The sequence below is a fragment of the Brassica napus genome, chromosome C9 (assembly GCF_020379485.1).
Source record: "Brassica napus cultivar Da-Ae chromosome C9, Da-Ae, whole genome shotgun sequence".
In the NCBI taxonomy this organism is placed as follows: Eukaryota; Viridiplantae; Streptophyta; class Magnoliopsida; order Brassicales; family Brassicaceae; genus Brassica; species Brassica napus.
In genome coordinates, this window is record NC_063452.1 from 26138882 (window position 1) to 26249827 (window position 110946).

General features: G+C 35.1%; 11 protein-coding genes, 1 long non-coding RNA gene, 1 other non-coding gene and 1 pseudogene across 19 annotated transcripts; 9 read left to right on the forward strand and 5 right to left on the reverse strand.

Moving 5' to 3' along the window:
* Positions 1-25410: 25410 nt before the first annotated feature.
* LOC111208295 (CLAVATA3/ESR (CLE)-related protein 27-like) lies at positions 25411-26092 on the reverse strand. Its single transcript, XM_022707311.2, has one exon. It carries the CDS (start codon positions 25879-25881, stop codon positions 25603-25605), a length of 279 nt encoding a protein of 92 aa, XP_022563032.1. The 5' UTR covers positions 25882-26092; the 3' UTR covers positions 25411-25602.
* Positions 26093-32136: 6044 nt separating this feature from the next.
* Positions 32137-39247, forward strand: LOC106417125. The gene is made up of 5 exons (XM_048767796.1): positions 32137-32220; positions 35322-35819; positions 35923-35999; positions 36368-36469; positions 37889-39247. The coding sequence occupies exons 1-5, from the start codon at positions 32137-32139 to the stop codon at positions 37974-37976; spliced, it is 849 nt and encodes a 282-aa protein (XP_048623753.1). The 3' UTR covers positions 37977-39247.
* A 1166-nt stretch (positions 39248-40413) lies between these two features.
* Positions 40414-41778, reverse strand: LOC106418276 (50S ribosomal protein L15, chloroplastic). The gene is made up of 3 exons (XM_048768705.1): positions 41253-41778; positions 40921-41072; positions 40414-40834 (listed from the first exon to the last, which is right to left on the reverse strand). Exons 1-3 carry the CDS (start codon positions 41707-41709, stop codon positions 40601-40603), a joined length of 843 nt encoding a protein of 280 aa, XP_048624662.1. The 5' UTR covers positions 41710-41778; the 3' UTR covers positions 40414-40600.
* Positions 41779-42425: 647 nt separating this feature from the next.
* On the forward strand, positions 42426-43834 carry LOC106418277 (mitotic spindle checkpoint protein MAD2). Its single transcript, XM_013858945.3, has 6 exons — positions 42426-42674; positions 42764-42894; positions 42996-43116; positions 43192-43295; positions 43416-43537; positions 43627-43834. Exons 1-6 carry the CDS (start codon positions 42583-42585, stop codon positions 43684-43686), a joined length of 630 nt encoding a protein of 209 aa, XP_013714399.1. The 5' UTR covers positions 42426-42582; the 3' UTR covers positions 43687-43834.
* Positions 43835-44154: 320 nt separating this feature from the next.
* On the reverse strand, positions 44155-47559 carry LOC106418275 (F-box protein SKIP14-like). Its single transcript, XM_013858941.3, has 3 exons — positions 46194-47559; positions 44443-46122; positions 44155-44334 (listed from the first exon to the last, which is right to left on the reverse strand). Exons 1-2 carry the CDS (start codon positions 46938-46940, stop codon positions 45622-45624), a joined length of 1248 nt encoding a protein of 415 aa, XP_013714395.1. The 5' UTR covers positions 46941-47559; the 3' UTR covers positions 44155-44334; positions 44443-45621.
* Positions 47560-50727: 3168 nt separating this feature from the next.
* LOC106417127 lies at positions 50728-52167 on the reverse strand. Its single transcript, XM_013857982.1, has one exon. The coding sequence runs from the start codon at positions 52165-52167 to the stop codon at positions 50728-50730; it is 1440 nt and encodes a 479-aa protein (XP_013713436.1).
* Positions 52168-53994: 1827 nt separating this feature from the next.
* On the forward strand, positions 53995-57115 carry LOC106416436 (stemmadenine O-acetyltransferase). Of its 5 annotated transcripts, none has more exons than XM_048768248.1 (4): positions 53995-54363; positions 54457-54602; positions 54711-54996; positions 55616-57115. In XM_048768248.1, the coding sequence occupies exon 4, from the start codon at positions 55649-55651 to the stop codon at positions 57014-57016; it is 1368 nt and encodes a 455-aa protein (XP_048624205.1). In that variant the 5' UTR covers positions 53995-54363; positions 54457-54602; positions 54711-54996; positions 55616-55648; the 3' UTR covers positions 57017-57115. The 5 variants fall into 5 exon arrangements, with proteins under 5 accessions (XP_048624205.1, XP_013712769.1, XP_048624204.1 ...); XM_013857315.3 differs by having other exon boundaries at positions 53996-54363; positions 54711-54857; XM_048768247.1 differs by having other exon boundaries at positions 53997-54363; positions 55516-57115.
* A 255-nt stretch (positions 57116-57370) lies between these two features.
* Positions 57371-60563, forward strand: LOC106416452 (regulator of G-protein signaling 1-like). 3 transcript variants are annotated; one of them, XM_022705363.2, is made up of 11 exons: positions 57371-57389; positions 57490-57600; positions 57991-58111; positions 58206-58269; positions 58350-58434; positions 58505-58578; positions 58650-58930; positions 59484-59716; positions 59775-59899; positions 59976-60097; positions 60183-60563. In XM_022705363.2, exons 2-11 carry the CDS (start codon positions 57521-57523, stop codon positions 60363-60365), a joined length of 1368 nt encoding a protein of 455 aa, XP_022561084.1. In that variant the 5' UTR covers positions 57371-57389; positions 57490-57520; the 3' UTR covers positions 60366-60563. The 3 variants fall into 3 exon arrangements, with proteins under 3 accessions (XP_022561084.1, XP_013712791.1, XP_048624203.1); XM_013857337.3 differs by having other exon boundaries at positions 57380-57600; XM_048768246.1 differs by lacking the exon at positions 57371-57389 and having other exon boundaries at positions 57396-57600; positions 60190-60563.
* A 451-nt stretch (positions 60564-61014) lies between these two features.
* LOC106416595 lies at positions 61015-64107 on the forward strand (annotated as a pseudogene).
* A 996-nt stretch (positions 64108-65103) lies between these two features.
* LOC106418091 (anther-specific protein BCP1) lies at positions 65104-65747 on the forward strand. Its single transcript, XM_013858759.3, has one exon. It carries the CDS (start codon positions 65227-65229, stop codon positions 65581-65583), a length of 357 nt encoding a protein of 118 aa, XP_013714213.1. The 5' UTR covers positions 65104-65226; the 3' UTR covers positions 65584-65747.
* A 7612-nt stretch (positions 65748-73359) lies between these two features.
* Positions 73360-73501, forward strand: LOC125593768. Its single transcript, XR_007329659.1, has one exon. It is a non-coding gene; the product is annotated as a small nucleolar RNA snoR137 (small nucleolar RNA).
* Positions 73502-78518: 5017 nt separating this feature from the next.
* On the forward strand, positions 78519-80575 carry LOC106417656 (cytochrome P450 86B1). The gene has a single exon (XM_013858434.3). It carries the CDS (start codon positions 78736-78738, stop codon positions 80344-80346), a length of 1611 nt encoding a protein of 536 aa, XP_013713888.2. The 5' UTR covers positions 78519-78735; the 3' UTR covers positions 80347-80575.
* Positions 80576-105683: 25108 nt separating this feature from the next.
* On the reverse strand, positions 105684-106223 carry LOC111198528 (protein YIP4b-like). The gene is made up of 2 exons (XM_048767797.1): positions 106211-106223; positions 105684-106039 (listed from the first exon to the last, which is right to left on the reverse strand). Exons 1-2 carry the CDS (start codon positions 106221-106223, stop codon positions 105684-105686), a joined length of 369 nt encoding a protein of 122 aa, XP_048623754.1.
* A 2572-nt stretch (positions 106224-108795) lies between these two features.
* Positions 108796-110112, forward strand: LOC106417764. Its single transcript, XR_001283430.3, has 5 exons — positions 108796-109160; positions 109254-109362; positions 109465-109517; positions 109603-109701; positions 109782-110112. It is a non-coding gene; the product is annotated as an uncharacterized LOC106417764 (long non-coding RNA).
* Positions 110113-110946: the final 834 nt, after the last annotated feature.

The window sequence follows — 110946 nt, forward strand, 5'->3', positions numbered from 1 at the left end:
TAAGAGGCATTTAAGGATAAACCAAGTGTGTTACCAGAGTTCTCCTTGAGGGCTTTGATGAGAGCATCAAGGTCAGACCTCTTGATTGTCTCATCTTGGGTAGTCCTCATGATAGAACAGCCACTGAATCCCAAGGTCTTCCCTTCTCCAGCCGCAACCGAGTTCATGGGACGAGGAGTAGATGGCTCGCCCATTTCACCAGAGAAATTCCCCCTTGCATCAGAGTAAGGTGTCCTGAACTTTTGAGGCTTGAGGTGTGGGTGAAGGATCCAACATTTGTCTTTGCCGTGATTTTTTTTCTTGCAATGGTCACACACCCACACTTTCTTGTCTTCTGGCTTGTAATACCCCTTGTTAGTTATGCCCTCTTGTTTGTGCTCATTTCCTTCAGCCTTGTTGGCTATGATGAGGTCTCCTTTGCCACCAAAGAGTCCCACTGAGCCTTGCTCCTTTTGAATCTGAGCACAAAGCTCCTCAAGTGATGGAAGCTCCTCACTTCTTTGAATGTGTTTGATTAGATCACTATAACCCGGGTTGAGAGTGAACAGCAAAGCAAAGACCTTGTCTTGCTCCTTCCTCTCATTAAGTACATCCGGATCAAGACTGGCCGGTCTTAGCATCTCTAACTCGGCCCACAACGATATGAACATCCCAAAATGCTTGGAAAATTCAGTGTACTCTTGACTGAGAGTGTTAATAGCCCTCTTGACTTCAAACACCCTACTGATGTTAGATATATTGCCATATACCTTCTGAAGAGTATCCCACAGCTCCTTGGAAGTTTCACAGTAGGAGTAAGCTTCCAAGATAGAGGTTTCAAGACTATTCTGAATGATGGAAAGGACCATGAGATCCTTCTGACTTCTCTTCCCACCTCCTTCAACCGCAGCACCAACTTCTTTACCATCCTCTCCTAGGATGATCTTCTTGGTGTCTTCGCCGTCAACAACATACTCCCAAAGGCCTCTGCCTCCAAGAGCGATTTTGACAAGTCTAGACCAAAGTAAGTAGTTGGTTCCCTTGAGGGTAACCAGAATAGACACAGATTTAAAGACATCAGTGTAGGAGTTTTCCTTTTTTTTTTGTCTGGGAATGAAGAACAGCTCAAGAACATGAAGAACTTTACCAAAAATAGATAGGGAAAATCAGAGATTTGCGGAAGTAAAGAGAATAGAATAGAGAAGAATGAATCTCAAGAGCTTACTTGCTCTGATACCATGAAAGAATGTGAGGATAAAGAGATTTAGATGAAGAACATTGAAGAACAAAGAGAGAGAAAAAGTAGATCTGAGAGAAATTCTATTCCTTAATCCTTTAATTGTGGATATGAATACAAGAATTTAAAGACCAAGTTGTATAAGTACATAATATAATAAAATATTGATTGTTTAAAAAGGATCTTCAACGGTCACTTTCTCTCTTCTTCTTTTTTTTCTTTGCTTCTCAAGTCTGGTGCTTCTGATTCTATACTCAAGTCTGGTGCTTTACTCAAATCTGGTGATCCTTATAAAACCTTATAAAAGCTTATAAGTGTTTTCAAGTCTGACAGCTTAATTCTCAAGTTTAGCAGCTTAATTCTGCTTCATGTCAACAGAAATAACCAAATGGCATCACACGTAGAAAGATGATGCGAATCCAATGTCCTCTTGATCTGTGAAACAGCTTCTTCTAGTTTAGCTTCAAGCTGTGTTGCACCTATAAATTTTCCAGCTACTATGAGCTTTTTCAGAGCTTTCTCCATTCTCCTTGTCGTTCTGATCAAGCTCCCTTTGAAAGCATGACAATCTCCATGATCTCATAAAACTTGGAGCCTATTGCCCATGCATACACCCACCACCTACATTATGTCCTGTCTGAACGAATGCCCAAAAATATACGTGATATCGACATGTCACATTGCCACAGAAAACAAAAAAACTATGAACCCACCCAAAGCTTGAAGTGGTTCAGTTATAGTGAATATACCTAAGGCAAGACAACAGAGCTAGCAAACGAAGAGATTGAGAACCTGGACTCTATTAGGAATCAGATGCGGGTAGTTATTGGCTCACTTCTCAAGGTGTGTATTTTCACTCTTTCATTATGAAGGACGATGGCATTCTGATTATTCCAACGATAATACCATATGTGCTGTTTTGGCTTGTTCATAAGTGTAAACATTGATTGTCCCATGTCTCTAGAGATCGATGCGAGCTCTTCGCTGTGTTTCTCAACCAAATAAGTGAATCTCAGCATTATCCTTGACCATTCCTGAAAACCAAACCAAGATCAGTCCATATATTAAATTTCATAACTTTCAAGACTCTATATAGTATTATTATATAGGCCAATGTCGCAACCTGAGCTTGAGCAGCCTCAATTGTCCCATGTCTTCCGAGAGCCAGGACCGCTGAAGCAGCGCCTCAATCATCAATTTGACAGCAAGCCCTGACTTGATCACTTTTCCCTAACAAAAACGAGAAATTCAACAAAGTCATAGACATGAATCAAACGGCTGAATCTCTGTGAAATTTGGAATACCCTCTGTAAAATTTACAAACCAAGAAATATAAAAACCACTCAATCTAATTAACTAACTATATGATGGTGAAGATAATCAGTGATGGCATTTTATATTGGAAAAGGGAGGGAGGGAAGATGAGGAGGACAAACTTTTCATCATTGAGGAGAGGATGTCAACCCATTCATTAGCTCACTTCTTTTTAGTATAGATTAGGTGCCTCCGTGAAACGAAGGAGAAGTGTGACCACCGGCTGCCAACAACCCGACCGGCTGAAAGCGTAGTCACCGTTGTTGCAGGTTATGCTTGTAAGGAAGATATGATGATATATACATGATTAGGGTGAGGCAAAGAGAAGTGAAAATTGAATTCTGCGAGATGGGAGAGGTGGGCTGAGGAACTTAATGGTGAATCTTAATCACATGGTTTTAAAGTTAAGCAGAAGCGTTACATTTACACCGACAGCTTCGAAACGGTGGTGGGAATCAGGGGAGAAGAGACGCGACAATGATGGATGGTAAGCCAAAATAAAAAGGGAGAAATTGCCTAAAACAACATAGTTGTCCCTATAAAACCATCACTAAGTTAGTATAATATTTTTCATAATCCCAAAACTGACATTTCCTTAATCAAACTAAACATAAATTAAAACCATTTTTAAAAAGTTTAATGGAAAAAAATAAAGAAATAAGATAATTACGTAATGGTTTAGAAAGGGAAAAAAATGTAAAAACAATTTTAAAAAAAGAACACACGACACAGATCAAAAATATCCCGTAGCTTAATTGCATTTGGTTTCTAAAATCCTTCAAAATTATTCTTTTAAAATCCTCTAAGGTGGAACTTGATTCCAATAACAGTAGCCTACCCCCCTTTATCATCAGCCGAAAAAACATATCCCGTACTTGCACTAAATTCCCAAACACCATAGATATGCATCATAGAACGAGAGTTTGTGATAATCACAAGACAAACCATGGAAAAATCATAGATTGATGAAGAAAAAAAGCCAAAATCGCTTTTTTGTTGATATTTTGACAAAAGAATCGACCAAGAAATATAAAAACCACTCAATCTAATTAACTAACTATATGATGGTGAAGATAATCAGTGATGGCAGTTTATATTGGAAAAGGGAGGCGAGGGAAGATGAGGAGTACAAAATTTTCATCATTGAGGAGAGGATGTCAACCCATTCATTAGCTCCCTTCTTTTTAGTATAGATTAGGTGCCTCCGTGAAACAAAGGAGAAGTGTGACCACCGGCTGCCAACAACCCGACCGGCTGAAAGCGTAGTCATCGTTGTTGCAGGTTATGCTTGTAAGGAAGATATGATGATATATACATGATTAGGGTGAAGCAAAGAGAAGTGAAAATTGAATTCTGCGAGATGGGAGAGGTGGGCTGAGGAACTTAATGGTGAATCTTAATCACATGGTTTTAAAGTTAAGCAGAAGCGTTACATTTACACCGACGGCTTCGAAACGGTGGTGGGAATCAGGGGAGAAGAGACGCGACAATGATGGATGGTAAGCCAAAATAAAAAGGGAGAAATTGCCTAAAACAACATAGTTGTCCCTATAAAACCATCACTAAGTTAGTATGATATTTTTCATAATCCCAAAACTGACATTTCCTTAATCAAATTAAACATAAATTAAAACCATTTTTAAAAAGTTTAATGGAAAAAAATAAAAAAATAAGATAATTCCGTAATGGTTTAGAAAGGGAAAAAAATGTAAAAACAATTTAAAAAAAAAGAACACACGACACAGATCAAAAATATCCCGTAACTTAATTGCATTTGGTTTCTAAAATCCTTCAAAATTATTCTTTTAATATCCTCTAAGGTGGAACTTGATTCCAATAACAGTAGCCTACCCCCCTTTATCATCAGCCGAAAAAACCTATCTCGTGCTTGCACTAAATTCCCAAACACCATAGATATGCATCATAGAACGAGAGTTTGTGATAATCACAAGACAAACCATGGAAAAATCATAGATTGATGAGGAAAAAAAACCAAAATCGGTTTTTTTGTTGATATTTTGACAAAAAAATCGACCAAGAAATATAAAAACCACTCAATCTAATTAACTAACTATATGATGGTGAAGATAATCAGTGATGGCAGTTTATATTGGAAAAGGGAGGCGAGGGAAGAAGAGGAGTACAAACTTTTCATCATTGAGGAGAGGATGTCAACCCATTCATTAGCTCCCTTCTTTTTAGTATAGATTAGGTGCCTCCCTGAAACGAAGGAGAAGTGTGACCACCAGCTGCCAACAACCCGACCGGCTGAAAGCGTAGTCACCGTTGTTGCAGGTTATGCTTGTAAGGAAGATATGATGATATATACATGATTAGGGTGAAGCAAAGAGAAGTGAAAATTGAATTCTGCGAGATGGGAGAGGTGGCTGAGGAACTTAATGGTGAATCTTAATCACATGGTTTTAAAGTTAAGCAGAAGTGTTACATTTACACGGACGGCTTCGAAACGGTGGTGGGAATCAGGGGAGACGAGACGCGACGATGATGGATGGTAAGCCAAAATAAAAAGGGGGAAATTGCAAAAAAGAAAGGAAAAAAACAATATACTTGTCCCTGTAGTATAAAACTATAGAATAAAACCACCAGTATGTTATCCTTATAATATAATATTTTTCATAATCCCAAAACTGACATTTCCTTAATCAAATTAAACATAAATTAAAACATTTTTAAAAAGTTTAACGGAAAAAGATTAAAAAAAAATAAGGTAATTCCGTAATGTTTTAGAAAAAAAAAATGTAAAACAATTTTAAAAAAAATAACACACGACACAGATCAAAAATATCCTGTAACCTATCGCATTAGGTTTCTAAAATCCTCCAAAAATATTCTTTTAAAATTCTCTAAGGTTAAACTTGATTCCAATAACAGTAGCCTACCCTTTTTATCATCAGCCAAAAAAAGTCATCCCGTGCTTGCACTAAATTCCCAAACACCACATATTGTATAGATATGCATCATAGAACAAGAGTTTGTGAAAATCACAAGACAAACTATGGAAAAATCATAGATTGATGACGAAGAAAAGCCAAAATCATTTTTTTGTTGATATTTTGACAAAAAAAATCGACCAGGACACGTTTTACGAAATTATAATATTTTCTTAATTGAAACTTCCTTAATTTTTGGAAAAACTGGTTTTTTTATCCGTAGAAGGCAACCTTCTACACTGTGTAGAACCATGACAAAAATTCTGAATGCAATTTCTACTTTTTGTAGACATTCGTATTAAGTTTAGATTTCGCATACCCGAAAGTTTAGAATACTGTATAAAAGTATAAACTACATTCAAAAGAAAAGTAGTGATCTTTACAATTAGTAGATTTCGCATTCTTCATATTTAGAATTTTAATCATTTTTAGATTGTTTCTTCTAAAAAAAGTAGATGGACTTGTTCATTCTTGAATTCGTTTTCGACTAACCCATTTTTCGTAGAAGACGAATTCTACTTTTAGTGAAACGTAATTTTAAAATTTTATTTATCAAGTCTTTTAACCAAAAAAAAAATATGTGTTTGTGTATATAGGTGTTTTATTAATTGTTTATATTTTTAATATTTTCTGGATTCATAAAACTATTTATTTCATTAAATTTCAGAAATAGAAAGAGTAAAAGGGAGAATAAATGGACAAATATGGTTTTATACCATAGAGACAACTATGTTGTTTTTTTGTTCCGTTTTGGCAGTTTTCCCAATAAAAAATAACTAGAGTTTGACCGCTTGCCTGAGCAGATGTTTATTTTTACTTTTATAAGTTAATATTTTTTCGTAGTTAATGATATATATTTTAACATTTACCATATGAGTTTTAAATTAAAGAATATATTACATTTTTGAATATTATTTGTATCAGTAATTTAAATATTAGTAAATTTGATGGAAAAAAAACCACGTGTTAGTGGTCCGGTGGTTAAACTCAACCTGGGAAGTCATGGGTTCGAGTACCGCTGGGAGGTGATTATCTTGAGGGACCTTCGGGCCCAATACGGATAAGCCTGCTAACGTGTGGCCACTGGTGGGATTTACATGGGGTGATCACCAGCCCTCCTGGATGCCTCGGCGGGCTCCCCGGTTAAGCTCCGGAGAACGGTCATTAGCGCTAGTCGGATCCTCTCGAGGCTCCGGATACCAGGATCATCAAAAAAAAAAAATTGACGAAAAAAAAAATTGCATACTTGCATGTATAACTAAAATTTTAAATTATTAGTAGTTATGTATAAATTTTATTTTATATTGTTTAATATTTAAAATAATCATGTTCACTAATAAATTATGTTTTAATAGGATTATTTATTTTGGTTTATAATTTGAAAATGATAAATGATCGAAAACATAATAAAGATTTTGGGCATAAATAAACATGTAAACTCACTCAATTACTCGGGATATGAAACCTTAGTGTACACACTGTACAATAAATATCTAAACCAGCTTTGTAAGGCTGATCACATATAATGAATTCAAAGATGAATGTTAGATGATTTCATTTATAGAAAATAATTTATTAGTTAGCTAGATTATAGGAAGTATTTTCACTCTACCTAAGAGAAAATCGCAGGTTCTTAGACACAATTGATTGAGATTTTTTACGATTTTTTTGTGTGTTTAATATGATTTTATTGTTTTTTTTTTTTTGCTAAAAATATGATTTTATTGTTATGATAAAATTTTCTTTAACTCACAACACATAAATTTTTCATTTGATTGAAACGTGCAGAGGGAGTAACAAAATATTATATTAGTAAATCTAAAAGATTGTAAAATATATATAGTAACAAAAATAAGTAGATTTTATAATTAGGTCCCTCAACCGCTAGTTCTTGAGACTAGCATGTTAAGACCAGTTTGATCTTGGAATGAAGTTTTTGATGACACAAAAAGTAGATTTTATAATGAATGAATTACACCTCTACGAAAGTACAAATATAACACATAAATGGCATATTCTTTAAGCTATTTATTTATGTTGGTGCAGGTAGAGCCGCCCCTTGCTAGAAGCAAATGAAGCAACTGATTGCGGCCACCAATTTATTAACTTTGTAACCGGCCACAAAATTCATAAAATTGTTGATGGCCTAGTGGTTGGTTGTTCACCCTAGCTATGTGAGAGCCTGGGTTTGAATCTCCATTATGTACATAATTTTTGTAAGAAAAAATGTCAGCCATTTTTTTTGTTTCGGGCTTGTGGCCTTGAAAAATCTAGGACCGGCTCTGGATAGAGGTTAAACTTATTTCAGTGAGGAAGTAAAGCAAATAAACAGTTGTGGTGTGCAATAATACGATGAAAGACTTAGCAGGTTATCGATTGTGAAAAGTATATAAAATATTCTGTTAAGCGTGGAAGAATGGAAAAAAGAATGATTATTTCGTATATATAATTTAGTCATATTAAGTTTAAATATATTGACGATTATCTCCATTATGTACATTTTTTTTTTCAGCCTTTTTTTTGTTTTGGGCTTGTGGCCTTGAAAAATCTACGACCGGCTCTGGGTGCAGGTTAAACTTATATCAGTGAGGAAGTAAAGCAAATAAACAGTTGTGGTGTGCAATAATAAGATGAAAGACTTAGCAGGTTATCGACTGTGAAAAGTATAGAAAATATTATGTTATGTGTGGGAGAATGCAAAAAAAGAATGATTATTTCGTATATATAATTTAGTCATATTAAGTTTAAATATATTGATGGTTATCGTTTTTATTGCATTCGATTTAGGTTATTTTTTTAATTAAATTAGGAAAAGACAAGAATATTTAATGTTAGGGTTTTTAATTACTGCAGTGATATAGACTTGTAAATACATGGTAAATCTTAGGGTAAATCTATATTTGTACTTCTGTTTTAATAAGATAGATGATGTGCGTTAGTGGGCTATGTGATACTTATGATATGTAAGGTAACATATATTAACGTAGGCCTTTTATAGCCCATTTGAACTAATCTATACTATTACGTGAACTCTCTAATATCATTTATACCTTTAATTAATAAAATATATAAATTATTCAAGAAATAAAAAACGAATTTAAATTCTTTTGATTAGATAAGTTAAAAAAATTATTAATAATAAAAATTATCTAAAATCTTAAAAACTATTTTAAAATAAAAAGATAACTTTTATATATGTTGTTATCCCAAAAATATCTTTTAGTAAACTTTTTACAATTAAAATAAAAACAGAAAACACATAACGAAATATTAATCAAGTAAAATTATTAATTTTATATAACCGAAAATAAAATATTGAGTGAATTCGAAGATTTATCTATTAATAATAAATATATTGTACAAAAAAAATTTCAAAAAAATTTTGCATGAGAATGTTCAAATGAAAACATAAATAATAACTGACTAAAAAAACATAAATAATAATTTATCATTAAAGTCTTTTAATTAGTAATAATATTTTAATACGTAATTACAAAATGTTTATGCATGCATGCACAGGCGAAACAACTAGTTATTAATTGCAAACAAAACTGTAATTAAAGCTTATCCAGTAAAGTCACAAAATCAGTGTTTTTACACATGCCACGTGGCAGATGTGGAAACCAAAATTTGCACTGTTGATTTCCGTAATCAGAGGAAAGTCAAGAAACCCTAACTTTCCTGAGGTCTCGGATTCTCTGCAAGATCCAACGACAAGTGACCAAATAAATGCGAAAAATATGAAAAGACAACAAAACAAATTTCTGGAGAAATTAGATCTTTATTTCGAATTTGCATAAGAGCGTTTCGATTATTACAAAATATTATAAAAGCTCGGCCGCAAGAGCTATCAGCGAGTTCCCTAGTTCTAGCCACCAAAAACCTAGTTGAGTCGCAACTCGATAACAACAAACGAAAAAATACGAAAAAAGATTTTGTTGATTTTCGGACTGAACCTTATAAAAGGCTGCCTACATACCCCTTTTGAGGATCAACCCGAACGTAGTTCAATTAAAAGAGTGAAACAAGAGATCGAACTGCTCGTCATATGGCAAGTGGGACGTTGCTCGTCTTACTCGGCATATGGTGAGTTGGACACGGCTCGTCCTACTCGTCGTGTGGCAAGTTCGGTGTGGTCCGTTTTCGAGTCATTCGGCGAGTTGGACGAGGGTGAGGCCTTTTCGATACTCTGTGGAGATCTCTATTTCGGACTTTTCAAAATTATTTTGGGAAAATTATTTGAAAGTGGCAATTTTAGATGTTCATTTCGAGATTGCCATTTTTGATCCTAACAGCAGAAATTACCTCTCTTTTTTTTATGACATGGACGGAGAAGGAGAGAGGAAATTCAACTTTATTGTAATGGACTTTAAAGTGAATTAGTTAAACAAAGACAATATCTTGTGAGGAAAAGAATGATTAAACAAAGACCTCACGGCTCACATCTCTCAGTAAGCAGGCTTTAACGATAAATTTAATCATGGGTCTAATTAAGGTTTTAGTTAACAAAATGTTGGAGTCGGGCTCTTTAGTGGGCCGCATAAGACAAATTATCTGTAAACATTTTTTGTTGGGTCGAAATGTTAAATTCATACCAGTTTTTTGATTTTACATAGATGTGGTAGCCACCACTTATTACAAATGAAAGGAAAGTAAGCAACAGTTTGACAGGGGAAGAGCTAACTGTAAGGAACAACAAAACAAAAGTACAACTCCAAAAGAGAAGCAGAAGAAGGACCCCGCCTTGGAAGAGAGAGCAGCTTGTCACGCATAGCTCGATCAACACCGTGGAAGAAGGATGCCTCGGAAGACGCTGTTGCCCTGAAGATCTGTTGGTTCCTCTCCCGCCAACTTCTGTAGACGATTAGCTGTAGAAGAATCTTCAAAATCACCGTTGCCAGCGGAGAGGACGCAAAAGTCGGATGCCGAAACAGGTTGACTACAGACTGTAGAGAAGATGGAGGATTGCTGATAAATCTACCAGAGAAACGAGACCAGATTGAGACAGCAAAGTCGCATTCAAAGAGTAGGTGTTGGTGAGATTCGAGGCATGTTGAGAGCACAATACACATGAAACCGGAACATTCATCCCCCAAGCAGACAACCTGTCTCTAGTAGGTAATCTTCCCAGAAATGCCATCCAAGTAATGAACCCATAGCGGGGAACCCCTTCTTTAAACAAAACAGCCTTATGCCAATTAACATCAGGATGTTGTACACGAATAAACTCCCATGTTGCCTTAGAAGATAAAGATCTTACAAATTGACCAGAGGCATTGCGCCAAAGAAACGAGTCTCCCCCACTTTCCAAAGATGGTGGGTTTATTGTTGTAAGCTCAATTTGCTGTTCCTGAATCTCATTGGATCTAGCTGGGGGTAGTTGTCATTTCCCATTGCTGTAAGCTTGAGAGACAGTAGAGTTTAATGGAAGGCGTAACTTGGTTGGTCCTCTTTGTCCAATGTAATTGATCAAAGGACCAAATCTTGTCAAGGAATCATACCAAAAAGAAGCTGAGCTACCATCACCAATATTGCATCTCATCAAATCAATTAATAGCGGGTTCAGCTCAATCATGCTCCGGACTGTAGGAGAGAGTCTTTGCACATCAGCAGTCATCCAATACCCTCGCCGCAAGACATTCTTTTTGAGCCACTTAACCCATAATGAATGCCAAGAGGAAAAGTAGTTCCAGAGCCTCTTAAGTCTTAATACCATTTCAAAATCCTCCAGCTTCCGGATACCAAGACCCCCTTCTTTCTTAGGCTGACATATATTTCCTCCAGCTGCAGAGCCCGTCTTGTTCTTCTTTCTTGGGCAGCACGAACACCGAGCTCTAGAAGTTCACAAGCCCATAAACGACTGACACAATGAGTTCGACCTTCCCCGTAAATGATAACAGGCTTACAGTATAGTTGTTAAGCTTGGACATTATACGCTCCACAAAAGGCTGAAGAGTAGCTTGAGAAATTCTACTTGGATTAAGAGGAAGCCCAAGGTATTGTGTAGGAAAAGTATCAATTCTTAATCCCGATATGTCGCTGATGACCTGAGCTGCCAACTCATCATAACCTCCAAAGAATATTTCTGATTTTGAAGCATTCATATCAAGTCCTGACCAGTCACGAAAGTTTGACATAACTTGATTAATACCAGTGATGGAATGGCGCGATCCATCAGAGAATACCAGAAGATCATCAGCAAACAATAGATGGGTTATCTTCGGATTTGAACACGCTGGATGAAGCCTTAGGTTACCATTGTCAGCCGCCTGCTCAAGAAGTTTAGACAGAACTACCATAACCATTATGAAAAGATAAGGAGAGATGGAGTCACCCTGCCTTAACCCTTTCTTCCTTGAGAAAAACCCAGCCAATTCAGCATTAATAGCAATAAAGAATCGTGGTGTCGTTATACATTCTTTAATCCAAGTGATGAACAAAGGAGGAAAGTTCTGAGCTTCAAAAAATCTTTAACACCAGATCCCAACAAACTGTGTCAAAGGCCTTCTTAATGTCCACCTTCAACATACTACTTTTCCTACAAGACGGGCTCTTGTAATTCCTGATAAGCTCTGATGCTAGCAACATGTTCTCTCCCAAACTCCTCCATTTCAAGAATGCTGCTTGGCTTGGACTGACACATCCTGCCAAGATTGGCTTCATACGTTTGACCAAAATTTTGGAGATGATTTTATACACCACATTACAGCAGCTTATAGGCCTATAATCACCGAGAGTACAATCTTGCGGCGATTTTGGAATGAGACATATCGCAGTAGTGTTAAGATCTTTGAGTAGTCTACCGTTCCTGAAAATTATCCTACTGCTTCCACCACATCTGCCCCAACTGTGTCCCAAGAAGCCCGTAGAAACTCGACAGAGTAACCATCAGGGCCTGGACTTTTGTCAAGCGGCATTAAAAACACAATGGCTTTAATTTCCTCTTCAAGCACGTCCTTCGTCAAACTTTCATGGTGATCTGCTGAACAGCGAAACGTAAGTAGATCCTGAAGATCAGCCACTGAGACCGGAGACTGAGGCAAGTGAGTATCACCAAGATTATTCTGAAAATATTCAGCCGAATTGCCTTTATCTCATCAGTAGAACCATAGAAACGTTCCTCAGTATCTTTCAAAAAGTGGATCTGATTACGTGTTGTGTGCTGAGATACTGTGCGGTGGTAGAAAGCTGTATTACGATCCCCAACATCCGCCCATTTGACCCGAGATCGCTGTCTGTAAAATTTCCTTTCCGCTTTCAAGAGCACATGAAGCGTTTCTCGTTCCATGTGTTCCTCCGCTACAGAAGCAGGCTGCGGCGTGCTAAGTAATATGAGCCGAAGACCTTCAACCTTAGAAGTCTGGTCCTTAACCCGTTGAGAGATTCCACTGTAATGCCTCTTGTTCAATTTCCTCAAAACTGGCTTTAGTAGCTTCATGGATCTCACCAATTTAAATTGGTTTGTCCCAATGATACTACTAGGATTCCAAGCTTCTCTGGCCTCATTTGAGTAATCTGGGTGTTCAATAACATGATGAAAAAACTTGAAAGGTTTGCGCACTTACCGTTGAGCAAAAGGAAGTCTGATCAGACAAGGTGAGTGATCCGACTGCCCTGGCTCCAAAAACTCAGCAAATGAATCCGGGAACCTCTCAGCTCAAGACTGGTTAATAAAGGCATGATCCAGCTTCTTGGATATCGGATCGTCATCTTGATTGTTACACCAAGTAAACCGAAGACCTTTCTCCTGGGCCTCAAACAAGTCTGAGTTCTGCAAAGCAATATTAATATCTTCAATACCTCCAGCATCCACAACCGAGAAGGAGTAATCCACAACCGAGAAGGAGTACTTCGAGTGTTATTCCAATCTAGTGATCTGATTAAATTCTCCCGCAACTAGCCAAGGAGAGCGAGACACATGTGTAGTAGCATTCATCACCACTATCCCATCCCATAGACCCATTCATTCTTCAGCAGTGTTGTAGGCATAAACAAAGGTGACCGTGAGAGAAAGTTGCTCTGCCATGATATATATCCCACAAGTAACTGCTTGAGGAGATGCCTGATAAACAAAAACAGATACCGCCGGGTCCCATACAACAACTATACGACCCGCTTCAACCTGACTGTAGTTCCCAAAAAAATTCCAGCCTCGTGGAATAGCTTGTGTACTTGTAATTATCTGTAAACATTGAATATGCAGCAGACATTTATTGCGAACAAGAGTCACTTTTATACTTGTAATTATATCGTATGACACTTTTAAGAACCAAATTCAGTGTGCACCCTTCATTTCCAAACAATTCATATTTTATAATTTTTTTAAAAAAATTATACATTTTAATGTATTTTATTATGTAACAATAATATTGTAACATCCCGAGTTGTGATATATAAAAATGTTTAACATGATTGATTTGGTCATTTATATCACCAAAGTTGATTTACCTTTTCGGTTACACATCCGTTTAGAACTTTATAGTTAAGCGTGCTTGAGCTGGAGTAGTAGAATGATGGGTGACCTATCGGAAAGTGATTCACGATACCGTATGAGTGAGGCTAAAACACGGAAAAAATTCATGTGGTGATTGCAGGATCAGTAAACAAGACTTCCGGGCATTGAAAAAGTTAATGCACCGCTTGTCAGACGAGATGGTACCCACAAACCGAGTGAGCTAGCGTGGATGGCCCATTAGCCGTGGACGGGCGGAGCATTGATATTTTAAACTTTTATTAGTTTAAAATTATGAAAATGGTCAACCAAAAATATAATATATTTATAATCAAAATTTTGTATATTTTATTAATATGTAAGAAAATTCTAAAACATTGATATTTTAAAACATAAGGAATAAAATGAGAGAATAGAGATGGTTAGCTAATTATTACTTAACAAAGAGAGAGTGTGTAAAACTCATGATTTAAGACTTCCACAAAATTGAATTTATATATTAATAAACAAATTACTAATTGTACATCATATTTTTATAGTGGAAATTTCACACTTTAGATCCATAATATTTAGAGTCAGTTTTTAGTTACTCAAATTAATATGATTCCTTTTACCAAAAGTATCAACAACTAATTCCCTGACATTACTATTGGTAGCACCATACATATAAAAAAAATATCATCAGTTTCATGTTTTTTCTTAACGTTTTAGGTAAGACCACTCACGATGGAGTGTTGAAATTCACTTACAACAGTTTAAACCCTTGCAGTGAGTGAGAGTGTTATAAAAATGTGTTTGTCTACGTAGTATCAATAGGCGTTGGAAAGTTTTAACAGCTTAAAAAAAAAATTGTGGCCCGCACTGCCACGTGCGTCATGCGTGCGGCTTTAGCTAATTTTTTTTTTTTTTTTAAATCTTGATAAGATTTAAATGCTTTGCTCTCATTGGTTGGGCAAATTTCACTTGATATTTATCTTCACCCAATAATTCAAACACATTTATTATATAATAAAATTTGTTTTTAGAATATCAAAATTATATCAAAATTAAATATTTTTTAATCTATAAATAGAGACTACTCTCATTTTTAACACCCAAAAGTCTTCTATTTATCTGTTCAACTTCCAAAATCCCAACAATTATCGAATCTGGCTATCATCATGCGGTCATGTATCATATTGCATAATATGATTGTTGAGGATGAACGAGATACATATGCTCAACACTATACTGATTATGATCAATTTGAGGCAAGTGGTTCGAGTACACCACAATCCTAAATTTCACATTTCAAAAATTCTACCCCACCCCTCAACTCTAAACCCTAAGTCTAGATTAGTTAATCATAGGGATATAAGTGTCTTTTATCCTTCACTAAAAGTGAAGGTAAAAGTGATTAGTGTATACATGAAAAGTGGTACTATGAATGTGGTATTTGTGGTAATTTCCCAATAATCAATGTCATATACTCTCTCTGTTTCAAATTACTTGTCGTTGTAGGGTAAAAATTGTGTTTCAAAATAAGTATCATTTTATAATTTCAAAGCAAAATTTATTGATTTTATATTTTAATCTATTTTTCAATTGGTTAAAATATGGTTAGATGTATTGGCAATGATGTTTTTAAAATATACAAAATTAAATGTTTTCGTAAACTGTGTGCCGAAGTATAAAACGACAAGTAATCTGAAACGAAAAAAATATATTCTATCGTAATATATGTTTGAAATATATGGGAATAAATTCAATCTCTTAGTTGATTCTGAAGCAGAGAATATCTGATATAACTAAGACTAATTCTAATTTTTCATTTTTATAATTTGGTATGCTGTTTCATCTTTCAAAATCAACGAAGCTGATTTAAACATATAATCATCATTGTTCTATAACTATGATAGTTCAAAATATTATTAAAATATCTGATTTAGTTAACACTGATTCTCCCTTTTAACTGTTGTTCTAAATAGGCTGATGATGATAACAGATGAGATGTTAAGAAATCAATGTATTCATAGATATAATTTGCATGTGTATGCTTATAATAAAGGGTGTAAGACCCCACGGTAAATAAGGTAAAAGTAAAACCCTACAAAAAATATATGGGTCTTGTAAAGTTATGCAACACGTCAGTTCAATGGCATCTAGTAAATGGCCTAGTTAGACTATCTACGATCGTTGATTCATTCAAAACTGTTAAAGCATATTTATTGTAAAGTTTTTATCAAATCTCTAACTATTAAAATAAAAAAAAAGAATTTAAAAATACGAAAGAAAACTAAGATACGTCTCTTATTTAAAAGACGTAAAAGACATCCCTTAACTTAATCTTGTATCTTTCCTTGGCAACTTCCAATTAGTTTAGCTATTTAATTTTTATTAAAATTTAATTATTTATTTATAATATACTAAAATATTAATATTTTGTTGTTAAGAACTCTATTTTAAGAATCCATGCGATAAACATGCTCTTATTTTCTCATTTTAACACTTCACATCATTTTTTCTTTCTTTCACTTAATTATTCAAATCCACCTCATTTTTAACATGTACAATAGTTTTGTTTAATAAAATTCAACACGCTACTCCACCATTTTAGTTTATTTTTTTTTAAATTGTATATAAGTAACTACATACTAATAATAATTTTGATTATAATTAATTTAAATAATTAAAATAACATAGTTTTCAAAAATGTTTTTTTTAAAAAATATTTAAATCCGTAATTATTTTTAAAAAATAATACTATTAAAATAAATAACATTACAAAACTTCAAATAGTAATATTATAGTCAAAAATAGATTTTTTTGTGTGTGTCCAAATCAAATGAATCAAGTCTCTATTTATAGAGCATAAAAGTTATGAATTTTTATATAATTTATTTTATTATATCATATTGTTTGGTATAAGATAATTGATCTCAAAAACTAGGATGAAATAAAAGTCTATAAAATGTAGAAATCCAATTATATAATGACACTTTTTACATTCCTATAATACAGTACCAGATTTTGATCCGCTCATCCGCGGGGGTATATTTTTTAAAAAATATGATGCTATTTGTTTTTTTTGTCACTTTTAAGGTTAGGCAAAAAACTCAAATTCGAAGAATCGAACCGAGCCCAATCCGAATAATTAGTACCAAATCCGAACCGAAATTGATTAAATATCCAAATTATTCAAAATTTTGGTATTTGAAGAACTGAAACCTAATCCGATCCAAACCGAAGTATTTTGGGTATCCAAAATAAATTTATATACTTATATATATTAATTATTTTTAGATTTAATATATATAAAAACATCCAGAATATATATGATACTTTTAAGTTTGTTTAAATACTTGAAAATTTATACAAATAATCAAACGTAAATATCTAAAATAGTTAAAATATACTCAAAACTTTAAACATACATAAATAATTATTAATTCTCTATCCAAATATTTAAACCAAACCAATTTAAATTGGTTATCCAAATCCGAACCGAATCCTCAAAGATCTGAACCGAACACGAAATCCCAAACATATCCGAAAACGAACCCGAACGTCCACCCCTAATCACTATTTTATATCCTCTTATGTCTTCACAAATTAAAAAAAATGTGTTATCATATAATTAATTGTATTTTATATGTACCATCACATAAGTTTTCTTATAATTAATAATTTTTTATACGTACAATCATATAAATAATCACATATATTATATTTTTAAATTTCAATGTCAAATATAAAAAAAATAATTTAAGTTGGTGTTTGAAATTGAGCTTTATATTGTATTTTTCTTATATATATTGAATTTTGTTTATAATGGTTATTAAAAAATATGTTACTAAAAATCAAATTTTGAATATTTGTATATTTTGAATGAATTTTTGATATAAATCAAATTTAAATTACTATTTTGATTTGAATATGTATATCAAGTAACATAAACCCATTACTTTTTAAAATAATGTAATGGACTTTCAATTTTTTAATAGCATAAGTCCATTATTATTTTTTCCTAACTTACTACTATTCATGTTTCCAAACAACAATATTTTTTTAACTATTATCTATGTTGCCAAACAAAAGTTTAAAGTACTTCTGTTTTAATAAGATAGATTTTTAAAAAGAAGAAGAAAAAAAATTCCGTAAGCTCATTTGAGTTTGTGCGGCATACAATGATCCAAAGAGATTTTGTGGGACTCATTTCTTGTTCTTTCAACTGGTTCAATTTATTCAATTAAGTTAAATCCACATCATTTTTTTTGTATATTCAACACATTCATTGCACTTATTCAACAGTTGAATTTTTTTTTCAACAAGCCCCAGTCTTATGAAAGAGGTAAGATCAAAAGAAGCTGCAAAAGGCTTTCATGATAACACATATGCAGAATGACATAGATATAAATAATTTACATTTTAAAGGTTATTCTTCTAATTTATTCTCCTTTAATAATAAGGGGATGAGCATTTGGTAAATTTAAGATATGATTGCCTCGAGAAATATTGTCATGTAAGCCATCTTTTGAGAGGCGTATGACCCACACGTGAGTCTCTCTAGTTCACACCCACAACAAAGCTTCGTGTTTTTTGGGTGGAGGCTCACGGTTGTCTGGCGATTTCGTCGGCGGCCTTTGGGTTTTCCCCGTCTCAGATTTTGATTAACTAGACGGATTATTGTCTCTCGGCATTTGCTGATGGTGTTTCCCCTTCTCCTTTGCGAGATCGGGTGGGTCCATGGACAAGGCGGACCCCTAGACGAGATCTGGTGCTCTGGTAACTCGTCGAAAGTACAGTGGTCGCGCTCTATTAAAAGAAACGGAAACCACTAGTCAATTATTGGGGTTAGAATTTCCATCTCCGATTGAAGGATTAGGTTTGGATTACGACATATCTTTTGACTGGGATGGTAATTCCCACCGAATTGTTTATCTATGTTTTGAAGCCATATCTTCGCCGCATGAGGAGTGGAGGAACACACAAAGCCTCGGCCTTGTGAAGAAGTGGAACGGATGCAACTTGCGGCTAGAGGATTTTGGAGTCGGCTAGGGCATTCAAACAACTTTGTTGGTGGTTTCTTCGAAGGTAACCGAATGCGGAGCTTGCGTGGTTTGAATGCCCTAGCCTCGCAAAGTTGCCAAAAATCGGATTCGGAGCCACCACGTTTGATATCTTATGAATTTGCATGATTTTAACTATAATTTGATGTATATAATTGATCATTTAGAATAGCATTTAGACATCATTAGGTTGCATTTCCATGCATAAGTCCATATCAGATGTTTAAGATGTCATTTTGTGAGTTTGGAGCATTTGGAGCTTGATTTGAGGCAAAGTGAGTGATTTAGTCGAGAAACGAAATGGAGCCTGAAGGCCATGCCACAAAACCGTCCTGAAGGCCATGCCACAAAACCGTTGTGAATTCTAGACGACATTACCTCATTTCAGCCAAGTGCTAAAGCGGCCTATTGCAGCGGTTAATCTAAACCGCAGAGTTTTGGTGTCAATCGTGTGTGAGCTGACTAGGCCTTGTTCAACGGTTACGGAGACCGCGGTTAAAGAATAATCAAGACCCTCAAGACGAAGAGTTGGAGCGGCCTATGGCCCAGTGGCCAGACGACGCGCTACCAGGCTGATGTGAACCTCCGTCAACATATGTTTGGCCAAAGTTTTTTCACCATTTTACCCTTTTGTTTTAAGCCACTATAAATACATTTTAGACGTAATTTTAGATTGTATTTCATCTTCTCTTAAGGCTTTGTCTAATCTTGTAAAATTTTGAACCTTTTGATCATTTAAAAAAGTATTTCATCTTATATGTGTGTTTCTCTTGCTCATTAACATGATTAGCCTTGATCCTTATATGGGTTTAAGGTTTCTCATGGAGATTAGTGAGTAGTAACCTTGTGATTCATGGATTAGGTGGATTAGGGTGATAAGGTGGGTTAAATGATGTTTCTTGTTTTATTAAACTTGATCACTCCCATCTGTATATTTTAAGCTATTTTATGTCCGGAAGGTGTTTGTTAAAATGTTTGATGAACTTAGTATTGCTTTAGGTTGAATAACCAAATGAGTTTGATATTAGGATTGCTAGATGGTTAGTAGACTTGAACATAACACATGCTTGAAGGTGTTAGGCCAACGAGAGTTGATGTTTAATGCATGACTAGCATAGAGATTATTATCACGAGAGTGGATTAATCTATTTGAATTAGATCTAGACCTATAAACTTGTTGATTGTTTGTTTGAACATCCTAGATTGAACTTTGATCACATTATATCAATTATCTTTGCCCATGGATCCATCTTTACATTTGATTGAAAGTTTATTTCTTGCACTTATTTCTTGATTGAATTTGAGATCACCTTGTTTATATTTCTAGGATCTTAGCTTGTTACAATCATTCATCTTCTTATTTGCTTAGATTAGAAAAATTATGTATTTTTAGTGTTATAGATCACTAGTTCCTTGTAAATTTGATTCTAAAATACTGTATCGATATACCATTCGATTGTGGTAAGATTAATTGATTTGTGTTAAAATTCAGTAATCAGGTTGGCGCCATTGCCAGGGATCGAACCCATCAAAACAAACATTATTAGATACTTGGTAACGTTCATTCGGAGGAGGAGACTTTCGTTATGTTGTCTTCTTTTCCTCAACCTTTCTTTTAGGTTTAGATCTGCTTCTCTGTTTAGTTTTCATAGCATGTAACCTAAGCTTTTGACGTTGTTATGGGTTAGGGGTGTGCACTTTCTAATGCCCTTAAAGGGATGATTTAATATTTAATCTTAATTAAAAAGAAGATAGGATTGCTTCTATAAAATTTTAAAGAAAAAAAAAGTTGTCAAAGAGATTCTAAAGCCAAACAGAATGGGACAAAGAGAAGACATGAAAGAATTCACACATTCGTTGCTGTCTGTCATAAAACACCCAAATTCGAGACCTCTTTTTCCTAAATCTTATTCTAATTTTTTATTTAGTACGTTTTTAATATATAAATGCTTTACTATTAACTAGAATACAATCAAGTGGCAATAAAATGGAAGAATTTCGAAATCTTACACAAGAAAATGAATACATAAACTCGTTTTTAATCATTCTTTTCTCAAAAAGGTACTAAATCGATTTTTATCACTAGAAGACAGAGTACATACATAATTTATCTAAAACCACTCTGGGACTACCAGCATAATTGATTACGATGTCTACGGTCTACATGAATATAAAATATGCATCAAATTTAATCATGATTACTTGTGGATTTCAATTCAACTGGGACTACCAGCATTATTTTGAGTAAGTCTTCTTTGCAAGTGTTTAGCAGTTCACGTGGATTTCAGTTTCACCTTTTTCCATGAAGCTTTTAGTTTTGTCATTGCAATCGATTACAAGTTGTCTTCATTTGATTCTATAAAGAACTGGGACAATGGATAGACATATTGCAAAAGAATAATTCCAAACACTATACCGTCCATTCCATTTCTTTTATTTTTTTATCATTTCTTGTGAGCAACCTTATCAATTAGGTTCTCAAATATAATATCTCTGATTTGATCCAAACAAACATAATATCTCTGGCAGGAAATAATTATATTTTATTAAATATTTAAATTTTATTTGTATTTTCAGAAACAACACCATTTATATTTTGACAAATAATCAGTAGAGGATTGACAATATCTATGCAGAGAACTTATGCATTTACCTCTTTTTTTCTATTTTTTCTTTATTTTTAGCCTTAGATATTTTGGAAGAACCCTGGAGGTGTTCTGATAAGAACATAATCTCAGATCTCTCATGTCATTAACTTGCATCTAGCCCATGAATCCCAACCCTAATAATAATACCTAAGTTAATCATAGTTTAACAGATGCTATCAGTAAGACTGTAACTGATGCTTCAACAAATGTATGTAATGAAAGTGATTTTGATATTGATATTTGAAAGGAAAAAAAAGTGATTCTGATATTTATGAATAGACCATTTGGTGGCATGATTATTTATTCATTTTGCATGTAAAGTTTTACATAAAGTAAGACTTTAACCATACTGTCTATATGACTTATTTTGTTTTTATTTAAACAAATTTGACTTTAGTGACTAGCTAGGTTGGGAAAAAGGGAAATCTTTTTGGATTGGCCAGTCGTAAAAGCAGACAGCCTTTTATGAGTTATAAGTTTTATATAACAGACGTTAGGTACTTAGGTCCGAATGAATGACCTCAGATTTGATAATATAAACGGTGCGAAATTAAAGTGCGGGACGGTTTAACTGCGGTTAGTGCGTTTAGCGGGATAAGTGCGGTTTTGATAAAAAAAAAATAGAATGCGGTTTTGTGAAAAAAGAGTGTTGTTTTGATGTAAAAAACAAGTAATGCGAATTTGATAAAATAATAATGTAAAATAAATATATTAATACAACTAAAAATAATTTATTTGTTTAGTTATAGTCTCGTAATACTTTTTTTTTTAACTATAGTTGGTGAATAATAATATTTGAATAAGTAAACAAATTTTTAGTTATATTAATTAATGATTATTTGTAAATAATTTTAATTATTTAATATATACACATACGTATAACATATACAATACACCAAACAAAAGTTTTAGTGGGGGTTATTGGTTCTGGTAGTTTAGTAGATTTATAAATTCTCCTTATATTTAGAAATCTTCCATAAATCGAGTGATTTTCAAATCAAATAAAATAGATTTGAGAATTACTGATATGAGTATTTTAAAATCAAATCAATGAATTGTTATAAATCAATGGATTTGTAACTAGACCTAAATAAAGTACTACAAGAGAACATTATGTTCTCCGACTGCAACTTCCAAAAACATGGATTGTCAGAACAAATTTTTCACGGCATCTCCTTAGAAATTTCAGATCAAACTATTTTTTCACCATGTTATCGGAAGTTTGAACGGATCAAAAGTAAATATTTCTGACAAAACAGATTTACTTGTCATATTTTCAGAAATCTCATCGGAGTATTCTCGGTACTTATCGACGACTTCATCTTCTCCACCATTCATCATCTTTCTTGCCTCTTTTTCATTTTGCTAAGCATCAAAAGCTGGTCGCACACAATTGGTGGGGATACGTTCATATGGAATACATCTGTCGTTGCATCTCTTTTTCATTATCGTATGCATTATACAATATGTTGTATGGACATGTGCTTAGTGCATGGTTTTAACATGAGCAAAAAACAATGTATAAAATTTGAAGTAATGCATCAACCGATGTTTGTTGGGACACAAAACTATAAAGAATGAAAAAAAACAATATTAAACAAATCCAACCAAAATAACAAGGTTAAACCCAATATTTGATCCTTTGTATTTTACTCTTAAAAATAGTTACAAATCCAATCAAATCCAGTTTCAAATTAAATCCATACACAAATCTTTATTATTGAATAACACATGATTCTAAAATTTATTTTAAAATCATAAAACCAATAACTATGGATTTGAATGTGAATTTTAAGAATAATAGAACCAATAACACTACATTTAGTTTGGATTTACAAATCTATTAAAATGCAGAAACCAATAGCACCCTCTTAAACTATTTTTTGAAAGAAAAGTTAAAAGATATTAGTATATACCTTCTATGTTATCACAAACATGTGGCTTCAGAGCCTCAAATATAACCTTAAATGCATACGAAGCCACATGTTTGTGATAACATAGAAAGTATATACTAATATCTTTTAACTTTTTTTTCAAAAAATAGTTTAAAACTTTTGTTTGGTGTATTGTATATGTTATACGTATGTGTATATATTAAATGATTAAAATTATTTACAAATAATCATTAGTTAATATAATTAAAAGTTTGTTTACTTATTCAAATATTATTATTCACCAACTATAGTTAAAAAAAAAGTATTACGAGGCTATAACTAAACAAATAAATTATTTTTAGTTGTATTAATATATTTATTTTAGATTATTATTTTATCAAATTCGCATTATTTGTTTTTTACATCAAAACAGCACTCTTTTTCACAAAACCGCATTCTTTTTTTTTATCAAAACCGCACTTATCCCGCAAAACACACGAACCGCAGTTGAACCGTCCCGCACTTTAATTCCGCACCGCTTATATTATCAAATCTGCGGTCACCATTCGGACCCTAAATGTCGACCGATCTAACGATTATTAAACATCTCACCATGCACAATACTGCATTTTGTTTCCCAACAGTCATCACTATATCTTGTGAAGTTTTTTTCCTGGGCCAAGCTATTCTAAATGTTTAAAGTATGATCACTGTTTATTAATATATATTATCCATGGCCAAATCTGAAATTTTGGGGATTATAAACATTTAGTAACAACATTAATAATTTTGAAAAAGAACTTATGATTCTATTTCTATGTATATAACTTCTAAAATTTTGGAGACCAATTCCAACATTTCAATAGACTTTATCCAGATCCGGCTCTGATATTATCTCTCGGTTTTGTAAGAAATATAAGAATGCAGAAACATATTAATTATATATATAAAAAAAACTCATTCGCTTCTCCGCCTCATGCTGTAAATACCTATGAGTGTGTATAATACCAGAACATTGATTATAACTTTTAATCAAAAGTTATTAATTTATTTCGCTTCAAATGTATATGGCATCACTCATCAGCGGTGACGAGTAGCTAGAAGAACCTGATCAGAACATACATTTTAAAATCAGAAAACTATAAAAGAATTAAGAACTCCAAAATACTACGAAACTGGTTGGTGCAAGGTACACAAATAGCTGGACCGAGATACTTGTTTTGTTGATGGACAAGACTCAGGATAGCACAGTCCTATTTCTTATTCGGTACACTTTTCAAGCTGTGTTGTATTCGATATGGCGTGAGAGGAATATGGAGAAGCTCCTCAAGCAGCAACTCGTCTTGTCAAGTATATCAATAAACTTGTTTGCAATCGTATCGCCTCTCAGAGCATCTCCAACCCATACCACTATTTTAGTGTCAAAATCACACTATTTTAGTGTAATTTCAGCACCGAAAAAAATTATTCTCCAACCATAACACCAAACTTCACACTAAAAGTTATTTTATAATATTTTATGTATTTATGTTTATTTGTCATTTATTTAATTGTTTATTTTATTAATAAATTAAGTGAATAGTATTTTAGTGAAGTGAATAGTGTTTTAGTGTGGTGAATAGTGAATTATAGTATTGCACTAAAATGATGTGATTTTTAGTGTTGGGTTAAAGAAGATTTTTGTGTCAAAATAACACTAAAATAGCGTTTTGGAGTTGGGTTGGAGATGACCTAAGAGGGGAAGGCAGCTATGGGAGTGTGGTTTGCTACTAGATGAATTTTTTTTTCTAGAATAGTTTTATAAATTTAATCCTTTTAAACAGTGATACACCTATTGTACAAAAGTGTTTTTTCTGTCTTGAATAAATTTAACATTCATTCAAAAAATACTCAAAAATACTACAATATTTACCTGGTAAATATAACTATTTTTTATTGATTAGTGATTAAAAACTCCAAAATACCTTCGTTTTTTCTTACATTAAAGAAAAAGAACGTGGGAATTTTGAGTAAATGAACTTTTTTGATTCATTACATATATATGAATATAAGAGGAACAAGAAAATAAAATAAAACAAAATATCAAGAAACTGCTTCTACTAGTTGTGGAGATGATCCGGACAACTTGGTACCGTTCTTTTACTGTCACTGATCCCATTTCGGGCTAAAGAATCTACCGGAGTAAATTTGGCGGCGCCAAAGTACTTCTTCATCAGATCTTGTTTATTAGCCGGAGCAGGAGAGGTGGTCATCGTCGCCGTTTCTTGAAATACCTGAATTGTCCCTATCCGGGAATTTACACAAAGGAGATACAGTATAGAATAAAGGAAGAACACCATTAATAGAGAGGACCTTCTCCATATTTGAGTATGAGTCATATCCCAAACCTAAACCCTAACATACAGCTTGTGCTTGTCTTCTTGATTAAACCTAATCATCCTTTTTTTTTTGCTCTCTCTTCTCTTTGTGTCTCTTCTTTGGGTAAGATCTATCTTCTGTAACTATTTCTGAAGCTGAGAGAGAGAGAGAGAGAGAGAGAGACTCGGAAAAAAACTCAGAAGAGAGAGTGGCTTTCATGCAAATTTTGGATGGCCCACGTGAATGTGTATATATAAATACAAGACAAGATCTGTAAATGTCTTAATTTAGCTTTGCCTAGTTTTATTACCAGTACATACGTCAGACGTCACATATCTAATTAGGGGTGGGCAAAAAAACCGAACCGAACCGAGTCAAAATGAACCAACCGAACCGAAACCGATTCAAACCGAACTAAAGTCTATTTCAAACCATTCGGTTGAAGATTTCTCTAATCCGAATGGTTCGGTTTGGTTCGGTTCCGAAAAACCGATGTGTTTTTGTAATTATTTAAATGAAAAATATCTTATTATATAAAGCTTGGTTCTTCAAAGTTGCTAATTAACATGACGATGACACATGGCAATTAAAAATTTAAGATGATGACATGTGTTAAAATCTATCATAATTAATAATATAAATATAATAAGATAATAACACAAAAGAATTATTTAATAGCAATTTTCTTTTTTTTTTAAATACTAAACAAAGATAATAATAGCAAAAAATTATTGGATGGTTTTTAGTTGACAATAATTTTTTTTTCTAATTTTTGTTCCGTTTTACAATTCCTAAACAAAAAATATGTATAATAATTTACTTAATACTTTTTTTTTTTTGTAAAATCGATTTTACAAATACTAAATAAAGATAACAGCAAAAGATTATTTGATAGTTTTTTTGGTTGACAATAATTTCATTTTTATAATTTTTTTTTCCTTTTTACAATTCCTAAAAGAAAATATGTATAATAATTTACTTAATACTAATTTTATTTTTCTAAAATAAAAAAAAATATAATTGTGAAAATTAGTTTGATAGTAATTATCCGTTTATAAAATCTTCTACAAAAAAAAATTGTTAAAGAGTGTTTAATTGTAGTTTTCTTTTTTCTTCTTCAAATCTAAAAAAAAGTAAAATAAGTATTTCAAATATTTTCATATAATAATAGACTATTATTTAAATAGTAAATTTTATGTTTAAAAAATCATATTCCAAAAAGGATTACAATTTTTTTTTTGTAACTGAAAGGATTACAATTATTCACATCTATATATAAGATTAAACTCTCCTATATTTTATCACCAAACGTAATTGCTTAATATATCATAATTAATAATATAAGTATAATAAGATAATAACACAAGAATTATTTAATAGTAATTTTCCTTTTTTAAAATCCTAAACAAAGATCATAACAAAATATTATTTGATAGTTTTTAGTTGACAATAATTTCTTTTTTTCTAATTTTTTTCCTTTTTACAATTCTTAAACAAAAAAAATATGTATAATAATTTACTTAATACTAATTTTTAGTTTTCTAAAATCATACAGAAAATATAATTGTAAAAATTTGTTTGATAGTTTTTATTTTTTTATAAAATCTTCTACAAAATAAAATTGTTAAAGACTGTTTAATTGTAGATTTCTTTTTTTCTTCAAATCTAAACAAAAAATGTAAAACAAATATTTCAAATATTTCCTTATAATAATAAACTTTCTTATTTAAATATTAAATTTTATGTTTAAGAAATCAGAATCCAAAAAGGATTACAATTATTCTTTTTTTTCGTAACTGAAAGGATTACGATTATTCACATCTATACATAAGATTAAACTCTCCTATATTTTGTCACCAAACATAATTGATTAAAATCAGAAACTCTCTCATGCAAGAAGAACATTAGGTACGTTTTTTTATTATATAACTTTATAATTATCGTAAAATATGATATTGTTGTGCGTAAGTTATTGGCACAATTATGTGTGTTAGTTCCTATAGACGATATAAAATTGGTTATTCTGTCATAGTAAGTCAATGTCAATTATGTTACGTCAACAACGATTGATCAATGCAGTATAAACGGTTTATTATGGTTATGCGGGTTAGATAATAATTTTAAAATCAACAACAATTGTTATGATTTTGATTGTCATCAGGGTTTAGTAAAAAGGTTAACTAGACACTTCTTACAATAAGACTATGTTTAAAAAAATATATTTACTATTTTCTAACTGAAATTGTTATTTAATTTGCTATCATGCATTATCAAGGAAACAATGAATTCAGAAGGTTATTTAACAATAAATCAGTTAAAAATATTAAAAGGTAAGAAATTTGAAAAAAGAATAATGAACTTATAGGAAGGAATATCTCATATTTAATAAAGGTAATTTAAAAAAAAATCTTTTATAAATTTTTATTCAAATTGATTTTTTATTATATAGGAAAATACAATCAGGGTTGTGTGCATCATTGTCTTCTTGAAAAGCTAGGAGATGAACTATGTGAAGGAATTATCATCGGCATCTTCTATTTATAATGTGCAAGATTGCAGTAAGAACTATAAAATCTCCGATCATAAATTTCAGATAAGAGTGATTGACAGAACAACAACTGCATATTTGTAAAATAACCGTTACCTCAAATACTCTGTGAAAAAAATTTGATTTCAACTATGAAGATTTTCCTCAACTTAAAGATACAATAAACTATTGATTAGATGATAATATTCATGCATTTATATATATAAATAACTTTTTTTGTTACATATGTGTAATTGGTATATCAATAATATGAAAAAGCTGATGTTCAAATAGTTACTCTAACTTAATTGTTAAGGAGGTATTTTTCTATTAAATAATTGTAGCACTTTTTCTCTATGAATTATTAATCCAATTCCATTAAACAATTTCAGTTTTTCTTTCTTTTTTTTCTACAAAAACTCTATTCTATATAGTAAAATTGAAATATAAGCAACATTAGAAGCTGGACAAGTAGAACTATTTGAAGATATATATCGCGCTGTGAAATATGATAATACTGTTATTATCATGAAAGTCTTTTATCAAGAGATATCCAGGTGTAATTTTTTTATCAGCATCTTTTGAACTAAATTCTAATAAAAAAATTTGGATGTTTATTTTATTAGTTAACTCTAATTAGTTGAAGAAAATTTAATATACTAATTTGTATTATTTCTATTAGTTTCAGCTATGATGATGGTTGCTTGGTTAATCTTGGCCATATGATTGAAAATCCTTAAATTAATAATGAAGTTTATGAAGCTCGATATTAGTTAACATATATATATTTATGTTAACTTATATGAGTTAACTATATTTAGTTAACATAAAAAAAAATTTAAACAAATAATTATTTATTTATATATTTATTAGAATCCTAAATTCCATATTCCTAAAACCTACCCCACCCCCTCAATTCTAAATTTTTAGTCTAGATTAGTTAACCTTAGGATTATAAGTGTTTTTTCTTTTTAAAAGTGAGAATAAAAGTGGTATTAAGAATGTGATATTTTTAGCAATTTCCCGTATAATATTGTCACTAACTAGATTGACCTTATTTAGCTTTCAATTTTTTCATTTTAATTTTTACTTTGCTTGAGTTTAGTTTAAATTTTTAGGTATAAGTGTTTTCTCTAGCCTTAAATACAAAGTTGATAACAATTTACCTATGCACTATGATTATAAATACAAATATTAATAGGAATTTATGTGTGTAAATGAGTTTGTAATTATAAAATAAATATCTCACAGCTTATGCAATCAAAAAAAATCCTCAATCTATAATAAAATAATTTATTATTTTTATGTTTTTACTAAAACATCAAATAAAACCCGTTGCAGCGCACGGGCCTTATCTAGTTAGTAATACCAATATACTAAAATTCTAATACTAAACCACATATTTTCCATTTTTATTCATTAACATATATTCTTCTAACCTAATATGTAATCATCAAAATATTTTATTTAAAATATTTTATTCATTGCTGCCTTTTTAATTTTAATGATATAAGAGACATTACTAATGATGTTGGATTTTTTTTTTACTTTAGTTAATTTTCATTTATTTTAATTTTTATATATTTTTGTGACTTTTTAAATGTTTTTGTTTTAGTTTGATATTGAATTTAGTTCACATAGTTTATGTTTACATAATTTATGTCGTAGAACATAATTTCTCTTAGAAAAATTAAACTAAGAAGAATCTAGTTAAACCGAACCGAATACAAACCAAACCGAATCCAAACCGAACCGAATATAAATCGAACCGAACACAAACCGAACCAGACTAACTATGGTTTACTTCAGTTAGAAAAATACTAGAACCGAACTAATCAAACCGAACCAAACTCGAACCGAACCGAACCGAGAAAATAACCGAAGTACCCACCCCTATATTTAATCACTATAGTTATATAGTACTATTATTGGTGTGTAATCGTGTATATATCATTTAAGTACGAGCATCTACTAAAATATAGTTGTCTCTTGTTGGAGTTGTCAAGAATTACATACATATACTTATAAATAGATTCTGTTTCTTAATCTACATATAATATACAGTTTAGATGATCTGTACACCCACGAGAAAACATAAATTTCAATAAGCCAATTAATGTACACCCACTGACGTACTTCCCTGTATGAATTTCAAAATTGTGTCGCCTTGTATATGTTTTACCTATACGTATAATATGTTAACTTTCGAATAATTGATAAATGAGGTGATTCTTATATACACACCCCCCCCCCCTCCCCCCCCCGCGATATGTTTTACCTATACGTATAATATAATTGATAAATTAGGTGAATATACACCCCCCACCCCCCAGGTCCAATGTATTCAGAGACGTCTACAGCATGAAATTTCTTTTACAAATTTTAATGATATGTTCTAAAATTTCTACATAATTTTTTTACAAATTTTAGCGCCTAAAAGAGCGCTTTGTGAACTTTACCTTAGGAGACCAGCCATGATAATATACATACATGCATGTATGCTACGAACTGAACTGTGATGAATGTGGATATGTAAGAAAAGTAAAAAGCTGGGTCACGATTTTGGCTTGCATGACACATTAGACCGGTTAAATGGCTAGCTATAGAGATAATGTATTTAAAATCATAGCAAGAAGACAACGTAAACTCGTAAAGGCTTCGGGAATCTAATGGCTCCTTCAATTCTCACGGATATTTGTTTCCCTTTTTAACTTTCTTATTTGGCAAGGCTTAAAAATATTAGGTTTCTCTTTGTAAAATATTAGGTTTTTTTTTTTAACATTCCTATACATCTATTTAAGTAAATAGCGTGAAAGGTTACACAAGGAATGAAATGGTTGACGGTTCGTGGAAAAGGAAAACGAGGCCGTAGGGGTCGAGGTATCTAATCAAGCGAACAAAAATCTTTCTATGTTTGGCAAACTAAAGAGCTGTACAAAGCTTATGTTTTTATAGCTCTTTCATTGCTCACATTATGTATCTAACTTTTCCAAACTATGTGATCTAACAAATAATATATTGTACCTTTTTTTTAAACTAAAAGCTTTTTTACAGAAAAAAACAATAGTGTGAAAGGCATTGTCGCATAAGATTTTTTTTTTTTTGATAAAAAATTTAAGATATTATTCCCAAGTTTTAGTTTTTGACAGAATTACAAAGGATAACAAGAAGCAGATAAACAAAATTTAAAGCTAAACACAAACTAGCTTTAACAGGGGCAGACCCAGAAACCAGAACCGCGATCAAGAGACTCGCGCAAAAAGATGAGTCAAGTTCAACCTAGAGCCAAAACCCGGTAATTTTGGCTTTCCCGATGAATCCACTCTTAAAGATAATGACCCATCTAAGAACAGCTTGCCGAGGACTTCATAGCACCTGCCCACATAACCAGACAGTAACGGTAGCGGCCAAGCACACCCGCATCAACTAAACTGAGCATTTATTAGACCGGAGACGAGCAGAGAGCACGAAGTACAACACCCCCAAACGCCAAACGGCCAAAGACCGGGTTGAGATTGCCACTGAACTCTGAACAGACAGTCTCTGAACCTGCACAAAACTAGCTAATCACCCTACCCAAGATGATCAAATGGGCAACTTAGGCACTGGGATGAGTGATATAGCCAAGCACTGACACCGAGACTAAGGACATGTCCTCAACCTCACAACACCTTGCCGCCGCATGAGAACCATACAACAGTAGCTTGAGACTAGAGAAGCTAATCTCCGACAATGGAGAGGAGCAAACATGACGAACCACGAGACACCTCCGAGAACCAGACCGACGTCGATCCCAGAGGTTCTGGAGAGAGACAAAGCAGGGAGATTCAAGGTGATGTGGGCAGCAAACAGACGCGGAGTAGGCATAGACGACAACCCTTAGAGAAACTCACGACCCCACACGAGCCATACCACTGAGCCAAGTTACCAACTCCGCCTACATAACCTGACCCATGTATCGTCTCCGTGTTAGAGGAAACCACCGGAGCTCTCCTGACAGCGGAGACTGGACTCCGTTCGCTGCACGACACCGCAAAGCAAACCAAAGACCACCCCGCAGCCGAATGACTCCACCAAGACCAGAGACCGGAGACTCTGAGGAGAAGCCGAACCTGCAACCCACCGCAAAGAGCGACAAAAACAGAGAGTAGATCTAAGATTTGAAAACGAGATCTACTTCTTTAACCCTAAAACGCCGACTCCGACCACCCTTAACCACCGCCACGACCTCGCTTCGGAACCAGAAAGAGAAAACCGACACAATATTGACTCCCTTGCACACGGAAGTCTCGCCGGACTGAAGAAGCTCAAACCAGGACCTTCGCCTAACAGTCGAGAGAAGTGAGATAACGATGGTGAAGCAAAAGTAAAACATAGATGAAGGAGAAATGAAGCTTCCGACGCCGGCGGCGCTGGCCCGACGCCGGCGGCGCTGGCCCGACGCCGGAGCAGGAGCAACAAGCGCTTGTTGGTGAAAGACTTTGGTGAAAGAGTTTGGAGAAAATTTGTTTTTGAGCCTCAGAAAATACAGAGCACACGCGCTTCCTCACATAAGATTTTCATTTGTGTATACTATATAGTTGTATACTACTATACATATACTTGTTAAGGAAATTAAAATACCAAAAAATATATGTTATATATATAACTAAACGTCTTGTTTCTTGGGAAAAAACATCTGAAGATAATGTGACATAAGCAAATATTGAATACGTTTGATTTTGTTTTCCAGTATGACACAAAATGTTCGTTTGGATCTTTGAGATGAGTTTGGGGAAAAGGTTTTGTTTTATCATGCTGATTTTTGCCGTTTTGTGTTTGTTCGTTTCGCTCTTTAACTTTCGTCTCTTCTTCTTGCCTTCTTCTCCTTCTTCATCTTCGTGTCAGAAAGAGAAGATCCCATCATCATTACTTGACTCCAAAACAAAAGTATTTTAGTGATATTATTAAACAGAGTTTAATCAGAACTAATCTAAAACAAAGTTAAAAGAATATTAAATATCATGTAAATGAGAAATTGTGGTTATATTTATGCAGGAACAATCGACCAAATCTTACTTACAGATTCTTAATAAACTTTTTTTTTGGTCTGGAAAGACAAGAGAAAAATATAGTAGTACAAGTGTAACACATTTTATTTTCCTCTTTAAGAATCAGTATTTTCATAGGCCAATGGTATATAACTAAACAAATCCTACTCATTTTTAATATTAAGAGTGTATCTAATAATGATGTTGGGTGTTTGAACCGAGTTTGGTTGGAAACTAGTAAAAAAGACGAGAACTCGTCGGTGGGTCGAAACAAAGACGTTTTGTTAGATCAAAAGGCGTTTAGCCAGTTTACGAATAAGGAAATGTGCGGTAGAAAGCAAGTCGGCGAAAACTAGTTCGCCGGGAAATACAAGTCAGCGAGAAAGAGAAATGAAACCCTAGTTCTAGCCGCCGAAAATGTGTGTGGTCGATTTCGGATTCCCTTTTCGTTGTCTCTACCTGCTTTTATATAGTCGACTAGTCGTCCTTGGGTAACCTAATTCGCCTTTCTTCGATGAGCTTTTAACTCGTTGGGCCGAGTAGTCGGGCCGCTGTATTAAGCCGTCAGATCGACTGCTTTGAGTCGCTCATTCGATCGGCTAAAAGCAGTCTTGAGTCGAACCGACAAAACGGTTCGTAAGCCGACGAGCCGCGTCTCTTTTCCATGGTTATGGGCCAGATCAACTATTCTTTAGGCCTCATGGGAGGACGTAATCCATACCCAACACTAGGCCTGGAACTTTTATCCGAGATCCGGATCGAATCCGAGATTTGATCCGGATCCGATCCGAAAATCAGGATATCCGGAGGGGCCGAATCCGGATCCGGATAGTAAAATGTTGGATCTGTCAAAGCCGGATCCGGATATTTTATTTTTTAGTCCGGATATCCGGATCCGTAAGTTTTATTAATAACTATTTCAAAAATAGTAATATTTGTATATAAAAATTAATTTTATTTAATATACTTTCATTTTTATAATAGTATATATAAATTTTATGTAAATTTTGGAATATTATACATAGAAATAATTAAAAACATTATATATATTTTTATTTTTAAATTATTGTTAATATTTTATATATATTGATATTATTTTTTATTTATTTTAAGGATCCAAATCCGGATCCGGATATCCGTCGGATATTACAATTTTTAGAAGGATATCCGACATCCGAATATCCGAGAACCCCGGATCCGGATAAGGATAGTAAAATTATGGATCCGTCGGATAAAGATCCGGATCCGGATACCTTAAAATTATCCGAATATCCGATCCGTCCCAGGCCTACCCAACACAGGGACCATCTTTTTTTGTATTGCAATAAGTTTCACACTGAAACCTATACTTTTTGATCATCGATTGCTAAATTCCCTCTTCCACATATGCTAAGACTAGACATTGACATCTCCAGCCTTGTGGCAGAGGGTTTATCAGTAGCAGCTTCGGATAGATGGGATCATATGTTTACAATAAGACTTTATGAATTTGTTTTTAACTATATACACATACAAAAAAAAAAATATATATATATAGATTGAAAAAAGTGCAATATTTTATTTCCTACATAAATTTAACTAAACATCTGAATTATGTTTAAAAATAACTACTACTAGACCAAAAAGATGCACATAAAAACATTTTTTGGTTTAAGTTTCTACACTAGTGCTATTCGTTTCATCGACGCAGGTCCGGCGTCTGCGTCTGCGGCTATGTTTTTCATTAAAGTTTGTTCGTTTCATCGACGCGTGTACCTGCGTCTGCGTCTGCGTCCGAACGCAGCGTCCAGCGTCAGCCGCCAAAAAACCAGCGATCGCGACTTAAATTCCGCGTCTACTTAATCTATTTACCGTTTTGCCCTTAACCTAATTCACTAATTACCAAAAATACCTAACCTAATAGACGCAGACGCATCCTTTCTCCACTAGACGCATCTCTTCTCCAGCTCTCTCTCTCTCTCTCATCTTGATCTTCAACCCAGCTATCTCTCTCATCTCTCGATCTCGAACCCAGCTCTCTCTCTCTCTCTCTCTCTCTCTCTCTCTCTCGATCTCGAACGCGGCTCTCTCTCTCCATCTCTCCATCTCGAACCCAGCTCATCTCATCTCGAAGCTCTCTTCTCCATGGCATCTCATCTCAAAGCTCTCTCTTCTCCATATCATCTCGAATCTTGATCTCCAACCCAGCTATCTCTCTCATCTCTCGATCTCGAACCCAGCTCTCTCTCTCTCTCTCTCTCTCTCTCGATCTCGAACCCGGCTATTTCTCTCCATCTCTCCATCTCGAACCCAGCTCATCTCATCTCGAAGCTCTCTTCTCCATGGCATCTCATCTCAAAGATCTCTCTTCTCCATAGTATCTCGAGCTCGGCCAAACCCGTCTCTTCCTTTTCTCGTTCAGGTAATTGCCTCTGTTCTAAAAAAAAAAAAAAAAATTCTATGTTCTAAAGCATTTTGGTTTCAAGCATCGTTGATGAATGTTGTGTTGTGTGTTTTTTTTTCAGCATTTACGGCAAATAAGTGTGTTCTGTGTTCAGCCTCTTGTCTCAAGCTTCTCTCAAGCTCTCCGAAGCTTCTTAAGGTTAGTCACTGTAGCTATCATCCTCGTATAGAATCTGAAGTTGTGTGTTTGCTTTATATATGGCTTTCTACTTCTCTAGTCTTCTTGTGTTTCTGCCTATTATTTATGACTCGGACAAGCAAAGTTGCCTCATAGTTAAACAAACTGAAAAGCTTACGTCCTGAGCTATGTCCGTTTGTGTTTGTAAGTTGAGAAAAATATAATAATACTGTTGCTACTGATTAGTTGAGAAAAATATAAACAAGTGTTGGTATTGATGCTTAGAGTTGGTCTGTATTAAGTTTGAATTGTTTTAAAATGATTTCTTGTGTCTTTTGATGAAACTGTGTAGAGCTTGATGAATGTGTTGTGTGTTTGCTTTGTCTCAGGCTTCTCCATAGCATCTCAGGCTGTGTCTGTGTGTCTCAAGCTCACACTCTAAAGCTCACTCTCTACCGCTGTTCCTCTCACTTTTTAAGATGGCAAAAGATGTAAGGTTCTCTCACACTACTCTTGCTTGTTATATGTATGGAATGGTCGTATTATGTCTTTAGGTTTTATGCTTTAGGTCGTACGGAATCTTTAGGTCGTATGCTTTAGGGTCTGTGTCTTGCTTTGTTTTTTTATGCTTTATTCTTAATTTTGGTGTGTTTTAGAATTGGCCTCCTGAGGAAACCCGGTTTTTTTCCAACTTTACGCTGAAGAGAAAAAAAAGGGAAATAGAACGAGTACATCTATGAATAAAATAGGGAAAATGAACATCATAGAGGCTTTTGAAGCGAAGTTTAAGAAAGGATATGACACTTGGCCGCCTTTCAAGAACAAATACGACACCAGTAGGAAGAGATACACTAAGTTTAAGAAGTTGCTTCAGAATAGGACATGGCTTGGGTTTGATGACATGGGAAGGATTGATATGTCAGATGATTGGTGGAATGAACGCGAAAAGGTCAGTTTCGCTTATCTCTCTTCTGTGTATTTTTTTAGACATGATTTATTCAAGTTTCCATGTTATCTCTCTTCTGTGTATTTTTTAGACATGATTTTTAGAACTTGTAATGGTAGATGTGATTGCGTCATTGTACTGAGCCTGTCTGAGAACTTGTAATGGTAGATGTGGTCTCCTATTGTTTATATCTGCTACTGATCTGATCTACTACTTCTGCTACTGACTTCTGTTTCTTTTTCTGTTATATAGGAGTGTCCTGGGATTAGAAAATCCATATGCAAAGAGATTGCTACTATGGATCTGTTTGAAGAAGAATTTTGTGGTGTAGTTGTAACTGGAGCTGAAGGATGGAGCGCTCAACATGGAGAAGCAAGTTTGAATTCTAGAGTGGGTGGAGATGATGGTGATGAAGCTGATTCTCAGCCAGGAGAAGAGACTCAAGCATTTGGGACAGAAACTCAGCCACAAGCTCTGCCTTTTGTGGCCTTTATATATATATATGGAACTTGATTTACGTTTTATATATACAAATCAGTTATGATCATGTCTTTGTTTATATGTTTGGGAACAGATGACTTAGCTGAGAAAATACTTCACTTCTTACTTTTCTTGTGTCTTGATTTTGGTTCAGCACTTTGAGAATGAATTTTTGGTTTAACTTATATAAACATGTGATTGGTCTGTGTGATTGGTCTGTTCCTTGAACTCATGTCGCCTGTGTTAAATATATATACATGTTGTGTGTGTTAAATATATATACATGTCGTGTGTGTAGTTTTAAAGGTCTGTTTTGTGGTCTTGAACTTGATAACTATGTTTGTGGTCTTGCAAACGACCAGATTGCAAACGACCAGATTGGTCATTTATATGTCTCAGATATGTCTTTACGAATATGCATTATGTCTCAGTTCAGATCACGTGTATTATATGACTTATGGTTTTATTTAATATGGTTTTGTAGATGCTTGAAAGATGGATGTTGGAAGATGAGGATGGTGATTATGATGATGAACTTGGTTTGTTTGATGTGCCTATTACTGAGAGATTGAGTCATAGAACAGATCGAGGAGCAGGATGGTGACATGTTCAACAACTTATGTGTGAATCTGATCAGCAATGTTATGACATTCTTCGAATGAACCAAAAGACCTTTGAAGCTTTGTGCAAGATGCTAGCAGAGCGATATGGATTGAAAGAGACTCACCATGTCTACCTTGAGGAATCTGTTGCGATGTTTCTCGAGACTGTTGGTCAAGATAAGACTAAGCGTGATATTGCTGCAAGGTATCAAAGATCAGTGGATACGGTCCAAAGGAAGCTTGATGATGTTTTGAGTGCTCTTCTCAAGTTTGCGGATGATACACTAAGACCACAAGAAGGCGAGTTTGGAAGAGTAAGTCATGTTTTGAGGAATGATGATCGGTATTGGCCTCATTTCAGAGATTGTATTGGAGCACTCGATGGAACTCATGTGCCGGTTCGCCCTCCAAGTCAAAATGCAGAAGCATATAAAGGTAGAAAGCAAGATCCTACAATGAATGTTCTTGCTATATGTAACTTCGACATGAAGTTCATATATGCATATCTCGGTGTACCTGGTAGAGCACATGATACAAAGGTTTTGACTCATTTTGCGAGGAATGAGGCTTCTTTTCCACATCCTCCTCCTGGAAAGTATTATCTAGTTGACTCGGGATATCCGACCAGGACGAGGTATCTTGGTCCGCATCGTAGTATGCGATATCATCTTGGTTTGCTAGAGGAGGACCACATGTTAGTGCACGAGAGTTGTTCAACCGAAAGCATTCAGGATTGCGATCGGTGATTGAGAGGACATTTGGAGTATGGAAAGCAAAATGGAGGATTTTGGATCGTAAGCATCCAAAGTATGGTCTGGTCAAGTGGATTAAGCTCGTGACAGCGACGATGGCGCTACACAACTTCATACGTGATTCACATCGGGAAGATCATGATTTTGTACAATGGCAAAGTGATGATGATGGAGAAGCAGAAGGAGAAGAAACTGATAGTGACGGTGATGAAGAAGAAGATGATGATGATGGTGGTGGTGGTGGACATACTGTATATGAGCCGACCGGTGATAGAGCGATAGAAGCTTTGCGTAAGAACATCACAGATGAATATGGTAGAGGTCGTTTACCGTATTAAATGTTTAAGTTAGTGACTTGATTTTTCTTTGCTTATAACTTTGATTATCATTTCTATGTGATATTGAAATATTTGTTTTATTTATTTAAGACTATGTATTATTTAGCTTTTGTTTTGTGATAAATATTTTGATATATTATTTTTTCTTTAATTTAGCTTATAATTTATGATAAAAATGTTGTTAAATTTGTATAGTTGACTAAAAATTTATTATCAATTAAATATAATATTTTGATGCATGTAAATATATGTAAACTACATTTTTTTATTTAAAATATAATTTTACAAATTCAAACTACATTTTATTTATTTAAAATACAATTTTACAAATTTATAAAATTAAAATATAAACAAAATCAAATTTCCTGCGTCTGCGTCCAGCGTCTGCGTCAATGTTCTGCGTCTTCGAAACGAACAACAAGCTCCGCCTGAGTCTGAGTCTGAGTCTGCGTGCATATGAAAAACGAACAACACCAAAACGAACATATGCAGAGGCAGAGGCAGACTCAAAAAGCTGCGGCAACCAAACGAACAGCACTACTATTAAACATAGGAAAGAGTGAAGCAGCTAATGAACAGTGTCCAGCGAGCTAAGCTTCTAAAGAAACACCATCTTTATCTTTACCTGAGGAAACTAATTTACCACCAACTGAGGCAGAAGGTGTAGCTTCAGACTCTAGAAACAGAGGCAGACAAGGAAAAGACTAAACCAAAGCTTACTTGCCCGTTATGCCGTGGACATATAAAAGAATGGGGTAGTTGTTGAAACCGCTAGATGTTTCATGAACGCAAAGCACAGAAGCTGTTCTTCAGAAACTTGTGATTTCAGTGGAACATATGCTGATCTAAGAAAGCACGCAAGGCTCCAACATCCAGGAGTAAGGCGCCATCAGAAGCTGATCCCGAGAGACGGAGAAGCTGGAGGAGGCTAGAAAGGCAGAGAGATTTAGGGGATTTGCTTAGCACAATCCAATCTTCTTTTGGAGGAAAAGAAGCAATGAAGAGGGAGGTCTGTCGTTGGATGATGGTGGTTGGCTTACAGTGTTCTTCCTCATCCGCGTGTTTAGACCAGAGTCTAGTGGCTCAAGGCTGGTTAGGTACATCTAGAGCTAGGTCACAGGTAGGTGTGAGAAGAAGATCTTTCAAGGCTATGGGGAGAGAGCTATGAAGGTGATACAAGAACATCCTCTGGAGATGAGGAGAACAATCAGTCTTCTGAGGAACAAGAGCCTGGAACTCAAAGACGTGGTATCCGAAGAAGAAGAGCTTTCATTGATGATGAAGATGAATCTTGATGGCTCTCTTGCAAGGGGAAACTCATGGAATAGTAACCTATTCTTAACATTTTGTTGGAGATTGAAAAATAATGTATACAACAAACTGTAAAGTTCTTCAACATACATAAGAGAAAAAAAGGAAATGTAGATTAAGGAAGGCTTCTCATAGACAAAGCTAAATTATCTCTGCAGCTTTACAACATTGAAGAGCTTGAAAATGAAGAAGATTAAGCAGAAGCTGCAGGTTCTGAAGCTGCTGCTTCAGCTGCAGCAGCTCTCTTCTTAGCAAAGTATTCATCTGCTCGTGCTTGGTTCTTAGCAACAGATGGCTTCACCCATTTCTTTCTTCCGGGCAACACAGTGAGTGTACAACCTGAAGCTTCAAGTTTCTCCTTTGCTGATGTTGAGAACGCACGAGCTTTGAAGGAGAGCTTCACGCTAAGTTCTCCAGTACCAAGAATCTGAAACCCAATACCAAACAAAAGCATTTTAATAAAGAAAAAAAATGAGGATCGACACAGGAGCAAAGCAGTTTAGATACACAAACCTTAAGAGGGAGTTTCCTTTCCCTTCCAGAAGGATTGATCAAACCCTTTTGCTTCAGTGTCTCTAGTGACACTTCATCTCCATCTTCAAACCCAGCAGTTTCAATGTCTTTGAGATTCACTGGTACGTACTTAGGTAATCCTGCACGCATACCTGTTCACAGCAACGCAACTATTAGTCTATTACATCAGGAAACAAGAAAGATCTCTCTCTATACACTAACTACAAACTTGAATTAAACAGAGCCTCTTCTAGTTGAGACATTTCATCGAACACTTAGTCTACACAAAAGTTCGATGCTTTGACATATCAAACAAAGGGAAAAACTTTTACCCCCGGCGATTCCTCTGAGTTTGGGAAGACGGCGATAAAGAGCGGTTTGTCCTCCTTCGAAACCTCTCATGATGCCAGGACCAGACCGTGACTTCTGCCCTCTCATCCCGAACCCACAGCTCGCTCCTTGTCCCGCGGAGATACCTCTACCCTTTCTCTTCGCCCTCTTTCTCGAACCAGGTTGGGGTCCGAGGTTATCCAGACGGAACCTCTCTGAACTTACTGCTCCCGGCGAAGAAGAGGTAGCAGCTGTGGTTTGGTTCAGCACAACGAGAGGTCTCGCGATTTGCTGTTGTTTTCCAACTCTACGATTGTAGTGGAGTTTCAGAGAAAGGATCTGAGATGGGTGTGCTCCTAAGACGCTCACATTTCCCTTGAATGAAGTGGAAGGGAAGGAGAGACGGTGATTTTGGCGGGAGAGGAGAGAGTTTGATGAGATAGAGAGAGGAACAGCCATGGAGGGCAACAAGAGATGAAAAGCTTCTCGAAAGCGTCAAGGATAAGATGACGATAGATAGAGAGATCACTCTCATGAAACGGCGACGTTTAAAGTTGGACACAATTGTTTACTGGGCTTTTCATACAAAATTTTGGCCTATTTGATGTTTTACTGAAACCAAGAACTGGATCTTCAATCAACCAACCAACCCACTTCATTCCCTCAGACCTCAGTCATGTAGAACAAAAAACATATTAACAAGTAATTTGTTTATAAAAAATTTCTATGTTTATATTTTCTATGTTTATACATACAACACCTTATATAGTTTTAGTTTGGAAAATTCTTTGTATTAGTAAACATTTAACAACATTAGATACATCAATCAAAGGATTAATTAAGTAAAAAAGCAATAAACGTTAGAGTTACCGTTATTTCTTATTTTTTGTAAACTTGAAAGTCACAGTTATAATAATTTGTAACAAAATGGTGTTTTCAACTTAATCAGAACAAAACTTATTTCTGCAAAATCCTACTATGATTTGACAAAAAAAAAAAACAGTATATGTTGATCTGATTAAATATCAAGATTGATTTCGTTGGCTACTTAATAAATATATTTTTTCCCATCTTTAGTTAGTTAATAAACTAGAAATATATCAATGCTAGTTCCCAATTATACTGCAATGAATATGATTAAGTAGTAGAATTAAATAAGTAGCCGTTGTAAGTGCATTTCCACATAAGACTAGCCGTTACGCTCCTTTTATATCTTATTTTTTCGAGTTATATTCTTTTCAATCAAAAACCCTAAGCGACGCTTCCCGATTTAATTTGCTTTCAAATCACAAATCTTTTTTTTTTTGGATTCATCGTCTCTGAATCGTTTCAATGGCTTCCAAGACAGCAGCTGCTAAAGACATCATCACACTGCATGGATCTGCCGCCATCGTCAGCGAGTTCTTCTGTTACGCTGCCAACAGGTGAGAGAGAATATGAATCGATTTCAATTTTCAATTTTGGGGATTTTTTTCCGAAGTTAAAAATGAAATTGAATCGGTTTTGTGTATAGTATACTGTACAATCGAGCAGTATACCCAGAGGAAAGCTTTGCGAAAGTGAAGAAGTATGGTCTTCCCATGTTGCTTACTCAAGACGAATCCGTCAAATCATTCTTGTCCAATCTCACTTGTCAGATCTCCGGTAAACAAAAAAAAAAAAAAAAAGATTCTTTCTTTATTGTCTATGAGTAGTGAGATTGGTTTATAGTATAGAGGCTGATTTTGTTTTGTGGTGTTATAAAGAGTGGCTTGAAGCTGGGAAGTTGCAGAGAGTGGTGTTGGTGATAATGAGCAAAGCGACGGGTGAAGTCTTGGAGAGGTGGAACTTCCGTATTGAGACTGATGCTGAAGTTGTTGAGAAAGGGTCAGTTTTTATTGAAATGTTGATACTGTTTTTTCAAATTTTGTTTTCTGAATATGAATCTTGATTTTTTTTCAGTGTGTCGAGCGAGAAGAGTGACAAGGAGATCATGAGGGAGATCCAAGCTATCATGAGACAGGTTGCTTCCAGCATTACTTACTTGCCTTGTCTTGATGAACCTTGTAAGTGAACCACCAAACTCATAGAAACTAATTTGGTTGCGTCTCTCTCTCTCTCTCTCTCTCTCTATTTGGTTTTCTCGTTGTTAATGCGTATGTCTTCTTATTATTGTTTTTGTTTAGGCGTGTTTGATGTGTTGGCGTATACGGACACGGATGTGGCTGTTCCGTTCACATGGGTCGAAAGCGATCCGAAGTTGATTGCTAATCCACAGATGGTTAAGCTACACGCTTTTGATACCAAGGTAAAGAACAAGAAGTAGGAAACCTGACTACGTTCACTTTGAAATGTTTACTAACCACCGCATTGGTTTTTTAATCTGCTTCTTTGCAGATTCACAAAGTGGACACCCTCGTCTCATACAAGAACGACGAATGGGATGAAGAAGAGTAGTAACACCAAGTCTCTTGCTCTGCCAGCGTTTTCCTTTTCTCATGTTCTTGAATGTCAAAGTGAATCCTTTATTCACCACCTATGTTGTTTTCTGTTTTTCTTCTTTCCGGATTGTTTCGAGAATAATAATATAAACCTTTGTTGTTTATGTCTGTTCAATAGTTATCACTTATCAGCTTTCTCATTGTCTCTGTCCCTTCTTGAATGATTCTTCTAGCTTTTCGTCAGTGGTTGTTCCCTCATCTCATCCCTTGGTACAAGACACCAGGTTGAAGATCATCATTATTGTCTATGTTCCGAACGAGTCTTTTCTGAAACAAACATGTTTCTACTTTTTGCTCATCTTCGCTTAAAGAAAGAAGTCTCATACAAAGATTAGAAGAGGCAAACTATACAAACAATCCTAGTTGTTAACTCAGCATAGCTTAGTATTTATTACCTTGTTTATTGGGCTGCATGAACAGAAAATAATCCAAAGTCACAATTTTTTATTTTATTTTTATAACAAATAGATGTCTTGCGCCAAAACAAAAATTTACGACAATTGTTCAACAAAGATGAAAACGAACATATTTATTGCACGGAAATAGTTTCTAGACAGTTGAAAATGATCTCCATTGAGCAAAGATTTCACCAAAAGTGGCACACCTGATAGGAAAAAAAAAAACACCGTCCTGGAGTCAGTATCATGTTTGAGAAACATGTCTAAGAGATCAGAGAGCATATCAATGAATAAATGAATATATGCAAATTTACCTTTATGAACTCTGTCAAGAATGCAGACTAACCATGTTCTTCAAAACATATTAGGGCAAATGATCTTCTGGTTCTTAATCTACATGTAGAACTCATTGTTTCCCTTTTATGGCTTCAACAATCCCAAACTCTTCTCCTGCAATTCTCCAAATCCAAACTCCAACTCACTAAAGCAGATGATAAATCAAACTAAAGAGACTCTTTCTTGGCTTTTCCTTTTTATCCTGAACTTTTCTCAAAACCAATTTAGCCACACTCATCAAGATGGCAGACGCCAACCTTGTTCTTCATCACACTAACTACCCCTTTCCAACTTATAGCAGAGTTGGAAAGACTCTTCTCTAAATCTCCAACTCCCAACTGCAACCCACAAACGCTGATGACGAACCACACTACTGAGACTCCTTATCTTTTCCTTTTACAGAGTCTTTCTTTATCCTGAACTTTTCTCAAAAACTAACTCAGCTACATCATCAATATAGCAGACACCGACCTGTTCCTCACACTACTATACCTCTTTCCAACTTATAGCAGTGTTGGAAAGAATCTTCTCGTGTTCTTCTCTTAATGTCCAACTCCGAACTCCAACCCACAAAAGCAGATGACAAATCACACTACTGCGACTCTTTCTTGCCTTTTCCTTTTAAAATCTTTTTCTTTGCCCTGAAGTTTCTCAAAACCAATTAAGCCACACTCGTCAAGACAGCATACGCCGACCTTGTCCTTCATCACACTACTCTTACTTCTTTCTTTCTAACTTATAGTAGAGTAAGAAAGACCCATCTCGTGTTCTTAACTCCAACCCACAAAAGCAGACGACAAATCAAACTTCTGAGACTCTTTCTTGGCTTTTCCTTTTTACATAATCTTTTTTTCTTTATCCTGACCTTTCTCAAAACCAATTAAGCCCCACTCATCAAGATAGCAGACGCCAACCTTGTCCTCCATCACATTACACCACCTCTTTCTAACTTACCCATCTCGCGTAGTCTTTCTAATCTCTCTAACTATGCCATGACAAACTCTTCTTGTCTACTCTTCACTCACCAAAACTACTCTGCTTCTTTCTTCCATATATTCATATTCTTTTCTTTTAATTCTGACTTTCCACAATCCAAAATAAACATATTAATATATGTACAGACACCTACATCCATGGGCAAACACATTTCCCACAAACTACGTCATACCAGAAAGGCTTTCCAGCTCAAGAGGTAACTTAAGGGACGACTTCGAACAACCAGCGCACAAAAACTCCAGACAGAACGTTTCTTCGTATTCGCTGTCATTGATGCACCGACCACACTGAAAACACCTCTGTATGCAAAGAGAACAAGCACGACATTCCTCCTTCCCTTTACAATCTTCTGCTGGACAGTCATACACAAGCCTAGCGTTCTGACATTTTGGGCACATCTCAATATCCAGCACCCTGTCATCATCATCGCAGGATACACATGAGGAGTCTCCTCTATGGTAAAAACGCGGCTTCTGTGTAGACTGCTCCACATTGTTGTCAACGTCTAACAAGCCAAACAATTCATCGTAGTGATCTTTAGTAACTCCAAAGATGCCACCGATCTCTAACTGCTTCACTTGAAGCTTCCCCGCAGACTTCAGATCCCTCAAGATGCTCAAAACGCCATCGATAGTGATCCTTGTGCATCCAGACACGCCAAGCTGCCAATCATAAAACAATATTAGGCTTAAAATAATATATAAAAAAGATTACAGATTTAGTTAATACTCACCTTAACTACTTGTGGGTTACGCTCCATGACCTGCTTAAGACAATCATCTGTAACTCTCGAGCAATCCACGAGCCTCAAACACTGCATAGTGCCCTGAGCCCGCTCGGTTAACTGCAGGAGAGCCTCATCTGTGATCTTCTCATTCAACGGCTGACAAATGTGGATATGTTTCCACAGAAGCGAGTCATCACAGACAGTCGTGTGCAGAGACTTGCAAACCATACTCGCTGAGAGAAGATCCTTCACTCCCAAGCGATAAAGACAAAAACCAAACGCTGGATGAACGTGTGCATCCTCAACTGCGTCATTGGTGGTGCAGCCACCACTGCTTTCTCCAACCTCATCCACACTACTAGTGGATAAGAAAGCACCATTAGTGTACACATTTCTCTCTGGAAACTCCTGAAACCGCATTGCATTGTTCCAAATGAAACTCAACCCAGCAAAGAGCTGGTGGCTCCCATCACCAACCCAAATCTCATCTCTCCCATACTGGCTACAATCAACCTCCAAATCCTCAAGCCATCCAGTGATAGCAGTGAAAGTATTGTTGATATCCATCCCAAACGGATCAGAAGGCAGAACATCAAGTATGTCAACAGAAGCTGAATCTCCAGCATTCCTCCCATAGTTAAAAACATCACCGTTCCTCTCAGAGAGCCCATCAGCAAGATACCCATTGGCTATCTTCATTGATTCATCAGATAGATGGGAAGAAAAGTGTCTATGTGAAAAATTCAACGCCATTCCTATAAAAGCCTACACTTACGAAACCTAAAATCACTTTGTACAGAGAATACCTAAAAAGGTAGAAACCAAGATCAGATCCGGACAAAAAGCTATCTTCTTTTTTTTTTTTAGGAAAAGGATAGATCTACGGAGAAAGGAGACTCTTTGATTTCAGATGGCAACAGAAAAAAATAATAGGCACTGAAAATTTTCAGAGCTTCCTTTGTTTTAGAAAGTAATAAGAAACCCCTATTGCTGACAGAAGAATGGATGAATTAGGGTTTTCAGAAACCGAAACTGAGACGGGATAAAGACGAAGACTTTCTGATCCGATTGAGTAAATTAGAGAAACCCTTCCTTGCCCACGAAGAACCAAACCGAACCCTCGCCGCGAAATGAACAAGATCTTCTTCTTCTTGATTGGGGAAATCTCAAAACTTTCGAATTGGGAATGTAAACGACGAAGCAAGTTTCTTCCTTCTTGGTTAAGGGAATGAAAGAGAGTTAGAGAGAGAGAGAGAGAAATGGGTTGGTGAAATTGGTCGACCGAGAGAAAACGACGGGAAAATTTGTGCGAGAGAAATCTCCCTTCAGGGGGTGGAGATGATTTTACGAGGGAGCAAAGAGATAAAAGTCTAGGGTAACGGTGAAATCGTCAAAAGACTTTAGGGAGATGGACGGACACGTGTCAGTTGTTTAGTCATCTGTAATTCTGACTCCCTGTTTGATTTGTCGACAATTGGATATCTGATTTACTACCAACATTATCTCAACTTTAAATATGGTTGGGTTAATAGTAGTAACGAATTTGGCAGGCAGCAAACACCTTTTTGTTTCTTAGCTTAGCTTTTGTAATTAATATAGTTTTTCTTTGTTGGAGAAGTCCTGTTACAAAAAAATGAAAAGTTGGACAAGTCCGCCTAGTGTAATCTCTCTACCTTTGTGCTAAACTTCTTTGCATTTAATGGAAGTGTTTGTTGTTCAAAAAGAAAAAAAAAAACTGTTGTGCAATGTTTGATTTCACGGTTCCTACAAAGAAAATAAATGAAAATATACTAGGGAAATCTGTTTTTTTTAGAGCAAAAAACTAGTAACTATGTCCCTTTAGACTAATCTATACTACTTTATGTCTTATTAAACTATTTTTTTCCAAAATGGCAGTAATGCCTTTAAAATTGTAATTTTTTAAAAAAGATATATATTGAGTTCGACAAGGGGGATCGATCGATCCCACTTTACAAGTTATAGTGGATCGATCGATCCCGATCATTATTCAGAACAAAAAAAACGTGAAATATATACTGATCGACCTGGTCCATTTCACTCGATCGGCGAAGGTCGATTTACACAGATCGACCGATCTGTAAGAATAGATCGATCGATCCCGTGCCGAGGAAAGAATCCCAAATCGATTTTTTTGGTTTTGTATGATTATATCCGGATTGATTCCTACTTGATTTGAACCGACCAAGCATGATTTCAACTCTTTAAACTCGATTTCTCTGGGATGAAACCCATAATTTCCCATTCACGAATAAAGGGAGACAAAATCAAATTCTCACCCAAGTTCATTACTCCTAACTCACTCAATTTCACTCTGATTTGGACGATTATTTGGCCTAACCCATACAATTTCGTGAGCTTTTTACGAATCTATCACTCTTTAGTTCGTTCTGCAAAGGTATGAAACTCTATCTCCACTTCTTTTTAGAGTTTGAAAATAGAAAGGTAAAAGGTAAATTTTTTGAGTTAGTTAGGATGTTTAGGCTTCAATCATGTGTTAAGGTGATGATTAGAGAAGATTTTGTACACAATCATGGCTTAAATCTATTTTTGGGATAGATTTAGGAATTTTAGGTTTTGTTTTTTAAAAAAAAAATTAAAACACCATAAAATTGAAATTAATACAGTGAGAATGCTAATTCTTTGACATTGGTTATTGATAAAGTATTAAGAGACATTATTTAACTGAGCTGTGATATTTGTTATTAATAGATATATGTTGTATTGTTTTCAATTTTCAGGTATGGAGTTGGAGTTGCCTAATCGTTTATACGGTGAGGGATTGGAACCTCAGGTTAAGAAGATTAATAACAGCTGCCGACTAAAACTTCTCGAGTTGCTGAAAGAAAAAATGGAGCCAGAATTCGATGAAGTTATGAAAGATCTCATTTTTCATAGATTATGGTTATCCAGAAGAATGATCTGAAGTTTTCGGCGAGGTTGGTACACTCTTTCTTGTGTAAGGAGTTGATGATAAGCAAGAGACATGAGAAGTGGTTCACTTTCGCTAGGAGACCTCTGCGTTTTGGATTGCAAGAGTATCATGCTGTCACTGGTCTGAAAGTGAAGCGAGAGAATAACAGTGGGTTAGTGACATGGAAAGATGATGGTTTTTGGAGCAAGCAGATAAAGACAAATGGAAAAATAAATTTGCAGATCATTAAAAAGAAGCATTTGGAAGAGAGCAATACCTGGACTTGGGTTGATAGGGTGAGACTGATATATCTTTGCGTTATTATGGGTGTGGTGATGGGGAAGGATGAGAAGGTGAATATCCCGCATCTGTACATGAAGTTGGCGATGGATTTGGAGAAGCTTCGGAATTACCCATGGGGTCTGTATTCGTTTGATTTCCTTCTGAAGCAAATTGATAAAACAAGGCATAAATTAGAGCAGAAAGAGGGGTATCTGATGGAAGGATTCTTGTTTGGTTTCCAAATTTGGATAATGGAAGTTGTTCCTGCTTTAGGAGAGATTTGTGGCACAAAAGTCAGTAAAAATTTTACAGGTCCACTGTGTGGTAATTGGAGAGGATGTGCAAAATGTTCTTATGAAGATATCATTGGCGTTGAGAGCTTATTCCCAGAAAATGTATGCATATATTTTTCAAATTAAAATATTTATTGTCTTGTTCACTTTACTAATGATTTGATTGTTTGTGGGGGATTTTGCATTCATTCATGGAATCCCACATAGATGGAGTGGTCCTTTTGGCAACTGATTTTGTACAGAAGGATGAGAAGAAAGATGAAAGAGTAGATCGCATTTTGGATATGATCAATAGTAAACATGACTGGAACAATCATGTTTGGGGAGTAAAAGAAGCTACGAACTCTGAATTTGAGGAATTTGGCGAAGAGAAAGGAGAGGATCAAACATCTGATACTGAGAGAGGTGAAAATAGTCATGTTGCAGGGAATGTTGATGGCACAGCTGATGTTTCGGGAAGAAACAAGAGAAATCATGCAGACCGAGGAGCAGAGTCAAGGAAGAAGAATGTTTTGTGCCACCTAGCTGCTTCATCAAAAAGGAATATTGACACAGATATGAAAAATTTCTTGGAGGATCTGGTACAAGCTTCTTTTACTACTTTTGGGAAGAAATTCTGTCAGCAGTTCTCGGACAGGTTGGGTAAGATTGAGACTGAGGTTACACAACTCAGGACAGCTTCGGAGAGAACTGAGCAATTTGAGAAAGTTGTAACCGACAGATTGGGGAAAATTGAGGCTGAGGTTACACAGCTCAGGACAACTTTAGTGGTGACTGAATTGGTGGGAAAGAGTGATCAAGCAAGCGGTCCTAGCATGACCAAAATCAACAGTGGTCCTAGCACCAGCAAAAAAGGCACTGCTCCATCAAACAAAGTTGTCCCAAACTGAAACAAAGTTACTAAAATTCAAGCAAATATAATCAGAAAAACTGAAACAAAGTTGTCACAAACAGAAACAAAGTTACTAGAAATCAAGCAAATGAAGTTTGGAAAACTTTCACTAAATTGTGAAGAACACAGCAAACAAATCCACTATATTGGCATCTTGCAAGTTGCTCTATTATGACCACCAAGACCACATCTACTGCACTTACGAGACTGACCCCCCTGTGATCCTTGTGATGATCGGATTTTGTCTTCAACAGTTTCATATTTGCGTTTTCTATTTCTTCCAAGAGATCTTCTTGTCTCAGGCGGTAGCACTTCAAAATTTTCCACAACTTGTGGGATAGACCAACCATCTTCAGGAACTGAAATAGGATTTATGCTTTCTTGATAAGCTTCTCTCCAAGCTCCCGTGGTATACAAAAAATCAGTCAATGTATATGGTTCTCTACCAACAAAGAAACCAGCTTTTATTGCGTGTCTACAAGGGATTTTCAAGAGGTCGTACTTCCCACAAGAACAAGTCCGTTTGTCCAAATCAACAAAGCAGTCAATTGTATCGCCTTTAACAAGCAGCTGTCTATCGGTTACAGGGTAAACTCTGAAAGTTTTCCCCTTTCCAATTCTCCTATCAATCTTTTCCTCCACATCTATGGTCAAACGGTGAGTGTGCTTTGAAAACAACATCTTACGCTTAAAAAACCAGCGTGTCAGCATTTCTCTAATACTGTCCAACAAAGGAATTACGGGAAACTCTCTCGGCGAATGCAACGCAGAATTTATCGACTCTGCAGGATTGTTTGTCCTAATGTCATACCTGTATCCATGAAATTGACATCTAGCCCACTTTTTGACATCTGCTTCCATAAGATAATTTCCAATTGCTGGACTGATATTGCAAACATGAGCAAACGTCTTCTTGAAATCAACCACTCTATAAGCCTTTGAAGCCTTAGAAATCAACTCAGCTAATCCCTTCCCCTTGAAATATGATATCACATTATTCAACAAATGATGAATACAAATACCATGTCTCGCTAGCGGATACACTTTCTCCAGTGCCTTCGCTATTGACACTTGTCTATCCGAAATAAAAGCCAAACCATTATCATCAGCAACAACAACTTTTAATTGTCTCATAAACCATTCCCAAGACTGTTCATTCTCAGAGTCTACTATCCCAAATGCAATAGGATATAAATTTGAATTTCCATCTATAGCAGTTGCAACCAGTAGCACCCCTTTGAATTTTCTCTTCAAGAATGTTCCATCGACAACAATGACACGCCTCATGGCTGTGTTAAAGCCTCTGATCGATTGACCAAACGCTATAAACAGATATCGAAATCTACCATCAACGTCAGTCTTGTAAGAGAAATGTGTACCCGGATTGGCCTCTCGCAGCATGTGCAAGTATTTTGGTATTTTCCCATAACTTTCCTCTGGAATACCTCTAACAGCGTTGACTGCATATTCACGGGAATCCCATGCTAAAGAATCAGAGATCTCACATCCATAATCATTACGCATAATCTGAACAATATCTTTCGCTTTAGCCCCTTCCTTGATACCTTCATATTTATGCATTAGCAGACTGCCTATCGTTTTCGTTGAAGCTGTCTTTCCGGCACTGGTTTTGTTTGAAGGTGCGCAGGAATGTACACCGATATACTTTTTAATAATAAAATATGTGGAGCCCTTCAAACACTCAGCTCAAGCACCCCAAAAGCACACCTTATCAGCGCATCTAATACACCAAACTGATTTATTGGAGTTGGTAACTGTGTAGTGAAAGTTATGCTTCATTGCACATAACTCAAACCTCACTTTCAAAACTGTTTTGTTGAGGAAAAGATCTCCCGTCTTAACCAATTCCACCACTTGACTCTTTGCCAATTTTTCTCTGTTTTCTTTTTAAGAATTGATCTTGTCAGCATCATAATCATCTCCTTCAACCTCGTCTTGCTTCATCTTTCCTTTCTTCTTCTCGTTATGCTTGTCAGCATCATAATCATCTCCATCAACTTCACTTTGCTTCATCTTCCCTTTCCTCTTCTCGTTATGCTTAGCCCCCTTAACAATATTTGAAGCGGTCCCAATGTCACAAGGATTTCGCTCGTTCTCTTCACTAGTACTTGCATCAGTTGGCATCTTATTAAGATCAATGTCGATCTTATTTGGATTTCCTTGCTTTGCTTTATAGCTGACACACAATTGAGTTGACTGATGCTTCTTACAAAACCCTAGAAAATTTTGAACTTGCCTTGAGTTTCCAATGATCACTGGTGGACATTTTGATGAATTGATCAATCCAATAGGAAGGTAACTCAACTCCAAATCAGCATCTGTTTCTTCAAAACCAAAATCCTCTATAACGTTTTTCTGTAATTCTTCCAGAGAATACTTCAATTCCAAAGCAAGTAACCTTCCCCCTTTCTTTTTATCAACATTAAAACTCCAACCTGAAGATACAACCAATTCCCAAACACCACATGAAGCATAGACATGAATCATTGTAGAAATAATGTGAAAATTTTGTGAAAATTTTGTGAACAATCAATGGAATATAGAAGACGGCGAAGAAGGTTGCCAAGGTTTTTTTTGTCGCTTTTTTTTGTTCCTTTTTCGTTTTTTTTTTTAATCGATTTTTTTAAAAAATATAAAAGTGAATATTCTCAAATATTTTGTTTCCATATTTTTAGGAACTGATTTCTTATCCGTATAATACAACTAATATGTAGAAATCAGTTTCTACAGTTTTTTAGAATTATAGTAATGTTTAGACTTTGATTTCTACATGTTTTAGATTTATAGTAAATCTGTAGAAGTCGGTTTCTACATGTTTTAGAATTAGATTAATGTGTAGATTTTGATTTCTAAGAATTTTAGAATGGTAGGTTAAGCGCGGAATGTGTATTCTACATATTTGTAGAATACTCCTATTTACGTAGATCACGTATTCTAAACATTGTAGATTCAATGAAAAAAGTAGATTTCGTTTTCTACTTCGTAGAATGTCATTTCTACTTTTTTTAGAACATAATCTGAAATTTATAATTTTAACTCTTTTTATAACTGGAAAATATACCATTAAGTTCATATAGGTATTTTAACAAATGTTACTATTTTTCCAAAAATTTTTTGTTTGTAAAACTATTTATTAAAATTATTTTCATAAATATTAAAGGGTATTATAGGAAAATATGACACAAAATATAGATTAGTCTAAAGGGACATAGTTACTATTTTTTCGCTCTAAAAAACAGTTTTCCCAATATACTAGGACCATGATTATAGGGGTTTCTTAATAGGGGTTTTTAAGTTATTGAGAGATTTAATTAAATCCAAACAAAATTAAAAAGCTGTTACCGATCCTTAAGAAAGGATTTTGGGAACCGATTAGTAAGGGGTTTTTACCCTACGTGTCAGCAAACCAGAGGAAAGGCATTTATTTTTCTTTTTTTCTTTTTTTCTTTTCTTTTGTTTTTCTCCGTCTTCTCCGATTCTCCGCCAGACCAATCCGATTCTCCGCCAGACCAAGATCGTGTCTGACGCTCCGACGAAAATTGTGTCTGCAATCGCTGCGATTTGTGGTGTGGACTAAGTCGGCTCTTAAGCAGGATCTATGGATCGTTTGAGAAGCCGTCGGAGAAGGAGAAGGGGTATGTGCTTCCCAGGGCTGATGGTAAAAATGGTGAAAACTGTCACGTGAGAAGACTTGGAAGAAGAGCTTCGTCTGCTGGCATCTTACAGAGGCCAAACACTGACCAAAACTGATATGTGGTAGTTTTTTCATTAGACAAACTCTGCTTCACGTTTTAGCTCTGTGATATTGTGCTTGCTATATACATGTTGTGACTGATTTTGATAAACCAGTGCGAGGCATGATGTATTACCGAAAGGCTTTGGAGCTCCAGGCCTTCCTTGATATGGCAAAGGATGAAGGTGCTTGACGAAACTTTGTTATGCTTACTTCTAAAACCTGTGTACACATTCCTGAATCTGCTTTTCCCAAAAGAGAGGTAAGCCTTCATCCAACCAAAAACACAGTTATTGTAAAATGTTTATATATTAATTACCTAAAAATGTTTATATATGAATGATTAAAGAATATTGAAAAAATGGAACAGGTTCAAGATGTTCAATATGCAATTTGATGAGTTGCATAAGAGACAATCACAATGGACAGTTCCAGACACAGAGCTAAGAGAGTCACTAAGACTTGTTGTTGCTGAAGTATTATTGCCTGCTTATAGATCACTCCTCAAACGCTTTGGGTAAAATCCTTTTTCTCTCTTACCTGCAAAAGCTTGTCAACATATTTCCTCAGACCTGGATGGAGCTTCGGACTACGTGAACTCCACCAACGAAGTGGCTATACAAATATAAGAGCATGATTAATACAGATCTTTTGGGGTGAGATTCTTAGCGCTTTAACTGAAAAAACTAAGAAACATCTCTTAAATAAGAGATATAAGAGACGTCTTTTAGTTTTTTTTAAGTTAAAAGCTAAGAAATTGTATCTTATATTACGGTAGGAACCTCACTCTAAGACACATGCATTAATCATGCTCTAAGACAAGAATCAAACTACGTGAAAATAAAATAAAAATAATCAAAATTTAAATCTGTATAACAAAAATATCATAGTTGAATCGAAAAATTAAATATTTTTTTTTTATATATCCGAATAATAACCAAAAATTCGGAATATTTTATCTCCAAAAGTATACGTCTAACTAAAATAACATAATGATATTTAAATAAACTATGCATATTTATTAAAATATAAATAACAGAATAACTAAAAAGAAAAAACAAAATATTAATAAATTATTATAATGTATTTATTTTTAAAATATTATATACGGAAAAATCACCAAGTATTATATGATTTATGATGATCTCACAGTGGAAATCAGTTTTGTTTTCTAGTGAACAGAGGATCTATTGGCATTTTTCTACAAGAATCTTTGGCTTTCGTCTGTTAAAACTGTCTGTTACAAAAGGTTTCTTCTTCTTCATCATCTAACAGCAACACCTAAAGCAGAAACCAAAAGAAACAGCGATGACTCTTGCTCGGACTTTCATCAGAAGGTTTCACCAGAAAAGTCTTACAAGAAGAGTTGAAGTGATCTCCAGAGACATCATCAAACCATCATCTCCAACTCCAAACCATTTAAAAAACTTCAAACTCTCTCTTCTAGAACAGCTCGGTCCAACGATCTTCGGCCCCATGTTGTTCTTCTACTCGGCTAACAACAGAATCAAACAAACTGAACAGCTGCAGAACCTCAAGAAGTCCTTATCCGAAACCTTAACTCACTTCTACCCTCTCGCTGGGCGGCTCAACGGCAACATAAGCATCAACTGCAACGACTCGGGCGCCGACTTCCTCGAAGCACAAGTTAACTCCCCGCTTTCAAACCTCCTACAAGAGCCTTCTTCGGAGGTGCTAGAACAGTTGATTCCAACATCAGTTGATTCAACAGAAGCAAGAACCAAACTGCTTCTCGCTCAAGCAACGTTCTTTAAATGCGGAGGCATGGCTATAGGAGTCTGCGTCTCTCACAAACTCGCCGACGCAACTTCCGTGGGCTTGTTCATGAAGAGCTGGTCTGCAATCTCGTCTCGAGGATCGATCAAAACCGTTGGATCCCCTGTTTTCGACACTCTCAAGATCTTCCCACCTGGGAACTTCTCAGAGACGTCCCCTGCTCCGGTCGTTGAGCCGGAGATCAAGATGAACCAGACTCTTTCGAAGAGATTCGTCTTCGATTCTTGGAGTATCGAAGCTCTGCAAGCCAAAGCTTCGAGCTTTGAAGTGTCACAACCCACAAGAGTCGAAGCTGTTTCAGCTTTTATATGGAAACTTGCGATGAAAGCAACAAGAACGTCGAAACCGTCGGTCCTCGCGAACTCCGCTAGCTTACGCTCTCGCGTCTCTCCTCCGTTCACCAAGAACTCGATCGGGAACCTCGTGAGCTACTTTGCGGCGAAAGCAGAGGAAGGAGAGAAACAGAGAAAGCTTCAGACTTTGGTTGCGGAGATACGGAGAGCGAAACAGAGGTTTCGAGATGACCACATACCGAAGCTTGTGGGAAACGGAGACGCGACGGAGGTCATCTGTAACCACCAGAAAGAAGCGGGGGATATGATCGCGAGCGGAGGTTTTGATTTCTACATCTTGACGAGCGCGTGTCGGTTCGGTTTGTATGAAATTGATTTCGGTTGGGGTAAACCGGTTTGGTTTGCGTTTCCTTCGGTTAGACAGAAGAACATTGTGGCGCTTCTTGACACGAAAGAAGGTGGTGGGATTGAAGCTTGGGTGAATTTGAATGAGCAAGAGATGAAGCTTTTTGAAGAAGATAGAGAGTTGCTTGATTTTGCTTCTGTGAACCCTAGTGTGATCCAGCCTTTTCTCCATGTTCTCTGATTATGAATCCGGTTAAGTGATGTAAACCGGATTTCTTTTGTTGAATTGGTTATGTATTGAGGTTTTGGATGTATAAAAATAAAATAATGTTTTTTTTTTTTTGACAAAATGTCAAACCATGTACAATATTTGATTTTCTACTATAGTGAAAACTGTCCCAATAATCAAATCTGTTTTTAATCGGTGTTAACTGTTAAGTATAATGATACATGGAGCTTAATTAATTAATTTGTTTGTATAAATTATTATTATTTTAATTTAAATATATAAATAATTCAGTAAAAAATAATTCAGTAAAGAAAGTGTGTTACTGGAAGAGAGGAAGTGTTGTCTGGTCAAAAAGGTCAGCTGGGAAACAGAAACGTGAACAATGGTGAGACTGAGACGTCGTTCTTTGTGCGAATTTTCAAAGTTAAAATCTTTTTTTTTGGTTTCCTAAATTATCCAACTTCTATAAACTTTCAAAAACCCAGAATCGAGTGGAGGAGAAAGATCTGATATGCAATGGCGAGTGGATGTGCTAAACGAGGTGGTTGTCCTAGCGATTACGTCGCCGTTTCAATAGCTGCCATCTGCTTCCTCGTGTACGTTCTGTTCCTTCTTCTTCTTCTTCTTGAGATGGTTTGCTTGTTGACTCTTTACTTCGGTCGCCTTCAACTAGAAAGTATCGATTTTTCGAGATACTACTTTTGGGTTGAACCGTTAAATGTTCGTGTGATGTCTCTCGCTTATTTACTTATTTGCCTTTTAAGTGTTTGATGTTATGACTCAACAGAGTTACTTTGTTTATACGATCCAAAGGATCTGTCTTTTGCTGGAAAATTAGATGTTCCAGATTTCTTGATAGCAAGATTCAAATACTTATATAATGATTTTGATTTGAAGTTTGGAAGCATCGTTCAGTGTTAGTGAATCTTTTATCGTAATCATCTTCAATTTCTTAAGTTTGATCTGATTCACTTGTTTATTACCAGGCTTCTATCACGGTCGGTCTTACCATGTTTAATACACAAAGCTCCTCGTAATAACAGTAGCAGTTTCTGGATCCCTGTCATTCAAGTCTTCTCCAGCTTCAACCTTCTCTTCTCTACTATGGTTAGATAATCGACTGGGCCCTTAAAGAATCACTTCATCTGTAGACTTTCTACAGTAATATTTCGAAAAACTCACTGTTATTTATTCTTTTCAGATGTCCATTAATTTGCTTCAGTTCAAGACGAAGCACTGGTGGCAATATTGCTATCTTTGGTCAGGTTTGTTTGTAACAATGTGTTGTTTAGAAACAAATGGTTGGTTCCTTGTACAGTTTGTTCAGTGTAATGTTTTGTTTCAGTGTGGCTCGAAGGACCACTTGGGTTCGGTTTGCTGATGAGCTGCCGTATAACTCAGGCCTTTCAACTATACTTCATATTTGTCAAGTAAGAATAAATCTGAATAGTCCTATAACTCTCTCGATTGGTTTAATTGTGTTTCTTTGTGATCATGTAGGAAACGTCTTCCTCCTGTAAAGTCATACGTCTTTCTTCCACTTGTTTTGTTGCCATGGATCTTTGGAGCTGCAAGTAAGCTTTATACTAACTTTACGCTTGCTTTTGTTGGATAATAGCTCACGGTCTTTTGATTCTGCTTTTAGTTGTCCAGGCAAAAAGGCCTCTCGACTCTCAATGCCACATGGGTCTTGAATGGACTTTACCAGTTGCAGGTTTAAATGCTCTTTACGTCCTGGCTTTACTTGCATTCACAAGAGCTATACGTCATGTAGAGTTTCGCTTCGATGAGCTTAGAGATCTCTGGAAAGGGATTCTCGTCTCAGCCACTTCAGTCGCTTTATGGGTAACATCGTTTGTGTTGAATGAGATTCATACAGACACCTCTTGGCTTCAAGTCACTTCAAGATTTGTGCTTTTAGTCACGGTATGAACCTCTACCAAGATTCTCTGCTTATCACAAAGCATTTCAAACTAATGCTGGGCATTCGGCTTTTCGGTTCGGTTTTTGGGTTATTCGGGTTGGGGTATTTAAGACCTGTTTAGGAACCGGACATTTTTCTGAGCATCGGTTTGGATAGTATTGGGTTTCTATTTTTTTATAAAACCCGAAATAGAACCAAATTAAAAATAGTTCAAGTTTAGGTTTGAATTAAATTCGGGTTTAAAGCCCAAAAACCTAACCCCCCCCAACCAAAACCTGAATTAAACCCAGAAAACGAAAAAATATTTGGATACTTCGGATAGTTCGCGTTTTTATTATAATTAAAATTAATTAAATTTTTTATTATAATTAAAATTAATTAATAATTTTATTATATTTGCAATATTCGGTACCGTTTTCGCTTCTGTTTTGTTTTTTGGGTTAAAAAAAATAGAAACCATTCGGCTTTGTAATTTTTGGTCCGGTTTTCGAGTTTCGGATAATATGGCCAAGACTATTTTAAACAGACTTAAGAGTTAGATTCTGTTTTTTGTAGGGTGGGATTCTTGTCATTGTCTTCTTTTCCATCTCGAGTCACCAACCTCTGCTCTCACAAATCAGCTTCAAGAACAGACAAGAGTTTCCAAGAATGGGACTAGCTCTAGGCATTCATGATAGTGGATTATTGTTTCGTAAGGAGGAGGTTCGACCTGTTGATCCAAACGAGCCACTTGATAAGCTTCTTCTCAATAAAAGGTTTCGAAAGTCGCTTATGGAGTTCGCGGATAGGTAACACTCTGTTTTGATGTCTGCCTTCTATATAAGGTTGTAATCTTTATATGTTTAGCTGCTATGCTGGAGAAACATTGCATTTCTATGAAGAAGTGTATGAACATGGTAAAATCCCGGAAGGTGATTCTATAAGAAGAATCTACATGGCTAGACATATCATGGAGAAGTTCATCGTCGCAGGTTTTATCATCATCCATCTTCTTTCTTCTTCTTCTTCTTCATAAACAGGTCTCAGGTGTTGTCTCTTTAAACACAGGAGCGGAAATGGAAGTGAATGTATCACATAAAACCAGGCAAGAGATCTTAACCACTCAAGATCTAACTCACCTTGATCTCTTCAAGAATGCATTAAATGAAGTGATGCAATTGATCAAAATGGTAAAACAACATTCTCTCTTTTACTCTCTTCCTCCTTAATGAAAGCTTATTCTTTTGGTTCTCATTTTCTTTAATAATATTGAAGAACTTAGTGAGAGATTACTGGTCATCCATCTTCTTCATCAAGTTCAAAGAAGAAGAAGCAATGGATAAGGAAGGATGGAGTCTCTCTCCTCCAAGGATGAGTTTAGTTCAAGGCTCTGATGATCCTTTCTATCAAGAACATATGTCAAAGAGCTCCACTTCTAGATGTAGCAGTCCTAGTTAAGGACTCTTAACCGGTACTAATCCAGAACCTAAACCGTGTTTTTAACATACAGTATCTTGATGTTTATAGCAATCCAGTCCATATAAATTTCTTTTTCACATTTCTTGTACATGTCCTTTTCTATAATGTTCTGTTTTGATTATTATAATATTCGTTTGTAATTTAAAAATGGGAATATAATTGTCGATGAAGACCCAACTTGCACTTTGTATTGTAGTTTACCAGGTTGGTATTGCTTCCAAGCCTTATACATATCTTCTTATCAATTTTTGTGTTAGTTCATAAAGTTACAGAAACATACACCAATTCATTTTCATGCACAATAGAAACAATTGTTAGAACAACCCCATATTTATTCACTGTGAATGTCATTACATGAAAACCAAACTATTAAGATGGATTCAAGAAGTTGTGTATAGAAGAAAAAAAAACCTGAGGATGTCATCATAGTGATCCACAATGTCAGGATGCATGAGTAGCATACTAACAATAAATTAATAGTAAAATATATCCAAAGGATGAGGCTAACTTGTTCCACCACTCAAACCCTGTTTTAAATGCACACGTATGTATGTATACATGCATTCATATATACGAATCAAGATGTTACACTCAATTAGTCCATTACATTATAGGTAGACACACATAAATACAGTTACTCGATGTTGTAATAGAGAGAGATCTTTAATTGCTTAATAAGACCGCATAAAGAGACGCCACAACTTTCTTTCCTCCTCTCCATTTCACTTCCCTCAACGCAAAACTTTGCAGACTTACCGAGGATTAAAAACAAATATTCTAACTAAAAAAGGAGAAATTTGCGGTAATTCTCTTGTGAAATTCGATTCCGTTTCTTCACCGTCAATTCTCTAGAAAACATTCCTTCACATCCCTTTTCTTTTTCTTCTAATAAGCTCTGATCAGACAACAAAACCAAACTAAAGAAACCCTCTTCGTCTGTCTGAAAAAAATCAAAGGTTCGGTTCTTGTTGATGATGATGGTTTCATGTAGATGGGTATTCAGAAAGTTCGCTCCTTTTTGATCCTTCTGATGTGTTTTCCAATTAACATCGATTCAAATTTGAGTTTCCTTATACAGAGGAGAAGGAGAAGAAGACTCCTTTGCGTGTGACAAACAGTTTTCTTTTATCTTCTTCCGTATTCAGATCCTCTTATCGTTTATTATTTACCACACTTCTCTTCCAAGTTACAGATTCTTTCTCTGTTCTTGATTAGACACAAGAAGAGAAGTAACCTTTTTCGTCTTATAACCCATAAAGTTGCTTCCTTTGTTTTTTGTTTGATGATCATGACTTGGATCTTTACTGGCTTTTGTTGATCAAATAGTACTTACTTGTTATAAGATTAGAGTCTTGTTCTGTGTTTTTTCTTCTTCGTGATTCAGTCAAATCAAAGTTTGACTTTGTCTTAATTTTTGTGGTTTATAGAGATAAATCTGTCTTCTCACAATGGATGCTACAACGAGTGGAACTCCAGGTTTACAGTATCATGACTTACCTGATCAACCTGTTGCTTCTCCTCCGGTGACTACATTTCAAAGGCGAAAACGCCAACGCTTTGGAGACTCAACTCCCGGAGAGTTTCCTTTAGCAGCTAGCCCTTCCATCGTCCTTCATGTTCTCACTGAATGTAGATTGGATCCTCGTGACCTCGCCAATCTAGAGGTTCTTTTTTCGAATTAAAGTCTAAAATCTTTTACTGAAATTTCAAGAATTAGATATTTTGTTGTTGTTTAGGCGACATGCTCGTTCTTTAGCCAGCCCGCAAACTTTGCACCGGACTGTAGTTTATCCCTACCTGAGCTCGCAGCTCTCGACATGTGTAATAAAAGGATGATTTTCAAGCCGATGAAGGAAGAAGAGCGCGAAGGAATGAAACGTAGGTGCGGAGGTTCATGGAAACTGGTACTTAGGTTTTTGCTGGCTGGTGAAGCGTCTTGTCGAAGAGAGAAATCTCAAGCCATTGCTGGTCCTGGTCACAGCGTTGCCGTCACTTCAAAAGGCCAAGTCTACACCTTCGGTTATAATAACTCTGGACAGCTAGGACACGGCCATACCGATGAAGAACCTCGGATTCTACCCGTCAGGTATGTTAATGGTTTAGTGTTTATTACAACAACCGGGACATGGTTTTCACGAAGAATCATCCAAGCAGCAGCTGGTGCTGGCCGGACAATGCTAATAAGCGACAATGGAAGTGTTTACGCTTGCGGTAAAGATTTGTTCGGAGAAGCTGAGTACGGAGGGCAAGGGAGTAGACCGGTTACAACTCCTCAGCTTGTTGCATCTTTAAAGCACATATTTGTGGTGCAAGCGGCTATAGGGAACTTCTTCACCGCTATTCTCTCCCGAGAAGGGAAGGTTTATACATTCTCGTGGGGGCAATGACGGTAGGCTCGGACATCAAACCGAGGCTAATGATCTCGAGCCACGTCCTCTGTTAGGTCCGCTAGAGAATGTACCCGTTGTGCAGATTGCTGCTGGTTATTGCTACCTTCTTGCCTTGACTTGTCAACCAAATGGCATGTAAGTTCCTTCCTATACACTCAGGGGCGGTCCTGGGATTTTAGGGGCTGTAAACAATTTAATATGATTTTAATAAAATTTTCTTTTACCAATTTGGAGGCTTTTCTTCATTTAAATTATTTTTCAAAAAAAAAAATCGGGGCTATAGGCCAATGCTTCACTTGGCTGTGTATACACTATTTGCAAATGACCTAAACCGGCTCTGACGCAGTATCATGGTTGTTTTAGGTCGGTTTATTCGGTTGGTTGTGGTTTGGGAGGCAAGCTTGGTCACGGGTCGAAGACCGATGAGAAGTATCCTCGGGTTATAGAGCAGTTTCAGGTATTGAATCTTCAACCTAGGGTAGTTGCAGCGGGTGCTTGGCATGCGGCGGTGGTAGGTCAGGATGGAAGAGTGTGTACTTGGGGTTGGGGAAGATACGGCTGCTTAGGACACGGTAACGAGGAGTGTGAGTCAGTGCCTAAAGTTGTTGAAGGGCTAAGCCATGTCAAGGCGGTTCATGTCGCAACGGGAGATTACACTACTTTTGTGGTCTCGGAAGATGGTGATGTTTACTCGTTTGGTTGTGGTGAATCTGCTAGTCTCGGTCACCATCCAGTCCTTGATGAACAGGTTAGCGCTTGATTATGGCTTAGATTGATATGAGACAAGTAAACTATAAGCACAAACGCCTTACTTGCGTTGCAAGCTAATTTGATTCTTGTTTTGTTGGTGTAGGGTAATAGACATGGGAATGTGTTGAGTCCAGCGGTAGTAACATCGCTGAAACAAGCGAAGGAGAGGGTGGTTCAGATTAGTCTAACGAATTCGATATATTGGAACGCTCATACCTTTGCGCTAACGGAATCAGGGAAGTTATTCGCGTTTGGTGCGGGTGATAAAGGTCAGCTTGGAGCAGAGCTTGGTCGTGACCTAACAGAAAGGTGTGTACCTGAAAAAGTAGATATCGATCTCAGTTAGCGGTTGCCGGTTTGTTGGCGGTTTAGTTTGTTATGGTTCATAGAATTTGGAAAGGTTTGTACAAAAGGTAGGGGAACATAAGTTAAGGAACTTGTCTTAACATTTGCACTGTATAGATTTGTAGATTTATTCTAACTGTTCATGTGTCGTGTTTTAGCCTTTAGGTTATTTTGTTAATATCTGTTTGAATAATTTCAATTAATCAATTTATTAAGGTTCATTTCTTTTCAGTTAATCAATTCGTGCCTTGTTCGCCAGATGAAATTACGGATTTTTTTGTGGGCTGTTTGACTTCAGTTTAGTTGACGAGATATCACTGCGTTTAGGGGACGGTAAATTTATGGAAGTAGGATTGCTTGTGAGACACGGGAGTGAAGCCCAATTGTAGATTTATGTGCACGCGCGAGTACCATAATCTATGGCTTATTCTTGTTCACAGTCTGACAGTCTCACACCGTAAATCTACCGTAGAAACAATTGCAAGTGAAAAGTGATAATACATGTTTTCAAAATAAAATAATGATGATGTCAAAAAAATAAAAATAATGATGTGTGATTTTCTAAACAAATTGTGAAAATGAAAACATTTTTCTTCCATTTTTTCTAACTAGGTGTCTTACCCGCAAATGCGGACTTAATCGTTTTACAATCTAATTTATTTTTTATTAATTCAAAAACCAGCATAATAATTTATTATTTATATTTTCAAAAAATTAAATCAAACATATATATATATATATATGACAAAAATTTAATTAAATATATATGTTTAATTAAAATTTATTAAAGATAACAACACAAGCTGAAAAAAAAAATAACAACACAATATATAAGAATTATCTTATTTTTTAAAGTTAATATTATTAATAAAAATTTGTTTTTGATTATATAAAAAATTTATTAAGGCTATTATATATATTAATCGCTCTAATTTTTAATGTGAGAGCTCTATTACAAAAATTTAATTCGCAAATAATAGTATAGATTAAATCCATTCAAATCATCTTAAAAAATTTGTAATGACAAATTTATAAAATTTACTTAAATTGTGAATCCTTTTAAATTTTATTTGATTTAGTATGTATTCCAAAAATTCAAAATACTTGATAATTAAAAACATCTCCATATAAATAAAAATTCTATTCACTAATTTCGTTTCAGGATTGAGACAAATATAGACTAAACTCCCCTTTCTAAGGCTGGGGTGGAGCTTAATTAGGGGTTAGAAGATATGCCGTTTGTTAAAATTGTTTTTGGCAAACCTCAAACTTCGCTTTTTGATCAAACAAATAAAGAGCCTAACATTTAAAGAAAAGTTTTTTTGCGGGATTATTAATTAATTAACTAACGTATAATGGCGCGCCTTCACCTAGTTCTCCTCCTCCTCCTTTTGGTTGCCGTCTCCGCCGTGCTGGTATCAGCGGCTGAGAAACCACCATCGGCAACCACGGCCGAAGCTCCCGCCGCAACAACTCCAACCGATGTAGCGGAGGTTCCAGCTGGAGACGCCAACACCATCGGAACAACCGACGACGATGCAGCTGCTACTCCGGGAGATGACGACGTAGCAGTAGCAGGTCCTATCGGAAGCGATTCTTCATACGCAAACTATCCGCCGGTTCAAGAAACTTCCGGAAGCTGTGTCACATGCACGATTGGCTTTGCTATTATCTCTGCTGCGACGGTTGGTTCGCTCTTCTTAATTTTCTGAGCTGCAATTTGTGCGTGGAGTTAAGGAAAGTAAATTATATGGTAAATATGGATGTTTTGTAATGTTTTTTTGTAGATGTGTAAGCATTTTGCTTGTCCCATCATCTATAAGATTAGGACGATACAGATCACTACATCATAAAACTCTTGTATTTGATATGGCTCTATGGTTTAGTCTTACTATATGTATTGTAAATATCCCAAATCCAGTAATTTCGTGCATGGAACCTAACGACAATAACCACCTTTCACGTACGTAAATGAAGAGACAATGATGAAAGAAAGACACGTTAAACCAAACGATAGTAAAAGTTGATTTAGGTAAAGTAAATCGTTTAGTCATGAGTTTGATTTTTGATGGGAATAAAATTGCCTTCATGTCTCTCAAAATTTGGGACCGTCGATTCTATTAGTTTTGAAAGAAATATTGAATTTCGTTCCATACATTCTTTGAACAAAAATCAATTTTTTTTAGCTACAAAAGATTTAAAGTTTTTGATTTTCATATAGTTTATTCATTTGTATTTTGAATTTGTTAAATATATTGGATATTTCATAAATTAATTTTGAATTGTTTTCAAATTTTTTTTATGATATTAGTCATGATCTTAAAATAATTCTATTTAAACATTAATGAATACGGATGACATTCAATTGAGATGATTTTTTACTGAGAAAAGTTTCAGTTGAGAGTTATGTTGATTTATTTCAAAATTTTTTTATATTTTTGTTGATTTGTTGAGAATTTAATTGTATTAATTTGCGGATGATTAATTTTGAAATTTTTTTAGTTTGATTGCGATTGTTTTTGGATTTTTGTGTATTATTGATTGATTTGATTTTTTTATATGTCTTAATTTTATAATTAATTATTTAGTCTGAAATTTGATTATTTTAGTGTGTTAGTTTTTAGTTTTTGATTTTGATTTGAGTTTTGGTTTTGTTTAATACTTGATTTTTTATTATGATTTATTTTGAAGTTTTTTATGATATTTTGTGAAATTTATGTTTTTATTGAAATTTTAGTTAATTGATTTATAGCTTTAGTATTTATGTTTATAATTTTGATTTTGATTTATAAAATTACATGATACATTTTTAATTTTTATTTTATTAAAAATTTATTAATTTTTTATTGTATATTTTGCATATAATTATGCTTTAATTTTAGAATTATGTTGTTTGATTAAATTATTTTAATGTATTTGATTTATTTTGTCTAAACGAATTATTAGCTTTGTCCTCAAAGTATTACTTATTATTAATGAATACATATTTTATGAATGTTGGAATAGATATTTAATTGAGTTTTAAATATTTATACTAGATTTTTAATATACATAAATTGAGTAATAAAAGCTATATGATTTTGAATGCAATGAATATTCATTGTATTTTCATAATGAATTTGTGGATTATTTTTGAGTTTTGAATTGAAATGTGAATGAAATTTATTGTTGACATATGATAATTGATTGTATTTTATGATAAATTATATTTCATAGTTTTTTAATGATGTTCAGTTTAACTTATAAAGTTGATTTAGGTAAGTAATCGTTTAGTCATGAGTTGATTTTTGATGGGAATAAAATTGCCTTCATGTCTCATTAAAAATCATTGGGACCGTCGATTCTATTAGTTTTCAAAGAAATAGTTGAACTTCGGTCCATACATTCTAGCTAACAAAAATACAAAGTTGTTTGTTTTTCATACAAAAGAAAAAAAAAGTTTCACTTAGAGCATCTCCAAAAGACGTTCTATAACTTCAAATATCAAATTTTTTGCTCAAAAAAATAGAACTTCAAAACTTCAAATTTGAATGATGTCAAAAAAAAAAAACTTCAAATTTGAAGTTTTGAGGAGCGAAACTCTATATTTGAAGTTTCACTTCTCAAAACTTCAAATTTGAAGTTTCATATTTTTATTTGTATTTTGGTTCATACAATCATCACATTTATAATTCATAAATATTTTCTTGTTTATTATTTTAATCCTTATAAAAATTATATCTCATAAATATTTTAAGTTTTGTTTGCAAAAATTAAGTTTGCACATAAAATTAAATAAAACTTTAAAAGAAGATTTAAAAAAAAAATTAAAACTAGATTTAGATAACAAAAATATACAAAAGAAACTTAACAAAAAAACTTTTTAAAAATTACATAGACATAACTATTACATATATTTAAATATTACAACAACACTAATAGTCAGATAAGTTTGATCCGGAACCTTCAATATTTCCAAATTTTGTCCAATTGTTTTGTGTAATTTAAGATGGTTGTTGTTATTGTTGATGATGATGTCTTTTTGTATAATTCTTTCTTGTTCATATTGAATATATTCATGAGTATTAATATCATCGATAAAAAATTAGTCTGTTAGCAATATTTTATGTTTCTCTTGTACTTTCTTGTTCAGATATAATGTATTTACAAATATTAATATCTTCCGGTTTCAATAATTTTTATCTCTAATCTACAAATTAAAAATGAGGAGAGCTATTTTTACTTCGAAATGTACTAGTAGATCATATATGCATTTCACTTTGTTGAATAATATGGTACTTTGCTTGAAGTTTAATATTAATTAAGTTATTTTGTTTGAAATTTTATATTTTAATATAATACTTTATTAATTAATATTGTTGTAATATGTTTATATATGTGCTAGTTATTTACAAAAGTTTTATGAATTCAAATTAGTTATGACAAATATAAGGACCATATTATAAAATACTAATAGTTTTAAAGTTAAGTTTGAAGTTTTGCTTTTGGAGAAGACCACCTTTAAATTTCAAATATAGAGTTTTTGAAAACTTCAAAATATAGTTTCTTTTTGGAGATGCTCATAATAAACAAGGCCAAAATGATTTTAATTTTGCAGTCTATATTTCATTTTAGATTTGTTCCTTTCACCTTAACAAAACAATAAAACAAGTAATAAAAGGAGAATATAAGCCTTAGATAGAGTGTCCACATAGGCGAAAATAACCGGTCAATGAGAAACTATATTTTTCCATGTCACCTCCTCTATTTGTTTTTACAAAATTATCCTTTAACTTTTTACTTAAACAATTATAACCGAAAATCTTTTTTAGTGAAATATATTATTTATATAAATATAATTATATTTTTTATTTACATAATAGTTTGTAAGGAAATATTTAGTGTAAATAATATCATAGTTTTATAAAATACTAAAATAAATTGGGTTGGTTTTCAACTTTCACAAATAAAAAGTATTATTTGTAATCTTAGAAAATAATATACCAAAAATATTCTTTTTCAGGAGAGAAAATAGAAAAATACATCGGAGACAAATCCATCGCTATTATGAAATTCCTCTATTATAGAGAAAAAAAATAGAAGATTATATTGGAGATGGTCTAAGGCATGGCCGACGTAAATGATCGACGTTGAGAATTCAGCTTTATTTTTATTTTTATTCTAATGTTTCAATATAATTTGAATATTCCCTTTGCTTTATAATATAATGGTTTAAAAGTATTTTTTTTTGTTTCACTATATAAATTTTTTTTATATTTCAATGTAACTTTATACTTATTGGATATTGTGTGGCCAATTAAATTATGTAAATTACTGTGTAATTGATTAAATTTATATATTAAATGATAGTTTTCTAAAGTAATAACTTTTAAATATTACATATTTTAATTAAAACTGGAGGATATAAATCTGAGATAGAGTGTCTACGGAGGCAAAAATAATCGGCCAATGAGAAACTATATTTTTGACATGTCACCTCCTATATTTGTTTTTACAAAATGATCGTTTAACTTTTTACTTAAACAGTTATAACCGAAAATATTTTTTTAGTGAAATATATTATTTATATAAATATAATTATATTTTTTTATTTACATAATAGTTTGTAAAGAAATATTTACTGTAAATAATGTCATAATTTTATAAAATACTAAAATAAATTGGGCTGGTTTTCAACTTTCACAAATAAAAAATATTATTTGTAAACTTAGAAAAAAAATATATCAAGAAAATTCTTTTTTAGAGGAGAAAATTAAAAAATACATCGGAGACAAATACATCTCTATCATGAAATTCCTCTATTTCATCTTTTCTGATTCTTACTATACTAATGTTTCAATATAATTTGAATATTCCCTTTGCTTTATAATATAATGGTTTAAAGTATTTTTTTGTTTCACTATATAAATTGTCTTTATATTTCAATGTAACTTTATATTTATTGGATATTGTGTGACCAATTAAATTATGTAAATTACTGTGTAATTGATTAAATTTATATATTGAATGACAGATTTCTAAAGTAACAACTTTTAAATATTACAGATCTATACTATTAAAGTAGAATCATTCTTATGATTATGCCCCTGATTTTTTCAATTAGTTACAAAAATTACCATTACCATATTTAAAAATAACACCATTAATTATTTTCTTAATTAAAATACAATAAATTCGTTTTCGGCATTTAATACAAATATCATGCTTTTAGTTTTTAAAATATTTACAATATTATGTCATTTTATTTATTTAAATTATGTTTGACAACTATTAAATCAATCTATTAGAAATAACAATGTTTTTTGACCAATCACAAGACACACCTCTAACTCCTATATTAGCATACGGATGTGAGATAGTTTTTGATGTGATAAAGAAATGTGATATTTAAATTATGTTTGACAACTATTAAATCAACCATTTTCTTTACATTTAATTTTAAAGCTAATAAATAATTTAAGGGGAAATTACATGTTTACCACTTTCATGGTACCACTTTTCATTTTCACCACCATTAAAGAGACATTTTTAAAAATACCTTCTTGATTAAGTGGTAAAAAACAAAATCATTATTTAAATAAAAAAATATAATAAAAATTAAAAAATTAAAAAAATAAATAAAAATAATAAAAAGTAAATAAAAAGAATTAAAAAGAATTGTTTTTGAATTATACTTTTTCAAATTCAAACTTTTTTATAAATAATTTTTTTTTGAAATTTTTTTTTGAAATTTCTTTTTGAAATTTCTTTTTGAAAAACGAAAATTATGTTTGAAACTATTTAAAAAAAAAAATATATATATTTTTAAGTATTTATTTATATATTTATTAGAATCCTAAATGTTACATTCTAAAAACCTTACCCCACCCTTCAACTTAAAACCCTAAGTCTAGATTAGTTAACCCTAAGGATATAATTATCTTTTACCCTTTATTAAAAGTGAGGGTAAAAGTGGTTAGTGTAAACATGAAAAGTGATATTATGAATGTGGTATTTGTGGCAATTTCCCATAATTTAAACTAATATCACTAATTTTTGTGATACAAATTAAGTGATGTGTCTTTTCGTATCGCATTTTCCTTATCATGTAGAATATCAAAATCTTAAAACTTTCATTTTTTACAAACTTTTATAGTTGTATTTTATTCTTTAGTATTAAATATGCAATGAAAAATATCTTTAGAATTATATTTGTAAATATAATACTTTACAATAATTAAAAAATAATACAATATTTTTCTAAAGTTAATTTATAAATATAAATATACAACTTCTTATAGCATATCTAACATCTCTTATTATTTTTCAAACGTAAATAATCAATACAATATTAAATAATCAGATGATCTTATATAAAATTACATAATCTTATAATTAATTTTTTTATAAAATTGTAAAGAGAACAATTCCCACACTTCTAAACTGCGGGTCAAAATCTAATTTTAATTAAAACTGATTACATTTTGAAACAAATAGAATAATCTATAAACTAACTCTATATAGATATGAGGACAAAATTGTAAAGTAGTCTCACATTGAATTTCTCTCATTATGTACATTCCTAATTGGAAAAAGATAATCAACATCTAATATTATGTTACTCTTAGTATATTAGAAATTGTCGAACCGTAAACCAATTAAAGATGATGTAAGGAAGACATAAAGATGTATTTTCAGTTAGCACAAATATAGAATCAATTGACAACAACTTAATTTTGTCTAGGATAACAGAGAAGAGTTTCCATACTTTCCAATATTATAATATCTCACTATATTAGTGGCTAAATCAGTTTTTTTCTCTAGCACAAATACTCACTCCATTCTTAAAGTTTAAGGTTTTCTATCTGATGATATTAGTAGTTTGATAAAAAAAAAAAAAAACGGTCGAACTGTACATTGTAATTGGAGAAAGAAAACAAACAAAAATCAACCGAAGGTTTTTAAGGTATATGAAACAAAAATTGGAAATATCAATTCTCTGCAATTAAAGAATAAGACAATAAAATTGTAAAAATACAAAATAAAACAAAAAATATACACAGAAAGAAATATTTAGTAAAATAAAATCATAATATGATTTGCATAATTGATAGTGCTCAGCTACACTAAAAAGTCTAAATTTACAACATACACAATTTTATTTACATCTTTAAACCTATTATCTAATTAAAATGATTCTAAAAAAGTGCCAACATGAAAAGTTAGAAAGTATACGATAAAATATAATACATAACGTTAAAAATACATTATCACTCATCATTAAAAAAATTATGTTAGTAGTAATAAAAATGAAATGATAACACATTTATTAAAACCATAGAATGGCACGCAACAAAGTGTTATTAAATATAAAAACTACAGATTAAATATGCTCATCGCGAACACACATAAAAATGAGACATCATATTTGGATATATTTAAATAAATAATTTGAAATATATTATATTCTTGATAATTTTAAAATTACTTAAAAGAAACTAAATTATTAAAAAAATTAATATACAAATAAAACTAAAGCAATATTTTGTAACATCAAAATAATAAATGAATAAAAGTATATTATGTTAATAAAATAGATTTTAGATTTTAAAGACTTCTAATTCATGTAATATTACAAAATTAAAAATTTGTTTATTAAAATTAATATTTTACCATTAGATATATTAAAATAATATTCTAGATCCATATTCAATTGTTAGTTTTCAACTATTACGTGTAAACAAAATTATTAAGTACGTTTTTTTAAAATGGAGTTTTATATTTTAAGTAGGTTATTGAAGTACTTTTTCTTTTTGTAAATTTATTCGAAATGAGATTCCGATCTTTTAAAATAAGATAATTTATGTTCTATACATAAATATATATTTTTACATAATTCTAAAATCTCATACTTGATTCTTCATATTTTATTACTTAATTATGTTACATATAATAGAAATACTTACTTCAAACTAAAAATATATAAAAAAATCAAATTTAAAAATTAGTTATATATAATTTAATATATAAAATTTCGTATATACCACAGCCCTATAATAACATTGGCCCGAAACACAAAAGGCCCATTAATGATTTTTCCTCGTTTCAATCTCTTTGCGTCTGTCTATAAGAGCAAGACACTCTAAGCCCTATAATTCTTCAAATCGCAGTCAACCTCCTTAGCAGTCTCCATTCTATACTCTTCCTCCCTTTTCAACATTTTTCGTTTGGTTTTGTTCAATTGAGATCGCTTTCGAAAGGCGTTGCGCTCTTCGTCTCGGGATTCACTTTCCCTGAAGGGCGTGTCACCGAAAGCGTACATCATTTATCAATCCGATCGATAGGGATGCGAAATTCGGATTCGTTCGAATGAGCAAACCTCGATACCGGTGGCTGACCTTACCGATGCTGGTCGCTATCGATTAATCGGATTTAGAAATTTGGAATTTAAATTTTATATTTTGATATGAATTTGAATAACGAAAATTGATTGTTTTGGGGATGGGATATTTGCTTCATAATGGTGAGCTCTCTTAGATAAATAAATGTGAGAGAAGTTCAAGTTTCCGGAGCAAAGATAAAACTGGCCAGAATTAAACAGCTCTGTGTTTATCCCTATTTTCACAGCGTTACCTGTCTTCTGGTATATATATCTATTCCACAGATTCCATCGTCCCTATAGTTATCAGAGTTTTCAAGATTAAGTTTGCATTTGATAATCAGTTAAACAAACCAGCTCATAAGATCTTGTTTCTGCACAAAAGAATAATTAATTTGATTAAATGAACAAATATCCTTTATTATAATTTTCATATTACTCAAATGCTTATTTATAGACCCTAAATTATTGTCCAAAAATATTTTGTTGTAAAAGTACATGACTTCCAGGATCAGGTTGCGACTCTGTATACAAAAGACGAACACATTTGAACTTGTAAAGGCAGATACATTCAGCTATTCAACTCTGTTTACATTCAAACTGGTAACACATCGAGACTAAGAGTAGAAATCAGACACAAAGGTGAAAGCAACTTTAAAATTTTACTAAAATAGAAGTTATACAAAGATCACCATTATTGAACTGAAAAACCAAACAAAATCACCATTATCCAAGTGAAAACCAAACATAAAGCAACATAATTCAATGAAATAAAAATAAACTATGTGAAACTTCAATCTCCAGCCTTCAACTTTCTGCATGCAGACTTCAATCAGCAAGATTGTGAGCTTCAAACTTTGATAAAAAGCAAACGAAAATTCAGTTAAATGACCAATATACAAAGCAAACAAATACAGAAGAAAAGCAAATGGATTCATACATTTCTCAAGCTTATCAAGCTCTTCAATTTCAGCTAGGATTTGCCATTTGTAATGATGGCTTCCTTGAGCTTGATGTCAGCATGAAGCCATTGCACACTACACACAAGAACCTTTACCATGTAGTGAGTTAAGCAGCTTCTATAAGGTTCTAATATCCTGTCACCTGTGCTGAAAGCACTTTCTGAAGCCACTGATGAAACCTGCATAGCTAGGAGATCTCTCGCTATTTCTGCAAAGACCGGAAACTTCATTTGATGCACTTTCCACCACGACAGTATGTCAAACTCGGTTTCCAGGAAGAGTTTTGGAGTCTCAACCGCATCTTTCAAATAAACTTCAAGCTCATCTCTAGTATCTTCACCTTTTTCAGCAACAAGTTCCTTGTACACAACATCCATCCTTTCATAGCCGAAATCCTCAACCACCAGTTCCATTCTTTCCACTGCTTGATCATGAGAGATTGGACCAGGATGCCAGAAGCTTCAGTGGGTTGCGATGCTTGTCCAGATGATCCTTTGAAACACATGCTGTACTCTTTAAACATGGATGTGAGAAGATCAGTCACCGATTTTTCCATTTCCTTAGCCTCCAATCTATCTTTCCCATACAACTTCTCAAAATAGAGCTTCGTGAAATGCATCTTCTGCGTAGGGTCGAAGATGGTTGCTAAGATCAACATCTTGTTGACACCCTTGATACAATCCCAATACTTTAAAAACTTCTTCAACATTTTTGATGCCTTCAACTTGAACTCAGTGTCTAAGCTACAAGCTAGTGAGATTTCTCTCAATTGTCACTATCTCACCACAACATTTGAATGCATTGACCTTAAATGAGGCAGAGACAACCAAGGTGTTGTTGTAAAATATGACCAAAAACGTAATAAGCTTTTCAACAGCTTTCCAGTCCCAAGAAGTAGGTGGTCCACACCGCTTAGCCCCATTATCTACTTCGAAAAAATAGTCATTGTACAACCTATCTTCTGCTTCGATTCTATCAAATGCTACCTTGAACTGTAAAGCTCTAGATAACATAAGGAAAGTTGAGTTCCACCTAGTATTTACATCTAGGGGTAAGCTACCACGAGTCATCTTACCAGTTGTGACTCTTTGATCAAGGGCATTTAACCTAATGGTTCAGGACCTAACACACTGAACAGCATTTCTGATAGCTAACACATTCTCACCTAGATCATTTAAACCCTCCTTAGCAATTAAGTTTATAATATGAGCCGCACACCTCATGTGTAAAAAATTCCCATCTAAGACTAAAGCATCAGGGGAAATTGAGCTAAAGACCTCATAGAACCTCTTAATGGCAGAAGTATTGGCGGTGGCATTATCTACTGTGACGCAAAACAGCCTCTCAAGTCCCCAGTCAGCTAAACACTCTAAAAACACATTAAAGATTGTCTGACCTTTGTGATCCATGACATATTTGAAGCCAATGATTAACTTTTTCAGCTGCCACTGATCGTCAATGAAGTGTGCAGTGATAACCATATAACTTGCACCTGCGAGACATGAACATTTTTTGTATAACCGTAATAAAGGATTTGTATCGACAAGTATTTAAAAAAAAACAATGTACCTGCCACTTAAGATACCCAAATATCAATGGTAAGTGAAACTTTCTGTTTACTTGTGATGAACAAGTTCTTCAGTGCTGCTTTCTTTTTCACAAACATCTCCACAATGTTCCTTGTCAAAGTCCTTCTTGAGTGAGGCTTGAACAAATTCACCTTGCAAAGTAAGACATTAAAACAGTAAGTGAATTTGATGATTTTTTAAAAAAATTAAAATTAAAAAGGCAACGGTATACAAGGTTATACCTTGTCGCAGAAGTATCTGAAAGCAGTACTTTCAATGAATGAAAGTGACAATTCTGCTAACACCACCAACTCGTTACAAGCTTCTCTGAAAAGCGCTTCAGTCACTTTGGATGCCTTGAGGTTTCCTCCATTACCAATCTGCTGTTGATTCTTTTTCTGATTAGTTAACCATGCCTTGTGTTCTTTGCAAATTCAGAGATGCTGCTTCAGGTTGGAAGTTCCTGACTTGGATGCACATGAAAAGATCTTCTGGCAATGGTGACAAATATACTTGTCTCGGCTCTCTTTGGTTCTGATGAAATGCTCCCAGACACGAGACCTTGGCACAATCATCTTCTTCACCTTCTGTGCCTGAGATGTTGCATTTGTGTCAGCACATGTCTTTTGGTACTCTTGCTCTTCATGTTGCATTTCGACATCAGTCTATTGGTTATTGAAAGATGAGGATGTCATCTGCAAGAAAAAAAAAGAATTAGTATTAGCTTTACGATTATTTAACTAACATTACAATAATTCATAGAAATTGTATCAAAACCGTGGGCTAAAACCAATCAAACTTACATCACATATATGACAACAATAGAAGAATTAGCATCAGTCTGTTTTCAAAACATATATATTATCAAGAAGAACTAACGATACTCTGGTTTTCAAAAGTCAAAACATATATATATGTAGGCCTACATATATGAAAAGAACGAGACTTATTACACACAATAAGCAAAAAAAAACACTAGCTAGAAGAACTAACATCACATGCATTGAACTAAAAAGCACAAGACATCACCCAAATTGATCACCAATAATATTATCTACCCAAAATATAAATTAGAAAAATAAAGATATATGAATGATGCATCAAGTACTTAGAAGAAAAATAAGCACCTCGGATTGATTAATTTCGGACTAAAGAGGTGGATTGGCTTGTCAAGTCCGGCGATTCGTAGAGACATATATAGGAGCTCGATTAAGGGTTTTCGAGTTCGAATCGACGAGGGAATCATTGAAGATATTTGATTTTTGGGTTATGGAAAGGATTTCAGAAAGGATATACGGAAGTTGAGATTTCGGAAAGGTTTGGTTGAGATTTTTGCAGAGAATCGTGGTGTATTTCTTGTGTAGTCGCAAATGAATAACAAAATGGGCTAGGGTTATGTTTTGATTGGGTTTCGGATGATATCAATCGGTTCTCGGATTTTAACCTGATCCGACCCGACACCCATTACACCGTGAAAACATGATCCGTTTGGTATATTAAGAAGAACGGAAACCGACCCTAACCGGCTTTATCGGACCGGGTTCGGTTCGGTTGTTCGGTTCTCGGATTTATTGCCTAGGCCTATATATATATATTATTTTAATTTATATTAAAAATCTAATAATATAATTTTATAAATATAATTTTTTATATTTACTTTAATAATATGATTTTAATATTTTTATAATTATACATAATGTAAATATTGTTAACTTATGATTTAACCACAGCTACATTACATTTGGTAGTTAAGATTACTGTCAATAGTTCACCCTATTTTTCACTCTATTAACTCTATAATAGAGTTGTGATATACTTTAATGGTATTCTTTTTTAAAGCAAAAAATATTGTAAGGAACAAAGAAAAACAACTTACTTTATATATAGAGTAAACTCATTTTTACTCTATTATATATTAAAAAGATAGAGTATCATTGGAATATTTTTACTCTAAACTCTATTTTATAGTGAAAAATAGAGTGGGGTTAAAAATGCCCTAACCGGTCATAAATATCACATAAACGCAAAAATTCTGATCGATGTTTAGTCGTATAAATAAATATCTTAATAACGCTTAAAATCGCAACCACCCGCATGTCCGCCACCTCTGCAGTTACACCATTCAGGCATTCGGTTAGGCCTTAACGTCTTAATTTTAATATATACCAGCTAAACGAAAACGTAAACCTAAGTGAAGAACCTAATCTATACAAGGGGAACCAGAACAAAATTGTTCATGAGTTTGTCACTTAGTTAGAAGAGATTTCGTATGTTTTGAAATGCTAATTTGCATTCGTAGCCTCCATTCTTCGAGTTTTTACGTCACCACTGCCTAACAAACACACACAATAATTTTCTTAGTGAGATTAAGTACCGAATTACCCAAAATCCGAATAAAACTGGTCTGAATTTGAAAGATTACTCGAATGCCTATGTTTAGTTTTGCTTATTAACCGAAGTTAAATGTGTAACATTTGTTTATAAGACCCTTCTTTAATTGGGTAGACTTTAGCTTTCTATTGTTATATGTATATTGATAAATTATCCAAAAATGAAATAATGTAACCTAACTGAAAAAAATGAAAAACCTAATCAAAATTAGGTAAACCAGAACCAAAAAATAAAACCTTATATAAATACAAGTTTGTCACTAGAAAAGAGAGATGGGAGATGGAATGCTAATTTGCGTTCGTAGCCTTCATTCTTCGAGTTTCATACGTCACCACTGCCTAACAAACACACACGTTTTGCGTTAGCAACACTATACACCTTACTTTACGTCTAAAACAAGAAAACGTCGTGTTCTTGATATAGACCAATCTCAGATACGAAGTGTCCGAACCCTTAAGCAAAATGCACCAAACGCATGAAGAATCAAGTTTTACTTATCTTTACGGAACATAAACTATAAACCTTGAAAACCCAAATTTTCTTGTTTCTGGTTACAACAAAAGAGAAGAAACAACTACACGAAAAATGTCTAATGAAAACTCCGTAATGTCATTGCTAGATCGTATCTCCGCTCACCTCTGTCTTCAAGACGTATCAATTGCATTATTAGGTCTATTTCTTTTCAGTTGCCTGCGAGCCAAGCTAACCAACAAAGGCGGTCCGATACAATGGCCAGTCTTTGGAATCACCCCCGAGTTCTTCCTCCAAGCTCACGACGTATACGGATGGGTCACAAGGTGTTTAACCAACAGCCAAGGAACGTTTCCTTACCAAGGAATCTGGTTCAGTGGATCTTACGGAGCCATGACAAGCGTCCCGGCAAACATCGAGTACATGCTCAAAACCAACTTCAAGAACTATCCTAAAGGAGAGTTTTACAAAGAGAGGTTCCGAGATTTGCTTGAAGAAGGTATCTTCAACGCTGATGATGAGTCTTGGAAAGAGCAGAGACGTATCATCATTACCGAGATGCATTCGACACGATTCGTAGACCATTCGTTCCACACAACGAGGGAGTTGATACAGATGAAGCTCTTCAAAGTGATGGAGAGCTTCTCAAAGTCTCAAAAAGCATTTGATCTTCAAGAGATTCTTTTGAGGTTGACGTTTGATAATATCTGTATCGCGGGTCTCGGCAATGATCCTGGTACTCTGGACGTTGATCTTCCTCAAGTTCCATTCGCTAAGGCCTTTGAAGAAGCAACGGAGAGTACTATGTTTAGGTTCATGATTCCACCGTTTTTGTGGAAGCCTATGAAGTTTTTTGACTTAGGGTATGAGAAAGGGCTGAGGAAAGCTGTTGAGACGGTTCATGGGTTTATAGACAAGATGGTCGTTGACAGAATCAAGATGCTTAAAGATGAAGGAACGTTAGAGAGAAACAAATCAGATGTCCTCTCGAGGCTAATCCTTATCGAAAGTCACAAAAGAGGCAATGACAATGATCGGTTCACCGTCAAGTTTTTCAGACAGTTCTGCACAAGTTTCATCTTAGCGGGACGTGACACGAGTTCCGTCGGGCTTAGCTGGTTCTTCTGGTTGATAACAAAACATCCAGAAGTCGAAAACAAGATCCTCCAAGAAATAACAGAAATTTTGAGCCAACGAGAGAAGATGAGATCAGTTGATGAGAGTTGTTGTCGTCACTTCACAGTCAAAGAGCTAAACGACATGGTTTATCTACAAGCGGCACTGTCTGAATCTCTCAGACTCTATCCACCGATACCAATGGAAATGAAACAAGCAACAGAAGAAGATGTGTTTCCAGATGGGACTTTCTTGGAGAAGGGTTCAAGGGTTTACTTCTCCATCTATGCTATGGGAAGGATGAAATCAATTTGGGGTGAAGACTGTGAAATGTACAAACCGGAGAGATGGATACAAGGAGGACAATACGTGAGTGATGATCAGTTTAAGTATGTTGTGTTCAATGGCGGTCCAAGGCTTTGTTTAGGGAAAACATTTGCGTACTTGCAGATGAAAATGGTGGCTGCTTCCATCTTGTTGAATTACTCGATCAAGGTTGATCAAGGTCATCTTGTTGAGCCTCGAGTTACAACCACTTTGTATATGAAACATGGTCTTAATGTTAGGATCATGAAGAGGTCTTTAGAGGAAAAGAAGCAAGATTCATAAGTAAATAAGAAGATCGAAACAAGCTATAAACGGGGCCATGAATTGGAGCTTGTTACTAAAATATTTGTTTATATTATATATGGGCTAATGTAAGATCATCACCCTTTGTTCTATCTCAAAGTAGATTTAGCCACTTATATAATCTTTCTTAGTAAAATGTACATTGTGTGTATTATATTCCGTGTAAGGCAGATTAAAATGTTATACAAAGCAAACATTGCAATCAAAAGGTACAAAAACTAACATACCGACACATGCACACATTTCAGATCTAGTTGTCTGCAGTCCGGTTTAACTGATTTATAAACTAAACCGACAAGGATATAAATCGGGTCGGTTTCATATCTTGTTTGTATCTAAACCAACTGTAATCATACCAAACAAAAATAAACCGATTAAAACGTCATTTTCCCTTCTAAATGTTTTTTATTCAATATTATTTATCAAAGACAATAACATAGAAGTTGATATGTTAGATCGCATCAAAAAAATTACAACAAGTTCATGAGAAACAATCTAAGCCGTTCGAAAATATGATATGACAAATAAAACTGCAAAAAGAAATCAAAGACGAAATCCAAACCGAAATTTGGTTGGATGTTACCAATACATTGATATCAAATGATCTTGTTCCACGTTTTTTAACAGTTGAAGTGATTTCCCCATTACAGTGGACTGCAATCACTTTCATTACCTACACGTTAAGAGTTCTCCAGATAAAGATAAATCATTTTTTTGGGTTGAAGCTGTTCTGGAAGAGATCTATTCCAAAAAAAATTACTCTAGAACCCGTCGAACAATCTCTGCGTTAACCATTACAACAAAAATCGGAGCAAAACGAGTATATCTCGATTACAAAAGCCGGCGGAAAACGAAAAATATCCCCAGAAACGTAAAGAAAAATAACCATAATGAAACCATGATACTAGAAAACAAAGAAGAAGAAAATTATTAAAAGAGAAATCAGAAATCCTAGCGTTGGTACTTTAAAAGCCACCACCGCAGGCTCACAAAAATATCTATCATTTTTCCCGCTCATTGATGGTTACTACTTCTTAACCTCATTCATATCTTTGCATGACTCTTCTACAATTAAAACATCATTTTAACACTGATTTCTTATTTTATAACAAATTATAAGAACTAGGTAATTTTTCCGTGCTCATGCACGGATACAAACATTTACGTAACGATTGAATTAAAACAATTGATAAAAGAAAATTATTTGTTTATAACCTTTAAGTTAATTTTTAATCTCTATAATATTATTTAAAAAGTCAGTTTGTTATGTAGTATTATGTTTCCATCTTAATTCGATATATGATTTCACATATAGTATTTTGTATAGTTTCAAATATTTATTTTTGTGTTAAATTATATATATTATTCTAAATTAAACAAGTTATATTAAAATTGGACTATTATTTTCTTAATTCATGTAGTTAAGTTCATTTTCTTATATTTGTAAATATATTGGTGTTTTTTGTATAAATTGGTGTATATTGTTTTAGAAAATAGGAAACATAAATATTAAATCAGAATTGCATTAATAAACATAACTTGTAATACTTTGAAAATTCATACAACAGAACACTACTACACACTAAATCTTAATAATTGTTTGATTGATTTTTCATTATTTAGTATATTGAATAGCATCGATTTTCTGATCACAAATTTTGTTTTGGTTACAATTAAACCAAAATAAGCTCATCTTGTTACTTTTATCTTAGGATATAAAATATATTTTGTAAGATTGTGTATAATTTGCTATATGCTGTTTTCCATAAAATTAAAAATTGAAGTGTTAATAAATTTTGTTATGAAAATTCTAATCATTCAATCAAAAATATATTGAAAAATAAGAAATACTATTTATATTGTTGTAGCCTCACGTTATAAAATATTTATTTGGTTTTAAAATAATCATAAGATATAATTATTTATGTTGTTCCAAATTATTTTCTTATTAATTATTAGATCAAAAGATATTTATAATAAAAATATTATTATCTTTTAGAAAAATATATCTGAATTGTTATATTTTTTCAGTTTTTGTGAAGTTTTTTTTTATATATTTATAAGTATAAATTATTATAAGTTATTGAATTTTTTATTTTTGTTGTAGGAAACATAAAGAATAAAAAAACTAAATTCGTTTTTATATAAGTGTCTATGTTTATATTTTATAAATATTTTTTTATTATTTATGTGTTTTAATAAAAAGAAAAATTACATTAAAAAGTTAATCACAGTTTTATTAAGAAAAAGTAAACATAGATAATTGTTATTAATGGAAATCACTAATAATAAAAAAATGAAAATCACTAATAATATTTTTAGTGTAATAAACCAACGTGAGAGTTAACTTGAGCGCGACACATAAGAAACTGACTTCTCAAATAATATTATAGAGATTATTACTTCAAAAACTTTATATGACCATTGTTCTGTGTCTTGTTAAGAGATCTCATGTAAAGCTTTTCTCTATTAGTCGAGTTAAATAACCCAATTTTAGAAAATCACCTTTCCCTTTACTCGTTTTCTCGGTACATAGTTCTTATTTTATTACAAATTATAAGTGCTACGTCAACAACTTTATATGACCATTGTTCTGTGTCTCGTTAAGATATCTCATGTAAAGTTTTTCTCTTTTAGGCGAGCTTATTATTAGGCTCAAATTCCATATCTACCGGTATTAAAAACATCATAACTGAACTATATTTTGAGTAAATAACCCAATTTTTCAAAATCACCTTTCTCTTTTCTCTGTAAAATTCTCATTCATCTTCGTTTTATATTGTTTAGTTTCTCTGGTATTTTGCCGCTGTAAAAACGCCTTTATTCTTTTTCGTATTAGTTTCTCTCATCTTATTAACTTAGCCAATATGATTATTTATAAAAATAAATAACTTGTCTATCATCCTCTTTACATTCAGAGAATAGTAAACTTTTCTTATACACAAATGCTAACTTTCATAATAACTATATAGAAATGTATTGAAGGCGATCTTATAATCTGGGAGATCTCCTAATACCCTCTTCACTACAAGAAAACAGCGATATTCTGACGGACATTCCGACGGAAAATGAAATCCTCGGAATATATCGAGGAATTTCCGAGGAAATTCCGAGGAAACACAAAATTGGGTTTCCTCGGAATTTCCTCGGAATTTCCTCGGAATATACCGACGGGATTCCGAGGAAACTACAGTCCGTCGGAATATTCCGAGGAAATTCCGAGGAAAACTCTGTTCCTCGGAAAAAACCGATGAATTCCGAGGAAATATTATAGCCGTTGGAGAGCCGTTGGGGGATTTTACAAAATTCCGAGGAAATTCCGACGAACTAGTTTTGTCCGTCGGAATTCCGTCGGAATTTCCTCGGTATGTCGGCAGGATTTAAACTATAAATACAAGCACTCCTCTTCCTCTTCATTCACTTCATATCTTCATCCTCCCTCTTACTCTATTTACACACGAATTTGATTCATAAAAAATATGTCTTCTTCAAATTATTTTCGTTCTTGGATCGATCGACCTCATTTGGATCCGAACACGAGATTGCTTACGGAAGAATACCAACGAGGTATAACTGAATTCATGGGGTTAGTTCACCGACAACCGGAAGCAAAAACAGGTATGTTAAGATGTCCTTGCTCTAATTGTAAAAATAGAAAGGTTATTAAAGAGTGGGATGTTTGGACTCATCTATATTTGAGTGGGTTTACACGAAGTTACAAAATTTGGTATCATCATGGGGAAACTGATTATGAACATGGTAGTACTAGTGAACCTCAGCCAGCGGTTAGATTAGAAGAACCAATTAGAACGGATGTAGATTATGGTGTAGGTACTGAGCAGATGGTAAATGATCATTTTAGAGGGGAAGATTTACCCAATGCAGAAGCTAGGAGATTTTATGATATGTTGGATGCTGGAAAGCAACCATTGTACGAAGGTTGCAGAGATGGTCATTCAGCTTTATCATCTGCTACAAGATTGATGGGCATTAAAACAGATTATAATTTGGCTGAAGACTGTGTGGATGCGATTGCTGATTTTGTAAAAGGTATTCTACCCGAGGATAATGTAGCTCCTGGTTCATACTACGAGGTTCAGAAACTCGTAGCTGGTCTTGGTTTATCGTATCAGGTAATAGATGTATGCAGCGACAACTGCATGATTTATTGGAGGGTGGATGAACAGCGGGTTACATGCAAATTTTGTGGAAAGCCTCGTTATAAAGATACAATTGGAAGAGTTCCAGTGCCATATAAAAGGATGTGGTATTTACCTTTGACGGAAAGGTTGCAGAGGTTGTATCTGTCTGAACGCACAGCGCAACCAATGAGATGGCATGCGGAGCACTCAACAGATGGTGAGATCAGACATCCTTCAGATGCAAAAGCGTGGAAGCATTTCCAATCAAAGTATCCCGACTTTGCGTATGAGAGAAGAAATGTCTACCTTGGATTATGTACTGATGGTTTCAGTCCGTTTGGCAAGAGTGGAAGACAGTATTCTCTATGGCCCGTCATTCTTACACCATACAACCTCCCCCCAAACTTGTGCTTGCGACGAGAGTTTTTGTTTCTCTCGATTCTCGTTCCCGGACCAGAGCATCCTAAGAGATCACTTGATGTGTTTCTTCAGCCACTAATATATGAGTTGCAACAACTATGGGCTCAAGGTGCTGAAACATACGATGTTTCGTGTAAAGAAAACTTTCAAATGCGGGCAGTACTAATGTGGACAATAAGTGATTTTCCAGCATATGGTATGTTGTCTGGATGGACAACGCATGGAAGGCTATCATGTCCATATTGTCAAGATAACACTGATGCTTTCCAACTAAAGCACGGAAGGAAAACGTGTTGGTTTGACTGTCACAGGAGATTCCTACCACCTGATCATCCATATCGTAGGAGTAGGAATTTGTTTACGAAGAACAAGAGGGTGTTTGACAGTCCACCTCCGGAAATTTGTGGGAAAGATTTGAAGATACAACTAAGAGATTTTGGTGCAGAAAGGACGCCAGAAGTCGGTGGACATGAGCGTTTTCCGGTAGATGCTGTTGGAGAACTACATAACTGGCACAAAAAAAGTATTTTCTGGGATCTGCCATACTGGGAGGATCATCTGCTAAGGCATAATTTAGATGTCATGCATATTGAGAAGAACTTTTTTGACAATCTCATGAACACGATCCTTAATGTTCAAGGTAAAACAAAGGATAATTTGAAGTCAAGACTGGATTTAGTCGATATATGTGCTCGTTCAGAACTTCATGTTGATGAGAATGGTAGGGCTCCTTTTCCCATATACCGACTTGATGCAGCGGGAAAAGATGCGTTCTTTGATTGGATTTCAAACGATGTGGAATTTCCAGACGGTTACGCATCAAATTTGCGTAACTGTATCGACAGAAAGGAAGGAAAGTTTACTGGCTTGAAAAGCCACGATTGCCATGTAATGATGCAGCGCCTCCTTCCGTTCGCCTTCAAGGAAATATTACCACGAAATGTTCATGAAGCAATTGCAGGGATAAGTGGTTTCTTCCGCGATTTATGCACGAGATCAGTGACTCTTGAAGGTATTGAAAATTTGAAGACTAACATAGCCGTGATTCAGTGCAACCTTGAGAAGATATTTCCTCCCTCATTTTTTGATGTTATGGAGCATCTTGTTATTCACCTGGCAAGAGAATTGGAACTTGGTGGTCCTGTGCAGTATAGATGGATGTATCTGTATGAGCGGTATATGTTCCATTTGAAGAAGATGGTGAAAAATTTAAGTAGGGTGGAAGGTTCTATAGTCGCACAGATGATCAATGAAGAAACTTCAAACTTTGCCGAGTACTACTTTCCAGCAGAAGTTCAGACCAAAAACAGAAGACCTGCTCGGCATGATGATAGAGGCGAACGGGCAACATATCATGTTACGGTTCCAGACATTTTCACAGACGTTGGACGACTTAGCGGAAAACCAAAGGACCGTCGACTTACTGAGCAGGAGCGCAGTCATTTGCAAACATATTTGCTCACCAACTGCGAAGACGTTCTTCAATATGAGAGGTAAATAAATGAGCTTACAAATTTTTATTTTAACAAGTTGAAATTTAAATCTTAATTAATTACATTATTGTCATCATATACAGGATTTTCATGGCAGAAAAGCGGTTCGAGTATAGATACGCCACAGAGGACGAACTAGAAGAAATGAAGCAGAGAGAATTTACTGGATGGATGTTTACTTATGTGAGTGCTTTAAACAAATTAAAATATATTTTATCACATATTTATACTAATTCACATTTATTGATATAATATATATATATGTGCTATTAATAGGTGTCTGCTGGTTTGGCCAGAGGTGAAACATTTGACGATTGGATACGTGAGATGGTCGTTGGACCAAACTTTGTTGTGAAGTCATATCCGAGATTTTGTACTCGAGGATATGCATTCACAACTCAGAAGAGGAGACGTTCGAGTACGACTTATGATGCTGGCGTTTGTTCTGCATCAGGAGATGATGTATACTACGGACACATACATGAGATTTTGGAAATCAAGTATTTGGGCATGGTTGGATTGCGCTGTACTGTTTTCTATTGTGATTGGCACGACAACACCCCAGATCGAGGTGTGAGAACAGATGCATTTGGTGTTATATCAGTAAATTCGAGGCGAAAGCTGCAATATTATGATCCTTTCATTCTTGCTTCCCAGGCCGATCAGGTAATTAAATGTTAATTATTCAGAATGATTCATCATCATGTGTATTAATTTATAATTTTTCTAAATGTTACAGGTTTGTTATATCAAGTACCCCCGGGTAAGGAACAGAGATGATCCATGGGTTACTGTTACAAGACTCAACCCGAGAGGCCGAGTTCAGGGAAGTTCTGAGCTGGAAGACCCACTACAACCAAGCACATCCGGCAACTGTAGTGCAGCAGAAGATTTAGCTGGAGTTGGCCTTGTAGTCGATTTAACCGACTTTGGAGAGGAAGCCGTCGTTCACGTAGAGGATGAACCAGTAATTGGAGAGTTTCACCAAGATCCAGATTCAGATTCATCTGGTGATGATGACTCGGAAACAGACTACCATTGAACTTTTTTTTTTTTTTTTTTAAGAAATACCGAGGAAATTCCGAGGAACACTTGATATAACCTCTTTCCTTGGATAATAGTTATTTGGTTTATCTAGCAAGGCAAAGCTGAATACGAATTAAAAGCTACACAAAACACAACCAAATAAAACAAAGAAACCATGTAAAAGAAATACGAACTCATAATTAAGAAACCTAAAAAAAACTCAGTTCAAAATTAACAGAAAATAAGACCATAAAACGTTAGAATAGAAAAGAAAATAAAATAGCCGGTGATAGCTCCTACTCCTCGTCTCCTGCTCCAGATGTTCCTGCATCGTTGGGTCTCTTGGACCTCTTTCTTACCCTGTGTGTACCACTCGAACCCGAACCAGAGCTGGATGGAGAGTTGTCCCGATGAACTACATCATCCTTTTGGCAACGACACGGCCTGATACGTGAAATGGCAGCCCAGATCTTGTGTAGCATGTCGTTGTTTGTCTTTATGCTCTGATCTCTCCAATGTTGTTGCTGGCGCGAAGTGGCGTTCGGTGGAAGCTCTTGCAGCTTGTACTGGCTGGAGTCTGATGGGAGTAGCTGATGGGGTTGTGAATCATCTGGAATGGCTTGTGCAGCCTCATCTTGTCCTTCTTCATCAACCACGCCCTTGCCTTTGGTCTGATATTTTGGCGTGAAGAAGGATGGCTTGTCTACTAGTGCGGTAGCAGGGGGTAGAAACTCAACTGCAGCCTCTGAAAGTAGAGCAGTCAGGCCGATCTGAGGCAGGTGGCAGTAGAGTGTTTTCTTCGCTCGGTCCTGGAATACGTAGACGTAAGGACCATCCCGATCGATCCTCGAGTGGGGACCAGCTATGAACTCCTTACTTACTAGAGAAATGACATCCAGGTAGTTCCAAGCAATGTTGTTCGATCTGTCCAGTGCTACCTGGTGGTTCTCACAGTCTACACCCACATGTCTAAGGATCCGAGTAATCACTGCACCAAATCCACATGCATTGCTCTTGGATTTGGTTACTTTCCCCTTGTATCCTGCTAAGTTTGCGGCCAGCACCGCTCCCATGTTGAAGGCAGTAGCAGGTGGGAATGTAGAGTTTCCAAATGCCGGTAGCAAATGCCTCACACCTTGGTACAGGAGGCACAACTCCCATTGCGTGACTGATGCGGCTGTGGTTGTCCCGTATAGCAATGAGCCAATGAGGCGTGTCGCATATCTCAGTACTGGGCTCCGGATAAGTGACTCCTTTGCCTGAGAAGATCTATAAACCCCTGTGCCAATCGTTTCCCAGAAGTTCAACAGCTCTGAAGTCCAATAAAGACCATATGTCCTCTCCCCCGCACTCAATCCAAATAGTCCGCAGAGGTCTGTGAAAGATACCTCATAGTATACTTTCTGCACTACGAATGCCAGAAAACCTTCCTGATGGCTATCATCGGGACGGGTGACGTATGCGGATGCTATGAACTGGCGTACCAACTCCGGATAAGTGGGTTCCTTGAGGTTGCATAGTTGGCCTAGACCCATGTTCTGGAACAGTCCTTCAATGTCTGCTTTGATTCCCAATATTGTCATCGTCTCAGGACATGCTAGTTGTGTAGCCGGAACGGCTACCTTCTTCATGTTGTTGTAGTGGGTGGTATCAGACTTATCCCACTTCTTTGGCCTTTGCTTCTCCAGCTGTGACGAACCCGCTTCTTGTGTGTTTTTCTTTGCTGATGTTTTCGTGCGCTTCATTCTCTACAAAATAGAATCATTGCTCTCAACATGGTTATAATCAATTAAGAAGGCAAAGCTGAACATGAAAATGAAAAGCAAAATCGAGTTGTGATAAAAAAAAACGAAATTGAAAAAAATTCTCTATCCCTAAATCATCTCAAATCATGTTCCAAACTCGTTGATCACAGACAATTGTGTTCTATTCCATGTTTAAACATCTGTTTCATGCATATTTGATCAAGGAATCAACACGGAAATAAGAAATTCACAAAACCCAAAAAATTGCTCAAGAACACGATTTCAGAATGTGGAGATTCGCGGAGTATACCTGTCTTAGGGTGAAGACGAGTGTAGGAATCAGGTAGAGCTCGAAAAATCAAGTGGAATAGAGCCCAAAATTGTTCAAATCGGATGATTATAGAGAGAGAAAGGGGGGGGGGCGAATTATAGGGGAAATCGGAGGGGATGAGAGTTCTAAGGTTTAGATCCAAAAAAGGTCGGGTTTTGCCTTATAATTCTGTTTTCCGAACACGCATCGATCGATGCGTTTTGTTTCTATAACGCATCGATCGATCACATTCTTACGGCCCGGGCCATCTTGGTAATCGATCGATGCGTTTTTGTTCTATAACGCATCGATCGATGCGTTTTTAAAAAAACATACAAGATTTTCCGAGGAAATTCCGAGGAACAATTCAGATTGTCGATCGATCGATGGGATACTCTCATCGATCGATCACAATCTTACGGCCCGGTCCATCCTAGTAATCGATCGATGCGTTTGTGTTCTATAACGCATCGATCGATGCATTTTTAAAAAAACATACAAGATTTTCCGACGAAATTCCGAGGAACAATTCAGATTGTCGATAGATCGATGGGTTACTCTCATCGATCGATCACAATCTTACGGCCCCGTAAATCCTAGTAATCGATCGATGCGTTTTTGTTCTATAACGCATCGATCGATGCATTTTTAAAAAAACATACAAGATTTTCCGATGAAATTCCGAGGAACAATTCAGATTGTCGATAGATCGATGGGTTAATCTCATCGATCGATCACAATCTTACGGCCCGGTCCATCCTAGTAATCGATCGATGCGTTTTTGTTCTATAACGCATCGATCGATGCATTTTTAAAAAAACATACAAGATTTTCCGAGGAAATTCCGAGGAACAATTCAGATTGTCGATAGATCGATGGGATACTCTCATCGATCGATCACAATCTTACGGCCCGGGCCATCTTAGTAATCGATCGATTTGTTTTTGTTCAAAAACGCATCGATCGATGCGTTTTTTTAAAAAAAATTACGTTTTGAAACCCCAAACACTAGTTCGTCGGAATTTCCTCGGAATATTCCGAGGAAATTTCGAGGAAGAAGAGGGTTTCGTCGGAGTTCCCTCGGAATAATCCGAGGAAATTCCGAGGAAATAGGGTTTTTAAACCGAAAACAACGTTTTGCCGTTTGAATAACACCTATATAACCCTTATTAAGTGTCTTACGTTCATTATGAAGTCAAAAATTTGTTCCTTACCGTATAATTAACACTTTTCCGATTGTATGAACGAAATCTCGCAACATAAGAGAAACACTTATACCTTTTAACGAACGGTAAAGGGAATACTTTCAATTAGTTTTGAAATTTGTTATTTCATGGTTTATGCTCATGTATACAAAGAATCCTCAATGGTATGCATTACAATTGTATAAGAAATGAAATACGGCAAAAAAAATTGATGTTTTGAAACCCCAAACACTAGTTCCTCGGTATTTCCTCGGAATATTCCGAGGAAATTCCGACGGATATTTTACTATCTGTCGGAATTTCCTCGGAATATTTTCATTTTACCGGGCAAATATTTCGCGAAAATTGAAATTAGAATTCCGACGGAATTCCGACGGATAATGTCCGTCGGACCCTAGGTTTTATAACCACGAGCCCCTTCTTCTTCCCCATTTCTCTCTTCTTCCTCTGCGCGACTCCTCTCTTTCTCTCCGGCGATTTCCCCCTGAAATCCGACGATATCTCCGGCGATCTCCCTCTTCTCTTACACAAATCATGTAAGGACCCTATCCCACTCTCTTAGGTTCTATTTGTTAGGTTTTTGTGTAGTTTTGATAGATTTTTGTTAGGGTGATTGGTTAGGATTGTGATTTGGTTGTATAATAGGTTTAGAATTGTGATTTGGTTGAATAATTTGTTTTGTTGAATTGATTTAGAATTTTTTTATAATTTTTTTATTTTTTGTATTTATAAAATCGATTTTTGTATATAAAATCGATTTTTGTATTTTACAAAACGATTTTTCTATATAAATTCGATTTTTTGGATTTTACAAAAAAAAATTTCTATATAAATTCGATTTTTTGGATTTTACAAAACATTTTAATTATTAAACAATTTTTATTTATTAAAACTATTTTTGTTTATTAGAACTATTTTTATATATTTATTAAAAAAATTAATATATATAAATCTTTTTCTGTGATTAAATTATTTGGGATTTTTTTTTAATAAAAAAATTAATTTATATATTTCTGTATTTATTAAATATATTTTTTTTAATTTACAGGTCTCATGATGATCAGACCCGGCCTCGACAGCGTCGTGGTCGTGGTGGTACGGGGAGCCAGTCTCGGGATTCCAGCCATTTTCAGGATTCCCCTTCGCCCCACAGCTCCAACCATACATCTCCCTCTGCTGCACCCGCTCATGCTCCTCTCGCTCCCGCTGCTGCATCCGCTCCTGTTCCTCCGGGTCCTCCGGGAGTGATGAGGGTTGCGGAGTTGGTTCAACAGCCCGGTCGTGACCATCTTCCGTATCTCACTCCGTATCCACATGGACGGGGTCAAACATGGTAATTAAACATTTTTTTTTCTTTAAATTTGGATTCATTATTAACCGTTTGTTCTTTTAATAAGGTTCAACCGATCCGGGAACGGGATCAGCGCATGGATCAACCGTATGATGTACTCGGCCCTCGACAGTGGACATCCGACTTTCACTCACTTCCCAACCGACAAGCAGGTTCTGTGGTTTCGTCAGTTTGCGGTAAGTATTCTAATTTTTTACTTATATTTTTAATCTTTAATATAAATTTTCTACTAATTGTGTTTTTTTTTCAGCAAGAGTTCAACTGGAATTCCGATGAGACGCTCTTTATCTATCACCACTTCGTCCATAAAGTAATGGACAACTATGGGAAGCAGATCCACGAGTGGAAGAAGAAGTGGGAAATCAATAAGGTTCGATTTAATTTATTAAACAATTTTTTAATTTATTAAACTATTTTTTAATTTATTAAACTTTTTCTTTTTTTTTAATTAAAAGGTCCCAAAGTCGATGAACGATACGGTCTGGAAGGAGTTGTGTGCGCATTGGGATAAGGAGGAGACGAAAGAAACTTCTTCCACCAACTCCACCAACCGCAGGAGCGACCGTAAAGGGAAGGGCATCTACAAGCATAACTTGGGTGCTCAATCTATTGCCACTCTCGGAGATCGCATGGTAAGTTCAACCGCTTTTTCTTCAATTATTTGAGTTTCAGAATTTAAATTTATTGTGCATTTCTTCTAATTTCTAATGTTTCTTTAATTTTATGTTTTTTTTCAAGGCGGAAGAAAATGATGGCGAGCCGGTCGATGATCTCGCCCTAATGAGGAGGGCGTATACCAACAAGAAGACCGGCCAGATTGATGACGGTCTTGTGAGGGACGTGGTCGACCTGGTCCAAACTCAGGTGGTAGACGAAGTGTCTCAGCTTCAAACCGAGGATGACGCTTCGACGGCTTCGACCAACTTGTCCCGGTTTCGAATCAACGAAATCGTTGAATCCGTAAGTTCTTTTTTTTTAAGTTCAATTCATTTATTTCTTGGTTTAAATTTCTAAATTTGGCTTTTTTCTATTCAGTCGGTTCCAAAGAAGAAGGGACGTTTGTTCGGTTTGGGTCGTCGCACCCGGTCGGTTCCTCCTTCTTCTGCACCACCGCCCTTTGTTGATCCAGAAGTACTTACGGCTCAGTTGAAGGACAAAGATGATCGAATATCTTTGTTGGAGACCCAGATGGCGGCTCAACAGGCGGGCTATGAGGCACAGAGGAGGCTGAACCAGCAAATGATGGAGATGATGCAGAGGATGTACCCGAACGAGGTGTTCCCGGACGTGCCAGACCCGTAGTTTTTTTTTCCCCAATCTCGGAATGTTTTATTTTTATTTGTGAAACTTTGAATATTAATTAGTATGATTTCAATTTTACTTTTAATTTCATATTTTCGAATTTAAATTTCAGAAATTTTATTTTTTCAAAAAAATTAATATTTTTTACATTTCGAGGAAATTAATTATATTTTTCACTACATCGATCGATGCGTTTTTGAACAAAAACGCATCGATCGATCCGTTTTTTTTAAAAATATAGCGAGGGACATTTCCCTCGGAATTTTCCGAGGGACAACTCTCTCGGAAAATTCCGAGGAACGGATCCCTCGGAATATACCGAGGGAACAGTTCCTCGGAATAAACCGAGGAAAAAGTCCGTCGGTATACTCCTATCGATCGATGTATATATGTCCAAACACGCATCGATCGATGAACTTCCGAGGAATTATCCCGACGAAGTTCTACCTCGGTATATTCCGAGGACTTTTCCGACAAACAAGGGATCCTCGGAATTTCCTCGGAAATTTATTTCCTCGGAATTCCGTCGGAAAATTCCGAGGGATTTCAGAGGAAAAAAGAAATTCCGAGGAATTATTTCCGACGACGTATTTCGTCGGAATTGCGTCGGAATAACGATATTCCGACGAAATTCCGACGATTTTTTCTCTCAGAATCCTTGATGTTTTCTTGTAGTGCTTGAAAGCTAATATGTGGTAACATGTTACATGTAGGAGATTGGACAATCATCAAATCATTTTCATGGTGTTTATATCCCATCGTAAGGCCATTAATAGCATTTATACCTCGCCAAAGTCATTGATTCGGTAAAGAATACTATAGTAGTTGTGTATCTCCATCGTCTCATGCCACCATGTGAACTGAACGAACCTCTCTCATTCATGCTCAAAGTCCACAGCAACATCTCAAGTCATCACTCCGTCGGAACCGTAAATACCCGTCAGAATCATTAATCTTCAAACATCTTTAGGACCACCATCAAATTTGCAGTAAATAGATAGCGCCATATAAAGATCTGAAGAAAAACTACACTAGCGAATATGGACGGACCATCAATGATCCATGCATATTATTCACATAGTGTCATCAATCACTGATACGTAACCAGCTTTGTAGTATGAAACCACGTATCTCATCTTCTTTTTTTCCTTTCTTTTTAATAATAATATAAGTTTTCAATAAAATTTGGAAAAAGAAAATTTAAAACTTGTCGTAACATAAAAAACTAAATCACTCATTAAAAAAATCAAAACAATTAATTAATAAAAATCCAAAAGCCATCAGGATTAGGATCAAAAATTCTGATACCATGATAAGTTTAGAGGAAACCTTTGAAGTATAATAGTTTCTCTCATCCTATTAACTTAGCCAATATGCTTATTTATACAAATAAATAACTTGTCTATCAAGCTCTTTATATTTAGAGAATAGTAAACCTTCCTTATACACAAATGCTAACTTTCCTAATAATTATATAAAAATACTAGGGTCGGCCCGCCCTACGGGCGGGATGTTATAATAAAACTATTTTATTATGTTGAATAGTGTTTAACTTCTTGTTTCAAAACTAATTTTAAGTTAGCACTTTGTGTTTTGACCTAAATAGTACTTAGAGTTATGAAATAAGATAATTCCATTTGTAATTAATAGTTTTCGAATGGTATGGTGGTTTTGTATTTAGTCGTTTGATGAAGTTGCGATTTGTTTAAAATGAAGAAGTTATTATTAGAACAGTCGCAACACTTTTGAGAGTCACATATTTAGTTACCATTAGGAATTCTATAATGTATGTGATGAAATATTATTTATTGAGAAATCTAATGTGTGTATATTTCTTGTGTAGACGAATAATTTAAGTACTATTTGAAAACGTAAACGGACTGGCTAATAGAGACGATTAAATATAAGAACTTGTTGAATGGTGTTCATATGAACATTTTTAACCTATTTTCTTACATTAAAATTGTAGAAAATGTGTATATTCACCGGTTCATTTTGCTTAGAACTTTATGCCTTGAATATTTGTACCATTTTAAGTGATTTTGATGGGAGATCTCAAAAGTTATAGACGAAGAAATTTGGTGTTGAGAGTTTTGCTTACCGATGTGGCATATTTGACCAATTAGATTTAGCTGATCACAAAACTTTTATATGAAAAGATTGGTTATGTTCTCTATGTTAAATTTTTTAAAATATTCAAGAATAGAAGATTCATATTTTTGTTATGTTCTTTATGTCTGGCAATGAGATTATAAATCTTAAATAAAAGTATTAAGAACACTTGATCAGCCGTTAAATCCAAGTATGCATTATGTAATAACTCTCCCATTTCCGTAAGAAAGATATCAAAATAATTATGCAGCAAGCCAAAGAGTGCGATTCTGGAAAACGCTCTTGGCTAACCAGCTCCAGATTCGATTCCACAAATGGAGTTAGTATCCAAAGATGAAATAGACCGAAAGTATATCACTACAAGAAAACATATTTTTACTAGGGCAGTATTCGTTGTAAATTCGTCGTAAACGGGGTGTTACGACGAATTAACGTCGAAAGACGTTTCGTTGTTAAACGTCCGTCGTAACGGAGGTTTCGTCGTAAACGACTCGTTACATTTACGACGAAATATATTCCTCGTAAAGCGCAGGGAAAGGATTCGTCGTAAACGCCACGTAAGACTTCGTCGTAAAGCCCACGTAATTGTTTCGATGTAAAGCACACGTAAATACTTTCGTTGTAAATCACTCGTAAACATTTCGATGTAAAATCCTCGTAAATATTTCGATGTTAATCACTCGTAAACATTCGATGTAAACTCCATGTAATGTTTACGAGGAGTTTACATCGTTTCTTATTATATTATTATTAATTAGTATATAATAGATTTTAATTTATATTTAATATTCAGAATTTAAAATAATTTAAATTTTAAAACAAAATATGAAATTGGAAAACATATTTTTAAAAAGTCATACAATAATATTTAAATTCATAATACAAACAAAAAAAAAAAAACTACATATTGTCGAAGTAGTTGGTGGGGTTGCTCGGCTGTTGACGGGTTGGATCGGACTCTTGGGGATCTCGTGGTGGCATTCCAAGAGCGGCTCGTCTCTCACTCAACATTCTCTGCATAACCGGGTTTCCCACGGCCATCACGTCTAGCAAATCCTCAAGAGAGTCTAAACGAACCTGCTGGCTATCCATTTGAGCCTTCTGGCTATCCATTTGAGCCTTCATCTGAGCAGTCTCTTCATCCCGTCTCGAAGTGTATGACGAAGTTGCCCTTGCAACTTCGTTAACAGAGCCTATACCGACTATCCGTCCCTTCTTTTTAGGAGCCACCTATAAAATCAAAACATATATTAATATAGTTAATTATGTTAAAATATTTAAAATAATGTAAACTAAAATTTTAAGTTACCTCTTCGAAGATTCTGTCGACCTCTTGGGTGGACAATGTGACTGGTAATCCATCGGGAGACTCCTGGGTTAGTTGCGTCTCCCGTTCTTCAATCCGACCAGCCACTGTTCGGAAGAGTTTCTCAGATGCAGGATCCACAAAAACTCCGTCGGATGTGGCGTGAGTCATCTTGAATAGGTCAGACAGAGAAGGTAAGACTCCCGTCTTCTCGAACTACAAAAAAAAATTAAATTAAATATTATAAATTATATTAATTGAATATTTTAAAATATATATTTAAAACAAAACTTACAGCTTCTAGACGGACTCCTGCATGAGGTTTTTGTCCGGTTCTGTGAAGCATGGGCAAATGACCATCTTTATCCTTCGTCTTTCGAGAAGCCGAGCACGAATTGGCCTTTCTGATCGAAGAGGGGTGCTCCCAATAGGCGATGAGGCCATCCCACACATCCGTCGTGAGCTCAGTGGGCTTTCCCTCATACCCGTAGATCTCCCACTTGTCCTTCCAATCAGAGACTGTGTTGCAGAGGCATTGATTCCCAAAGACCAATGCCACTTTTGCTGAAACATAAAAATTTTGAAAAAATTACAATTAATAATAAATATTAAAAATATATATATATATATTTAAAAGTGAAAATTTAATTAAATTTAAAAATCTTACCGCAAAACATTTAAACCACGTGATCTTAACGTGATTTGGTGTCTTGCTCCAGTTCGGGTATGCCCCGTCGTAGTAACCCTTAATCGTCGCCGAAACGCTCCGGCTAACACGGTTGTTAGCCCCAAACCTGAAAAAAAAACAATTTAACCGTTACAAAATAAAAATTAATTAAATTTTAAAGTAATAAAAATTAATAACTTACCAATAAGTTCCTCGGGGTCTATCGGGGTCTAGAACATCCAAACCCTCCCGTCCAGGCTGGGCAAGCAAATCCTCCACCGTATATCTCGCGAAGGGAGCATATGAAGGCACACGCAAATCCGGATGAACTGCACCTTCTGGGACAGGCTCAGGTGCAGCCGCTGGAGGAGGAGGTGGAGGCATCTGCGGTGGAAGAGGAGGACTCGAAAAAACTCTCTGAGAAGTCTGAGAGTCTGGAACTGCATCGGAAGACGATGGACCGGAAGAAGATGTACCGGAACCATCGCCAAACAACTGGGCATAAGTAGGTGCTGCTGGTTTCCTTCTAGGAGCCATCTAAAAAAATTTAAATAAATTTAATCAATTATGACGACATAATTAAAAAATTATTCCGTTACCTAACTAATCACCTAAACTATAGGATTCCGTCATCTAACTAATCACCTAAACTAATTATCTAAATAATCACCTAAACTAATTACCTAACTAATTAATAACCTAAACTAACTTAAAAAAAAAAAAAAAAAAGGAGGGAAGAGAATGTACCTTAGGGAGAGGAGAGGAGTTTAGGAGGAATGGACGAGGCAGCCTCGTCTCGGCGTCCCAATATATAAAAAATGTTTCGTCGTAAACGCGACGTAACATTACGACGAAGTTACCAGGCCCGCGTTTTTTCATTTACGACGAAGTTACCAGGCCCGCGTTTTTCGATTTACGACGAAATTACGTCGAAACATCGGTTTACGACGAATTTACAAGGCCCACGTTTACGACGAAGTTACCAGGCCCGCGTTTTTCCATTTACGACGAAATTACGTGGAAACATCGGTTTACGACGATTTTACAACGCTTAACCCTAAACACCGAGAATGAAATCCCTAAACCCCAAAGTCACATATCATCTAACATCATATCTCTTCTTCTCTACTACTTTGTGCTCTTTCTCCAACTTAAACTCTAAAACCCTAAAACTCCAAATAATTTTTTAAAATTAACACAAATACATATTATATAAAACAACATTTGTTACACATACATTAGGATGGTAAAAAAACAATATTTCTTTAAACATACGTTACAATAGAGAAATACAACATCAGAGACATATATTACATCACTCTAAATCGTTTTCGTTCTCATCAATATTACATCACTCTAAATCGTTTTCGTTCTCATCACTATCATTACAATCATCATCGTCGCTTCTCTCGAACTCGTCTTCACGTGCTTCATCTGTCGCATCTTCGGGAATATCTTCATATTGAAAGTTTTGCGGGTCGATCAAAAGGATTTCATCAGTTGGTTGTTCTGGTACCTCAACTTCATTGATAGCGTCTTCTTCTTGCAAGGGCGGTTCTTCTCCAGCGACAATGCGTCCACGAGGTGTAATTTTGATAGCAGCTAACCAGTTTATCCCGGAAGTTCGAAGCCGAGGATAAGGAAGGAAGCTTACTTGCTCGGCTTGTGAAGCTAAAATGAAAGGCTCAAATTTGTTGTATCTTCTCCCAAAATTGACATCCACAACACCAAATTTGTTATACCGAATCCCTCGGTTCACAACAGGATCGAACCATTCACATTTGAAGAGGACGCATTTTAGCTTCAATAACCCCGGAATTCCACTTCAATAATCTCCTGCAAGATCCCGTAAAAGTCCGTTTCACCTTTCACACATATTCCGTAGTTACTCGTTGCCCGATGTCTCCCATACTCGTATGTGTGAAAGGTAAATCCTCGTGTGAAATACATAGGTGATGTGGTGACCTTTGCAACTGGACCTTGAACCAATTCGTGAAACCATACGGGATAATAAGGATCGTCATAATCAACCTGCCAAAAGCAGTTATTCTTAATTAATATTGAAGTATCAAAACACTTACTTAATTAATCAATGTATGAGATATATTACGTACCTGTGATTTTAACCACTTGACAAAGTGCTTATCTTTACGTGTGTCCACATCAGTTGCAGATATTCCTGGTATTGCTTCTTCAACTTGAGATACAAACATGCTGCAAATTAAACAAATAATCAAGTCATACATAATTAACTGCAATTCATATAATTAACATTCACAAAAATATTTACCTTTCAAAGTAACGGGTCACTGCATCCTCGCAGTTGAGCAGAATATAAGTGTGGGCACTATGTTTATCCTCTTCACATGACCACCATACTTCTTTCGTTTTACCACCAAACCGTGCAATTTCGCAGAAAATGTCAGGAACACCATCAATTGGATATGATGTCGGTACTCCACCATCATCATATCTTCTAGGAACTCTTTTCCTCGTACGAACAGTTGGAGCAAAGTAGTATGATGTGAAGTTAGATGTTTCGGCTGTCAAACTTCCCGCAACTATTGAACCTTCCACCTTTGCAAGATTTCTTGCTTTCCCCTTCAAATGTTTCATCTGTCGCTCATACGGATACATCCATCCGTTGTGAACAGGTCCACGAAGCAATGCTTCATACGGTAGGTGGACAACTAGATGCTCCATGACGTCAAAAAATGAAGGAGGAAATATCTTCTCCAGGTTGCACAATATGATCGGAATGTTATGATGAAGTTGTTCGATGACTTCTTCCTTGAACGTACGTGTGCTGAGATCTCTGAAAAAAGCGCCGATGGCTGTATATTGCAAAAGTAATCAAATTAATAACATTTCATAACATATGTATATATATTAACGTTTTATAATTACCTGCAAGTGCTTCATGGACATTTGCTGGAAGGAGCTCGGCAAAAGCAAATGGAAGTAGTCGTTGCATAAACACATGACAATCATGACTCTTCATTCCGGAGAACTTTTGACCTCGTTCAACACATCTTGACAGATTTGAAACATAACCATCAGGAAACTTAACTTCTGATGCAACCCAGTCAAACAAGGTTGTTTTGGCTTCTGATGACAACCGGAAGATGGGAACAGGAACGTTTCCATTGCTCTTGATATGTAACTCACTTCTTGAGCAAATATCAGGTAAGTCCATCCTTGACTTTTTGTTATCTTTTGTCTTCCCAGGGACGTTAAGTAATGTATTCATGATGTTCTCAAAAAAGTTCTTCTCAATATGCATGACATCCAGATTGTGGCGTAAGAGAAGATCCTTCCAATAGGGTAGCTCCCAAAATATACTCTTCTTATGCCAATTGTGAGACACACCATATCCATCAGGCATATTTCCAGGAACATGCCAATTTCCTCCAACTTTAACTGTTTCCTGAGCTCCGTAATAATCAATGTCTGCTTCGATCTGCTGGCCGGTGAGATATGGAGGAGGACCGTCTCTGACAATTTTTTTGTGCCGAAACAATGTCTTATTTCTTCTGTACGGATGGGCAAGTGGAAGAAAGCGACGATGACAGTCAAACCAACAACTCTTCCTACCATTCTTCAGTTGAAAAGCATCCGTCGATCCAAGACAATATGGACAAGATAATCTTCCATGTGTTGTCCAGCCAGACAACATCCCATAAGCAGGGAAATCACTTATCGTCCACAGCAGAACTGCTCGCATCGTAAAATTGTTTTTCAAGGAACAATCGTACGTCCTCACCCCTTCTGACCACAATTGCTTTAGCTCTTCTATCAACGGTTGAAGAAAAACATCAAGAGACCGTTTTGGATGCTTCGGCCCAGGGATTAATATGGTCAAAAATAGAAATTCTTGTTCCATGCACATATCCGGCGGTAAATTGTACGGCGTAAGAATGACTGGCCACAAAGAATATTGTCTACCAGACATTCCAAATGGACTAAATCCATCGGTGCATAACCCAAGATAGACATTCCGAATATTTGTAGCAAAATCTGCGTGTACCTTGTTGAAATGTTTCCACGCTCTTGCGTCTGATGGATGTGCAACCTCACCATCTCTCTGGACATGTTCCGCATGCCACCTCATCGATGCAGCAGTCCTCTCAGATTGATATAATCTTTTCAATCTGTCTGTAATTGGTAGGTACCACATCCTTTGGTACGGTACCCTATTCCTCCCACGGCCTTGCGGTTTGAATCGTGGTTTTTTGCAGAATCGACACTCTTCTAACTTGTCATCTTCTTTCCAGTAGATCATGCAGTTGTCGATGCAAACATCAATCATCTCCGAAGGCAACCCAAGACTATAAACCAATTTCTGAATCTCATAATAAGATTCAGCAGACACGTTGTCTTCTGGCAAATACTCTTTAAACAACTCCGCCCATGCATCCATGCAATTCTCAGGTAAATTATGATCCGTTTTAATATTCATCATCCTAGCTGCTAGAGACAATTTAGAGAGACCTTCTCTACAACCAGTGTAGATTGGTTGATTTGCAGCATCTAGCATTTCATAAAACCTTTTTGCATCCAAATTAGGTTCTTCTACATTTCCAGTTCCATCAGCTATTGTTGTAGTTGTTTCTAAAAATGCATCACTAATCATATCTTGAACCCTATCATGATCTACCATCTGCTCATGATCTTGATGATAATTATATTCATTATGCAAATGATTCGGTTCTTCACTATGATGACCATCCTCAAAATTATTATTACTACTACTAGCTTCATTTCCCCCATAACCCTCTCCATGTTGATACCAAATGTAGTACTGTGGTGTAAATCCTCTGTTTACTAAATGCTTCCATACAGTTTCACTACGTGCAAATTTTGAATTCTTGCATTTCCGACAGGGGCAGAACATCTTACCGCTTTCCTGTGTGATCGGTGTACAGCCCGCCTGGTGCATGAATGTCTCTAGCCCGCTCAGAAATGCGTTCGTCACCCTCCCGTCGGAATCTTTGTGCAAATACATCCAACTCCGTAACTCGTAAATACTACCGCCACCGGCCATTTTTTTCTTAGATTTTTTTTTGAAATCTTTTTTTTTCTGATTTTTTTTTCGGATTTTTTTTTCCCGTTTGTGTGTTGTGAGGAAGAGAGTTGTGGGAAATGACATATATATATAGAGAAATTTTCGAGTTGGGTAGTTGAAATATAACAACGATTTTACAAGGAATATTTTACATGGATTTTACATGGTTTTAACATATTATTTACAACGACTTTACGACGAAATTAGGTAAGTTAAAGCACATTGAATACACGTTTTCACCTAAATATAACGGTAACATGCTTCGTTGTAATGTCGATGTAATGATTACGACGTATTTCTCATTCCACGTACATTCGTCGTAAACTTACATGGAGTTTACGACGAAATCAGTTCGTCGTAAATTTACATGGCGTTTACGACGAAAGTTAGATTCCTCGTAATTTCGTTGTAAAGACCATGTAAATTTACGACGAAATATTTTCGTCGTAAATGTTCGTTGTTATGGGCACGTTTTCTTGTAGTGTATTAATGTTATAATTGAACAATTGGGATGTTTTGTGGAGAAGCTCTAACGAAGATTTAGCTTTCCTTTTTCCTCTCTCTGTCATGTTCTTCGATGGATCCATCAATGTCACAACCGCACCGTGTGTACCTACTAAGACCAGTGTCTCAGTTTCTCTCTGACACACCGAAAGAAATATCAATGCTACCTTCTCTCAGTTTCTAGATTGCTCAGTCTCGAGAATACCTATCAATATGCCAGTAAAATATTTGTGTCGACTATCTTGGCTTTAGTGTCTAGGTTACTGGTACGGTTTGAGATTATTGTCCAAGCTTTATCAACGCTGAAGCATCTTAACCAAAGCAACAACTATATTAGATGCAATCGCTCAGCATATGTTTCCATGATAAATAGATCGTACAATGCTGCCTATATTTCTTTCCTTTTGGGGATCCGTTCTCGGGAAGATCCAGTTTAGAAAGTAACGCACCACCTATGATGATCTTGTTCTCAACGGTTAACAAAAAGTCTCACTGCTGTGTTTTCTCTCGATTCCATGGCTCTAGCTCTAAGGACTTGAGTTATGACTCTTGGTACATTACTTTTTATTTCCAACTAAACATAAAGAAATGTTTAGCAAAAGACAAAATTGGCTTTACAGTACTTTTTAATACATGTAGGAGATCCCTCATTTTTAGTTAACTTCAACAATCAAAGGTTCTCTTCTCTTTCACCTTCTTTTGAAAGTTGAGGAATTTGATACCACAAATAAAGATGTCATTATCGAGCAAAAACCCATGTTTCATCAAACTTTTAAGGCTCATGTCTCCAACACCATTGATCTGCACTACTGAATCTTTGTTTCCTACCTGAGATGTGATGATACAAATGGGAGTTTACACAGTAGGAACGGTGCATAAGAACACCAACCCGTGAATAAAAATTCAAAGAATAGCTCTATCATACAACATACTAACATGACTGGGGAACAAAAAAAAAAACTAAACAAAACAAAAGAGAGAAAGTAACCTCTCCAATCTTCTTCTTTCATCGTCTCCTCAAGTTTGGCGGGTATGACGTGTGTTATTCTTCAAAGAAATCAAGATCGATTATCTTGATATCTTCAACCGAATACTTCAAGTAGTTCTCAGGTTCTCTTCCACTCTCTATATGACCCCTGAACCTTCCAAGAAACGATTTATCTGTGACCTAAACCAAGATGCAGATTTACCTGTATAAGAACAGTTGCGAGTAGACCTAAACTCCACAAGTTCATTGTAAGAGGGGTACAGATTGTCATTAATAGCCTTGATTGCAAAAAGATCAGCTTCTAGCTCTCCAAGCTTGACCTGAAAAGGGAAATGAAGGAAATCAAGTATAGGGATGACGAAATGGGAAGCAATGACTGTCCAAGAAATTAAAAACAAAAGCAAGCATATGGGTTCACTTCAACATCATCCAAACATATCTTCTGTGCCATCTCTGCCCATTTTTAATCTGCATAAAAAAATCAAAGTTCAAAGAGAAACTTCAAATAGAAACATATTACAATGGACAATCATATATCTGGTAGAGAGATGATCACAGACAGAGGGAGAGCCTCCAAGAATCTAGTGAGACATACTTCGACGGTGGAGACGCAATTCGACGATTGAGTCAAATCGACAAAGGAGAGTCGTTCAGATTGCTCTGAGTGACATCAAAACAGCTTATGGAATATATTGAACCCGCCTTGATAAGATGCTTGTACACAGTGGCTTATATGAGGGTTGACTGCAATACATAAAACAAAAGGAGTGAAAATCAACAAAAAAAATGAATTCGAAAGCATCTCCCATAAGCGAATTCAGAGGATTGTGTCAGAGAATGCTAACTTTTTTAAAGCCGCAGATAGACCTCCTTGGAGAAGATACATTTAGTGTGAGGATCACTGCTACAGCTGCAAGTAGCGCAAAGGCCACGGCAAACACTTCGGACTGAAAATCACAGATGAAAGAACCAGATGTATATAAGTAATGCTGTATGACTTTAGGGACTCAAGCCCGAGATGAAAAATGCAAGGAAAGGACGATTTTAAATGGAAATGAAAACACAGATGTAGCTAACATCCATAATAATTAATAACATTTTGGAAATTGCCAAAAGCGAACAGAGATGTCTTTTTAGATATATCACCTATATCAAAGTGCATTCAGACGCAAGAAAAAGAACAGAACAGCCTTCTTTTAACCTATCGATTTCTTATTCAGTATGTTCATAAATGTCATTACAGAAACCATTCTCAAGCATGAATATCTGAAAGACGGACCACAACCATCGTTTTGGACACATATCTTACGTGACTACAACATTTAATGGTAAACTTTACAATATGGTTAATCGCATATCGGATCATAGACATCAAATGCTGCTCAGGCAAGACAGTAGAGAGCCATGAAACTAAAAATTAGAAGTATAAGAGAGCACCACATTGTGTTGTTTATTTTGCTCACTGAATCAGTTCTCTGTGTTAAATCAAAAGCTAACAGCAGTCCACTGTCTAGGGATGCCTTAGCCTAAGCATCGTTCTAGAGAAACTCCCAAATCAACAAAGATACCACCTTTAACTTTAAAGCAAAGATTTTGATTACCTTTTTGACAGAGGGAGACCATGAAAGCATAAGCCCCAAGAACACAATGAAGAAAAACGGTCCCCACAGATCCCAATCCCTAAGCGCCTTCCCAGAACACAAACTCCCTATTCGGATTCGGAAACACCACCAGCTTCAGATTACTCACGATCATCGACATCGACAGATTCTTCTTCACAGTATCCCACACCGGCTCCGTCAACGTGTTCGGCGGAGAACCCGCTCCCACCGATCGTCCTCGAACTTTCGAGATGCTGAAGTTAACTGCCGGCAGAAGCGATGGAGGGGCTGGAACGGGCGGCACTTTCTGGGAGGTGGAGGAGGAAGACGGCGGAAGCGGAGGGAGGTTGGATTGGACGAATGGAGAGGAGGATGGGATGGGTATTGAGGGACGGATCGAGCTCGGTGGATGAGCGGGGAGGATGGTTCCAGGAACTGGAATAAAATCAAAAATTCTAAAATACTTCTTTATAAAGTCTCAGAGATTTACAATGCTGTTTTAAAATTTGTATTTCATGTTCAAATTTTTATAGTAAATAAATAAAAAGTATGTTATTTTATATATTTTGAAATATTATTTATTTTATAAAAATATCTAGAACTAACCATAGTACAACATGGATTAATATTCGTTATATATTTCACTGTGAAACATTAATTTATAATGAAACGGTGATTAACATCATTTTTATATAAGATATATGGATATAGTAGTTTGCCTTTAAAGTTTCCCTAATTACACAGATCATATAAGATATGGATTAATTTATAATGAAACGGTCGTCGATGTTGATCGGGACGATTGGTAAAGATGAATCGTATCATTGTGAATCGTTTGGTTTCAGCCAGAGCTTTTTGATGTCGGTGAGATTTAGTTAATGAAACGCAGAGTTTCGAGATGTGAGACAGGTGTCGCACTCACAATCAATGACTTATCTATGTGGCTGCTGAAGTGGCGCAATCAGGAGGGATTAAACCCTATTTTATATATAAAGATATATATATATATATATTATAGACGATCTCATAATCCCGAGAGCTCCTAATATTTTCTTTTCAACAGTGCTTTCATCATTGGGTTAGGTAAATCTAAATCACAAATAGACGTGACAGATTTAATTTGTATTTTCTGGAGGCTTCGGTGACGTCACTGTAGTTACAGTGGTCTTGCATGTCTGGATCTTAAGAATAAGATCTGGCGTCTTTCCTCAAGACTATGCAGTTCTTTTGATTCTTCCAGTGACCGCTTGTGGGTCTTGTTTTTTTCTTTCACTGGTTGAAAGAGGAATCAGTGGATCACTGGGTGGTGGTTGCGGCGAGGATGGTTGGTGGTGTTTAAGCTGTTACAGCCGATATGAGTAAACTCGTCATTTTGGAAGACGATGGAGGGTCTTCAAAGATGCCTCCAGCAGTGGTTGACTACATCAACTTTTGGATCTCGACCGACTCAGCACCAAAGTCCTTCTCTCTCCCTTATTTGATGAGCCTCTTCGCTCATAGTCCTCTGTCTGCATCTAGTGACTAGATCCTTCAGATAGCAGGGTTTGGTTTGGGTATTTCGGGTATCCGGTAGTTCGGGTATGGAGGCTAGAGATCCATCTATTACACTACCTATTTTCGGTTCGGGTTAGATATATAGTTTCAGGTTAGGTTCGGATAGTAAAACTAGGAACCAAAAATATCCGGAAAATTTTGGTTCTCATTTGGTTTGGTTGTTTTGGGTAGTTCGGCTTATTCAAGTAAAATATCATGTGTTTTGGGTATCGAATAACTAGGATGATTCTAATAAAAATCTTGTATTTTACGGATTACTTTAAATATTTCAGATAAAACTATCATGATACTTTAAGGTAGTTCAAATACTTTTATAATAATTTAGTTTTCTTTTAAATATTTTCTTATACTTTAAGTAGATTTTGTAAAATTTAAATATATATATATATACTTATATTATATGCATATATAACTAATATTTTTATATATTATGATATCCGTTTAGTTCTCGGTTTGGTTTCGCTTCGGTTCGGTTATTTCGGATATAAAAATAAAGAAAAACATTCGGGTATTTGAGGATTTCGGTCTGCTATTGGGTATTTCGTTTCGGATCTTCAGTTCCGTTTTTTTTTGCGCAGGCCTAAAGTGGTGGTAAAGTGATCTTGGTCGGTGGTGATAGATGCTTTTGTTTTCTGGTGGTCGTGTGGTTGTTAGTGAGTTTTCTTGTTTGGTCGAGTTAAGTTTTTTGTGGATTGGTTTTTAATATTTAAAGCTTTTGTACTTTTTTCTTTCTTTTTATCTTTTTTATTTCTGATTTTTAATTTTTATTTTAACAAAATTCCAAAAATTTAAATGGAAAGCTTTTTATTTTAAAAAGTATGCAACCCAATTCTGAATAGTGAACCGAAATAACCCAACGTAATTAATGATCTTATTGTTTACATCTGGTTATTATTCTTTTTTTTTTTTTGAAACTAAATCTGGTTATTATTCTTGATAAACCGGATAATTTAAAATCCTAACCTAAAACCGGACTAGACATCCTAGTGAAAGCTACTGGAGCCATTATCTTGATTACATTATTAGAGTGATAAAGGTTTCTGAAAAATGTCTTCAAGTATGGAATAATCTGAAGAAGAGGTATAGGTTTAAATCGGCTTCTCGTGCTAGTAACAAACTTAAACCATTGGCTTGTTGGATCACAACTGCCATTTCCTTCTAAACATTAGCAGCTTCTCGTCACAACGTTGCCACTATCTAAATCAACATCCAAACAAACTGACTCTCCATTCTTTCTTACCGACAAGTCACGAGGGCTGCCTCTTTGATTCAGACACAACTTTCCCTTTTGAACAGTAAGATTCTGAGGTAAACAAACGCACAGACTTTCCTCCCTCATAAACTTCAAGAAGAAGAAGAGATGTTCTTCTGTTCGTGATAAAATTCCATGAGATGAAAGTATAAAGCTTTCTGGTCTGTTGCAAGAACCAAGCTTCAGTTGAAATAATAAGTTCCTCACGATTCAAAGGCCAGCCACAGGATGAAATATTATTTTATCTGGCTGAGTTTCCATTAGACCTGGTCCTGACAAAGTTTTTTTTTATTTTATTTTAGTCCCCACCAATAATGTCAAAATGTAAATCTATATATATAAAAAATATATGTTTCACTCCTGTGCGTCCACGTCGGATGCCAGGTCAATAAGTCGAGGTCTCACGTTGCGACACCTGTCCCTGCACAGTCCTTGCACACAAAACGCAATACTTTGTTAAATGAGTATATAGTCTGGGCTTTGTATCGTGACGCGTTTGTTAGATCAAAAAGATTAGGCTCGGCGCATTTGTTTAATATTAGGCCCAAGAAAACGTACTCAATAAACCTTACCACGGAAGCAAGTGTATATTTTCTCTCTACTGCGTGGGACGGCGACGGCGCTCCAGTTTCTTCACCGTTACTGAATCAGATTTTGTTATGGTTTCTTGGTGTTTAATCCCATTAACTATGATGCCCACTACGAGTTCTTCAATGTGCGGTTTACATCGGAGAAGCTCTGTCAATTCGGGTATAAATATGTCCCTATTACTCTTCTCGAAATCATCATCTCCTCATCTCTCTTAGATTATACTAATTCACCTTTTTAATGGCTAACTCCAAGGCCTTATTCTCCGATTTGAAGGCCGGCAAGCGTTTATCCATTGCCGAGGCTAGGCTGCTGCGTTTCTCGGAGGCAAGGAATGTGAAGCGCCCCTCCAGATTCAGACTTGGTATGAACTGACTTGCCAATAATCAATAGTCTTGAAAAGATTGAGTTTATCTATTTGGGAGATGGTTATTTCGTTTCGTTTGTTGAATTTTGTTAGTTGCAGTTTCAGATAATTATTTAAAAGAGCTTTCACCTCATTTTGAAGAAGGCATTCAGGTAACTTGAGCTCACACTTCTTGATTTTGTTCTATTTCTATTCTCTGCTAATGCAGGTTTTTTTTAAAAATTTTTTTTTTTGTAGATTGATAGATGATGGGCTTGAGCAAGTTAGAGGCTTTTTATCGATGAAACTATGCCATTTAAAGAACAGTTAAAGATATTGGGGCTGTCCTCGCAACAGGTTTTTTCAATTTTTGTTTTACGCGTTAGACGATGTGTTGTGAGATCAGTAAGTGAAGCACACATTTTTTTTTGTTGCAGATACCTGGTGCAAAAGTCGGTTACAGTGAATACTGACGCTGACATTTTTGTAGCATTGGATCGGTCAATAACAAAGCTAATCAATGTTCGTGCCTCTGAGGTTTTCCCTGGTATGGTTCGCCACAAGACCAAGCACATGCTAACCAATGGGAATAAGAACTGCTATGTTTTTCAGCATCGCGTTTTAGGATTGTTCGTTTTAGTACAAATGATTTTAAACCTATTTATTATGTTCAGCTTCTGAGAAAGTGAGTTTATTGTTATAATTTTTATGAACCTGTTTTACTCCAAACATTCTCTTTTAGAACAATAAGTAAAAAAATTAATATTAGTTTGTTTACCCAATAACGGTGGTATCGATTTTCCATACTCGGATTATTCACACCGTAACTTACTTGGCAAGCACGCAAAACAACAATAACGATAGTCCTCTGATCTACCAAATATGCTTAGCATGTCAAAATATATTCGCTATCACTTAGTCTTGGGAGAGCACGAAGAATAAAAGAATATTATGTATTTGTATGCTATTCATAATTTTGTTCATAATAGACCACATATGAGTGTTTGTTTGTCGGTTTAGGATAGTTCTGTATCTACGCTTTTCGTGAGATTGTTTTAACTCTCATGATATTCAGTATTGTATTGGAAAGAAAAATAATCACAGATTCTTTGTGCGGATTGTCCTTGCATGATTTTCCCTGTTATGCTATTCAAATCTGTACAAGTCAATATCAGTGGATTTGATATGATTCAAAATCTAAATTCATCATTGAAAGCTTGCCTTATCATGCACTGCGCTATCAAAACAAAAGGATCCCAAATCATTATACTTTAATATAGTATTCTCCCATTTATTCTCATGACTATTACGGTTTTAAATTTTTTTGTTACAAACACATATTTCTATGTATCAAAGGGCGAATATATTTTTTTGTTTTATTTTTTCTTAGAAAAATTTAATTTTTATATTTGTGTATTTTTTTGTAACCATATTTGTGTTTAATATTAATTTAATCTAATATAATTTTCGGTAACTATATAAATATGTCAAGTTGCATAGCTATACACTTGTGCCATATGTATTTCAGAAAGTATTTGTTAAACTTCATTTCTAAAGTTTGCAACATATTATATATTCTTACTAGTTACCTAACATAATTAG

Bases quoted from the DNA above. Each gene is read 5' to 3' on its own strand.
- LOC111208295 (XM_022707311.2), bottom strand. From the start codon at position 25,881: ATGACTCATACTCAAATATGGAGAAGGTCCTCTCTATTAATGGTGTTC.
- LOC106416452 (XM_022705363.2), top strand. From the start codon at position 57,521: ATGGCGAGTGGATGTGCTAAACGAGGTGGTTGTCCTAGCGATTACGTC. The intron at 57,601-57,990 runs GTACGTTCTGTT...GTTTATTACCAG, and splicing joins GCTGCCATCTGCTTCCTCGT to GCTTCTATCACGGTCGGTCT. The intron at 58,435-58,504 runs GTAAGAATAAAT...GTGATCATGTAG, and splicing joins CTATACTTCATATTTGTCAA to GAAACGTCTTCCTCCTGTAA.
- LOC106418275 (XM_013858941.3), bottom strand. From the start codon at position 46,940: ATGGCGTTGAATTTTTCACATAGACACTTTTCTTCCCATCTATCTGAT. The intron at 46,123-46,193 runs GTGAGTATTAAC...TATGATTGGCAG, and splicing joins GTAACCCACAAGTAGTTAAG to CTTGGCGTGTCTGGATGCAC.
- LOC106418277 (XM_013858945.3), top strand. From the start codon at position 42,583: ATGGCTTCCAAGACAGCAGCTGCTAAAGACATCATCACACTGCATGGA. The intron at 42,895-42,995 runs GTAAACAAAAAA...GGTGTTATAAAG, and splicing joins TCTCACTTGTCAGATCTCCG to AGTGGCTTGAAGCTGGGAAG. The intron at 43,296-43,415 runs GTAAGTGAACCA...GTTTTTGTTTAG, and splicing joins GCCTTGTCTTGATGAACCTT to GCGTGTTTGATGTGTTGGCG.
- LOC106418091 (XM_013858759.3), top strand. From the start codon at position 65,227: ATGGCGCGCCTTCACCTAGTTCTCCTCCTCCTCCTTTTGGTTGCCGTC.
- LOC106416436 (XM_048768248.1), top strand. From the start codon at position 55,649: ATGACTCTTGCTCGGACTTTCATCAGAAGGTTTCACCAGAAAAGTCTT.
- LOC106418276 (XM_048768705.1), bottom strand. From the start codon at position 41,709: ATGGCTGTTCCTCTCTCTATCTCATCAAACTCTCTCCTCTCCCGCCAA. The intron at 41,073-41,252 runs GTAAAAGTTTTT...TGCTGTGAACAG, and splicing joins ACTCAGAGGAATCGCCGGGG to GTATGCGTGCAGGATTACCT. The intron at 40,835-40,920 runs GTTTGTGTATCT...ATTGGGTTTCAG, and splicing joins AAAGGAAACTCCCTCTTAAG to ATTCTTGGTACTGGAGAACT.
- LOC106417127 (XM_013857982.1), bottom strand. From the start codon at position 52,167: ATGCATAAATATGAAGGTATCAAGGAAGGGGCTAAAGCGAAAGATATT.
- LOC106417656 (XM_013858434.3), top strand. From the start codon at position 78,736: ATGTCTAATGAAAACTCCGTAATGTCATTGCTAGATCGTATCTCCGCT.
- LOC106417125 (XM_048767796.1), top strand. From the start codon at position 32,137: ATGACGAACCACGAGACACCTCCGAGAACCAGACCGACGTCGATCCCA. The intron at 35,820-35,922 runs GTAATTGCCTCT...TTTTTTTTTCAG, and splicing joins CTCTTCCTTTTCTCGTTCAG to CATTTACGGCAAATAAGTGT. The intron at 36,000-36,367 runs GTTAGTCACTGT...GCTTTGTCTCAG, and splicing joins GCTCTCCGAAGCTTCTTAAG to GCTTCTCCATAGCATCTCAG.